Raw genomic sequence first — 129,267 nt, 5'->3', positions numbered from 1 at the left:
TATTGATTCGTTAAAAAAGTTAAAAAAAAATAAAAATAAAATGATCGATTGCAATCAATGATAAAAATTGATACATGACCTAAAATATGAGAAAGGAAGAATATGATGATCCAAATCCATATATAGATTTTGATTTAAATTCCTCTAGCAATTATTAAATAAAAAATTTGCACACCACATCAATTCTAATCCTACATTTTTTAAATTTTGTTCTATTTGTTTCAATATATCGGTAAAAAAATTGAAAATAAATATTTATTTTAATATTAAGATAAAATTATTTTCTAATAATATTTTTAATTAATTTTAAAAATTAAATAATAATTAATTACATGTATATATATATAAGAGTAATTACATTTATTTATATAATACAATGTTATATATTAGTTGTTCCAACTTCCAATATTGGTAACATTCTGCGAGATGTATAGAGTTATCATTTCACTTCGGCTTCATGTTTTACGAAAAAAGTTTCAGACAATAATGACTCATCACATTCTCAACGTCAACGAGCTATACATCAGAAAAATGTTACCAAAATTAAAACACGACTAATTTTTTAAACTTCTACAAAACTGTACATATAGTTACCCATGTTAACACCTAACTAAATTTTCTTATACCTAAAACTTGTTTTCTCTAATTACCAGGTTAAATTTGCTTTTGGACATAAAGATAACTAGAAGCACCATTTTGTAAGGCACATAATGATTGACTTACTTACTTTAAGCTGTTGAATCAGCTTCCCTAGGCAAAATACCTTATATTAGTTTTTTTTTTTTTAATTTAAAGTTTTCTTTAACTTGGCAGACTAAAACTAATTTACTGTAAATTTAAATTCTGTTTAAAGATATATCACTAGTCAATAAATTGTTGTATATACAAAATAAGATTCGAGTTCATAGTACTTACTTAAACAAACAAATAAGTCGATCATTCAACCAACATAAATTAATTAAATATCTTATATTAGTTAACTAGAATTTAAAGCCATAATCTGATCTCTTGCATCTAAACATTTTATCATTTTCACATATTACCAACACTATTCCAACTCCTGAAATTACAAAAGCAATATCCCCCACAATGTATGCATTAAAAAAATATTATTTTAATATTTAATATTTAGGTCCAGTTCTAATTTAAATTTATAACATTTTAAAAATTTTATTTTAATTTTAAAATATTTCAAACATCATATTTCAATCTCAAAATGTTTTAAATATGTTAAATATTATTCCATCATTAAATTTAATACATATTAAAAAGCCAATAATATTCAATTTCAATTTGTAAGTAAGATCAATCTATCAACAATCATCAATATAAATCCTTTTCTTTTGATTTGGAGTATTGACATTGATGGCTATAATTTAGAGTTTTGTACGAAAAATAAATTAAAAAAAAGTGTTATAAAAAAATTTTAGTTATATTTATCTAGTGCATAAAAGAATATATAACTTAACTAATAATATTATAACGTCCACATTACTTATTTTATTAATTATTCATGCTAAATTTAATGGTAGAACAATATTAAACTTATTTACTTTTTTATAATAAAAATAGAATATTTAAAATATTAGAGACTAAATTAAAATTTAATTTAAACATGAGAGACTAAAATAATATTTTGTCCAAAAAATTACACCTTTTATTATTTTTTTTTTCCTTCTAAAATTGGACTCATTTTATTTAAAATAAAAAATATATGTAACTGACTAACTAATTAATGTACTTTTGAAATCAATCATATTATATATATACACAAAATATTAAATATTGTATAAAATATATTTTAAAAATAAATTAAATAATATATATTTATATATAATACATAATAATTAATTTAATAGCTGTATATAACATTTTTATTCTCTGAATACATATGTGTAATGCACTTATATGAATTTGTGAGGAAGAAAATTGATTTCTTTTTTCCCACCACATCTAGTTACCTAAAAGGGCTGCAAGTTGGAGTGTCACCTCACTCATAAAAAAAACACATGTGTGTGTGAAAATGTGTCATGATATACTGTACTGGATAGTTTTATATTTATATATTTTGACTGTTCATTATTTATCTAGCCATATAGGTCTCTAGAATCTAGAGACTAGGTACGTATACGTAGGAAGACATAGAGCACTTAATATTTTATTTTAATCTGGAGTTAGGTAAATGTTAATGTTAAACTGTTGCAAATGGGGGGAGGGGGTGTCAACGCCAATTCTCCATATTGGTTGGGACTCGGGATAACAATTGGGCCCTCCTAAACCCAACCGTATTTGAGTATTTTTAATTAAGAGAAAATGACAAATAAATTTTTAACATTTTGTTTCGTGGACATTTTCATTCTTGATCATTGAAAAATATTTTTAAATTTCTGACAAAACCTGAACAGATCAGTTTCTGACGGAAGTATTTGGACGGATCAGTCTTTGACGGGGACATTTGGACGGAGGGACTGATCCGTCCAAGTTTTGTAAAGGTCAGAGACTTAAAAGTATTTTTCAATGGTTAGAGACGAAAATATCCGTGAAATAAAAGATTAGGAACCTATTTGTCCTTTTCTTTTTAATTAAATAATATTTTCTAAACCTGTCTTATATATACAACAATCCATTGATCAACAATAAACTCTTAAATAGAATTCAGTTACGATAGAAATCATAGAATAATTCTTGATCTATCGGATTAAAAAATACAGTATAAAAAAAATATATGTTAATATTTTATTAGCTACATGCACATATCATTATAATTTATAAATATATAACTTAGTGCATGTGTGCACATTTTGTGGAGTAAACAATGTTCCCATGAAAGATGACTCTTTAAAGATGAAATTCCACTCTCTTAAAATTCCACTAATTAATTACCAATACCCCTTCCAACCACACCTATTTATATTTACTACTCTGTCTGCTTCTGCCGAAATTTGATCTTCTACGTGGCCGCTATTTTCCAAATTTTCTTGTTATGATTCTAGGAACAATAAAAAAGGTTAATTGAGCTTAGATTTATTTTTCTCAACTTTTTATCATGTGTTTAATTTAGTCCATAAATTTAAAAATTGTACAAATTGATACACTTATACATTAAGGATAATATAAATTAGCAAAATATTTAAAATTAATACTTTTTATCAATATTAATTATTTTTTAATATTTTACTTTTATATTATTAGAATTTAAAATTTAAAATTTAAATTTAAAATTTAATATAAAAATATATTTATTAATTAAATATTAGTAAAAAATTATAACTTTTATTAATTGTAGTATTACTTTATAAATTATAATATTCAAATAGACGGATCAAAATAGATAAATGCTTTGGATTTTATATCCAACCAAATTTATTTTTGAAATTTTAAAGTAAATTTTGTTGTATTATTATTTTTAAACTACTTATATTGTACAAAACGGAGCACTGGACGACAAAAGGGTGAAAACAAATATAAGGGTATTAATTAATCAATATGACCTAAATGATTATAATACTTAATTAAATAGATGAGTAATTATATGCGAACGAGAGAATACAAAACATGACATGAGGGTTGGGATTATGAGGAGAGGATTCACTTGCAGAATATTTGAATAAGAGGTTTATTAGATAACTATTTTAGGTTGGTCGAGTGGTCAGTTCACTCATCTGTTTAAACAAATGTCAATGATTTGAATATCGTCTTATGTATATAGCTATCAATTGGCCAATAAATCTTTAAATGGACCTCCAATTTGCGATAAATTAATCCTTAATCTGTCGAATTAGAGGATACCGTAAAAAAAAAAAAAAGAGAGAGAGATTCATTAGATGAAAAAAGTAAAATAGTGATTAAAGAAAAAATTAAGAAAGATCTAAAAATATACTATATAAAGTGGTCAAGTAAGAGAAATCTGAATACAAATTAATACATGATAAAACCCATGATGTCGGGACTCAATTAATTTTGAGAAATCAACAATCAAAAGTCAAAGGAGCACAGAGAAATTAAAAGTTTATGTAAGTGATATAGATATATATGAAAAATGTAACAATAATGCTTTATAAATGGTGGTGGAAATTCTGTTACGAAAAATGAGTTGCTGTGGAAGCTGATAGGATCATGTGATAATCATTTATTCCAATATATATGCATAGAATATATATAGAGATGACGAGTTTCATATCAAAAAAGTAGTGGGAGAAAATGGCAATAAACAAGGATAACAAGTGGATACAATGAAGGTAATGAAGATTATTGAAGATGTTATATGTGAAATTGTGAATAGTCAAAGATATTTATTAAAATTTTATAAAAAATCTTTTTTTTTTGAAGAAACAAATTTTATTTTAGAATTTCAATTTATATATAATTGTGTATCAAAAAATTATCATTATTATTATTATCAATGTTCTAAAAATCGGTTCGAACTGGTCGGTTGAATCGGTCAAATTGGGAATCAATGGAAATGTCGGTTCGGATCAATGCTAAAACCGTAAAATTAGAAAGTCGCTGTCGGACTGTCAAACCGGCCAAAAATCGATCGGTCGAACCGAACCGTGAACCAACCGATTTTTTAGAATTTAGCAAAATGCAGCCGTTTAGATACACTGAAACCCCCCATTCCTCATTGTACATTACGCCATTACCCTGCCCTCCCAACCCAGGAACCCTAGCAACCCACACAATGGCGCAGGTGTCTCCCTCCCTTCACCCTCGCTCTCGTCCTTCCTGTCAACGCCGGCGAGTTGTCTCTGTCACTTCCGTCCAGCCGCTGGACCGCTCTCGTTGCCGTCGCAAGTTGGACCTTCGAAGATTACAGTCGCGGTTGTTGCAGCTCTCCACCATCGTCGTCATTTCAGCTCTGGAAGCACCATCTGTTCCACCGTCGCCGGCGTCGTCTTGGTTCCTGCCTCCGTCCCACATCTCTGTTTCACCGTCGCCAGCGTCAACTCGGTTCCATAGGTCTAGTTCCCCCTCTGTTTTATACTTTTATGCTTCTAGCTTCTAGGTTTTATTTTTTAAACAATAATTGTTGAATAATCTATGAACTTGTTATGGGTTGAATAATTGTTAATTAATCTAAAAATTTTGCTGTTATTATTGGTTGAATGATTGTTAATTAATCTATGAACTTTGCCTTGAGTTGCTGTGATATTGTAATTTGATTGGATTATATTATTGTTACTGTGGGTTGAATTTGCTGTGAAAAGGAACAGTTGAGTTTAGCCTCTCAACTTTAGCTGCATATTTTCTTGTTTTTACTATGACTTCTAAGCTGTTTGGTATATCTTCAATATTTTTCCTTTTTCTCTTTCCTTTTGGTTCCATTAGAAAACATGTCTCCACATTTTGAATATATATTATATTACAATAGATTCATATGTTAGAAATAGAAATAATCGTTAATATGGGAAGAAAAGAAAATGTGGTGTAAAAAGGGTCAACTCTTAACAGGAAAAAGAGTTTTCCTTTTAAAATGCAGATTCTTATGAGTAAGATCTTGCATTGTTAATTCAATTAATTGGATTATATATCAAGATAATCTAATGGTATAGATTTTGTTATGGTTTTAGACCATCGTTGTTACTAAATCTACAATATTAGATATCCAGTTAGCGAGCAAATAGTTATTATATATTTTTAGTTAACCTGTGAATCTTACTTTGGGTTGAATTTTGTTGTTATTTTTTGTTTCTCTCAAGATTGTTGGTAATTTTGATGTGAACCTTGGATGCTGGCATTTTATATTTGGTTGATTGTTTTTGTTATTTGATTTTTGAATTTGTATTTGAATGAGATTATAACATTGTGGTTTATGTATTACTTTTAATTTGGATGATATTTTAAAGTTTATATTAGCTAGACTATAATTATATTTTAGTGTATTTATTTATATTTTATTTATTATTTTATATAAAACAATTTTTTCGATTGAATCACAGTCGAACCGATTAAACCAATAAATCAGTAAACTAATACCTAGAACGGTTCGATAACCGGTTCGATTTTCAGAACCTTGATTATTATCATCGTCATCATCATAGCTGGGACCTATTTCCAACACTAAGGCACTCTCACATAAAGCAATGGGAATGGGGACACATTTATTTCCTTTAATTAATCTATTTTCACGAGTCTTCATCCAACTTGATTTAATTTATATTATATAAGTTATATATAACGAAAAAAACATATTAGCTGTCGGTTTATAATCGGTAGGAATTAAATACAATAATGGAAAAATTACGTAGAATCTATTTGGCTAAATACATTAGTTAAATTAACGTCGATATCAAAAAAAAGATAAACCTATAGATAAGCTATCTTTTAGGATATACATAGCCATATATAGTGTAAAACTGTAAATAATGTTTTTTTTTTATATTTTTAAAATTATCTTTAATGCTTAATTTGACTTAATTATATAATGTAAAACTGTAAATAATTAGTGTTATTTTTTCAATTCTAATCTTAATTACTTTTAGTAATTCGTTTTCATCTCCAACCTTAACTCTAACCTCATCCCATAATTCAAACCCTAACACCCCAAATCTCTTCTAAATCTGTTCTTTATTAGAGATCGAGTAATTCAAAATTTAGTAACTGTTATTCATGTCCCTAATTTAGAATAGGTGGCTGATATCTTAATTAATCTATTATCTTTTTTATTTTTGGATAAATAATTTAAGGTCAAACTCAAGTTGGCATTAAAATCATCTTGAATTTGTAAGGGGGTGTTAGGATAATGGGATATGATAAGTTGCTTAAAATAGTTAGACCAAAATAGAAAAGCTAGAATGCAAAGTTAGGTGTAACAAATTTCTATTGCTATATATAACACTATCAAACTCAGTGTATATACTACATCAGTACATCATCATTCTAAACACTCAAAAACAAAAGCTCTCTTTCTTTTCTCTTCAATTTCTCATTCTTTCTCTGAATGTTTACACAAACCAACTCTATTGATATAATTATTGTGAACAAATTAAAAATAATTAAATTAAAAAGAAAGAAAAATTAAATGATTAAAATATTGAAGACACTACTATATATATATATATAACATTGTTTAATTTTGAGTTTTACTAATAAATATTTTAGAAAAATTAATTAAGAGAATTAAAATAAAAAATTTAAGATTAAGACTTATACAATTTATAATAAATATTTTTAGAACATTTATTCTTAACAAAATCCCTTCTATTGATGATTAATTATGTAACTAAATTATATAAAAGTATAGGAAAAGGAAATTGATGATTGCTGTCATGTATGTATAACTCACCTCTAAATTCTCTTAGTGTACTTAATTATTCTGTGGTAATAAATTCCCAGCTTCCTTGGCAGGCTTGGCCTTGATCCTTGCATTATTTTAAGAACAATTTTATATAGTTAATAAATATTATTATTTTTTATTAATATTTAGTTAATAATAATTTTAATTTATATTTATATTTATAAAAATTTTACGCACAAAAAAAACATAATCTATATTTTATTTATTAAAATTAATATATAAATTAATATAATTTGTATTTATATTTTTTAAATTTATATATAAATTAAATAATAACTAAAAATATTACTAAAAATTACTGATTTTCAGATAATTTCGCTTATTTTAAATAGTTCGAATTAGGTTTTCTTTTAAACATATAGACAATGTTAATAAGTATAATTTTGGTGGTGGGTGGTGAGTGATGACACATGCATTTAGCTATAAAATATAATATTTATAATATGAGGCTGTGGTTCAATTTAATTTATATTTGTTGTTCCAGAATGGTCCAAAGGAATTAGTATCTTGTTTTTCAGCCACAAAGTCGCGGATGTTTGAATTTGATCCATATGATTGAGATTGTCCTCAAAATAGAAAGTCATCATGGCTGATTATTGGCTGGGGTATACGCATGCCTTTTCTGTAAACATTTTCTTCTCTTAGACGGTTCATATCAAATTGTAATTATAAGATAAACATTAGAGTAATCAATTGTTAGGATTTGGTTGAATTAGTTCTACATTGCTTAGAATAGTAAATGTAGTGGGTGACCTAGGTTATAAATATGAGGCTAAGTTCTTCATATTTTTTGCACCAGTCGAAAACACTTAAAGCTTGTATCTGACTTTTCTTTTTCTCTATACTCTTTTATTAGAAAGTGTTGTGAGGTGTAGTTAAATATTTGCTTTGAGAGTGTGGGTGTACTGGGGTGCCGGTGTTAGAGAGAAAGAAGTCTATATGTTGTAACAATTTTCACATAGTGATATTTCCTGGTTGTCATTAGACAATGGCCGTAGTTTTTTTTTCTTCAGTAATTGGAGTTTCCACGTTAAATTCTTGTGTTGTGATTGTGTCTATTTTATTTTTCTGTGAAAGGTATTTTCTCAAGGGGGAATGGTGTATTATTCCCAACATGTGGTATCAGAGCTTCGGTTCGGTGGGATTTATTCTTAGTATGCTCTGTGGTTGCAGCCTAGTTTGATCTTCCACATCAGAAAAGAATTTTGTCCTGTGGCTTGAGGTTGATCTTTGGTTGCTGTTGTTGTTGCTGGAACTCTGGAAGGCAGTGTGACACTGTAAGAGTGCAGTTTGGAAAGGTTCTGGCTAAGGAAAGACTTGGTATTTAAGTGTGTCCATTGTGACCCACCTCTCTTTCTTGGGGACCCTTCCTAGTGCACGGTCTACGGTTGAGTTATACTATTCCAGTATACGGTTGCAACAATGTCAGGATATTTAAGTGCTGTGAAGGTTGAAATAGAGAAATTTGATGGAAGAATCAATTTTGGCTTGTGGCAAATACAAGTCAAGGATGTGTTGATACAATTAGGTTTGCACAAGGCGTTGAAGGAGAAGATCTCTGGTATGAAGGATGAAGAATGGGAGGAACTAGATTTGAGAGCTGCAAGTTCTATTCGCCTGTGTTTGGCTAAGAATGTTCTTGCAAATGTGCAAGCAACGAAAACAGTCAAGGAATTTTGGGATAAACTCGAAGGGTTGTATCAGGTAAAGGGCATCTCAAATCGGTTGTTATTGAAGGAGCAGTTCCATAATTTACGCATGGATCACAATGTGAAAATCTCTGACCATCTTAGTGCTATCAATGGTATTGTCTCTGAATTAGAGGCAATTGGAGTGAAAATTGATGATGAAGATAAGGCACTGAAGCTCATATATATTGTCTCTTCCTTCTTCCTATGAGTATATCAAACTTGTTTTAATGTATGGGAAGGAAACTCTGAATTTTGAAGAAGTTGCCAGTAAGCTCATTGCTGAAGAAAGAAGAATAAAAAATGAGGGTAGCACTTCATCAGATTTGGCGCTTGTAGCTAGAAGTGACAATTATGGAAAAGGAAATCGTGGAATGAGTGTAACATGCTGGAAATGTGGAAAGCCTGGGCATGTAAAGAGAAATTGTCCAGGTAATGCGGTTTCAGAAAAAGGCTCTCAATCTGATACTTGCAATATTGCTCTCTCTATGAGAGATGATGTTCTCTAGAAGACAAGAAGTATTCTCATGGTATTGCCGCATTGCCATGGATAAGGATAAGTTGTAGTAATCGGGTCCACAATTGCACACGGGCATTGGTTGGCGTTGAGATGCAAGGTGTGTGGCGGAGTTATGTCGATGGCTGAAGAACTTCCAGGAAAAGCCAATTTGAAAGTTGCACCATGAATTTTCAGCAAGGTTTCGATCTGTACCAAGGCGAAATGCTTGGAGTGGTCTAATTCCAAGTGAGTATACTTTCATGGTGGAGTATGATAGTTCTCTGAACTATGATTGTCGGTATAGACAATGGCTATAGACAATGGCAGCAAAGAATTATCGGTGTTGACTATGAAAGCTGAAGATGTGTGACTATTTCAATTAATGTGGAGATTGTTAGGATTTGGTTGAATTAGTCCCACATTGCTTAGGATAGCAAATGCCAACCACTCCATTTTCTATCCTAAGCAATGTGGGACTAATTCAACCAAATCCTAACAATCTCCACCTTGATTGAAATAGTCACACATCTTCAGCTTCCATAGTCAACACCGACAATTTTTTGCTGCCATTGTCTATACCGACAATCATAGTTCAGAGAACTATCATACTCCACCATGAAAGTATATATACTCACTTGGAATTAGACCACTCCAAGCATTTCGCCTTGGTACAGATCGAAACCTTGATAAAAATTCATGGTGCAACTTCCAAATCCTAAGTTCTCCATATTTATAGCCTAAATCATCCACTCTATTTACTATCCTAAGTAATGTGGGACTAATTCAACCAAATCCTAACATCATTAGTCTCCTTGAAATGATTTGTTCCTATAATAAAACTAAGGAAACAGATATTTTGATTACTATAAGATATATAGATAAAATATATTAAACTATATGATAGCTTCCTGATATATAGATAGCTTTCACTAAATTATATATAACAGGATAGAAAAAAGAGAAGAAGCAATAAAAAAAAATATTTGTGAGTATTTAAATTGTGTAAATGATACAATATAAAAAAAATTATAAATATTAAAAAAATTATAATAATAAAAACGTAATATTTTATAATAAATATTTAAATATATTAAATAATTATAATCAATACTAATTAATTCTAATATATTTTATCATGTCTGTTATATATTAATTCTCTACCATCACCATTTGTTGGTTATTTTTCATTCTTCTTGTTAATAAAATAACAGTAGTATTTTATGGCTTCAACATATATACAGTATATGATTATATATTTCTAATATATATATAGAGGAACGAGCATAGTGTTCGTTCCCAAAATTTTTGAAAAATATATGTATAATATCTATAATTCAATTTTGATATATAGTATAAATAATTTTAGGTGATTAGTTAATTAAATTTATGTATTTAAATGATTTTAAATATTAAATTTTAAAATTAACTATTTTCCTCATGAAGCTAAATTGGAATCTCATTCATAACAATCAATTATTCCTTACTAATGAACTAAAATTTAGTTTTTGTTTCAATATATTGATTTTTTAACATATAAAAAATTATTAAAACGATAATTATTAAAAAATAAAAGTTAATAACACAATGTTGCTATCAATAATGAAGAAATTGATGATGAGGTTTCAACCTTCTCTGTTCAATTACTCGATATCTTAATTACCTTGTTAGCTAATCAATAATCACTTCAATATAGAAATTAAGCAAGAAACCTAATACAACTCAACAATTATTTATCTATTTATTTAAAGATAAAAATTCAATTGCAATTAACTTTATGTAAAATTGATAGTTAAAAATTGTTAAATAATTTAACAGATGTAACTAAATTATTATTTAATAACTGATAAAAAAAATAGGATAAACAAGATAATAATTAAAATTGAATATAAAAGATAAATTATAAAAGCCCAAGTCAGGCTGATGGGGCTGGAGAAAGAGTTGGGTTGGTGGAAGGGAGACTGGGTCGGGTTAGGGATGATGGGGCAGGAGGAGAAGGCTGGCTGGTGGAAGGGAGACCGGGTCGGGTTAGGGCTGCCCCGTTTCTACACAAGGCTCCAAGACCTGGGTTGTGCACCATTGCTCCAAGCCAGAACGAGTGCGTGAACCAGGACTGTGATGGCGTGGCTATCTCTCGCAGCAATGGAGGTGACGGCGCTGTAGGGTCCACAAAGAGGACCGTGGAGGGCGCATTACAGCCACCAAGATGCCTCTCCATGGATCACGTGACCGTCCCTGACAACCTCTCATCATCGGTGATGACAAGGCAGCGTTCTTCCAGGGATGACGGATCTGATGGAAATGCGGAGGTAAGCGGTACAATGATTGGACAGAATTCTGTGGACGACGGAGTCGGAATAGAACAAGATGGAGAAGGCGAGTTAGAAGATTGTGCGACCTTGAATGGCGCGGGGCTTGATGATGGCTGTGTTGAGGCTAGGGCTGGCGCGGGTTTTGGTGTTGGTAAACTGAGGAACAGTGACGGAATGGCTTTGGATAGGGAAGAAAAGATGCTGGAAAATAAGAAGACGTGAGAATTAGCTGTCGAATCAAGAGTAATGCAGTACGACGAAGAAGATGATATCATGGCAATTCTTCAAGAACAGAACGGAGCATTAGCTCAAAAGAGGAGGATGGCAAAGCAGAAAGAAAAGGTACGGAGATGCAAACCAAACAAACTCAATAAGGTGTGTAATAAAGCTGTAAAATGATTTTTAGTTCCTGGAATGTTAGGGGGTTACGGGGTGTTGGAAAACTGAGTATGGTGAAAGAACTAAAAAGAAGCAAAAATTGAATATGTTAGGCTTGGTTGAATCTAAGTTACAAGTTGTGACTAAGTTTGATGTAATATATATTTGGGGAAATGATGCTGTGGGGTGGGAGTATATAGGATCGGAAGGAATGTCTGGGGTCTGTTGTTAATGTGGGATGACATGCTATTTAGAATAAATAACTGTTACAAAGGAGATAGATGGTTATGTGTTGAAGGAGTTCTTTTAAAGAATGGGTTCAATTGTGCGTTTTGTTTGGTATATGGTGCTCATACTAGAGTGGAGAAACTTGCAGTGTGGGAGGAACTGAGCTTTATAGCTGGCCTATGTCAAGTTCTGATGTGTTATATGGGTGACTTTAATGAGGTTATTCAGGTTGAAGAAAGAAAGGTCAGGACAGATTAACAGTGTTTGCAGAAGATTTTAAGGGTTGGGTTCAAGATATGCAGCTAGTGGACTTACCATTTTATGATCGACAATTTACATGGTTTAGAAGCCGCTCTTGCAGTTGTATTGATAGAGTTCTAGTGAGCGTAGAATGGACTGAGGAGTTTTCGGAGATTCGTTTAAAAGGAGGCCCAAGAGGTTTGTCAGATCATTGCCCAATTATAGTTGAACATTCCAAGTTTAGAAGTGGTCAATGCCCTTTTCGGAGCTTAGATTCTTGGTTCACACATGATGGTTTTCTAAGAATGGTCAGGGAGGAATGGAGGAATCTTGGTGAGGTACAGTTCACAGATAAGCTGAAGGCTCTAACGCTGTCGTTGGGGAGATGGCATAAGGATAATTTTGGTGACATGGACAAGAAAATCCAGCGCTTTGAGGAGAAGATCAAGAAGATAGATGAGATGGCTGGCAATAGAGTTTATGATGGTACAGTGCAGGCTAGAAGGAAGACTCTAGTAAGCTGCTGCAAGCGGTGGTATGTGAGAAAGGAAATACACTGAAAGCAGATGTCGCGATCCAGGCATGCGAAGAATATAGATAAAAATACTAGGTACTTCCATAACTTGGCAACGGCAAGAAGAAGGAACAATAGTATTGACGCTTTGGTAATTAATGGAAGGTTGATAAGAAATCAAGCTCGGATCAAGATTGCTATCAGAGAGTTTTATAAGGATTTGTATCATCAGGAGAGGTCACCGGTTGTGGAATTCAGGGATGGACTAGTAAATAGGATTGATGAAGAAAATTCCGTAGCTTTGCAAAGGATGCTGACAATGGAAGAGGTTAGAGAGGCGGTTTGGGATTGTGAATCATCAAAGGCTCCAAGAAGTAATGGGTATAACATGAATTTCATTAAAAAGTGCTGGGATGAGATTGGTATGGAGTTCACACAGCTGTTCTGGAGTTCTTTCGGTCATCAAGGTTGTCTTCTGATTCCAATATTATGTGGGTGGTCCTAGCACCTAAGTTCACTGGAGCCAAGGAGATTAAGGACCTCAAGCCGATTAGCATGGTAGGCTGCGTATATAAAGTGATCTCTAAAGTGATGGTCAGAAGATTGAGATCAGTGATGCCAGGTCTAGTAGGGGAGACCCAGAGCGCATTCGTGAAGGGTCGAAAAATACATGAGGGGGAACTTATTACTTGCGAAACAGTGCAATGGTAAAAGATAAGAAAGAAGAAAGCAGCTATCATTAAATTAGACTTTCAGAAGGCTTATGATCAGGTAAAATGGAGCTTTGTGGATATTGTGCTACAGAAGATAGGATTTGTTTGGAGGTGGAGAGAATGGGTGAAGGAGTGTGTTGGTACTGCATCTATGTCGATACTGATAAATGGCTCACCATCTAAACCTTTTAAGATGGAGAGGGGTTTGAGACAAGGTGACCCACTGTCCCCATTTTTGTTTGTTCTTGTTGTTGATGTTCTGCATAGGATGCTAGGGGATGCAGTCAGAAACAGATGTATTTCGCCTCTGCTGGTTGGCAAGGATAATATAGAGTTGTCACACCTCCAGTTTGTGGATGACACTATATTGTTCTGTCCACCGGAGGAGAAGACCATCAAGAACTATGCCAGGCTGCTAAGGTGTTTTGAGTTGATGTCGGGGTTAAGTATCAACTTTGACAAGTCAAGTCTAATCTCAATCAATTATGATCAGCAGTAGACTTACAACATGTGTAACTCATTGGGATGTAAGGAGGCTAACCTTCCAGTTAGATATCTTGGCATCTCTCTAGGAGCGAACCCAAGGCTGGTCAGCACTTGGAAACATATAATTGATAAAGTCAAGGAGAAACTTAGCTTGTGGAAGGCAAAAATGCTCAATAAAGCGGGTAAGCTAGTCCTTATTAAATCTGTGTTGAATAGCTTGTCGTTGTACTATTTGACCCTGTACAAGATGTCGAAAATAGTGGCAGAAAAGTTGATTTCATTACAGCGACAATTCCTATGGAGCAAAGAGGATGGTAGAAATGGAGTGCCGATGGTTAAGTGAAAAATGGTTCAGGCTCCTAAAAAGTTAGGTGGATTGGGAGTGGGTGACGCCGTGGTTAGGAACATAGCCCTCCTGTTCAAGTGGTGGTGGCGTTTTTCAAAAGAGGAGTGTCCATTATAGAAGAAAGTTATATGCTCCTGTTATAACTTGAACCCCAATGTGATGTTATCTACTCAGACATTGCCTAGTAGAGGGGGTCCATGGAAGAATATCTGTTAACTGCAATTCAAGAATAGTAATGTGAGAGATAAGATGATTACTGGGTTGTCCATGGAGGTCGGTGATGGAAGGAGGACGCGCTTCTGGGAAGATGTTTGGCTACAGAGTGGTTCACTAAAGATGAGTTTTCCCAGGCTTTTCTCTGTTTCAAACTAAAAAGGATCTGTCATAGGGGATTGTGAGTTTTGGGATGGGTTAGAGTGGATTTGGAACTTCCAGTAGAGGTGAGAGTTATATCAATGGGAGTTGGATTTAGTGGATCAATTGCATGAGACTTTACGGCCTGTAAAGTTAGCATATGATATGCAAGATAGAGTTGTCTGAAAGTTTGACAAAGGTATTTTTTCAACTAACTCTTTTATGCAGGTGATGCATTCAGAAACAATTTCGGAGGATATTACCAGCTATAGTTTCACAAGAACCATATGGCAAGGTTTGGTTCCACCATGAGTGGAGTTATTTATTTGGTTTGCGTTGATAGGAAGAGTTAATACTAAAGAAAGATTGCATAGGCTGGTTATTATCAGCTATGGTGATGACATGTGAGTGTTGTGTAAAAAAGAGGTTGAATATATTTACCACTTGTTCCTTGGTTGTGAGTTTACTTGATAGGTGTGGTGTGAATGACTATTCGAGTTTCGGAGGCTTTGGTCTGTTCTGAGCTCACTGAAAGAACACTTTGAGAGTTGGACATGTATCGTTAACAGGAAAGAGGAGCGCAACAAGTGGCTCATTTACTTCTTTGCCGTTATTTAGAACGTTTGGTTTGAGAGAAACAGGCGGATCTTTAATAACAAGGAAGCGGGTGTAGAAGAGGTGTTCCAGAATTCTCTGACCAGCTATAGAGAGTGGAGTAGTTTGGATCCCTTTGATTGTTGATAGCAATGCCGTAGATAACACAAGGGATAATTATTTATTTATTTATTATTCTGTGGATGTTATTTTTAGACTTGGCTCTTTTGTCGCTCCACTCTTTGTGTTGAACTCACTTGTTAAAAAAAATTGTAATTGAAATAAAAATAAAAAGGATAGGATGAAATTGAATACAAAAGAATCACTCTACTTTCTACCCAATTTCTTGGCGCAACAAGAAAATAACTCCTTAACCTAACTTGTCAACGGTACGCCATAGTTTGGGAATCGAATCGAAGGGACTCCTCAACCTTCTACTCAATTCTCCGATGCAACAAGAGAGGGACTCCTCAACTTCGATTGTCCACACTATGGTTTCATCACAAAACCAAAAAAGGGGTTTTCAAACATTTAAATCATTATGTACTCGATTACAATAGTTAAGGAGGTATTTATAACCTCTTATTAGGTTAAAATAAAGAAAACCATAAAACTCATTAACATAAGGCACAATCTAGTAATTAAATAAATAAAATCAAAATATAATCAACTTAAATTAAAACATTCTAAAAATATAAATTAATATATTCTAAATAACACTTGAACTCTTCATATCACGAACATTTGAAGTACGTATCATTCTCCTCCTCTTCAAAAAAGATTTGTCCTCGAATCTTATAGGTAAAAAATAGTATATAAAAAGGACAAAAATTACAAGGAAGATAATTTTTTTGTTTTTTTTCCTTCTCCTTCTTGTATATTTTTTTCTTCTTTTTTTTTATGCACTGTATGCTTTTTTTTTATTTTTTTAAACAATAATATCAACAATAATGAAATGCAAACGGAAAAAAAGAACACAAGAACTTAAAAAAGATGCGATAGACACTGGACTTTTTTTTTTATGATAAAAAAATAAATATAAATTAATAAGAATTAATTAATCTAATACCTGAGCTCTGATACCAAATGATAAAGAAATAATAGAATAAACAAGGTAAGAATTGAAATTGAATATAAAAGATAAATTGTAGTTGAAATAAAAATAAAAAGGATATGATGGAATTGAATACAAAAAGAATCACTCTACTTTCTACCTAATTTTTTGACGCAACAAGAAAGGGACTCCTTAACCTAACTTATCAACGTCATAGTTTGGAAATTGAATCGAAGGGACTTCTCAACCTTCTACCCAATTCTCCGATGCAACAAAAGAGGGACTCCTCAACCTCAGTTGTCCACACCATGGTTTCACCGCGAAACCAAAAATAGGTTTTTAAACTTCTAAATCATTTTGTACTCGACTACAATAACTAAGGAGGTATTTATAACCTCTTATTAGGTTAAAATAAAAAAATCCTAAAACCCATAAACATAAAGTCCAATCTAATAATTAAATAAATAAAATTAAAATATAATTAAATTAAATTAAAATATTTTAAAAATATAAATTAATATCTTCTAAATAATATTTAAACTCTTTCTATCACGACTATTTGAAGTATGTATCAATAATTTTCAACCATTAATTTTACATATGTAAAGTGATTTGTTATTTGCGCATGAGAGTTTACCTTATTTAAATTCAACTATCAGCTTTTGTATGTGTCAACGTGCATACAATAATTATCTCAAATCAGATTCGACAAGAACTTGCCATTAGAAAGAAAATTCAAAGCACTAACTTGGAATCCAATCAATTAATGTGCCTCATCACTTCAATGGTAAGTTTTCAACACATTTTACAATTGAGTGGATCCTCTACTATTTTAAGTTCGTGCACAAAAATTAAAACCTAGAGGTTAGAGAATACAGAATACTCTATGCACTAGGCGCGTTTAGTTTTATCAGTCTTGTCATCATATTTTCGTGGTCCATAATTATTATTAGTTTTTTATACATAGTCTATATATATATATATATATATATATATATATGGTATGGTACACGAATTATATATCAATACTATTAGAGAGATAATATTTAAAATTATTTTATAAATATAATATCTATAATTTTATATATACAATATCTATAGTTATATATTTATTATATTTAAAATTATATAATTAATTTAATAATAATTAATGAATATTAAATAAAATAATTTTAAATTATTTGAATTGATTTTTTATTTTTTTTAAATATTATTGATTATATATATATATATATATACACACTCTATAAAATGTTAACTTAGGACATATTTTCCCTTTATATTACTTCGAAATTTCGAATATGAGGAGTGCTAGAAGACCAGCAGATTTTGTGAGTTGTAGTCATCAATTAGTCATTAATAGTGTATTTAATGGTGTGAGATTTTATTTAATGATAAAAAATCACTCATTTTTTTTACTGGCTAAGTGCTGACCAAATTTTAATAAATTTGCTGGCATAGACTTTCCCATTCGAATATATCTCTTACGTTGTTAACAAGTTCCACGTCCATTGACAACAAGGGTTCGAATATATATATATATATATATATATAACCTTAAAAAAATATTCTGCAATGCAATAAATATATATATATATATATATATATATATATATTTATTTATTTATTTATTTATGCTAAGGAACATATTATTCAAGATAAATTATATATAACGTTACTAATTCTTAGTTTTTAATTAAATAATTAATTATCAAAATAATTAAACATGTCATAGTATAATAATCAAACATATAATAAATAAATAATCAAATTTGTTTCATGAGAATATGAGACGTGTCTGATTAATAGTTTATCTTTTTAAGAATAATTTAACAATCTTGCTACATAATTAAAAGGGGGTTCAACCAATTCTTGTTAACTTCTATTGGACTAGACCTCAGAATCCATAAAATTAGAAATTAACACACTCTCAATTACTCATGGTTAATCCAATTCACCCAATTTACCAAATAGTAAATCTAATTCACATTTATTTTTACCGTGCAGAACACCTCCACCCTCCGAACCCCTGATGGTTGCGTCTTCGGACAGTCAACCTTCGACGTGTTTCTGTCGCCGACATCAACCCAGGTCAGCGCCGCCAACAATTCCGCCCGTAATTGCATCAACCATTATAGGCTCCGTCGGCAAGCTTCCATCAGCGGCGACACAGGTCTTCTGTCAGTAAGCTTCGATCAAAGGTCACCACCTAGATGTGAAATTGAAGTCGCGTCATCTTCACTACTCGTACAGACGACGACATTTCACCCGTGCTCGGCTCTGCACGCACGCTGTTTTAGTTCACTGTGCATTGCCATGAATCTGCTATTGAGTGACCTCCTTGGTTAGTACTTATTTATGTATCTTGCACGATCTTATTATAAGTATAGTATCATATGGAATTTAGTTGATGAAATTAGAATCTCTGGCTAGAACGTATTTAGGTCTTTAAGTTAAATTTGTTTTTATGCTATGTTCCATTGTTCATATTATATGGATACTTCAGTTACTTAGTTTAATTTATTTTGTTCATGTTAAGTATGCTAATTATCACCTTTACATAATTTTTGCTGGATTAGTATATGTTGATGTTGAAATATTTCATAAGTGTGTCTTTTGAGTGAATACCCATTTAAAAGTGTCTTTGCTGAATTAATGTGTCTAATTCTAAAATTGCTTGTCATGAAGTGAATTTAATTATGATTTGGTCAATGTTCCATCATTTTTGTTTGATTAATGGAGGCTGCTATTGAAAGAATTTATCTCTTCTTATGTTTGTACCTTGGGTTTAGTTTACGCTTCCTCAGAGATATGGAAGTTTTTGGTAAGGAAAAAGTTGAAACCTATACTATTTTTCGATGTGAAAAGTATCTATGATTGTGTATTTTGATTAAATAATTCCTTAGATGTGTCTTTATTAGATTAATGTGTTGTCTGTATAAACTTATTTGGATGTGTCTATAAAATTTATGGAGTACTGGATTGAAGGCGGTAAAATACAACAATGGGATAATGTGGGCTTTTGAATCCTTGCTATTTGAAGAAATGATTTCTGCTAAAGTCTCATGGGTATTAATAACTAATGCCATCACACAATGTTGATTTTTACATGCAGGACACCTTGAGGGATTATAGGAAGGAAATAATACTCGAAATCATTGTGGATCCTAATAATTCGGACCTTGGGTAAGCACTGAAGTTCCTCGACAAAAGTCTTCAACCTGTTGTGTGCCATAATCATCCTAGGAACAAAAATAAGGAGGTTAGGACATTGTTCACAGCACCAAGCATGAAGAGCATGATTCGGCGGGATAACAGAACACCCAAAAAAAATTTACAAAGGAAAAAAACATGATAAAAAGAAAGTTACATATAACATTCTTGATTAACTAGTCTTATGATACCCCTTTATGTTTTATCACTTTTGTTTCATCCTGATATTTTATTTATGTTACATATGTTGATTGTCTCACTTGTTAGTGGACGTTTTTGGTTAGACTCTGGTGGAAATTTTTTTGGCTACTTCATAGAAGCCCTGTCTATTGTGGATGTGAATCATATGTTAGGGAATTGATGTGTCTTTTTGTTTTTAACATACAGTTAGTTTGTTTTAATAAGTTAATATTCTGAAGCGACTTTTATGGAAGTGTATTCTGCTTATAACTTCATTCGACGCGTCGAATTTAATGCATGTGTCATTATATGAAGGCGCCCTTTGTAAATGTAACTTCAGAGGATATGTCTTCACATGCATGTGTTTGTTTAATGGACATGTCTTCTGTGAACGTGTCTTCTTAATGGAGGTATCTTTTGTGAATTCGTCTTCAGAGGATATGTCTTTTTAAATGATGTGTTTTTTTAATGGAGGTGTCTTTTTTATGCATGTGTCTTTTTAATGGATGTGTCTTTTAGGAATGTGTCTTCTTAACATAGGTATCTTTTGTGAATGTGTCTTCGGAAGTATCTTTTGTGTTTCATAGAACGACTTGCCCTAATATAAAGTAACCCCTCTAACGATGAGAAACTGAGTCGGTGAGGAAAATTCCTTCACTTTATGTCACTTCCTTTGACCGGTTAATAGAAAGATTTTATATAGCATACATTCCTGGGGGGAAGCACTTATTTATTTGGATGTCCATTCATGCTCAAAGAACCTCTTGTTCCTTCCTCCATCTTTTATGGCTAAAAGTACGGATATTGCTGCACAGCTGAAACTACTTACTCTGTACGAAGAACTAGGCCATGAGCAGACTCATACTAAACCGTAGCCTCTACTTGCCCAACCAACCTGCTAACACCGGCCTTCAACCCATAGCTTTTCTGTTTGCCTGATCCCTTAATGTGTTTTTTTAATAGAGGTGTCTTCTATTGGAAGTGTCTTTAGAGAATAAATCTTTTTAATGGAGGTGTCTTTGTATATATGTGTTTATGAATATGTCTATTTATGGAGGTATTTTTTATGAGTGTGTCTTAATAAAAAGTGCCTTAAGAGGATATGATTTTTGTGTACTGGTTTACATAAAAAAAATCCACTACTATATATACTGTAGAAAATAATAAAAAAAAGCACAAGAATATCACTATTGCTAGCTACCATGACAAAAATTAGAACAAATTTGAAAGAAAACATGCAACATGCATAAAAGAATTCCACCAAAAATACATCATATATCATAGTTGGAAGATCCGATTTGCATTAAAAAGTAATCCACACCAAGTATACTACTAAACTACCACTTACTTTGTCTGCACATAGACAAAAATCACCACTCAAGCACGGGACAATATGTGCAATTAGAGTGATCACTCATATCATAGCAAGTGCCATCCGATCCTTCTTCAATCCTTGATGGTTTCATTGACACAACACTACTAAAATGCTTACAGTGGCAACCACAGCACCCTGTTCACGTCGCTACTATTGGACGGTCTGTTCGGAGTTACGGCGACGGTGCATGCACAACAACAACGACAACTTTTAATTTCTGTCATTTTTATCAAATCAGCTTATATTCAACAATGTGAATGTGAATGTTTCATTATACTCCGAATTATTGAACCATGGAAAGGGATTTGATGTTGCTATTGTTGATGAAGCCTCTTTATGTTTTGACTCCTGACGTTTTCCTTTTCACATGTGCAGCAGATAGAAACCCTTCTAGGGATGAAACACAATTTCATTCATTTTCGGACTATTTGGAGGACACTAGCGAAGTTATCAAGATTGTTGCTTTTTTTTAAGGGATTGAAATGGGTTGAAGAAGTGAGTTTTTATCCCCAAAAGAGTTAAGAAGTCAATCTTCAAAAGGGAGAAACAATGATTCCACAAATCATGAAGCGCGACAATCTATTATCATGATAGTTAATAAAGTGAAGACTACATATGTAAAAACATTATGATATTTGATTGTTACTATACATGAAGAGGATATGTTGTGACTGATTTTAGGTTTTGAATTTTTGACCCTAATATTATGTAATTTTGTAAATTTGATTATGTTTCTATGTAAAACTTATGCAATTTTGTCATAAAAAGTAAAAATAGTTAGTCGATGAAAAAATCTAACATAATACAATGAATATTATGGTAGTTTTAAAATAATGAGATTTAAAATTTTTATGATTATTATGGCGGTTTTAATGGAAATTACTGCAGCGGTTAGGTTTTTGGCAATTTTTTAAATTGTGGCGGTTTGTAACTGCCATGCATTATGTATAGGGAATAACGACGGTTCAAACTGCCATTTTAAACAATCCAACGACCGCCTTCTTAACCTTTTTAAAATGGCGGTTTAGCCGCTGTCTTAACCCAACTTAAAAACCGTCGTAATAACCAAATGGTGCTTCAAATTATGACGGTTTTTCTTAAGTGCTGTTCAAGGTAATAATGGCAGTTCAAACCGCCATAATAACCTTAAAAAATTGCCATAATATTTCAATTTTTTTTATAGTGATTGTTGTTACAACTTGGCTGATTAATTATGAGTTGGTTTCTAATACTTTTTCATAATTTAATGACATGTAATTAGCCACATAAAAATGGTGGCATTTTCTATTAAGTTTTTATTCTCGTCATGCATGTCTATATATAATAATAAAAATTGTGGGAGAAAAACAAGAACAGAGAAGAGTTATTTGAAGAACAAAAAAAGATTAAAATTGTAAGAGGATGAAGAAGTGAATTGATTCAGAAATCAAAAGAGAGATTTCAGAGAAAGAGGAAAAGTTTCAAAAAAAGAGGGAGCTTGGGAGAAGTCTTGGAATCTTGTCTTGAGAAATTAGAATTGCAAGCTCTACTCTAACTAATTCTTGCCTTGTATAACTAACTCAGCTAATGACTTGGCCTAACTGATTCTCCAACTAACTTCACAAATTACTTAACTGTAATCGGATTTGGACTGAGGGTATCTACACTCTAATAAAATTGACATAAAAAATCTCCAGCTTGCAAACTTTGGTTTTATTTTTCAGTGGCTATATGTGCTTGTCACAGGATTTAATTAATTTTAGAAGGGAAAAATATTTCCATAAAAAGTGACATTTCTTGAAAAAATAGTTCTCTAGTGTTTAGATCAACCATCATCTAACCATTGACCCCTTCTTTATATTCTAAAAATGCACACTTCATAGCTCTGAGATCTAATTTTCAAAAGCAATGCATTTTTTGACATGAACTAAAACTTGTTATTTAATGGATTAGGACAGTTCAGTTTGTAAATTGGAATAGTACTATTATGTTCTAAACTTACACAAACAAGTTATTATTATAAATACTAAAAAATAAAAAAATATTACCACTAGTCTCTACACCTAATTATATATGATGTGGTATTTTTAATGAATAATGATTGAAAATCAGTAAAAGTTTTAAAGATATATATATATTTTTTAGAATATTAAAAAAAATTTAAAAACTATTTTGTCTAAAAGTTGAATTCAAAAGATCAATTAAAACTCCAGGGCAACCCTCTTTTATATATATATATATATGGTTGTCCATATTATATAATATTTCTTTAAATTTTTAATTTTTTTATATAAAACATTATTCTTCAACCAAATAATATTTAGAAGGTTAGTATTTTCAAATAAGCTTCCATGTGGCAGATGCATCATGCATCTAACCATAACAACCACGCAAAAAAGCACGTTTTATTTGGCACCATCAACATGGTCACATGGACCTGTACACCAAATTAGTGGAATTTTTTTAAAAAAAATATAAAATATTTTTATTCAATTTAAAATCTATTTAGATATGTCAAAATAAAAGACGTTTTTAATACTTAAAATTTTTTTTTTTAAAAAATCTACTCAAATGTAAAATAATTTTTGTCTATTGAAAAAAATTTAAAAATAACAAAATAAATAATTTTTTAAAAGTTAATCCAAACTAATTCTTAATTTTTTTTTTTTTATCTTTTTTTTCTTAAAAGACAATGGTTGAAAAATCAGTAGGTAAGTTTCATAATTTATTCAAGGGCCCAACGGCCCTTTTATCCAAACAAAAAAAATCTTGAAAGAAGTATGTTACCAAAACAAAACAAAATAAAAAGCAGAGACATGAGTATCTTTAACGGTGAATTATATCCAACAAAAAATAGGTGAATTATAAAATAAAAATTAAGTTGGCTGCTATTGGCATAATCACGATTAGCTAACTAGTTCTTTCCTGTTTTAGCAAGAATTGGTTAAAATCTGTTATAACTGCCAGAGTTCTATTTTCATTAGTTCAGTTACAGCAGCCTTGTATATATATTGATAACCTTTTGCTATTCATTCATCAATCAATACTTCAATACTTCATTCATTTCAGTATTCAGAATCTCTCTTCATAGAGTTCTTTCTTCTTTCTTGTCATACTTCTTACACCTCCTAATTAAGATGCAACAGGCTAGCAATCATTGTATACATTATGCATTAATAATTATTAATGATAATGAATTTAAAGACCTTCCATAATCTTGTTGTTAGTGTAGTGTGCACCTCTAGAACCTTCCAGTAACTGTAAAGTAGTTACACCTCAGGCAGTTGTGCCAGCTCAAGTTGGTTAGGGAGGTTTGTAACTGATTTGGGATGAGCTCTTGCTGCCATCAGAGGGCCAAGACTACAAGATCATCTGCAGGAAAAAAAAAAGATACCAAAGTAATTTGAAAATAAAAAAAAAATCAAGGAGTTAGTATTGAATTTTTTATCAATACACTCAATAGATTCAAGATGATCAAAATCTTATTTCAAGGATGTTAGCTTCAATTGATTCGAATTTCAAACCAAAAATGGTAGGTTGTACTTACTACTATCAAATTTGGGAGAGAATTGAAAGTTATTTTTGTAGAATCTACAAGATTCAGGATCAAGCAATTGAAAGCTCTACTCAAGATGATAAAAAGCATATCTAAGCTATTTTAGATGGATTGTTAGAAGATTATCAAATGCTGCTTATCACCATCATTCAAACCAACTCAATCTTATTGCAATTTGATTTCAATAATGTCCTCAGTAGGAAATTACATCAAACTATCTATATGAAACAGACAGTAGGTTTTGCACAACAATCCTCAAATTATGTTTATAGATTAAATGAGTTTTTATATGACTGAAATAGGCACCTAGAGAGTGGTTTATGAAATTGAGCACTGTTTTTGACAACTTTGGTTTTAAAAGTACAAAATCAAAAACTTCCTTGTTTATTAAACAAAGTTCTACTTCTATTATTTATATTCTTTACTATGTAGATGATATAATTATTACTAGTAGTTCAGCATCTGAAATTGATTATATAATACAACAACTAGATAAAACTAACTCTTTTTTAGACATTAAGTACATAAAACTGATTCTGAAAATTTATATTTATCTCAAACAAGTATAGAATAATGGTTAAAATTAACTAAAATATTTGGTAACAAAAAAAAATTAACCAAAAATAATTATAATTTGTCTTATTTAATATTTATTAATTATTAAAATAATATTTTTTTTATACAATCATTCTTTCAGAATCCCATTAATTAGTCGATATACACAATGAATGGCAAAACTTTGAATTCCTTTGATTGGAGGGGAACTCAGCCATGTGTAATAGTTATTCACATTAAATTAAAATTTTAATCCAGATTGAGAAGTACGTGTATGTAGTATGTACGCTAGTACGTCCACACATTCCATTTAGACAAAATCTTAGTGTGACTAACCGACATAGAAAAAAAAAACCCACAAAACTTATCTTGTACTTGGAAAATAAATTTCAAAAAAATTAATAATTCAAAAAATTTCTTTTGGGGACCTGGGGTACGTACATACAGGTACAATGATTTCAACACTTCACATTTTTTAAATATTTCTAATAAACAAAATAGGATATCCTTTTTTCCCTTTTTATTATTAAATAATTAAACAAGCTAATTAATTACAAAGAACTTATTATAAAAAATTAAGAAAAATTGTACTTATTATACAAAATCGTCTCTCAATTAATCCATTGGTCAACCCTAATTAGCGCTCCCTTTATTAATATTCTTATTATTATTTTATCTTAGTACATACTAATCATACATGAACACGGCTTGTACGCGTTGGATGATGATGATTATAAATATAATCGGATGAACTTCAATCATGTGCACGCACCATTATTGCAACAGATAAATATTATTTGTTCGCTACATACATTTTTTAAGTTAAAACTTATAGTTATAGTCCACGAAATAGTTTTAACAATAATGATATTAATGCCAATTTTTTTTTGTATTTCTTAAGTCATTACTCCTTCTACAGAAATCAACTCCACTCACAAATACAAGAGTTAATAATAATATATGTGGAATGATTGAAGTCTTGTTAATTGCAGTTCCTATTTTAATTAAGGTTTGTATTAGTTATCAACAGGAGTACAAATATATATATATATATATATACAGGCAGGTAACATATGCTAGCAATTAGTAGATACTATATCTTCAAATGAGGTTTTAAGAACAACTTGAAAAATAAGTTATTTTAATAGAATATTTTCTATATATCTATCATGAAAACATTTGTGTCAAAAAATTAAGTTAATAAGAAAACATACATAAATAGATATACTATTTAATTTTGATACAATATAAAATGTTTTACAACGTCATTTAATCAGGATTTGGATCCTCTAAAATTTGAATTTTACTTTACTTCTACCCTTGAATAGTTTCTCTTTCATATTTATTTTTGGTCTCATCTATAAAATCAATGATGAAAAATCACATTTTACTCTTTAAAGTGAAATTCAAACTTTAAAAAATTCAAATCTATTTAATCATATTTATTCTTTTGAAGGATCATTCGTATCATAAAAAAATAATTATTTTTACTAACGTAATATAAAAAAAATTTGGAAAGGATTTTTTGATGGTCTTTGTTAGAGTTTGGACAGAGAGAGAATTATGATCGATGAAAGGAAGTGGTAATGTGTTAGTGAATTGCATTTTTGTGTATTTGAATATTTGTTAAAACAAAAATATTATTTGTATATTAAAATCAGCTAATAAATTAAAATTAACCACTAATATATTTATGTATAAATACATGTGTAGTTTAATTTATTTTTAATGTGTATTTATATTTTAACATATATTTTATACTAATAGTTAATTTTAGTGACTGATTTTAATGTACACGCAACATCACTCTTGTTATAAAATATTAGAATTGGTGTTTGAAATAATCATTGTGAGGCAATAATCCTTATTTATAACGTGGAGACTGCCCGAAACATCTTTTTTTTTTTAATTGAACAAAAATCAATGAGTTTTCAAATTTAAAGGAGGTATTATACTAAAATTTTAGTTGATTGATAGTTGTTACTGACATTTTGTAGGGTTTGTTGACAAGTTGAAACCATAAGCCGTGGCCCAATTGTCAAAATATGATAGGGTGCAGTTTGGTGCAGACATGCCACGAGGACATTAAATTTGATGTCAATTCGATAGAAGGTATAGTGTCTAATAATTGGACCACTTGTATAATTTTTTAATTAAAACTAATTTTCACTTTAATAATACCTCTTCACTATATATATTTTTGTATTTTGATCTCAAATATTAATTAATTTTATTTTGTGTTTTCAAATTTGCAATAGCGGTTAAAAAGTATTAAAATATATATTCCCTTAATCTTAAAATAAATGTCGCTTTTATTTTTTAGATTTATTTAAAAATTAACATATTTGGACAAAGTATTTATTTAAATACGTTAATTTTTTAATAAACTAAAAAAAAGTAAAAACGACATTTATTTTGAAATGGTTAAAATAAATAAAAATGGAAATATTATTAAATTAAAAATTTTTAATTTGTAAAAATGATTACAGATGGACCAAGAAAGGTAGACACTATACCTTCAATTCAATAGAGTACTATAGAATTATAGAGAATTTAAAAGTGTGATATAGAGATGTGAATTTAAAGGCCAGGAAACTATTAAGTATAAACTATTAAATAATGCACATGTAAAAGTAGTTAGGCTACTACTCAAAGTAATATCTCTAATAAAGTAGAGTAATAAATATTTTTGACAAAATGATTTGGTTGACAATAGGAATAAGAATATGATACATAGAGAGACTTTAGTAATGGATTAAATTTAAGTTTATTTGTTGATTAAAAGATGAGTAAATCGAGTTTGATCAAAAAATAAAACCTCAATTAAACCTATCACATACTCAATACTTTATTAAACCATAAGACTTTTTAAACATAGAATCTCTTTTTAAATGTTATTTTACTCAATTTTCTGTCCATCACAATTTTTATGATGAAAAAAATCTAAGATCTTATAATTTTTTTTAGATATTAGCGTCATAAAAGATAAAACTCATAAGAAGCCTTATCAAGTACTGCTAATATATTTATTGTTTACCAAATCAAGTTATGATGTATAGATACTGATATAGACACCATACGTCTACGATATAAAATATGCAGATACATAAATTTAAAATTTTTATAAGACATAAAAAGATTATATATATATATATATATAATATAATATAAATTAAAATATGTTTTAGATAAATTATAATAATATTTTGATATTTTATTAATATTAAAATATAAATTAATTTTTTAATTATTTTTTAATGTCTTTTTTTATGATATAAAATATTTAAAATATTTTTTATTTTAATACTTAATAAATTAATAATATATACTATTTCTAAACTCATTAAAAGAATATATGTTAAGAATAAGGCTGCACACGCTAACACGTGATAATATTTAAGTATGTTCAAACGTGTTCGAAGAAAAAATTCTTACTTTATATTAAGACACAGTCACGCATATTAAACAAATGTCAAAAAATGTTGTATTCAAAATATGTCCGATACACAAATACGACAGATAAAAAAATTTTCATTCCCCGAAAAAAACCAGTGACTAATTAATGACAATAACTTAAAAATGGAAAGATTTTTTTTGGTTGCCCACGTATCCTCCAGTTCGTTGTCCACGGTATTTTTCAGTCCGACAGGCCAAAAATTAATTCATTGCGGATCGAAACTTTATTTAAAGGTCTGCCGTTGGCCAATGAATTGCTGCATACACAGGGCAGAATTCGAACCCCCGATACTTACTTAAACGGACGAGTGAGCTGACCACTCGACCAACCCGGTTCTTAGAAATGGAAAGATATCGACACAACTATGAATTAATTATTACTTAATGTTAATTAATACTAAAATTGAGAGCGTTATTGTTGGTAGCATATAATGCAGTCAAAATTCACATCAAACCACCGACCTTGACAAAAAATATGGTTTAATTTTGATTAATTTACTAGTATTTTATCATAGGTTTTCAAACTAATGCCCTTTACTCCTATACAGCTAAAAAAGAAAATAGGACTCTCTATTGGTTCTAATTAATTGTTCGTTAATTTTAGAATTTTATTTGGTCACATATATATATATATATATATATATATATATATCCTCATAAAAAAATTATAGGCAATATTATTAATAAATATTTTTACAGATAATCTTATTAAATGAAAGAGATTGAGTACATGGAAAAAGAGAAGAGAATAATATATAAATATGATAATTAATAGAATAGAAATTAACTTTATAATTAGTTAATATTAGCTAACTTTTTTTATTGTAAACACTCTTATTATTAAAGAATTTAAAGTTTAAAATTTAAAATTTATAATTTAAGATTAAAAATTTAGAATTTTACATAAATAATAACTTACACCAATATTTAACGTGAAAAAATCTAAAAACCGATAAAAACTATGAGACGAAACCTCAAAAGTAATTTCGCATTTTTATACACAAAAAGTTATATATAGTGCTTTTTAGTAAGTACACATTTAATTTAATCTCAGAATAATAGAGATATTGTTCAAAAAATATTTTTAATATATAAATCACATCTTATCTTTTTTGAACATTTCTCACATTTCTTTCAAAGAGAAAAACCTTTCTTGGCATGTAAATTAATCCTTACATATCTCTTTAGTGAATTTTTCTTTCTTTCTTTTTTGATTTTGTAGTCTGTACAAATGAAACTAAAGAAATGTTTCCTATTTATAATTTAAAATATTTTCTATGTAGTTCTCAATGCACAATAAATAATTTTCAAATTTTTCTATTTTCACATTATTGTACAGTGATTATTGTATTCAATGAAATTTTTTTCATCTTCTTCAAAATTTTAATATATGTTTCTCACTTATCTTTCGTTTCAAAATTTTTCAGTCATTATTACAAAATCATTAGATCCCACAATTGCATAAATCAAAATAAACAATTTTAAATTATTTATTTTTAGGCGGCCAGCATTAGAAGACAAATAGTATGAAAGCCAAAAAAAAAGAACATCCAAGAACCAAAAACTTATTAATTAAGGATTTTAAAATGACGACCATGATAATTTTACAAGTGATAAATAACAATAACTTCCTAGCTTCCAACCTTTCAAGTTCCATGAACTTGTTATACCTAGAAGAAAATGTCAAACAATTAAATAAGGTAAGTTATGATTGTTTTTGGTTTTTTTTCTTTTTGTTATTAAACATTTTTGTAAATAAGTATATACAGTAATGTTAGATAGATAAAAAAAAATAGATAAAACTTGTTTTATTTAATATTCATTAATTATCGCAACAATTAATAAATATACAATAATATTTGGTAATCAAAGAAAATCAACCAAAAATAATCATAACTTACTTTATTTAACATTCATTAATTGTTGCGACAATTAATGAATGCTATATATATATATATATATATATATGGAATGTATTTTATGAAAATAGAATTTTTATATAAGAATATATTTTTAGCCATTAAATTAATTAATATGGCTAAGATTAAATCTACCTAATTAATGGTATGAAAGTAATGTATTTATTATAGTCATTAAATTCACGTATAAATACATTTATAATCATTACATTTATAGTCATTATTTTTAATTTCTATTAAAATATACCTAATAAATAAATTAAAATAATTATATTTTTTTATCCAAACAAAATTAAAATTATTTTTGATAAGTGAATCTATATTATAAAAATTTATACAAATATGAAATAGAACTTATTAAAAAATATATTTAAAAAAAATAAAAAAATTTAACTGCACTTACAACACCATATATTTTTATCCTTTTTGTTTTGTTTCCGTATTTAAATAACTTATTAATAATTATTAAAAAGAATTATTTTTTTATGAATTGTAAGTAAAAAAGAATTGTACCCAAATAACTTATCTTTAGATTTACTATTAAAAAATTATTTAAATATATAAATCCAAATGAATAATTATATAAAAAATATTATATTATTAATATATTAAAATTAATTTAAAAAAACATAAAAAATATTTTTAGTTGTTTAATGATAAAATTATTTTTTGAATTTATTAATAATAAAAATAACAAAAATAGATATATTATTTACAAATAGTAAACGACTTATGTAACTAATAAATTATTTGTGCATTTACTAGTTGTTAGTTATATAAATCATTTATTATTTGTAAAAAATATATTTATTATTGTTATTTTTATTATATTTTAAATATTTTAAAAATATTTTATTGTTAATAAATTCAAAACGTACTTTTATCTAAATATTAAATTATTTGTAAGCGCGATTGAATTATTTTTTATTATTTTTAAAAAATATATTTTTTTAAAAGTTCTATTTTATATTTATATAAATTTTTAAAATATAGATTCACTTATCAAAAATACTTTTAATTTTATTAGGTATATTTTAATAAAAATTAAAAACAATTGCTATAAATGTAATGATTATAAATACATTTACATAAGAATTTAATGACTATAATAAATGCATTACTTTCATACTATTAATTAAGTAGATTTAATCTTAGCCATTCAAATTAATCTAATGGTTATAAATACATTCTCACATTTTCATATAAAAATTTTATTCTCATAAGATACATCCCCATATATGGATATAAATATAATGGTTAATAATCAAATTAGTCTCTAAAGTTAGTTTATTTACGGGCACAGAATACAGAGACAGATACATAGAGAAATAAAATTATGTTTAGCAGATGAGATATGGATAAAAATGTTGTGTCTAGAGGTACTGAACTAATGTATTTTGTGTCCATTATAATAGAAAAGACACAGAAATACTTATAAGAGGCACAATTTATTTTTTATTTTTCTTTCATTATTCTTGTTAATTTTTTATAATTATATTTTTATTATTATATTTTTCTTCCGACATTTTTGAATGAAAAAATGAGAATAAATTGGACTTTCATAATTTATTATAGTTTATCACTAAACAAAATACAAGAACACTAACTTTTATGTTTCTATCTTTTGTATCTTATTTTTAGTATCTTGTCCTATTTTCAAAACCAGACGCAGCCTAAAAGATAAAGTATTTTTTAAATTTGTCCTTAAAAGACCTTCTCAATCAAATTGGTCTATTAAAGATTAAAAATTAATCATATTTATCATTTAGTCACTTCATTAATAGTTTTCGTCAATGTTGTAAATGTGAATTGATAATATACATGATACCTGATATGTCTAATTGAATATTGACTAAATATGTTTATGAAAATCTATTAATTTAATTCTTTTTCCTAATTACATAAATCATATTCCCAATATGATCTAACGTCTAAATTGATAGATTTTCAAAACATATTTAGTAGGCGTCTAATTGAATATGTTTGGTGTCATATATGCTATTAATTTTTTGCGTCATCATTTATTGACACAAATTTTTAATTGAATAACTGAAGGATAAATATGATTAATTTATAATTTTTGAAGAACCAATTTAATTAATAAAATCTTTTAGGGACAAATTTGAAGAATGTCTCATTTTTCAAAGACTAATTTGACTATTAACCCACACATATATATACTAAATCGGTATTCAAAAAGATTTTTGCACTAACAAAATGGTATCTGACATTTATTATTGACAAAATGATTCCCAAATTTTAAAATTTGACAAAAATACCCAAACATAAAAGTATGACATCACATTGAACGGAAAACATTAATTTGGCAATCAAAAGAGTTTCAGTGATAATGGCATAGAACTCCGATGGCGTTTCTAGCGAGGAAGGGAGCTTGCAGCTGCGACGATAACCAACTTTACCCCTCTCACTCCAACTCCAATTCTCAATCCCTCACCTCTTCACTCCAAACCTGAAATTCCCTCACTTCTTTCGCTTCCTCTACTTCCTTCAAGCTTGATTCGCTCCACCAACTCACTTGACTCGCCAAACGTGACTCACTCTTCCATCGCCGTCTCACCGACTCAAAAATTGTCCCGCTATTTCTCTCCTATGTCGAGTCCCATAACCATGATTTTCTCTGCGAGAATGCTCTCTCTTTGCTTCTCAATCTCAGCCTCGACGACTACAACAAGATTGGACTCGTCGCTGAGGGTATCGTTGCTTCTCCAGCGCCGCTGCCAAAAATCCATCCCCGGATTGTCGCGCCTTCGTAAGGGACAGAAAGGAGAGAGAGAAGAAAAAAATTACGATGCCTTCTATGCTCTCTGCTTAGCTGTTGAGATTGTTGGAGTTCTTGCAAAGTGGAAAGAAAGGAGAGAGCAGATGGAGAATTTCTATGGATGTGTTCAGATTCTGAATCATATTCTGAAAAATGGACGAAATGTGGAAATGCCATCATTGCAACTGTAAACTCTCTTTCTCGCTGAAAATGTTATTGGAGTTCTCTGCCACCATCACTAAAGCTCTTTTGATTGTCAGATCAAAGTTTTCTGTTCAAATATAACATCATATTTTTATGTTTGGGTATTTTTGTCAAATTTTAAAATTTTTAAAAAATTATTTTATTAATAACAAAAATTAGGTATTGTTAGCATCAGAATTTTTTGGGTACTAATTTGGTATATATATATATATATATATATATATATATATATATATATATATATATATATATATATATATATATATATATATATATATATATATATATATATATATGATAATAAAGAGAAACCAAAAAAAGAAAGAAGAGAAGAATGAAGACATTATTGCTAATATTTTATTTTAAATGAAAAACAAAGAAACAATGATCCATCAATCGGAACGTTAGCATTGAAACAAGCCTTTAAATACCATAATCTCTATGCACCAAGACGCTGCCAATAATTAAAAAAAAAAATGAAGATGTTTGCTTGGTTTGGCAAGAAGTTACAACACCTTTGTAGCGTTTTATGTGGCCAACTCACTCTTTCTACCAAATCACTCTTCTTCCTTGCGGCATGCCTTTGCCGCTTCCTCCTCCAACAAACCAACCCTCTTTTGGTTCAAATCATCTACTTTTTTTCCCTTTCCTCAATTGGTTTTGGTTTCCTCAAGATTTTTAAGCCTAGAACATCATCACCCTCCTTCACCCCTAGGAACCTTGACTTGTTCTTCACCTCCGTTTCATCCGCCACGGTTTCGAGCATGTCCACCGTTGAGATGGAGGTGTTTTCCAACCCCCAACTAATCACCATTACCATTTTGATGTTTGTAGGTGGTGAGGTTTTCACTTCCATGGTAGGGTTACACTTTATTAGGTCAAGGCTCAAAACCGAGCTAGATAAAATTGCTGCCTCTCATGCTAGGCTTAGTACAACACAACCCATTATTGTTGATGACCAAATTGAACTTGGGTCGATCTCAAAATCTAAACTTGATGCTTCTAAACCCGAAAACGACGACGTTGATGATGATGGTGATGGTGAGGCTATTGTTAGTGTGTATGATGAAACTTTGCATAGTTCTTTTGGTGCCACAAGTGAGAACTTGAGGTACTTGTCCATGAAGCATTTGGGTTTTGTAATTCTAAGTTACTTTGTAGTTGTCCATGTCATAGGGGTTTTGGGTGTGTCCCTTTATATTGAAGTTATTTCTAGTGCTAAAATGGTGCTGAAGAATAAGGGTCTAAATAGGTTCACATTCTCTGTTTTCACCGTGATTTCAACTTTTGCAAGTTGTGGTTTTGTTCCAACCAATGAAAATATGGTTGTTTTTAGAAAGAATTCGGGTATGCTTCTAATGCTTGTTCCTCAAGTGCTTCTTGGGAACACATTGTACCCTTCTTGCTTGAGATTTTGTGTGTGGTTATTGGGAAAGTTTAACTATAAGAAGAGAGAGACAAGGTACCTTTTGAAGAAGACAGAGGAGGTTGGTTACAAACACTTGCTCTCAAGGGAGTATTCTATTTTCTTAGTTGCCACTGTTTTTGGGTTTATTGTGGTTCAAATTGTGGTGTTTTGTTCAATGGATTGGAATTCACAAGGTTTGGTGGGAATGAATGTTTATGAGAAGTTTGTTGGTGTGTTGTTCCAAAGTGTGAATTCAAGACACTCAGGAGAAACAATTGTGGATTTGTCAATACTATCTTCTGCAATCTTGGTCTTATTTGTTGTCATGATGTTAGTATCTCTCTATCTATCTCCTCAAATCATAATATATTTTCCATGCACATATTTAATTTGATGAAATAATACCTTTAATGGATGGTAATAGGTCATTTATATGTATGTACATCTCATTTAATTGTAAATTGAATACATGAAATAGGAATTAACATAATATTTTATATAACATATTTATTATTTCAAATTTCATGTCGCATGATATTTTTACAAAAGATTAAGTATAGGAAATTAATTTTTAATTTGTCCATTTTTTTATTGCAAGAGTTTTTTAACTCTCATTTTTTTGGAGGGTTTAGAATTAGGATTTAGGGAATAGAATTTAGGATTAAAAATTGAAGGTTTATAATTTAAGATAAAAAAAATAGTTTCCTAATTAAATTTTTAGAAACAAAATAAAGATATATTTATTTTGTATTTTTTATAATTTTTATATTGTCAATATTTTCCACTATAAAAATTTTGTAAAAAAGAAAACAAAATTTCTTCTTTTTATTGTTCTTATCTTCTTTTACGAAATTCTAAAAAAGTAAAAAAAAAAAAAATTAAAACATCAACCTGACTTGACTGTAATCAAAACATTTCATGTTCTACTATAACATTTGAAAATCCATTATTATTGCACCAATTTGATAGCGATTATAATTTATAATAAATATATCCTTACTTTACGCAAAGGTTCCTAGGTTAAGTTATTTGAACTCTTCCAAGTTCCATAATACTTGTTGTCATGATACTAATAATTTTCATTTTTAATCATATATAGTTGGTTACTTACTTGGTTATACGTATAAGATATGATTTTTTTATAATCCAGTCCCATGTTTATTTTCATTTAACTAATAGAGTTATAATCGCACCTTCCCTCCCCTTTTGTACTTACATTTATTAATTCCAATAATTGATATTTTAATATTGCAATTATTGTGTTCTTGTGAATAATAAGTTAATAGAGTTATTAGACTAAAAATATTCAGAGTTCAATCACAACTTTATTACCATAAAATATCATTGTCTAGTCAATCTGTGTCAAAATGTGGGGTGGGGGTATAAAATAAAGTAGACAACGTGGCTCAAATAATTAATAATAAAATAAAAGGTCTAATAACTTAATACTAAGTGCAGTATTATTATTTTTATTATTGTTATTTTTCAAGTAATACCTGAACTTTTTAGTCAACAAATAATTAATAATCATTGCATTATTATTGAATAAAATAATAACTAGCACATAAAAATTTGATTTGTTAATCCATTTTGAGTATTATTATTACTTCTTTGATTTTGTTTTCATTTTTCTTTTATGGATAGGTTATAATTGAATATATAAGACTAATAATAATGTTTATATTTATTGGATAACATGTGCACAGGTACCTTCCTCCATACACCTCTTTTCTTCCATTGAAAGATCATGAGAAGGATTCAGAAATAAGAAAGAGAAAAGGAAAATTAATGGAGAATTTGATATTCTCTCAGCTCTCCTATTTAGTCATTTTCGTCATACTAGTGTGCATAACAGAGAGGAAGAACCTGAAGGAGGATCCTCTCAATTTTAATGTTTTGAATATTGTTATTGAAGTTATAAGGTTAGACTTCTATTAATTATATTCCATCAACAACCATTGCATGCATTATATTAGGGTTTCTGATCAGATAAAGCATTTGAAAATGCTATATGTTAATTGAGAAAAACTATTGGTAACTAACAATTTTTTGCCAACAAAAATAAAGAAAAATAAACAATTCACAATAAAAAAATATTTGAAATTAGAAATAATAATAAAAAAATAGAATTTAGTGTCTAGAATGTAGGACTTAGAATTTAAGATTTAAGATTTAGGATGATTGAAAGTGGTCGTTAGAAGAGTTTGCCAGCGACTGACACTACAATCAATGAAATAAGTGATTTATGATTATAGGTGAAATTAAAGTATTAGAAAGAAGAAAAAAAAAAGGTAAAAACGATCATTTAAAAAAAAGGTAAATAGTTCATGAATTTTTTTAGTTTATTAACTGATATTGTCTGATTTTTTGTTGGTTATCTAACATAATTGATAAATTAATTATATATTGTCCGTGTAAACATATATTTAGAAAGTATATTATTTTTAGCTAATTCTAAAATGAAAGAATTTTTCCATGCATAGAATAAAGAAAAAGGTTTAATTTTATATTAAAAATTAATAAAAATAAAATAAAATATTTCATGTGATAATCATTCAACCATTCATAAAAAAAACTCTTCATCGCTTTACTGTACCATTATTCTTTCCTTTATCTAAGATAAAGGACATAATTCTCTTCTATATAAATAAATTACCTATCTTTCTTATATGTAAAGAAAGAAATGCCTAATTTTATATTTAGGATTATTGTCATGGTGCATGAATTTGCCCTCTCTCTCTCTCTCTCTCTCTCTCTCTCTCTCTCTCTCTCTCTCATATATATATATATATATATATATATATATATATATATATATATATATATATATATATATATACAGAGTTTATTATTCTATGACTCAGAGATGACATTTAATTAAATAATTATAATCATAACAACCTGACCACAAACCTTGTTTGCCCCGTCCACATGAATAACAAACTGAATTATAACCAATTTTGTATTTTAGTCCTCGCAACAATTAATTTTGTATAACTCTTTTCGAGTCATGCTATATGACAAACGATTTTATAGTCAATATATGAGAAGCCAATTAATTAATTAATTCAAATATTACATGACTAATTCTTTTATATATATTTATCTTGTATTTGAGTTAATAATAGTCAATTTTCTATTTTTTTTCTAAAAGTAATTGTTCCCTAATATTTTCCTTAACTAAATATAAACTTTTTCTTGTGAAATTATTTAATTTGTATTGAATTGGATTGATGCAGTGCATATGGGAACGTAGGGTTTAGTACAGGGTATAGTTGTAAAAGACAATTGCATCCAGAACCAAACTGTGAAGACAAATGGTTTGGATTTGTGGGAAAATGGAGTGATGAGGGAAAGATTATTCTTATTCTTGTCATGTTTTTTGGAAGGCTCAAGAAATTCAACATGAATGGTGGCAAGGCTTGGAAGCTCCTCTAATTTTGTCAATATTCTATGTATACTTAATATATGCATGCAGCAACTCATTAGCCAGCAACAAACTCTTAAATGGAGCTCAAATTCGTGACGATAGTCCTTGACCTATCGAATTAGGCATACCGTGAAAAAGCAATATATATATATATATATATATATATATATATATATATATATATATATATATATATTAATGCATGTGAAAGTGTAATTGTACAGCACTTTTAACTTATCATCACATTCATCCCCTTTCTTTATCCTAGTTGGTATAAAAAACTAAAAGATGTACCATGTGTGAAAATGTACAGCATATAGTATAGATGATTAGAGTAAATACTCAAATTGCTTATCAAAGAATTTTATATCATATTTTAGTCATTAACAAATATTTATTCTTTATAAATTTTTAAAGATTATTTCCGTCAGATAAATTAGTCTCTTTGCTACTTTCAATTAAAATTTTAATATTTGTATTGAAAAATAAGTTCAAAATAAATTTGATAAAAATATTAGGTATATACTAAAATTAGTTATTATATATTTATGTATAAATCTATTATATATTGAGTAAATAACTAAATTGGTCCCCGAAAAATAGCCCGATCTCCAAATTAGTCCCCATAAGAAAAAGATAATAAAAATTGTCCCCGAAAAATTTAAAATTGGTAACGTTAGTCCTTCCGTCAAATGTTTGAGTAACGGCGTAAACATCTGCTAACCTGGCCGTTAGTGTGACACCTCAGCGAAACCTTAAACGGCATCATTTTCTTTGCTCCCCGTTACAACGTTTGGGTTTTCATCCCTGTTTCCTATTGTTTCTCTAGTTACATCCTTCTTCTGAAAAGAAAAAATCTCTGTAATTCCTTCATCTTAGTTGTTTCCTCCAGGAAAACGAAGCATTGAACGGCGACTACCAGGCTTGACCGACGACGACAGTGTGCTGGAGTTGTTGGTGAGCGGTTTACGACGATATTGGTCAACCGAAAAGAGCACTCCATCGCCTTGCGTGAGAGGTAGGTTAGCTTTCTTTTGTTATTTTGTGAGAGTGATTGTGGTTTTATCTCCTGATCAATGTGGTTGTATTATCGTTGGAAATCCATTGTTACTGTTTACAATGTTAGGGTTTAGGAGAATGTGTTCAGGCTTAGGGCTTTGGTGATTATCCATGATATGACCCTGTTTTTGGATTCTTGAGAACGATGTTTGTGCTCTGTGTAGCTGCATGTTTGTGTTTTAGATTCATTTTGGTAGTTGATGTTGAATATGCTTTGCCTCTTCATGAAAAAAATTTCCATCAGTTGTGTGTGTTGCTGTTTTGGTTTCAGATGGAAGGTCCCCCTATGACCTTTGTATTTCACCATGGTGGGAAGTTCCAAATAGATGAATCAGGCTATCTGTGTTATGAACCAGATAATACTGTAGTATTAATGGGTGTAGATTCAGACACTCTAGACGTTTTCTTTGTGAAGGGATACTATAAGGAGTTGGGATATGCTGAGATGAACAATTGCTTGTGGAAAGTGTCTGGAACGCTGCTGGATAACGGCTTGAGGAGGCTAGAAAATGACACTGATCTGTTGGCATTGGTTAAGGATTGTAGGAGGAATCATCACCTCATAAACATCTATTTTGAGCATGTAGTGTCTAAGCCACACGTGGTTGACTGCATGAGCGAGGATGATGATGATGTACTATGTTTGCCAACCATCCCTGAAGAAGCAGAGAAACTGAACAAGGACCACAATGATGCAATGTCCCAAGATTATTGTAAGACAACAAAAAAATCACCTCAGCCAAAAAGAGCCAAAACTCAGCCCACTCCTAAGGCCACTCTTTAGCCCACTGCTAAGCCCACTCCTCAGCCCACACTAAAGCCCACTCCTCAGCCCACACCTAAGCCCACTCCTCAGCCCACACCTAAAGTCACACCTGAGCCAACTCCTGAGCCCACACCTAAGCCCACTCCTCAGCCCAACCCCCAACCCACACGTACGCCATACCTAAGCCCACTCCAAAGCCCAAAACTAAGCCCATGAAAAAGCCCGTCCAGCAACCCAAACCTTGGACTAAACCCCAGGCTGCTAAAGGGAGTGGCAAGGCTACAGCAGTCGATAAGATCAGCAAGAAGGTGAAAGCTACAACCAGTACAAGATCTGGAAGGCAAGTTAAGGCAACTCCAGTTGATAATAATAGTGACTCTCATGATTCATATGAGAGTGCTGAAGACAGTTTGTACAAGCCTCCAAAAGTTGCAGGAGATTCTATATACAGTAGTGACAGTGACAGTAGAGTTGATGGAGTAGAGTCTTCTAGGGCCAAGAAAGTAGATCACAGAGAGAAGCATAGGCCTGCTGCTGATAGAACAAGGGACAAAGCTATTGAAACTGATGACTCCAGCTATGAGGATATCGAATCTGATGAATGCTCTGATGGAGGTATTCTATAATTAATTGTGTATGAGTTATTGAATTTTCTTGTTTAATAGATCTACTTCAACTAATTTTTTCTATTAAAATTTTGTGGTATTTTCATGTAATTTCAGAGTCAGATGACGAATTTTTCTGGGAAAAATCATCAGATGGAAATGAATGAAAGTCAGAAGATTCTGCCCATGAGTTAGACTCTGAAGACGAAGGGCCAGCTGTGTATCCACATTATAATAACAAGGCCAAATTTGGTGATCTGAAGTTTGAGGTAAGTATGATTTTCAAATCCAAGCAACATTTTATGGCTGCCACTAGAGATTACACTATACAATGGGTAGGAATATAAGGTTCTATAAGAATGACAAGGTTAGAGTCAGGGCTGTTTGTAAGTGTGAAGACTGTCCATGGATAGTATATTGTAGACACGACCCCAGTGATGGTTCCTGGCAGATAAAAACACTAGTTGACAATCACACTTGCGCAAGAAAGCGAAAAAACAGAGCTGCTACATTGGAATGGATTGTGAATAAGTTATACCCAAAACTTAGGAAGCACCCTAAGATGAAGCATAGGGAGGTGTATGAGTGGTTTGTTAGGAAGTGCAACGTGAAGCTGAATAGTTCATGCATTACCAGAGCTCTTAAGGCGTCTAGGAAGATAGTTGAACGGGATGAGATTGCTCAATACGGGTTGATATGGGATTATGCACATGAATTGCTAACTGCCAACCCAGGTTCCACAGTTCAGGTGGGTGTGATTCCCATTACTGATAATCCGCCTCAGTTCGAGATATTTTATGTCTGCCTAGATGCTTATAAGAAGGGTTTCAAGGCAGGGTGTAGGCCATTGATAGGATTAGATGGGGCATTCCTGAAAACATTACATGGAGGATAGCTTCTCACTGCATGCGGACAGGATGCAAACAATCATATTTTTGTGATTGCATATGCAATTGTTGATGTTGAGAACAAAGAGAACTGGAAATGGTTCTTGGAGCTGCTCCTCTCAGACCTGGGAGAATATGAGACAAAGAACTTGTGTTTCATATCAGACATGCAAAAGGTGAGGACCAATTTGAATCGCGATTTGATTTTCAATGACTTTTTTTATTTAATGATGCTTCTTTGAGGACTGGAATGACTATAAATCTTGTCGGGTTTGACTGTTTGTGCAGGGGTTAATACCAGCTGTCAAAGAACTCGTCCCAACAGTTCTACACAGATTTTGTGTCTGGCATTTGTGGAGGAACTTCTCCAAACAGTAGGGCAGCGTCGAGCTTAAGGACTTGGTCTGGGAGTGTGCAAGATCGAGGACCCCAGTTGAGTTCGAAAGGAATATGACTAGAATCAAGAGGATTAATCAACAAGCTTGGGAATACTTAGCCAAGTGGCCGAATGAAGCTTGGACCAAAGCCCATTTCAGTGAAGGGCCAAAGGTCGACAACATTTGCAACAACGCTTGTGAATCCTTCAATGCAAAGACAAAGAATGACAGAGGTAAGCCTATTCTGAGCTTGGCAGAGGAGGTACGAAGAATGGTTATGAAAAGCATGTCTGACAATAGACTGAAGCTTCTGAGTTATCAACGAATACTTACTCCAGTTCAGCAAAGTAGGCTAGAATCTCTTATTAAGTTATCCAGAAACTGGGCTCCCTACTGGTCGGGTGATGCGAAAGAGGAAGTCTACGAAGTTCAAGGATGGCCTACTAATATGGTGGTAGATTTGGGGAACCATACTTGCTCCTGCAGGTTTTGGCAGTTGACAGGTTGAATTCATAACTGATTTCTTCTTTCAGATGCATACCATGATACATACTTAACTGAATGAAATTATTTTTTGTGAAATATATAGGAATGCCTTGTATGCACGCAATATCAGCCATTCAAAAAAAATGATAAGAGGCCTGAGGAGTATTTTCACGAATGGTTGACTATGGAGGCGTACAAAAGAACATACCAATTCAATGTTAATCCCGTCAAGGGACAAGATCTATGGGAGAAAACTGGTTCTCCTGCACCTGTTCCACCTCCTATCAAACCTAAATCAGGCAGACCAACAACAAATAGAAGGAAGGACAAGGCTAAAGGACCCACTGGCACGAAGACAAAAATGAAAAGAAAGTATGCTCCAATTCGGTGCAAATGCTGTGGAGAGGTGAGCCACAACAAGAGAACTTGCAGAAGAAAAAAGCAAGACGATGCTCAAGAGAAAGCAAGGATAATGCAGTTGCAGCTTGCAGCTGTTCAACCACCACAACCTGCACCTGGTCCGGAAGCAGAAAAGGTAGATCACACTCAGCCCATACAGACACTACCTGCAGTAGCAGCAGCTGCTCCAGATGAACAGACTGAAATTTCTGTTACTCAGCATGCTCAGCTTCCACTGACACAACAATCACACACCTCAACCAATGTCACTTAGATTATCTTCTAAAGATTTTTAAATTGAGCATTAGTTACTTGTAGCTATTTTTATTTGAGACAATGATGATAAATGTTTGATGCAAACTAGAGGTAGAGGAAGGCCTCCAAAACTCCATGTCACCAGGGCCAGGGCAAAGGGAAATGCCTCTCCAGGAGCAGTTGCTGTATCTGCTGAAACCATCAAGGGTAGCAGCTCCGCAACAGCCAAGAAACTTGCCAGCTTCATGACATTTGTTCCAACTCTGGGTTTCAAACCTCCCAGAAAAAAAGACATGGAATGACTTCAATACTTAAAGACATAAAATATAGGGCAATTAGCATCTGTTATTTTGTCAGGGCCAAATTTTACCATTTATAAACAATGTGGTAGTTGTGGTATCTTCAATAGCCCTATTTTTTTGTATAGCCCTTTATGGTATACTGCTATTCAACTGTCAGCTACTACCTTTTGTGTTATTATTATGATAAAACAATGTTATTTGAATCTGAGACAATGGAAACTAGTACACCATTAGTGAGGTTATGCTATTCCTATTTCACTTAATTTTAATTCTGTTTATTCTGATTTGCTTACATTATGTTATGATCAACAACAATGTTGCATGTAGATAAATTTTTACTAATAAAGAAACATGAACATACAAGGTTTTCACAATAACAGCAAACTATCAAGGTTCACAACATCCACGTTTTTACAGTAACTACTTCACTTCCCACTAAAGAACATACACATAATCATAAAAACCACAATCACAACTATTAATCCAAAATACAGTTGCATCCTAAGTGCTTTAACTTCAGCTTCTAAGCTCATCATTCTCCATGATATGTTATGGTTTAAGAAAACAGCATCACTCTCCATTTCTGCATCAGTTTTAACTTCTCTTAAGTGCTCTAATCCTTCATACTCGTCATCCTCAGTCCACCTAAAGTAATTGCAGTGGCTGCCCTTCTGCACAACATCAGGGTACAAAAATGTCAAAATCCCACTCAAATAATTTGAAGTTTCAACAAGACTACATTCATAACTCATCCGGTATCTTGGACAAGCATGCAACAATCTATCAGGATTATTTTCTTTTGTCCCAGACTTCTTGATCACTGTCTTCAGCCCACAAAAGCAAACTTGGTCGGAGTTCTTCCTCCGCCACCGCAGCGAAGAGCTCGAAGCATGGCTTCCGTGTGATTGCGACACTTGTCGACTGCGACTCCCACCTACGCTACCCATCGTGCAGTTGGTCAAGAATTTTCGGCCTCTGCAGAATCAATCTAAAGCTGCAGCAACAATGGCATTTCAGACGAAGAAGGGATTAGGGTTTATAGACCTAGGACTAATTTGACATACATATGGAAACATATCTTGTCACCAGCCACTCTGCGCCAAGCTGGCATGCTGATATGCCACACTGACAGCCACATAAGCAACAGTTAACGGCGTCAATGACGGAATTCACAGAACGTTGACGGAAGGACTAATGTTACCAATTTTAAATTTTTCGGGAACAATTTTTATTATCTTTTTCTTACGGGGACTAATTTGGAGATCGGGCTATCTTTCGGGGACCAATTTGGCTATTTACTCATTATATATTACTAATTTTAAGATCAAAATGTGCCACATATCACTTTCTCATTGCAATTGAAATCAAATTTTTTCTTCTAAAATTAAAGAATTTTTCTCTCTTCTCTCTTCTTTTCTCTATCTCTCTCATTCTTTCACTTACTCTATCTCTCTTATATATCATTATCAATGACTAATTATGAATTTGATAATCAAAATATATAACATAACATCCTCTAATTGTATTTAAATTAAATTAAAATTAAAATCAAAATACTAAAATTGAACTATAACTATATTATATATTATATTTATATATTACTAACTAATTTAATAATTAAAATGTGTCACATGACACACTCTTATTAAAATTTAGAAAAAATATTTTTCTCTAAAATTAGTAAATATCTTCCTTATATTTTCTTATCTACCTCTCTTTTTTTCTATTTTTCTCTATCCTTCCCACTCTATATATAATTTATAATTCATATTTTATATTAGTAATTTGACAAATCAAAATGTGTCACTATATAGTTTTATTATAATTAAAATAAAAATTTTTGTTAGCTTCCAAAATTAACAAACTCCCTCTCTCATTCTTCTTCTTTATCTTTCTCTCTTTTTTCTCTCATTTTCTATTTTTCTCTACCTTTATGTTCTACAAAAAATAAAATTAATAATATAATATAATTTCAATAAAAAATATTATTATATACATATTTTTTATTTAATTTTAAATTTTTACTGCTTATCTTTTTAATATATATTTCACTTTTTTTCTTTTAAATATTTATTACATATAATTTTAAAAAATACTAATGTTATGATTAAAATTTAGAATCAAGATTCAATTGTTTAAAAAAAATGAGTTAATTTTATAACTATCAATATAAATTTTTTTTATGTTAATATCGAATTATATTTTTATATATATAGAAAAAAATATTATTTTTAAATAGCAAGCATAAAAATTAATTATTTTTATTTGTGCAACAAACTTAATACCTAATCAAATATAAAAATATACACGTTAAACTCTTTTAAATTTTAGATAACGAATGTTAAAATTAATCTCTTTCATTTGAAAATAATAACTAAAAAACTTATTATTTAATTTTGTTTAAGACTCTGGTCTTCTTAGTCGACGGGGACTTTTGTCTCTTACGACCATTTTATAAAAATAGTTTAATGTTATAAATTTTTCGTATCATAATCTATAATATATCAGGACTGACGTAATTTTAAAAGATTTATATTCCCTTAATAATATTACGAGTAAAAATATTAGTATATATAAAATTTAATTTATTTTTAATATGTATTTTATATTTTAATTAGTGAATAATTTTAATATCTAATTTTAAAATACATGTATCATAGTTGTAAATTTTATTATAAGATAATTAAGTCTTAAAAAATATCACTATAAGATAAATTACTCTCTTTTAAAATGATAGCAAAACCAATCTGACAAAATTAATTTTCGAGAACCTGTGCCGAGTAAAAAATGGTTAAGGACCAAAGTCTCACATTATACAATCAACCAAATTTTGAATCCAAGGGTGTTCTTTTCAAAGGAACAAGATATGGCATTAGTACAAGTCATTTTTTTTTCCACCATTTATTAGTACAAGTCTTTGATAAGCAATTTTTTTTTTTAGGTGCCCATGGTATCTCCTAATTTAATAAGACAAAGACTAATTCGTTACGAATTTGAACTTCATTTTCAATAAATTATTGCATGCATAAAGAAAATTCAAACTCCCAACACTTTGGGTTGGTTTCTTTGATAAGCAATTTAGTTTTTTTTTTTTTTTTTTCTGGTCAGAAGGTACTTTTTTGGTAGCAGCAATTTTTTTTTTTGATCAAATGAATTGGATAACCCTCAATTCTAAGTATTACACTCATGTATTATGCATTCACACAATACACTCACACACACTACATGGGTACACTATTAATATGGGGGTGCAGCAAGGCAAGTGATGCTGCCATTGAACCAAGGCCTCGGCGGTAGCAGCAATTTAGGTATTGTTTTCAAATGATTATTAAAAGGGGTGGAAGCCCAATTATAAATCTTAAACCTAAATTATGATTTAAGAAAATAAATGGAAAAGGTTCGGGATCATACTGGACTTTTAGGTTTCGACCAATTACCGTTTTTGTTTTTGTTTTTAGATGGAGTTATCCTACAATTTTTATCTCAGTTCCTTGCTTTCAAACCCAAATGATATCCTGTCCAAAAAATAAAAAATATGAAACCTAAATGGTATCTCTTAATCTATTTATGTTTAATTACTTTTCCATTGTATCACATTTATACATACCAGTATTTTAACAGGTATTAACATACTTATGAATCTATTTTTTATAAATTAAATATTTATAATAATAAATTTAAGATTAATCAAGATGATAAATAATTTATATTTTAATTAACAAGTTTTGGATTCAATCTTAAAAATAGAAAACAAAAATTTATAAGTTATATAGAATAAAAATCATTTTCAAGACAAAAAAATTTGCACTAAATCCCTTCCATATTCCTATTATATATGTAAATAGATAATGGGTAATAGATATTAACTATCAGTGACAAAAAATAAGTATCATATAATAGAAATACTATAAAATTCTATTTAATGCATTCACTTTCTGTTTATATTATGATTTGTAAAAAAATAAAAATAAGAATAAAATTTATTTATTTTTATTTTTTTAAAAATCTGTAAACACAAAATATTAAAAAATAGAAATAAAAGGTAAAAATGAAAAGTAAAACAAACCCTTATGTAAAGAAAGTGAAAATTTAGTTGCCTTTTTTAGAGTAAAGTATATTTTTTGTCCTTTAAATTTGACAAAAATTTTAAAAATACCTTTAAATTTTATTTTGTTTCAATTTTATCCTAAAAAATTTCGTTTTGCATCAAATATAGCCTTAAAGGCTAATTTTTCAAAAAATTTAAAACCAATTCAAAAACAATTTCATAAGAACAACCCTCAATACAAACAAATCAAGCATAATTTTCATACATTATTGTTAAATTGGTCTTAAATTTTTTAAAAATTTAGCCGTGGAGAATATATTTGATGCAAATCGAAAATTTTTGGGACAAAATTAAAACAAAATAAAACTTAGATATATTTTTAAAACTTTTACCAAATTTTAGGGACAAAAAATATATTTTATTTTTTTTTAATAGAACTTATTAAAGGGGCTTTTTACTAGAATCTCCGCTTGCAAAATATAAACAATTATTGGCCCTTATTTGTCATCATTTTCTGTAAGCACAAAATTTGAAGTAATTTTATTAACATTTCCAAAATTAAAGTGCCTATAGTAAAAATTAAAAAATGTTTTTGATAATTAAAGTAGAATAATATATGTTTTCTTCTACCATTCACATGTGGGAAGATTTGGACGGATATTTGCAGACAACTACCAACAATAAACAAACAGCCTTCAAGAATTGACACATGATTCTCAATGGACTAATTCAAAGATTTTACTGTGCCCATGTTACTTCTTAATTTATTTATATATTCATATATGCTTTTATAGGTAGTTTGTCTCAAACAAGGTGTAACAACTGTTAAGCATTCAACAATAATTAGCAGAGATTACTTATACGTTTCTATATAGTTCTGAAAAATTATTTCAATTAATGACATATATTGATTTTTGATAATGATCGGAAGACAATAACTCAAAATTATTTCATTTAATTTAATATTTATATTTTATATATGTAATATTTATAATTATATATTTATTATATTTAATATTATCTAATTATTCTAACAGTAATTAATGAATATACGTTAAGATAAGTAATAATTAAAAAAGAAGAATGTGTAAGAAAGAGAATAACAGAATTGGGTGGGAGTGAGCACTCTAATGCAAACCATACTGCCAAGGGAAAGTTAGTTACAGAGCAGAGACACGTGGCTGCTGACCCACCTTCTGCAGAAGTGCGTAGAAGCATGAGAGGACGCATCATAAATACCAAATGGAAGGATTATGCAAGATAGTTAGAGCCTCGTATGGTGCTATTTTATCTTCTGTTCCTCTCTATTCTGGTTACATAATACTCATTGTTCCGTTCTAATCAATTCTTCTTCTCACCCAGGTTCTCATGCAAGATTAGAAATTGTTGCGTCCCTTTTTCTGGCTTCACTTAATTCTTCTTAGTCCGAATCTGTTCATTGTTCTTTTTTTCTTGTCTTCAAGTAATACTTTCAATTCATATAGCTACAAACTCCTTATAATTACATTCTGATTCATCAATACAACATCACTTTTTTCTTTGCGTTACTAAGTACCTTCCATTTGGTGCTTTCATTGCCATGGCAGACAACACCAGAATGAAGGGTTTGGAGGCCGACATCAAGAAGCTGTTCCAGATGATGGAGGAAAACAGATCTGAGCGTGCTCGATTGAAGGAAGCAACAGATCTGAAATTCGAGTCTCTCCAAGCCTCCATTTTCCAAATCGCTAATGAGTCTTCTCAGGCTCGCTCGGTTGTCTTGGGTTCTCACCATGGCGCGAACTCCGGAGGGGATCATTCTTGGCGCGGAGCTGCGCAATCCAGGAAGGTAAACTGCGACTTGGCCAAATTTGACGGATCTGATGCCTTAGCTTGGATTTTTTCTGTTGATCAATATTTTGAGTTCTTTCGGGTTCCCGAAGAGGAACAAGTGGGTCTAGCTGCAATGCACATGTCAGGTATGGCAATTCCCTGGTTTCAGATGACGCAACGTACATCCCCCTTTCGTTCTTGGACCCAATTGAAGAGATCAATTGAAATTGAGTTTGGTCCTTCACTGTTTGAATCGCCGAAAGAACTTCTTTTCAAACTCCAACAACAAGGGACGATTTCCGATTATTATGCAGAATTTGTGGCATTAGCTAACCGATCCCACATTGATCCCCTGGATGCCTTGAGGGATTGTTTCATTAGCGGGTTACAGCAGGATATTAGGCGTGAGGTCAAGGCGCAATGCCCGCCTTCCTTGATGAGGGCCGTGAGCTTGGCCCGTTTATACGAGGATAAGTTCTCACCCAACCCGACTATCACTACGGCGCCGGCCTCGTTCCGCGCTGTTAACCCTCCGACATTGGCTCTAACTCAACCTAAGCCTTCTCTATGTACAGGCTCTCCTCCATTACTACCAGCGCCATCACCACGATCCTTCACTTCTTCTCTACGGAATCTGATTCGCAGGTTATCCTCAGCTAAAATTCAGGCTAAGAGGGCCAAAGGCTTGTGTTATTGGTGCGATGAGAAATACACAGCTCTCCATAAATGCCCAAATAGACACTTCATGTTATTTCAGCTTGAATAAGACGAAGCCCCTGATGGGGAACAACAAGCTGCAATTGAAGAGGAAGTAGATCCCTTCCTTCAGACCCTGGAGCAACAAGTAACTGACCATCATCTATCCTACAATGCCATGCATGGTACCTCTGGTTCGTCCACAATCTGAATTAGAGCTCTCCTTCAAGGATTGGAGGTTCAAGCTCTATTGGATGGAGGCAGCTCTGATAGTTTCCTCCAGCCTCGAATAGCCAAATTCTTGAACATTCCAGTGCAGCCTGCCCCTGGTGTGAGGGTGATAGTGGAAAATTTTGGCATCATGGATGTTGAAGGTTATATCCCTTCTCTGGAGGTCACAATGAGTGAGTGCAAAGTCACTATTCCACACGTCTTTGTGCTGCATGTGGCTGGAGGTGACTTGGTGATTGGTTCTCCTTGGCTCAAACAACTGAAAACGCACATTGTGGACTATGATGCTGCTTTTCTTTGATTTCTGCATAATGGTGAGTTTGTGACGGTGCATGGTGAGAAGAACCCCACCCCGGAGCAAGCTCAATATCACCACATTCGACGTCTTCTCAACACTGATGTAATTGAGGAAGCCTTCACAGTGGAAGTTCAGCAACCTGCACAAAATACAGCCACTCTCCTGCCATTTTCTCCTACCATGGGGCCTGCTTTTGCTGAACTCCTCGAGAAGTATCAAATAGTGTTTCAGCAACCTACAGGGCTTCCCCCACAAAGATTGCATGATCACTCTATTCCCTTGGTAGAGGGGGAAGCACCAATTCGAGTTAGACCGTACCGATACCCTCACCACCATAAGACTCAAATTGAGTGCATGATTCAAGAGATGCTTAAGGATGGCATCATTCAGCCTAGCCGTAGCCCTTTTTCATCACCAATCCTTTTGGTAAAAAGAAAGGATGGATCTTAGAGATTCTGTACTGACTATCGTGCTTTGAATAATATTACAGTCAAGGATCGCTTTCCCATTCCCACAGTGGATGAACTTTTGGATGAGTTATTTGGAGCAAAAATTTTTTCAAAGTTGGATCTCAGATCAGGTTATCACAAGATTTTGGTAAAGCCGGAGGATAGATACAAGACCGCATTCCGCACACACCAAGGACATTACGAATGGCTAGTAATGCCATTTGGATTAACAAATGCACCAGCCACCTTCCAACATCTTATGAATGATATCTTTCAGCCATTCTTGAGAAAGTTTTTCCTTGTCTTCTTCGATGACATATTGATCTACAGCCCTTCCACTTCTCAGCATTTAGCACATTTGGAGATCGTGTTACAAACATTACAGAAGGAATCCTTATTTGCCAAGATGTCAAAATGCTTGTTTTCTGTGTCTGAAATTGACTATCTGGGCCACACCATCACGGAGAAAGGTGTGCACATGGAAAAGGATAAAATTCAAGCCGTAATAGCTTGGCCAACACCTGAGAACCTCAAACAACTTCGGGGATTTTTGGGGTTGACAGGTTACTATCGACGCTTCATCAAAGGCTATGCTTCTCTTGCATCTCCTCTCACAGATTTATTAAAGAGAGATGCCTTCCAGTGGAGCTCAGTTGCCGTGCATGTCTTTGAGTCATTGAAGAAGGCAATTACTTCAGAATCAATTTTAGCTCTTCCCAACTTCGATCAACCTTTTATAGTGGAAACTGATGCTTCTAGTACGGGAATTGGAGCGGTTCTTTTGCAAGATAAACACCCCATTACCTTCTTTTCTAAGAAATTATCTACTAACAAACAGCACAAGTCAGCCTATGCCCGGGAATTCTATGCAGTGACTGAAGCGGTAGCCAAGTTCCGCCATTACTTATTGGGGAAGAAATTCATTATACGTACAGATCAGTAGAGCTTAAAGACTCTAGGAGATCAGACCTTGCACACCCCTGACCAGCAAAAGTGGATACACAAGCTCATGGAATATGACTTTGAGATTCAATATAAACTTGGTAAGGAAAACACTGTTGCTGATGCCCTTTCTCGCAGCTTCATGGCTGCTTGGTCTTGCCCAAAACCGGAATGGTTCAATACATTGAAGAGCGAAATAGAGGCTGACAACGTACTGAGGGAGCTTTGGGAGAATTGTGAGAAAGGCTCACCGAAAGACCCCAACTATTCTGTTCAGAATGGGGTGCTATTATGGAGGAAGAGGTTGGTGATTCCGAAAGGGAGTTCATTGATGCAAGCAATTTTGCACGAATACCATGATAGCGTGATTGGAGGTCATTCTGGCATCGCCAATACTGTGGAACGGATTTGTTTTGCTTTTTATTGGCCAAATATGCAACGAGATATAAGAGCTTATGTTCTTTCCTGCTCCACCTGCCAGCGCGCCAAAACAGAGGCTCAACTACCTGCAGGCTTGCTTCAACCTCTCCCAATACCATCACAGGTTTGGGAGGCTGTCTGCATGGATTTCATCACTGCTCTCCCACAGTCTCATGGGTACACAGTCATTATGGTGGTCATTGATAGATTGACAAAATTTGCTCATTTTATACTATTGAAACATGACTTTGATAGCCGCTCCGTGGCAGAGACATTCATCAGGAATGTTGTCAAACTCCATGGCTTTCCTAGATCCATTGTCTCAGACAAGGACCGGGTCTTTATGAGTCATTTTTTGCAGCAATTATTTAAGTCGCAAGGCACTACTTTATCCATGAGCTCAGCATACCATCCACAAACGGACGTGCAAAGTGAGGTCTTGAACAAGACATTGGAGATGTACCTTCATTGCTTCTGTTTCGAAAATCCTAGGTTATGGTTTGATATTCTATCTTGGGCCCAGTATTGGTATAACACTTCTTATCACAGAAGCATCAAAATGTCTCCTTACATGTCTTTATATGGTCGTGCTCCCCTAAATCTCATTAGATATGAGTTCTCTCATGATGATGAACCCTCGTTGCAAGAGTTGCTAACCAAGCGGGACACACTGCTGGAACAACTTAAGGCCAACCTCAATCGTGCCCAACAATATATGAAGACGTTTGCTGATAAAAATCGTCGAGATGTTGGATTTCAAGAGAATGATATGGTACTGGTTCGTTTACAACCCTACCGCCAACACTCAGTGGCTTTGAGAAAAAATCAAAAGTTAGGTTTAAGATACTTTGGCCCATTTCGCATTGTCAATAAACTTAGCTCGGTGGCATATAGACTGGAACTTCCTTCAGAGGCCAAGATTCATAATGTGTTTCACATTTCAGTGTTAAAAAGATTCCGCAGGGATAACACTGATCAGTACTTGCCATTGCCTCTACAAACTAGTGCCAAAGGTCCTATACTTGAGCCTTCTCGAGTTATAGGAGTTTGCACGATTCTCAAACATGGTAAACCAGAAGACCAGGTCCATTTGCAGTGGGAAATTGGAGACACTGCACAGACATCTTGGAAACCAGTTGCAAACATGATTAGACTATACCCTACTCTCAACCTTGAGGACAAGGTTGGTCTAAATGGAGAGGGTAATGTAAGAAAGAGAATAACAGAATTGGGTGAGAGTGAGCACTCTAATGCAAACCATGCTGCCAAGGGGAAGTTAGTTACAGAGCAGAGACACGTGGCTGCTGACCCACCTTCTGCAGAAGTGCGTAGAAGCATGAGAGGACGCATCATAAATACCAAATAGAAGGATTATGCAAGATAGTTAGAGCCTGGTATGGTGCTATTCTATCTTCTGTTCCTCCCTATTCTGGTTACATAATACTCATTGTTCTGTTCTAATCAATTCTTCTTCTCACCCAGGTTCTCACGCAAGATCAGAAATTGCTGCGTCCCTTTTCCTGGCTTCACTTAATTCTTCTTAGTCCCAATCACTGTTCATTGTTCTTTTTTTCTTGTCTTCAAGTAATACTTTCAATTCATATAGCTACAAACTCCTTGTAATTACATTCTGATTCATCAATACAACATTACTTTTTCCTTTGCGTTACTAAGTACCTTCCAGAATGCTAGGGGGCAGCAACTTTTGTGATTTGTAGCCATCAAATAGCCATCAATGATGGTTTTAATGGTGTGAGATTGGTGTGAGATTTCATCCAATGGCTCACTTTTCTTTACTGGTTACATGCTGGCCAGAATTTAACAAAATTGCTGGCCCCTAGATTTTTTCATTAAAAAATATAAAATAAAATAATTTTAAACTGATTTTTTATTATTTATTAACAAAAAGTTTTATTTACTTATTTAAATTAATATTGGGTAATGCTAAACTATTATTATGTGAAGAGCTAATTACTCACTTAACATATATGCACAGCAATTTGGATATGAATTAGAGAAGAAAATATTTGCAATGGGGAAACATGTTAGTAATCTTCTCACTCAAATTTATTTTTTAATCAGTTGCTATAATTATTGCGTTAGCAAGGATGGCACGCACTTTGTTGAGATAATTCCATAAAATAAATAGGCTTGGATTTACTTCTTTTTATTTTTTGGGAGTATACAACTACACATAAAACAAAATTTAAAATATAATAGAATAATTACAGGTTAATACACAAAAGCACAATACACAATTGGTTCGAGGCTAAATTAATAGCCAATTTGCTTCCTAGGGACAATAGGTTCCAACCAAATTGTTCACGAGCTGAAGACAAATAGAGAGTGAACATAAACCTTCACCAGAAGAAGGATTTATTTTCTTCCATATTTTTTTAAAATATGCAAATTTTTATTCTAATGAATTTTATTATTAAAATATCCAATTAATCCCACCTGGCAAATTTACCACTTAGTTATTTTTATTTTTTCGTTGTGTTTGTTTATAAGTATGAAACACTAAAATAAAGATACAGAAATATAAAATTATATTTGACAAATGAGATATAAATATAAATATTGTATTTGAAATATTGAATTAATATATTTTATATTTCTTTTAATAAAAAAATCTAAAGACACAACTGTAAAAAAAACACAATTTATTTTTTGTTATTTTTATTATTTTTTTATAATTATATTTTTTATTTTTATTAAAAAAAGATAAATTAAAATTTTTATAATTTATTTTATTTTATATTTAATTTATTATTAAATAAAATACTAAAACACTAATTTTATATTTTTGTCATTTGTGTTATCTTCTAAGCGTCTTATCTTATTCTATAATAATAATAATTTCTTACATGACCAATAGTTTGGTTACATCGTCATCTCCACGAAGCAAGCTCTTAGTTGCATTCAATTTGATTTATCATTCTTTTTTTTAATATTTTTCTTTTTTTTCGACTACGCACCGTTGGATGAATACCTTCAGTGTAGTGTTTTTGGGAAATCCCCACCTTTTATTATGTTATCCTGTTTTTGGACATCTTTGTATTCTATTTTTTAATAATTAATGAAATATAACATATTATCTTTAGAAAAAAAAAAAACCAGTTTGGTTAATATAGTCAACGCCTATAGAAAAAATGCAAAATATAATGAGTTATATAGTTTCATGTTTATTTTTATTCATATCTCATTTAAACAGTTTTTCATATTTATTCTTGTTTAATTGTTTACAACCTTAAATAGTTTCATGTTATTTTTATTATTACCTATTTAATTACGCCATAATAAGGCATGAAAAACGCAAGAAAAGAGGGATAATTTAAAATAATGACAATAATATAGTCACGAGACACTACAAAACAAACCAAAGACACTCTTTTCTTTTCCTTTCTGAGTTATGTGTTTATCTCTGCCAACCCTTTCAGACTCTTTTTCATTCATTCACTCACTCCCTCACTCTGTACCTTCTATATTTTCCTTTTATATAAATCAGAGCCTTTAAGCAAATCCAATCTTCAACCAAATTCTCACACTTTTTGTCTTCTCTTTTTTTTTTTCTTTCCTTAATACAAAAAATGGTTGCTACCCTTTCACTCAGGTATTGTTATGGTATAATCTTTGGTTGCACCCTTGCCCTTAACTTCTTATACATTCCCGTTTCTGCCCTCAACATTGGAGCTCAAAACACTGGAGTTGCAGTCTCCGTGGTAAGTTTTCTTAATTAATTTTCATGTAAGTCCATTTCCAATACACATTAATTTACTATATTACCATTAAAGAAGAACAATATTTCCCCAATTAACCTCCTAAGTATTGTTTTATTTCATTCATGTGTAGAGCAAAGAGTGTAGTAGGCAATGTGAGTCAAGCTTTTGTTCAGGTACTTTTCCAATTCAATTTCTTTTATATAATTTATATTCATTTATTTAAAGATTGGAACGTTATTAAAGATTAAATGAATGAGAAATGCTTCGTTGCCAACAAATATTATCATTTTTGTACAATATTTTTTTAGTAATAATTTGCACTCATATTTATCGACATTTGCATATAAAAAGCATATAATTTGCACTTATATTTACTAAAGTTTTGCGCACATGAATCAATACAGTTTGTACTTATATTTTTTCAGAATTTATACACATAAATTAGTAAAATTTATTTATTAAAGATAATTTAGTATTTGTACTGATTAAATTATGATTAAAATACTAAAAATTGCTAACACTCAAGAATTTCTCTTAAATGAATATGAATATTATATGTGATATTTGAAATTTGATGGCAGTGCCACCATTGTTGAGGTATGGAAAGTACTGTGGACTATTATACAGTGGATGCCCTGGGGAGAGACCTTGTGATGGACTTGATGCTTGTTGCATGAAGCATGATCAATGTGTTCAATTCAAAAACAGTGAGTTTGCTATTCACATATACATACATAACTTCTTAATAGTGTCTTATTAGTTGCACTATGGATTGGTTTTTCTACTAGATTTAATTGAATTGCTAGTTCCAATGTTAGATTTGGATCTGACACCGTATGTGGGAGTTATCAAATCCCAAATTTAAAACAACAAAATTAAAGAAAAAGAAAAAGACCACTAGATATTCATGTTCTTTTATTATTAATTTTTTTTCTAAAGGGTATTTCCGGATACTAATTTGTCTTTATTAACCTTATAAAGCCAAGGCTGCGTTTAGATTAATGGAGTTTGCGTTTTTATTTTTTATTTTTATTTTTAATGTTCTCTGTCTTTTAGATTTTATAAAAAGAAAAAGATGAAAATTGGAGGTGAAACCAGAAAACAAAATTCTAATGTTTTTAATATTTTTATTTTTTTTTATTTTAAAAATAAAAAATACTAAAAATAAAAATACAAATCAATCGCCCTCTAAACTTTTCTATTTTTTCTTGCTCTAAAATCAACTTTTAAGAGAAAACATTGAGTAAAGCTATTTGAGTGATTGCCCAGCAAATTGGATGTTAAAAGTGATTAGTGCTTGGAGTGGTTAAGTCACTTTTTAAGTATCCAAGGAGGCCTTTAAGATGAGTCGGTTGAAAAAATGATTAGTTCAAGTTAAATGTTTGAAATTTCAGTAAGGGCAAATCATCCATTGTATTCACCATACTCAAATTAATTGGTTATTTCATTTTTTAGGTTTATTAAAAGGAATTAATTTATCAAGACAAATTTATTAGATTGTGAATTTGTAATTTGCAAATTTATAGGAACTTTTTATTGGAAATAGCAATGGATTCAAAGAGGTTGTATCAATATGATTGTTGCAAAATTATAGCAAGAAATAGAACTAATGTCACTCAAGGCTGCAATTGCAAACCAATAGGTTTATTTTTTTATATATATAATATAGAGATTTTTTTGAAAATTTTAAAGACAAAAGTATACTTGATCCTTTATTTTTTAAAATATTAATAGGTTGGAGGTGGTAATAATTAATGGAGATATATGTGGTTATTAAGAAGCAAAAACAAATATGTATTTGCAATGTTGGAGAAATGGATGCTCTCAATTTTTTTTAACAATTGAGGGAGTAAAGTGTGATCTCTCACCATTAATTTTTCGATGTTGATGGTGTTTTAATTAATTAATTAAGTACAAACCAAAGTTAAAACAGAAATTTGAATGGAATCCATTTTGGTTTATTCTTGAATTGAAAAAAGAAATAGAGATGGTAGTTGGCTGATTGATGTTCTTTACTTAATTGCTTTCGGCCATTATATATTAATGGATCTTCTTGTCTTCTATTTGTCATGAGTTTATCCACATAAAACAGAAACTAATGCACCCTCTAATTACTTCATTTTGAAGATTGTAGAAAACCTCCCTACCTAAGTTATTGGGTTGATTATGACCCTTCTTCTGTTTCTTTAACTTCACTCAAATAATATGCATTACAGCCTTACAGGACATGTTATTTTGTTTATCTATTTACTTTCATGACAAAATTAAAAAGCCATTAATTGTTTGTCTCCGGTTCTGTTTTTGTCTTAAAAAGGTCCTTTATACAATGTGTCCAAATTTCTTTTATATTAAAAATCAATTTTGATAGTATGTGAATATAATAAAAGCTTTCTTTTGCAATAATTATATAAAGGTTGAAGCACGTACTGCTGTTCAATAAATTAATTAATTTTACACTATAATGTATCAAAATTAATCCTTTTGTGATCAATGGTGATGCTATGCAGATGACTACCTAAGCCAAGAGTGCAGTCAAACATTCATAGACTGCATGAACAAGTTTAAGGACACAAATGCGCCAACATTCAAAGGAAACACATGCCAAGTTGATGATGTTATTGAAGTTATTCATGTTGTCATGGAAGCTGCTTTGTTGGCTGGAAGAGTTTTTCACAAGCCCTAGGTAGCAACTAGCAAGTAAAGTTACATGCATTTCAAGTCTCAAGAAACAAGAGACATTCTCTGGTTTCTCTTATTGTTTTTGGTTATATTTACAAAATTAATCAAACAACAGTGTTTAATATAGTCATTGGTTTCGTTTGAAGTATGTTTGATCACTTCTGTGATCTCCTAACTATCACGAATTATGTAAACTGCACACTCTAAACAAACATTTCCATTGGTCCTTCGTTCCCAATGTGTTGTATGATAAGACCTTCAAATTCTGAATTCACAACATTCATCTGTGTTAGCTAATTCCATCTTCAAAGTGAGAATAAAAATATAAAAGCTTGATTCCTTCATAAATCATCAGTCATAATAAAAGAAAAGTTATTAATCCTAAGACATCTATATCTGACTTATTAACACGTAATATGATTTTATCAAACATGTTAGAAAACAGCAGGTCATAGCTTTTTATCGGTTTAATTTTTTACTTAACAAAAAATGTATTCTCTTTAGTGCATACTGCAAGGCAATATTATATGCTTGATGAAAAATGATTGAAATTACCTTAAATCCTGAACTCTACACAGTCAAAATTTCTATGATAAATTGAGGCATGATTCGCACTGAGTAGTGGATAGAAAGAAGTCTAAAAAAAATCTGATGAAAATTGCTTTTGCACATAATAAGAACAACAAATATATCTGCCTCATCAGAATTACCATTCAACGCGAAGCAGAATAACAGGAACTTTAAGAAAGCATAAGGTAATTAATTACATACAACTAGGTTGAATGAATCTTCATCCTCTGTTTCTGTTTCCAAGCTCATGAAACTAGTTTCTTCCTACCAAATTCTGCGCTTTCTTTTGGCTTCATGGGTGGCAACTTTGATAACACCCAACTAGGAGAATCATTAAGCCAGAGCACTTCACCAGTTTCTTTGTGCTTAAAGTCAGGAGCTTTTGGATTCCTCTGATGATTAAAATAGAAAAAGAAAAACTCGATCAACAATATCTAGTTAAGCCTGGTAAAGAACCTGTGGAAGTAGACTATACTTACCTTATCTATTCTGTTATCCCACCATTTAGTAGGGTTATTGACCAAATCATTCCAGGGCTCATCACCTAAACCAAGGACACAGGTTCAATCAAACATACGTTTATAAAACAAACAAAATGGAAATGAGGAGGAATCTCAAGTTGGCGAACCCAAAAAGCACAAGAATCACAATTCTAAGTATGTGTATGAAGGTCTTCATATGTAATATACCTTTAAAGTCCTTTGCTTGTTTTGATTTTACAGCTGGAACATCAAATTTCAGTTCTTCAAGTCTAGATAAAACCCACTTTGGAGCGTTGTTAAGCCATAGGGCACCGTTCCCATCCTTGCGTTTGAAGTCAGGGAACCTAGGATTCACCTGCAAAGTAAGCATAATTATAAGTTCTTCCAAATAAATTAGTCAGCAGGGGAAAAACCAAAAGGTATGAGACAGCAATAACTACCTGCCCATCACGTTTGCTGTCACGGTAATCAGTCCACTGCTTTGGGTCATCCAAAAGATCAGTCCAAGGAGCAAGTGAAGAGTCTCTAACTTTCTTTAAATCATCTATAAGCAAATTAGAATGGAAAACTTTTGGAATGTTTCGAATGAACCACTTAGCAATTACCATGAAATAAAAGTTACATATATATATATATATATATACTGCATCAAGACTTACTTGTTGAGTGCTTCAATTCAGGTTTCAAATCAATTGACATGGAATCCAGTTTATCTTGCAGCCATTTGGGAGTTGAACTATTAATAAAGAGTAACTCACCATCCGTTTTTCTTTCAAAAGCTGCCCCCTTTGGATTCTCCTACATTAATTTGCAGCAATATTTAGAAAATAAGTTTGAAGGAAACATCATCATTGCCGATACTAGATGGGCAAAACAAAGATGATGAGTCAAAGAGGAAATTCAATAACCTTTAGATATCGGACATCCCACCATTCAAAAGGGTTAGAAAGGAGATCGTTCCAAGTGTTGTCTATGACATGCTCCTCACTTGCTAATATGATAGAAACAACATATCACTAAAAAGTTCTCAAGGGCATTGTGGTTAAAGCCAAAGCAGCATAACATATATAATGCACAATATTCAGAACCCATAATTCCTACTGTTAGTTTAAAGAATTTAGTCTTATATGGATCAAATTTTTCCCCGGTATTAAACTTTAAGTTCAGCATAAAACTTATTGTTATTCAGAAACTTTGCATTATGTAATGGACAACAATGGCATCCACATCATACCACCAACAGCTAAAACTGTCACAGATTAATACCTTTTTTTTTTCCCCCAAAGATAGGAGTGAGACTTGAACCTGCGACCTCTAGGTGAGTATAGGAAGACTATGCCATTTAAGCTATAGCTCATTGGCAGATTAATACCTTATTTACTACTGAAAAAAAAAAATCTACCGTATACATATACATTGAAAATTGGAAGATATTATCATGAAAGAAAAATGAACTGAAAGTCTAAAACACAGATTAGCAAAAAAAAAAGTTTCTTCATGTCCATTAACTGCAACTTACTATGCATGCATACCATACAACCACAACGACTTATCCCATTAGGTGGGGTCGGCTACATGGATCAAATGACACCATTGCGGCCTATCATGCATGCCATACACAGCATTGTTTATTTGCTAATCTCATTCCCTCATCTTCACATTCTAAGATATTAAGAACAACATGCTAATAAATAGAGAAGAGCATACACCAAACAAACTACCTGTACATTCTTGCTTTGAAGTTGCAGATATTTTCTCCAGTTGAGGATATCCTTGGACAAAGTTGAGGCTTTGTACAACAACCTTAAATGATTAAAGCAAAGATGTGAATCCCAAACCTTACATCTTTTCCCACTGAATAATCAACAAGGAACCACCCTATAAGACGGGCATAAGAGCGAAAGGAAACATGCTAGTCATGTCTGTAGCTAAATAATTTTTTATCTTTACTATAATAAGAGGGGACGATGGTATTGGAAGCCATTGGTTGGATACTTCAAAATTGTGCTGGAACAAACAGTACTGTACAGACTACATAATCAATTCCTTCCAATGTTCTTTTTTATTTCTGTTAACCTCAAATTCATGAGAAATAAAATGGACCTGAAGGAAATAACTTCAATGCCGTATCATTGCAATGCAGCTTCAAATAATTAAATCAAAACTTCTATTTATTCGATTAAGTGATATATATCTAAACACTGAAAAGGAACATATATTTCATTTCTCTCCATATCATTCCACTAACCATGAAATGTCGAAACATAGTCTTAACAAGAAGAAACTACAAATAAAGAAGCAGAATTTTGCTTCACTTAAACTACTAATTTCATTTACATATGAAACCATACCTGAATATTGCTATTACTTTGAATTTGGTTTTCACCTAAACGCGGTGGATCAGCAGTGAGTTGACCAGCCACATATATGAAATCGTCTTCCTTGAGATGGCAAGCCGCAGAATGAGCCAAATCACCCTCAAATATAACTGGAATCCTTGTATCAAGAATCAAAAGAGAAAAAAAAATCCATTTAATTCGAAGTAATTAAAAAAATCACATGATTGATCAATTTACTAGCTGGTGATATACCTAAAATTGAGCTAAACATTCATACGAAGCTACTAAACGCAAAGTTGTTAGTAACTGTCATAACAGTAACTGTACTAATTCATAGCTTAACTTTGTAACTAACTACAACACTTTCTTTACGTGAAGTATGATTAGAGTAGTTAAACAGCTTCATTTAATTTCTCTGCAAATAAACAGAAAGTAAAAGTGCGTAGCATACCAAAGGAAAGGAGAAGAGTGTGACTCTTGGCGAGTGATAACGGTGGCGGCGTAGGTTCTGCCGTCGGGAAAGGTTTGGAACTGAACCGGCATCCGAACCTGACCGATTAGGTTCACGGCATTCGCTACCTTCGGCTGGAACGGGATCTCCTTCGGCCTTGGAATCTCAGCGGTGTCAGTAGGCGGCGGAGGGATGGATTTGGATCGCCGACGAGTAGTGGAGGAGGAGGAGTATGATCGAAGGATCAGAGCCGTTGAATCCGCGGGCGCAGCGAACAATCGCAACGCTCGCCGCAGAGAATTCATTTCGGAGCTAAGAATGTGAAAGAAAAAGAGTGTCTAAAGCTAAAACCCTCTCTGAGTCTGCAATTTTCCTCTGCCCTATTTTTTTTTGGGTCTAAACCCCTTTTCCTTCGTAAGAAAGCTCAGATTAACTTTGGACAGGTCTGGGCCGGATTTTTTGTGGTAAGTATTTATTTATTAGAGAAGATAAAAAATAACTAATATGTGTGGGTCTGAGTTCTTCGGTTTATTTATATGCTTAAATAAGTATAAGGTTTGAATTTTATCTTATGTAATAACAGATCTTTAAATAGAACTCAAGTTGTTATGTTGTTTATCGGATAATTTTATTACTTATATTGAATTTTTAATTTGTATGTTCATTAAATTATATAATAATATTGTATATTTATAAAAATTCACAGATATGGTCGGATACCATGGATGTCAGATAAGATTAGGATTGAATTATTCTAAACTCGCGAGTAAAATAGAATTAAATTTTAATAATAAATTTAATTTGATAAGATTAAATTCAAATTCCACTCCATCCTATTCATTATCATTTTTAATAATAGATTTGTACTTAAAAAAAGAGATAATTAGGAAAACAATAATAGTATTAATACATCAAGCATATTAATGTATTATTTTCAAATCTTAAATCGTATATTTTCCACTAATTTTTAATTAAATAAATATAGGCGTGTATACGAAATTTTAAGGGGTAAAAAACCCAAATATACCAAGGAGAGCTCAAAATTACCAAAATCAGCCAAACCAGAAATCCATACCTGAATCAACCAGGACGAATTATTATATAATTCGAATCAATAAGATTCGAATTATACTCTCAAGTAATTCGAATTTATATAATTCGAATTATCTCCATGCAACAAATGAACGTAATTCGAATCAATATGATTCGAATTATAGATATCCAAAAAATCATGTAATTCGAATCAATACGTTTCGAATTAAAATAACCTATTTCGAATTTAGTTAACTCGAATTACTAGGAGAAGTTCACTTTAGAGAGGTTCGAATCTAGTTGATTCGAATTAGGGTTAAAACGGATTTCCATGGTAATTCGAATCAAGTTGATTCGAATTACAACTGTTTCGGCTATAAAAGGAGTTCGAACCAAGTTCATTCGAATCAGTTTCTCTTTCTCTAACCCCACCAAATCCCAGAGAAAACGACCAACCTTTCGTACGAGTAAGAGCAGAGCGCCTTTTTTTGTTGATGGGGGACGATCCGGGAAGGCTTTATCGTTTGGATGGAGTTGCTCATATCGCCGGTGTGATCAACGACGAGGTTAGTGGTTTATGAAAGCGTTTTATGATAACGGTATTTGTTAATGGTTTTTGATAATGGTTTATGTTACTGTTAGTGGTTTAGGATAGTGGTGCAGGCTAGTGGTTTATTGTTAATGGTTTTTTATAGCGGTTTATTTTAGTGTTAGCGGTTTAAGCAAGCGGTTTAGGCCAGTGGTTATTGTTAGTGGTATTTGAAATTGGTTTTTGTAAGCGGTTTGTGCTAATTGTTTTGGATAGTGGTTTTAGTGATGGTTAGCGGTTTAGGGGGGTGGTTTGAGTTGGTGGTGTATGGTAGTGGGTTTTGTTAATGGTTTTTTATAGCGGTTTATTTTAGTGTTAGCGGTTTAACTAAGCGGTTTAGCGGTTTAGCGGTTAACGGTAGTGGTTTATGATAAATGTGATCATGCATCTGTTTTTGTTAATGGTATTTGCACTAGGTTTGAGTGAGCGGTTTGTGTATAAAATGTTGGTCGTTTGTTTCATATATCTTTTACACATCACGATTTATTTTCTGGTTCCTTATGAAACATATTGTATATGTTAGTGGGTTGTGCATCTGTTCTAATTATGCGGTTTATGTACTGGCCAGCCTCGTCGTTGCATATCCAGCGTTAGGCGGCAGCAGGGGATGCGTCTTGATGAGAGGTACGTTCCGTACCTGCAGATGGCCGGATTGTACCATCTTGCGAGACTGAATGACAGATGGTTCCGACTAGACGAGCCCCTAGTCAGCGCATTCGTCGAGAGGTGGCGGCCTGAGACGCACACCTTCCACATGCCGTTCGGAGAGTGCACCATCACGCTTCAGGACGTCGCATACCAGCTGGGGTTGCCAGTGGACGGAAATTACGTTAGTGGTTGCCTGATAGACTTCCACCTTTACATTGAGGGTGGGAGACCTGCTTGGCAGTGGTTCCATGAGTTGCTCGGTGTTTTACCTCCCGAGAACCAGGTGCAGAAATTCGCAGTCAACTGCACCTGGTTTCAGGAGACATTTGCAGAGTGTCCAGACGGGGCTGATGAGGAGACAGTTAGGCGCTTTGTCCGGGCCTATATCATGATGTTATTGGGTACGCAGCTCTTTGCCGACAAGTCCGGCAATCGTATACACATCAGATGGCTACCTTATGTTGCTCGGCTTGAGGAGATGGGTCGCTACAGTTGGGGGTCGGCGGCACTTGCATGGTTGTACAGGTGCATGTGCTGAGTCGCCAACAGACATGTGGTGAAGTTAGCTGGCCCTTTACAGTTACTACAGTCTTGGATATTCTGGAGGTTTCCCACTCTTAGACCATCTGGGTATGATGAGATTAGCTGGCCCCTTGCCTCGAGGTACCGTTATTATTTTGTATTATATATTCTTCTCGTATTTATTTTCGATTATGAAACCAATTTTAATGTTTCTCGTACGCAGATGGTCTGGTTACAATCCTGAGATTAGCAACAAGGGACCTCGGGTACAGATGGCTCGCCTGAAGATCGACTTGTTACAGCCTCGGCAGGTAAGTACGCAGAACATATGTGTATTTCAAGTCATTGTTTCAGTTTATATTGTCCAACCCTTTTAATTTTTATTTTTCCAGTTCATATGGATGCCCTATAGCGCACTAGACGTCATCCAGGTTGTACATCCAGAGGTCTTGGAGCCTCGGCATACGATGTTATGGCGGTGCAGGACGTCCCTGATTTACTTTGCGGTTGTGGAGTGGCATCAGGTTGATAGAGTTTTACCTCAGTTTGGCGGCGTTCAGCCCATACCGTCTCCCGCCTTGAACATCGACTTCTTGATGTCGAAGGATGGGAGAGGAGGTGACCGTTGGTTCCCGGCACAGTACGCTGACTGGCATGTTCACTGGCAGGAGCGTGCGGAGCACATTCTACAGTTTGACATCGTCCCCGACCCCGGTCCGTCACACGATTTCTTGACATGGTGGTATCAGCACGGAAAGAGGTTTTTGTCGCCGGAGATGTTATTGGTGGATCCTTATCAGTGAACTTCACGCCGGATCGAGTTTTTCTCTTAATCGACCCTCTATAATGTACCAACACTAGGAAACTCTCCTCACTAGCCATCTCCCCACTTTGTTCACAGCATCATGAGTTCACAGCATATATATATAGCCCTGGTTCGTGCTATATATATATAATTCGAAACAATTTGTTTCGAATTATCACAACCTAACCTAGTAATTCGAACTAACTAAACTCGAATTCCTTACTTATAATTCGAAACAATTTGTTTCGAATTATGTTGAAACACAAGCTAACCTAGTAATTCGAATTAATTAGACTCGAATTCTTTATATATATTTCGAGACAAATTGTTTCGAATTACCTTATGTTGTTACCTTCATAGTAATTCGAATCATATTGATTCGAATTACTTTAACTCGTTGCATGCACATAATTCGAATGAAATCAATTCGAATTACTTGAGAGCATAATTCGAATCTTATTGATTCGAATTACATAATAATTGGTCCTGGTGGATACAGGTGAAGATTTTTGATTTGGCGGATTTAGGTAATTTCGAAGTCTCCTTGGTTTATTTGGGTTTTTTGCCCAAATTTTAATATAGATTTAGTAATTTTAGTTTTTTAACAATTGTTGTTTAGTTAGAATATCTATTTTATAATATGTATTTACAATAGTTAGAATTTGATTTGTGAATTTGTTACGATTTTTTTTATTAAAGATAGAGAGATTTAAATTCGCGATTTTTTGAATGAGTATAGAAAGACTATGCCATTTGAGTTATAATTCTGAAAACTTTTTTTTGTAACCATGAACCGTTACAAAAAATGAATCGATTAAATGCGAAAACCGCAAATTTCGAAAACCGCTATTGAATTGTCGAATCGGCCAGGAATCGGTCGGTCGAACCCAACCGTGATTCGGCCGGTTTTTTGAATTGGGAAGCAAACGGCGCCATTTCATTGATTATGAATCAATGAACGCTAACTCCTCCACTACTCGTCTACTCCATTAGTCCAGTCTCCATAGCCCTAGCCTCCAGAACCAAAACGCGCTAGCCTCTCTCTGTCTCTCACACTCAGTCCACAGCTCCTGATCCTCCCTTACTTCCGTCCAGCCACCGCCTGCTCCCTCACTTCCCCTCCATCGCGCAGCAGCCGTTGCAACCTTCCTTCCTCTCCATCTCGCAGCCACCGTGCGAACGTGGAAGCCTCAGTCGCGCAGCCACTGCCTGTTCGAAGGCCGTTCGAAGCCCATTCGAAGGTGAAACTTGTCGTGGTGTCTCCCTCTTGCGTGCTCTGTTCAAGGTTTCTAGCTTCTAGGTAATTTTTTTTAACTATAATTGAATAATTTGTTGTTAGTGTGAAGTTCTGTGAATTGTGAACCATGAACTGTGAGCTATGTCTATGATTTAGATTTTTTATTTTTCTGTGAACTGTGAACTTTGTTGAATGATTGTTGAATAATTATTGTTAGTTAAGTTGTGAATTTTGTTGTTGTAACTTGTTACTAGGTTGAATTATTATCGAATAATTTTGACTTATGAGATTATTGGGTTGGAGTGATTTGCTGTGAGTTCTTGTGAACCTGTGATTTTGTACTTGTTAATTCATTAAATAGTTGTTGTGATTCTTGCAATTGAGATTATTGAGTTGTTTTGCTCTTCTCAAATTGTTAATTTGCTAACTTGTTGTTGTTATTGTGATTCTTCATTCTTGAGATTGAAATTATCTTTGTTTTTTGTTATTGGGTTGCTGGATTTTCTATTTGGATTTTGTACTTGTTGGTTCGTTAAATTATTGTGATTCTTGAAAGTTGAAATTGAGATTATTGGGTTGCTTTGTTCTTATCAAATTGTTAATTTGCTAAATTACTGGTGTTATTATGATTCTTGAGATTGAGATTGTCTTTATTTTTTGTTATTGGGTTGCTGAATTTTCTATTCGGATTTTTTGTAATAATAATTGTTGAAACATTGATTAATTGTTGGTTCTAAACCTTGTTGTTGATTGCTTGAAGCATGATTAATTTTTGAAGCATTGATTGATTAATTGATTAGGATAGGGTTGTGTTGTGTCGTTCCAAGATGAATATGATTGTTTTGCACTTTTGCTTTGCGATGCTTGCCAGTTGTTATTTGATCTCATCGCATTTCAGCATTTGATCAATGAAATATTTTGCAAACATTCAGTTTTTGGTTTGTATTTCTATATATTGACTTGGATTTATACCTTACTAAAAGTTGTCCAACGGAATAAGTCAAGCTGATCTCATGAAAATTCCAAATGACTAATAAGATTGAATGACAAACTTGGATCAATTGGATGTTGGCATTTTATGTTTGGTTGATTGTTTTTGTTATTTGATTTTTGAGTTTGTATTTGAATGAGATCATAACATTATAGTTTATGTAGTACTTTTAATTTGCATGATATTTTAAAGTTTATGTTAGAATATAATTATGTTTTAATATGTTTATTTATATTTTATTTATTATTTTATTATAAAACGGTTTTTTCGGTTTAACCACGGTCGAAACGGTTGAACCTATAAATCAATGAATTAATAACTAAAGCGGTTCAATGACCGGTTCGGTTTTCAAAACCTTATAACTCATTGGCTTGTTATGATTTTATTTTAGTTTATTGAATTTTAAATTTTTAATTGAAGATTTAGTTGAAACTTGATTAGAGAATTTTATAAAAGATTCTTCAGAACTTTTTTTTTCCCAAAGATAGAATATAATATTATTAATTGGAAGATTAAGCAACAAATAGAATTGGTCCAACTTTGGACAGCACAATAAAAAAAACAAAACAGGGTACTCCCACTTAACTTACTTTAAAACAACCGAGACTAAGGTACTCCCACTTAACTTACTTTACTAAGGTACTCCCACTTAACTTACTTTAAAACAACCGAGACTAAGAACTCAATATAGTTACTTTGATTGGTTGTTGGTTGGATTTGTTTGGGCCTAGGGCCGTGGTTGGAATGAGATGAATCGATGGTTGATTTCGGTTTTGTGTTTCTGGTTTGGAATAAAATATGAAAGGCTATTTTGGTTCCGCATAGATAAACCGTTTTGAAAGGCTTTTGAATTTTTGAGAATTGAACGGTTCTTCTTTCAGAAAAGATTTTCAGACTTTACTTTTATTGTAAACCGTTGTTTTTGAAAAGGAGGCATAAGACGGTTATTAATCACTAGTACGATTTATCTTCACATATCCTATTACAGTAATTCCCAAAAACCCTCTACTGAGAACCCTTTCGAGGATGATGTTCTCACCCCCCTACATTTTTCCCCTTTCAGGATATGTGCGCAGAAGTTACGAAGAGTTTATTTAGTTGTTGCTCTGATACTCTGTATTGTTTTAGTTATGGTTTAATGAACCCTCGCCTTTATCTTGATATATCCTGTAAGAGAGATAGGAATTGTATTGGTTAATGCTTGTAATATTATATATGTATACGTATATATATGGATGTACCCTTTATGAGTTTTTGTAAGTTGTATGGTATCTATGGATGTATGTTATCAAACGAAAGTATTTTTGGGAGCGGTATTGCGGTTTAAAGTTTTAAACAGGCTCATATTTTAGTATTAAATAATATAAAAGTCGTCGTAATGTCCGAGCTATCAGAGTCGCGCAGCCGGAAGCGTGAGCTTTGGTAGTTAGGGTGTTACATTATGGTATCAGAGCAGTCCTTCCTGTAGAGCTTGAGGAATGGACCGACTATGCTTCAGTTGCATACTCTGAGCATTTGTCATGTATTAGGTCTTGTCGAATGACGAGAATTAGAGCTTTATGCACATGACGGTCTATTGATTAACGCTGTTAGTCTTGCATTGCAAAATTCTTGGTAATAAGTTTGGCCGGCTTAATACTAGTGAATTATGTATATGAAAGCACTGATGGGTTATCATAGATGATATACGAGTTTTGAGTAAATTGAATTGCGGGTTTTGGGAACGCTGGAAACTATTTCTCAAGGCTATTCAGTTGTGTGTCTTGAATTCTGTTCGAGTCGACCTGTTCTTTCATATCCTAACTTGAAGTTCTTGTTTGCTAGTCCTTTTGAAAAGTAGTTTGATTTTTCAACTCTATTCCTCTATCCATATGCATTCTTGTTTGTTCTTAAATGCGTACGCTCGGTTGGAATCCTTGTTGTATCTAACTGTCTCTGTTTGAGTTCTTTCTGATTCAAATAATCTTTGATATAGCTTTGAACTTGTCTTAATGCGCTGTACCTTTTTAACTCCGGATTCCAAGTTCATTCTTAGAGAACTTGTTGATTCAGTTTTCCTCTTATTTGACAGTGATTACAGCTAATTTTGAGATTTTTATAAAAAATTGTTGTTGACTAGATATACGCTTATCTATATGTGGAACTTTGAAGATTTCTTATACAGTTTAACAACTATTTATTTCTAATACATCACCTGTACTTTTACTGGTTTGCGGAACTGCATTTACTTCAAATACAATTTGACTTTCTAGTAATTTTACTATAGTTCCAATGCACATCTTCATTTGATTATGTATTTGGGGTATTTTTCAAAATTCTGGAAAGAAAGGGGATTTCTCGCTTTTATCCCGGTTGAGTTTCATTTGATAAACCTTACTTAATTTATTTTGATTTGAGCCTGATTTAGCATACTACATGGTTTATGCCATTGTTGTTCTTTTGAAAATATTGGACTCATAGCTTTCTTCTTATGAACAGACTCGTTCCTTCTTAAGCTTTTCACCTCTATGAATGTCATACGCGACCCTGTTCTTAACTAATCTTTTACATCTTGTGAACATTACCATTGATCTTGGTTTGTCCTCTCTTGTGAATCTCATCCTTACATGAGTCAGTTTGATTCGTTTCAAGTTAGTGCATTGTTTATTCTCTCATTATATCCACAAGAGTTTTTAGTCAAAAATTTATCCTTGAGAAATTACAAATGATTGAGTTATCGTTTTCTATGACTTTTGTATTCTTTTGGATCAATTTAAGACTTGTTTGATGTTTCATGTCTAGTGGATCTTGTTTGAACTACTTTAATTTAAGATCCTTTCTTGTATGGCTTGACTCCTTTTAAGTACATTCTAATCTCCTTGAATATCCTTCTGAGATGGTGATTTCAAGAACACTTTGGAGTCTTGTCTTGAATTTTTCTAAAGAAGTTTTGAATTCTCTTTGAAGGAATACTAAACGGAATTTATTTTCTGTTGCCTGGTTATGATTGAAATCATTGTTCAAATTTTGGCAAAGTTGTTTTAAAGTTGGCATGCGCTATTTTAAATAAAGTTTTGAAGAACTTCCTTGTCTAGTGGAAATCTGTTCAATTGTAATGCACCACTTGTTTCCTTTACCAATTTATAAGTAAACTTTTACCTCGGATTTTCTCTTCCAAGTAGAGTTTAACTTTCTCTTTCGTACTTGCTATAAATGTTATACACGCTTGTTTGAATATGAAATTTTGAGAATTTTGAACAAGTATTTGATTACTTCTGAGTTTCTATGAACTGCTTTTGGTTAGGTTGTGCACTTAACTATCCTTCTAAAATATTTGAGGAAATATTTTAGCACTTGGCCAAACTTGTGTGCATTTTGTTTTTTTTTAAAAAAAAAAACTCTACATGATCTACTTCAACATGAAATTGTATTGAAGTAAAGCCACATTTATGCTTTTGCTACTCTCTTGAAGAATGTTTGTTGCTCAACTTTTCTTCTAGACTGCAAAGTGGTTTTCTTTGCAAGTTTTCAATTCTTTTATGAACAATGTATTTGGAAGTATTTTTAATCATGCTCTTAAGTTCTGTGAGTTTTGTCTTGGGTTTGAGATATTCTTTTCTGTAAACCTCATACTTCTTCGACTCAGCTTGAATTTGTTCAAACTAATGCATTGATTGTCTCCTTGTTGATCCTATTGAATTTCTTTGATCCAAGGGTTATCTTTGAAGTTGTCAATTGAATTGTGTTTAGCAAACTTCATTGCTTGAGCATCCTTGTTTATCTAGAATTGGATATATTCTTTCAAATCTATGAGTATTGTCTTTGACATTTGTCTCTCCTTTCTAAGATCTCGTATCCTTCTGAGTAAACTCGAGAATTGTTTTGATATCACGTGCGATATGTATATGTAGTAACGCGATGCGTTAGTTCTTTAAGACGTGATGTGTGCATACGAAAGTTGAGGCGGTAGGTGTGCAACGTTAAGAGTTGTGGGTGTTTTGTTCCTTGCGAACGGGTTTGTGGTCATTAGGCTTATGATCGGTTATGGGGATTGTAAAGTGCTTGATGGAGTTGGAAGGTTGAAACTTTGAGGTTAATATGAGATTAGTGTGTGGATGTTAAGCACGTCATTTTAGCCCCATCCTGTTTTATAGCCTTTGATGCTTTGCCCTACTATCACATGATTGACCCATGTTAACTTTTGCTTTGAGCCTACCTTGTAACGTTTGCCTTGCAATCACACTCCTATCTTTGCACCCTTATGCATATGACAATCAAAGTATTTGAAAATCGTATATCTGTTTATATGATGAGATATTTTTGCTTCTTCCTTAAATGAGTTCAAGGGTAAACTATTATGAAATTCCTTTCGTTTTGCATCAATTTTCGAGGGCGAAAATTTTTATAAGGTGGGTAGAATGTAAGACCCAAAACCTTTGAAAAAGGGCCATCATTAGCTAATTTCAAATTCAGTGTTTCTGTAGCTTTAATTTCGGAAATTTCTCTATTAAAGAAAATTAAAGCAAGTTTTGATTTATTGAATTTGAAATAAATTGAGATTATTATCCAACTTTACAATTTTTGGATTATTTTCTATATTCAAATTATAAAGTTGGTAGTTGTGAAATAATAAGGATTTCTATATAATTTGGATTAAATAATTAATATTTTAAATATTAATACTACTGTTTTGAGAAAATAAAGGATTTAATTATATTATTTCTAATCATTTGAGTTAGACATTTTATTGAAAATAATTTGTAAAAGTAATGAGCAAATAGTATTTTCTATATACAATTAGTGTTGGATTTAGTTTGGGTTTCAATTACTACATTATTCCCAATTTTATTTGAAATTACCAAACTACCCTTAACCCTAAGTTTCAAAAACATGAAACCCTAATCTCTAACCCTAATAGCCACCGAGCCTTTCCCCCCAAACACCCAGCAGCGGCAGCACACACACACAAAGTTTCCTTTTTCTCTGAAAGAACAAAAAAGAAAGAAGAATGGGGGTAAGGGGAAGGGGCCGCAGAATAAGGGAGAAGGAGAGGAAGACTCGCGCCGGCGTGCTGGTCTCACTGCCGCCATCGCGCCGCCGTCCTGCTCAACGCTGCCGTCCCATCTTGCCACGCCATCGTGCCACACCTTGAGGGATGTCACGCAAGGGAAGAGAGAAGAGAGCGTGCCGACGCGTCCTGCCATCGACCCACGTCTCGCCGTTGCGCCACCGTCCCCGTGCCGCCGTCATTCGGTCCATCCGCAAGTCGCCGAACCCGGCTGAGAGAAAGGGAGACGCGCGAAGGAGAGAACGGATCTGAGGCCGAGCTGAGGTCCAACCACCGCGTCGGAGTCCTTCCGCGTCGCCGCCGTACGCGCCGTGACCTGCAGCTGCGCCGTTGCCAGTCGTGCTTACTCAACCGCCGTGAAGCCCAGCTGTTGTTGGGAACCTTGTCGCCACTCATGGGGTGTGCCGGTAAGCCTCTGCCGCTGGAAAATGTCACTGCTGCTGCGTCGCCAGAGTTCTGGCCGCCGGAAAGACCTCGCTGCCTCAGTGGTTGTGGTCCACTGTATGGCCGCCGGAGAAAACCGCCTTGGCCGCTGAAACCACCGCCGGTAAGGGTCTTTGCAGTTGGTTCTCAATCCTTCCTATTCCTGGTTCTCATGGTCATGACGTTGTTGTGCAGTCACGGTTATCGTTATCGGAAGTCGTCGCCGCTGCCGCTTGAGGTGGCTGCCGCCGAACCGGTTCGGAGGCCGCCACTGTTCCGGTTCAGCCGTTCCTCCTTCGGCTCGGTAAGCGTTTTCGATTTTAAAGCCCTTTAGTTGCTGTTCTGTTATCATACGCTGAGGTTGTGGCGTTAATTGCTATACGATTGAGTTTCGGTTATTGTATGTTGCGATTAGAGTTGTTGAGATTGTTGCGAAAGTGGCTGGGAGCTGAGGTTTTGGTTGCCGTCAATTCGGGTTGAGGCGGAAAGGACTTGATGAGGCGTTTGGGTTATGGAATTGCGTTTTGAGGTAGGGGCGCTTTCCGAAAACTATATTTTGTATATTGGAATTATTACATATGGGTACTGATGTGAGGATGTGTATTTGGTGATTGTATCAGTCTTATGTATTGTTTGGTTGTTTTGTATAAATTATGGGTGTTTGTTTGACTCGACTGTTGTGTGGCTTTGTGAAACGAAATACTTTTGAAATTGACTCTTTTAAAGCTTTGAGATCGAGTTGAATCCGTTGGAAATTGATTTGAATTGAATGGATTTTCTTGAGAATGTGTAAAATAGAATACACTCTTGATTTCAGCCTGGCTGGCTTTAAATGATCTGATTTTTGATAAATGATTGTTGTTGAACCGTTTCTTTAAAGCTTTAGAAATGAGTTTATTCGGCTGATAATGATTTGATGTTGAAACGGTTTTCTTGAAATATGGAATTGAGATGACTGTTGGATTTTGGCTTGCCTTGGACTGATTTTGAAATTTGGGTTGTTGAAAAGGATTGTGAAACGGTTTAGTTGGGACCCGAACCGGGTGGCAAAGTTCAAGTTTTAGGGGAGATGCTGCCGAAATTTCTATAAAATCCGAGTCTTTATTGAAATGTTGTCTGACAAATGATGAGTTAAAGACTTCTACTATTTATTCGAATTATCAAGAAAAGGATGATTCATGCTTTTGAAATGAATTATTAAAGAAGAAATTGTGATTTAGTCTTGCTTCTTAAGAAAGGCATTGTATCTCTTTCAGGAGAAAGTTATTTAGATGAAACTTATGTTTTAAAGCTGTTTTAAAATGTGACGAGGGCAATGCCTTTGAATTTGACTTGAGGGTTTCAATTAGAGGAGTTTCAATGACTTTGAAAGAACCCGAATGTCTATTGACAAGTTTCATTTTGAAATGTTTTGAGAAAGGTTTTAAGTACTCTTTGAATTCTGAATTCTTGCAAGACTAAAACAATTTTGAACAGTTAAAACGTTCTAGAATTTATCATGGGGGTTGAAGTTGGTTTTGCCTAAGTAAAGGAAACGGCTTTGAAAGAAGTAGATGATTACACGACTCGGTTTGGCTTAGATCCTATTTTCTTACTCAAATCGGAAAGCCAATGTTTTAATGATTTTAAATGAATTTGGTGAAATGAGTTATGTTATTCTCCCCTAAAGACTTGGGACTCTGCCGAGAAACTTTTGTTATAAAATCCCATTGTTGGATGGGTGATTTTGAATATCTCAGAGATTTTTAACTTGCCATGATTATGGAAGTTTTGGAAAGAGGGTGTCGAGAGTGGCATTGTTTTTAAAAGGGAAATTTACCTTGAGTGAAAGTGGCTTATGAGCCTGAGATGATTTGAGAAATGAGATCTTTAAAGCCAAGGCTGAAAAGAGTTGAAATTTGATTTCAAAGTGAAATGACTTGAGAAAAGTGATTTATGGCCTAAAAGCCGGTTTTATGAATTTGATGATTTTGAATGGTGGAAGTGCTGTTTTTATTATGGGCCGGAATGGCTGTGTATGATTATGAATATTGGCTGGTTCTGGATTGAACCGTAAGCCGGAATGGCTGTGTATGATTATCAATATTGGCTGGTTCTGGATTGAACCGTGAGCCGGATGGCTGAGATGGATGTTGATCCATGGCTAAGAATGAATGCATATATGCTGAGATATTGATAAATGTGAATGTTGCACTTCCACTATCGGAGATGAGAGTTTCCCTGGGAGGAAGCAGTGGCTAGCCACCACGTGCTACAGGTTGAGACTCGAAGCTCTTTTGACCCTATGTCGTAAGTGTGGCCGGGCACTGTGAAAGTCCCGGATGAGCTCGCCCCCGTAAATATTCACCAGTGAGGGTGATGGATATGGATCATGATTATGATCAAGTTTATGATGAGTATAACTCGAGTTGGGGATGTGCGACAGAGGGACAATCCAATGGTTAGCTACCAGGACTTGTCGGGTTGGCTTTATAACCGACAGATGATATCATCAGCCACTAGGGACAGGCATGCATCATATGCATCTATGTGACATTGTTTGGGTGTGCATATTGTACTTGGTTTGCCTTTGTGACTACTTGTGATTAACTGCTAATTGTTCTACTTGCAATAACTGTTTGTTTGTGCTTGCATCTTCCTATTTGTGTTTGCTACTGGGACTCTGTTGGACTGTGGTGATTGGTTGTTGGTTGGATTTGTTTGGGCCTAGGGCCGTGGTTGGAATGAGATGAATCGATAGTTGATTTCGGTTTTGTGTTTCTGGTTTGGAATAAAATATGAAAGGCTATTTTGGTTCCGCATAGATAAACCGTTTTGAAGGCTTTTGAGTTTTTGAGAATTGAACGGTTCTTCTTTCAGAAAAGATTTTCAGACTTTACTTTTATTGTAAACCGTTATTTTTGAAAAGGAGGCATAAGACGGTTATTAATCACTAGTACGGTTTATCTTCACGTATCCTATTACAGTAATTCCCAAAAACCCTCTACTGAGAACCCTTTCGAGGATGATGTTCTCACCCCCCTACATTTTTCCCCTTTCAGGATATGGGCGTAGAAGTTACGAAGAGTTTATTTAGTTGTTGCTCTGATACTTTGTATTGTTTTAGTTATGGTTTAATGAATCCTCGCCTTTATCTTGATATATCCTGTAAGAGGGATAGGAATTGTATTGGTTAATGCTTGTAATATTATATATGTATACGTATATATATGGATGTACCCTTTATGAGTTTTTGTAAGTTGTATGGTATCTATGGATGTATGTTATCAAACGAAAGTATTTTTGGGAGCGGTATTGCGGTTTAAAGTTTTAAACAGGCTCATATTTTAGTATTAAATAATATAAAAGTCGTCGTAATGTCCGAGCTATCAGAGTCGCGCAGTCGGAAGCGTGAGCTTTGGTAGTTAGGGTGTTACATACTTCATCCATGTAATGTCCTTGTAGCAAATTCCTCTTCCATCTTATCTGCTATGGAGACAACTTCAAAAGGTGAGAAGCTATTATCTTCGAAGATCTTCATATTACGCACTTTTCATATTTGCCAGAGGGTGAAAGCCATCTTTGCTATTTTTCTGTTTCCTCCATCTTCTCCCATCATCCTTCCACTCACATGCACCCACAATTTCCAAAGTATGTCGTCATCTCCAGCCATTTCTGATGGTTGGATCTTTGCCAAACACCATATCTGTCTTGAGTGAGAGCAAGAGGCCAAGCAGTGGGTCACCGATTCCGAAGGATTTGGGCATCTAGGGCATTGTGACAGAACTGTTGGGAATCGGTGGTTCAAATTCTACCTCACTGGAAGACCATTGTGAAAAGCACGCCAGAGGAAATTTTTTACTTTGGGAGGGCATTGGATCCTCCAAAGAGCTCGCCACATTTGTTTCTGCTGACAAACTTCAGGTAGCAGTTCCGGTGGATCGTGGAGCATTCTAAAGGCGAGTACTGTCCATTTCGCTCTGCTGGCCAGGTTAGCAAATCTTCCCCTTCGTTTATTAGAGTTTGTAGAATAATCTGTGCAATGTCTGGTTGAAATGTTGCTTCTATAATATCTCTTCGCCATTGTTTGTTGTGATCTATTAGCTGTGAGACCCATTCAATTTGATTGTTGGCAGTAGTATTGTTGTGAATTGAGCTAGGATCCACCTGTTTTAACCATCTATCCTCAAAGACCCTGACTTTTCACCTTGTCCTATCCTCCATAGACAGCCTTCTTCGAGAATTTTTCGCCCTTCCAAAATACTGCGCCACCCCCATGACGGATTGTAGCCTGTCTCTGCCCTTAGAAAGGAAGTGTATTTAAAGTATCTGCTTTTTAGAACTTTGCTCAATAGAGAGTGAGGTCGAGAAATGATTCTCCAGCCTTGTTTTCCTAGCATAGCTAGATTAAAGGCTTTTAAATCCTTGAAATTCAATTCCCCTTGAGTATGAGGTCTACAGATTATATCCCAACCAATCCAATGTTGTCTTCTTTCATTCTCCTTTTGTCCCCACCAGAATCTCATTATCATACGTTGTATTTCCTCAATAAGAGTCTCAGGCAGCTTGAAACACCCCAACGTATATATCAGAATGGCAGTGGCTACAACTTTTATCAATGTTTCTCTGCCGCTGGCTGATAAGAGGGATTTTTTCCAATGCTGTAATTTCTTCGCCACCCGATCCTTAATATAATTGAAGGTTGCTTTCCTCGATCTCTGTATCACTGAGGGCAGACCCAAATATTTATCTTGGTTCCCAACATGGGAAATGTTGAGGATATCAGATAAAGTCTCTCGAGTTTCAGGATTGGTATTTTTGCTGAAAAATAAGGATGACTTTTGTAGATTAACCATTTGTCCACTCACCTCACTATAAGATTGTAGGATCTTGGCTATGTTAGCACATACTTGGGGTGTTGCCTTACCGAATATAATTGAGTCATCTGTAAAGAATAGATGAGTAATGTAAGGACATCTGTAGTTCAAACGAATTCCAGTGATCTCATTCCTCTGTTCTCCTCTGTGGAGCAGATGGGAGAGTCCCTCTGCACAAAATAAGAATAGATAGGGGAAAAGGGGGTCGCATTGTCGCAATCCCCTACATGGCTTAAAATAACTATGAGGTTGTCCTTCCACAGCAACAGAGTAGGAAACGGTCGTTACACATTCCTTCATCCACTCCACCCACCTTCTACAAAAACCCAATTTCTCCATAATAGCCCAAACGAATTTTCATTCAACTCGGTCGTAGGCTTTGCTCATATCTACTTTCAACGCTAGTTGTTCATCCCCAAACCTCTTATTCTTCAAGAAGTGCATAAATTCGTGAGCAATCAATACATTATCACTAATGAGTCGGCCCTTTATAAACGCACTTTAATTATCGCTAATAATTCTGTTCATAGTATGTTGTAATCTATGCACAAGAATTTTAGAGATAATTTTATAAAGGGTAAAATACTAAATTGGTCCCCTAGGTTTGGGCGTAATTCTATTTTGGTCCTTAAAGTTTAAAGTGTTCTATTTGAATCCAAAAAAGTTTCATTTAGCATCAATTTAGTCCCACAGTGAGGTTAAAATTAAATAATTAACAAAATGTCCTACATAACAACAGTTCAAGAACAAAATCAACAATCTGGAGAACAAGTACAAGCTCTAGAGGCACAAAATCAACCATTGATGCATCAATACATTTATTTATCATTTTCTTTAGTTTTATAGAAAATATTTTATTTATATTATAAAAAAAATAATAAATAAATGTATTGATCTATCAATGGTTTATTTTATGCCTCTGGAGCTTGTACTTGTTCTCCAGATTATCGATTTTGTTCTTGTACTGTTGTTATGTAGGACATTTTGTTAATTATTTAATTTTGACCTCACTGTGGGACTAAATTGATGCTAAATGAAACTTTTTTGGATTCAAATAGAACACTTTAAACCTTAAGGACCAAAACAGAATTACGCCAAAACCTAGGGGACCAATTTAGTACTTTACCCTTTTATAAAAAATAGTACTAAGAGTGATTGGCCTCACCTGGTTCATTTTTCTAATGTTGGGATCTTTAGGAATTAAGCATATGTGTGTATGATTGAAGGCTCTGAGCATCTTCCCTCCCTCAAAGAAGCTAAGAACAGCATTAAGAACATCCCTTTTAATAGTGTCCTAGAAAAACTGATAAAATTTTGCAGTGAATCCATCATCTTCAGGTGCTACGAGAGGATTAATAGAAAAAACTCCATCTTTGATTTCTTGATCCGAGACTGGTCTAGTTAGCCTTCGATTGGTATTGTTATCTACCCTTCTAGTCAACCCCTCCAGCTCCTCAATCGGTTCCTTTGGTTTAGAAGTAGTAAATAGGTTTTCAAAATATTACTGCGCAATACTAGCTATTTGTTCTGGATTAGTACCAACCTCACCCGAATCACTTTTCAGCCTGTGCAACTTATTTTTGCTTCTCTGCATACGGACTTTGGCATGAAAGAATTTTGTGTTCTTATCACCCCACTGCAACCATTGCACCCTGGCTTTTTCTTTCCAGAATCTTTCCTCCCTCTCATATTCATCTTCTAGTTTCGCCTCTAAGACCCGGATCATAGTAGTGTCAGCCCCTCCACCTTTATCCTTCTCTGCATTCAGCTTTGAGTTCAATTCAGCAATATTTTTTTTTGAGTTAGTAGACGAATTTTTCTGCCATGCCACCAAATTGTGTCTACATTGTTTAAGCTTGCTGAATAATACAAACATCGGCGATCCTTCAACCTCCATATTCCATGAATTTACCACCACATGCCTAGCTTCTTCGCTATCACACCATCTTTCCTGAAATCTAAACCTTCTCTTTGTTTTAAAACCTCCTCTATCCGAGGAAATTAGAAGCGGTCTATGGTCAGATCCTGTGTCATCTAAGTGCACCACCGAGCCATTTGGGTAATTCTGTTTCCACTAAATAGAGGCCAAACATCTATCCAATCTTTCTCGAATAAGGTTAATTCCTGCCTGTTTATTACTCCAAGTGAACATACTACCTTCATATCCAATATCAACCAGGCTGCCTCCATTAATAAAGTCTCGAAAAGCTTGAATAGAAGATATAGTTTTCATTCTTCCTCCTTCTTTTTCACTAAAGGCTGAGATAGCATTAAAATCACCAGTAATCAAAATATTTTCTCCAGCTGTATCCAATATACTTAAGATTTGATTGTATTGAACGTTTCGTTGGGCCTCCTCATTATGCAAATGTACTCCAAAAATCTCCCAAATTCTGTTCTGCACATTGTCTCTCCAAGTGAATTGAATAAAAAAAATCATCATGCTGAATAATATTAATATCTTCACCTTCCTTCCACATTAATACCAGCCCTCCTGCTATTCCTCTTGGTTCAACATAATAGAACTTCTGAAAACCTACTTTTCTGCCTTGTTTCTCCACAAACGAAATAGTATTTTTGGTCTCGCATAAGAATACCACTTCGGGGGAATGGGTCCTGCATAACCCTTTGATGCTGTGAACTGTTAGGGGTTTTCCCAAATTCCGACAGTTCCACATGATCATCTTCATGAACCTTGGGGTGCCGCTTTTGGGATGACACCCTGAAGCCCTTTAGAATAAAATTCAGTAGATAAAATAGAGTCTTCTTCGATCAAGGACTCATCTTGTTGCTCCGAATTCCGCTTAACACCAACAATCTTGCTCCCTACCTCCGTCACCTCCATATTTCTCACCAAATGTTTGATTTTTGGTCGTTTACTACTTCTTTTAATACCTCTCTCCGTGCTGCCTACGTGAAACACCCCTACTTCTTCTATCCATATCGAACCTTCCATACCTCCTGGCACCGGTTCTGTTCTAGTGTATGGAATAATGTTTTGGTTTTTCTGCGGATTTGAGATGTGATATTGAGCTGATGGCTTTAGAATGTTGGTTTGGTTCAGGTGTATTTGAGAATATGGGGGTTTATGGATACAGTTGGGATTATGGTCATTGAATGATAGGTTAGAAAGGTTTTTTAGAAGACTTACTGGTGTAGGTTTATTATGAGGTTGAGAGAATCCAGTCTCCTTTCCACCTGGGTTTGGGTGTGAGTTCTCCTTTTACTCTTCCACTCTCCACCCGATCTGATCTGCTTTCAACACTCTATTCCATCTCTCTTTAATCTCCTGCTGATTTGCAGACAATTCCAGGTACTCTTCGCAGTTCCTTGTTTCATGCCCGATGTGACCACAGAAACTACAATAGATCCCCAATTTTTCATACTTCAGCATAATTTCGAAAACTGTATTATCCGGACTAGCTACTTTTATTGATTGACGTAGTGTCTTGGTCACATCCATATTAACCCTTATTTTCATAATCCGGTCCTCCTTGCCTCTCATGGCAAATTTATCAGCCTCCATTACCTCCCCTAGTTTTTGACCTATCCTCCGAGCCGCCGTTATTGTTTTGCAAAATTCAGGCATTTTTCACATTTGGATCCATACTGGAATTCGAGTAAAGTCCTCCTGTTCCACTTTCATACCTGGCTGCCATCTTCTAAGGTAGATCATATAATTCTTAAACAGCCATGGAGATCCCCTTTCTACCCTTATCACATCTGCTTCCTTAGAAAAGAAAAATTGGAATATATTTTCTCCATGCACTTTGACTCTAAATCCTTCAAGTTGATTCTAGATAGCTCTGAGTCCACCCTCCATTGTTCCGCCGCTAACCCCTCTATCCGCCATTAGTCTCCCTATTAAGCTTTTAGAGCATATTTCGACTCCTTCCTTCACATCCTCCACCTCCAATGCTACAATCTCCTCCTCTTCTGTTTCAAGTAATTCTGGATTCTGCGTAACTCTCACTTCAGGTGATGCCATAAGATGGATTATGAAAGAGAATTATAACATTAAAGAAGGATAAAATCTCACTGTTCACTCAGATTATTTGGAGAAGGTCTGAACTCTTAGTGATTAAGATTCACAAAAAAAAAAAAAGTCTGAACTCTTAGTAATTAAGATTCACAAGAAAAAGAATAGAATAGAATTAGCAAATTAGGATTTACAAGAAACCTTAGCAGAGGTACAAAAAAACCCTAGACACAAAAAACACGGAGGTACATTCAAAATTTTTTAATTTTTTAAATGATTTAGAATTCAAAATTTAAGATTCTTCGGAATTTGATTTGAGTGTTATTTGAAGGCTTTATTGGATTTAATTAGCAAATTATGAGTTTGATAGTGATTTTTTTTAAGAGTTTAATTTGTGAGTTCGTTACTATTTGATTTATAGATTTATTGGATTCTGATTAAAGATTTAGATAGAAGTTTCCATTTTTAATTTTAAAATTTTGAAATTAGATTTTGAACTATTCCAGTGGATCTACGTACTTTTATACGAATTGTTCTGAAAGTACTAAGTAGTCTTCGCTCTTCATTTAATATTTATTTTTTAAAATCTCTTCTGAACTTTATATTTATCTTTTTTTTTTTTCCCCTTTTCAGTGACCACCAACACCAAGTGAGATCTCTCGACCACCTTCACTCGCTCACTTAGTATTTTAGGGGAGTGGATCCTCTCCAGTGGAATAAAAATTGGATGGTATCCAGTAGAAGATCTCACCCTTCATTGTATTCTCTCTCTTATTTATTTTTGGTCCCACTTAAAGAATTGAAAGTGGGAGATTACACTGTATTATAAAAGAATGGAGAGGATCCATTTCCGTATTTTAGACTCCTCCTCTTGGATAAAGGAGGACCGTTGACTTAGCAAAGTAGCAAACTCACTCTAAATCTCAGAAACAAAACCAACCAGTTGAACTGTTCAGCTGAACCAGCTCACGGTACCCACCGACAGTAACACTAACGGTAACGGTAACCGAAACTGCATCCACACTGTAACAAACAATGCAAGTAGACCCAACACCGCCGCCGTCAACGGCACCGCTCCTCCCGCTCTCTCCTCGCTCCTTCTCCTCCACCACCGCTTGCCTCCGACCTCTCGTCTTCACCTCCCTCTTAACCACCACCTGCATCTCCATCTCCGCCGCCCTCGCCTTCGCCTTCCTCTTCTTCACCTCCGCCACCTCCTCCGCCACTCCACCACCACATCCACACTCCCGCCCTCTCAAAAAGCTCCACCACCCCACCGTCATCCTCATCTCCTCCGACGGTTTCCGCTTCGGTTACCACCTCAAGTCCCCAAACCTCCCTACCCTCCGCCGCCTAATCTCCAACGGCACCTCCGCCTCCGCCGGCCTCGTCCCGGTGTTCCCATCCCTCACCTTTCCCAACCACTACTCCATCGTCACCGGCCTCTACCCTCCCTACCATGGCATCATCAACAACTACTTCTACGATCCAATCACCAACGAGAAATTCACCATGACAAGCCACGAACCTAAATGGTGGTTAGGTCATCCGTTATGGGAAACCGTCGTCTCCAACGGTTTGAAAGCTGCCACGTATTTCTGGCCAGGTTCTGAAGTTGTTAAAGGTCAGTGGAATTGTCCTGTGAATTTTTGTGCGCACTATAATGAATCTGTTCCTTTTGATGATAGGGTTGATACGGTTTTAGGGTATTTTGATTTACCAATTGATGAGATTCCTTCTTTTATTACATTGTATTTTGAGGATCCTGATCATCAGGGTCACCAGGTTGGTCCTGATGATCCTAGAATTACTAGGGCTGTTGAGAATATTGATAGGGTTTTGGGGAGGTTGGTGAAGGGGTTGGAGAAAAGAGGGGTTTTTGATGATGTTAGTCTTGTTTTGGTTGGTGATCATGGCATGGTTGGAACATGTGATAAAAAGATTGTAGCTTTGGCGGATTTGAGTCCCTGGGTTGAGATTCCGGCCAATTGGGTGCATTCGCTGACGCCTTTGCTCGCGATTAAGCCGCCGGAAGGGGTTGATCCGGCAGGGGTTGTCGCCAAGATGAACGAAGGGTTGAGTTCTGGGAAGGTTGAGAATGGTGAGTTTCTCAAGGTATACTTGAAAGAGGACTTGCCTAAGAGGTTGCATTATGCGGCAAGCGACCGGATTCCACCGATAATTGGGTTGCTTGAGGAAGGTTTTACGATCGAGATGAAGAGGAGCAGTGCCAAGGAGTGCGCCGGGGCGCATGGCTATGACAATTCCTTCCTGTCAATGAGGACTATTTTCATTGCTCATGGTCCTCAGTTTGAGAGAGGAAGGTTAATACCATCTTTTGAGAATGTTCAGATTTACAATTTGGTTACTTCTATACTCAACATAAAGGGTGCTTCCAACAATGGTTCTGCTTCATTTCCTGAGTCTGTTCTTCTACCTCCTGCTCCGGCTGCCATGTGAGTGTTTGATCAGAATCATGAACACCACATCAGATGTTGTAGCAGAAAGAATGTGTATGATGTACTTTCATTCTTCTGGGATTGAACTGTTACATTGTTTAAATTGCTTAGTCCTTTTCATAATTGTACTCTCTAGAAAGGATAGAGACTGTGAATTATGAGATGTTGCTGAAATAATTGGCATCATCATGTACTTTGATTCTTCAAGTTGCTTTAGTTAAACCATCTTTAATTGCACATGATTGTAGTTTAGTTTAGTCTAATTCAGTGAATAAATGGCTGTCTTCACAAATCTCATGTATTGAAATCAATAACATATAACATGGGAGTCCTTAGATTAAATTCAGGATAATCATATAAGGAATTTAGACATCTGTCTTTGGTTAAATGGAATTGACCAATTCTTTTAAGAAATTTTCAATCAGTTGGGGGCCAAGTTACCATCAGAAATATTGTTCACAGCACACATGTGATCCAATACTTCAATTTCTACGAGAGTAAACATTAAAATTGGTCTCTAATAAATTTTAGATTAGACACCTTGTTTTTCAACAGATGTTTTTTTTTTTTTGTATAAAAGTCTTCTGGTTTTACTCCTATTAAACAAATTGATTTTTTCGTCGGTTTCAATCAAATTTTAAATATGGATATTGGACAAACAAATTTCTAATATAGATTCTATTATAAAATAATTAAGTCTTAAAAATATTATTATAAGATAAACCAGTTTTTCCTCGAAACGACAAACGAACTAATATGTTTAAAGAGAGTAATTTTTCAAATCTTTTAGAAAATAAAATTTGTTGATAAACAAGGTATTTGATTTGAATTATTTAAGATACATTTGGATATTTACTCTTTCTATAATTATACATATAGTTAATATTCAAATTCGTTTCTTAAAAATAACTTATTCTATAAATTAGTCTCCAAAAAATTTTTATAAGAATATTAGTTCTTAAAAAATATAACTACAAATCAAATTAGTCACATTTTTAATATTTTAATGATATAACAGATCAATATATGATGAGGATGAGGATATTATGGCTATTCTCCAAATTCAGAATGAAGTATTGGCACAAAAAAGAAGGCAAACAAAACAGAAAGAGAAAACAAGAAGGTGCCGCCCTAAAAATCGAAATAAGGTGTATAATAAAGTTTTTAAATGATTTTAGTTTGTGGAATATGAGGGGTTTAGGGGATGTTGGAAAGTGGAAAATGGTAAAAAAATTTAAGAGTAAAAATAATGTGAATAAATTAGAATTGATAGAGACAAAGAAGGAGGTGATTTCTAAGTTTGATGTAGTGCAATTTTAGGGTAATGATGCGGTGAGTTTGGAATTTGTGGGATCGGAAGGTACTTCTAGAGGTTTATTAATAATATGGGATGTTATGATGTTTAGGTTGATTAATTGTTATAAAGGGGAGAGATGGTTGTGTATAGAAGAGGAATTGACAAACAATAATTTTATTTGTGCTGTTTGCTTGGTGTATGGTGCGCATACAAGGGAAGAGAAGCTTGCTGTGTGGGAAGAGTTGAGTTTTTTTATCTAAAATATGTCAGGTTCCTCTTTGCTACATGGGTGTCTTCAATGAGGTTGTGCAGTTGGAAGAAAGAAAATGTGCTAGTGTGTTAACAGCTTTATCGAACTGCTGGATATAGAGCTGAATGATCGTAAGTTTACGTGGTTCAGGGGGTCAATCGTGCAGTCAAATTAATAGAATATTAGTGAGTTTTGTTTCATTGTTATCATTTGGAGCACTTGGTTGAAAAGGAATGACAAAATTTTCAGAAATTAAGAATCAAGTGTTGCAGGAGTAGTTAACAAGTCGATTAAGAGTTACAAAGAGTAGAGTGATATTTGATTTTTTGGGTTGTTAATGGCTTTTGTCGAAGATAATTAAGAATTAGTTTATTTTATCTGTTTAATACTTTTCTGTTGAGACGTTGATGCCCCACCTTACTGTGTTGAGCTTTTTATTTAAAAAAAAAAAAACAAACGGATCAATATTACGTATGATCAAATTATTGGTTGACATATCATGTCTTAAAATTTTTGCGATTACTAATTTTTGACATGTGATATTAATTTGATATATCATAATGTCGTGCTATATTTAATATACATAAATGTTTGGTAACCAAATAAATCAACAAAAAAATAGCCATAACTTGCCTTATTTAACATTCATTAATTGTTGCGACAATTAATTAATGCTAAATAAAGCAAGTTCTGACTATTTTTTTTGTACTTAGCATTACCCTTTAATATAACACATTACTATCTAACAGAACGACTGATTTAATTTACGATTATATTTTTTAATGTTTAATATGACTAACAAGCTTTTTTGAGAATTAATTTTAAAAACAAATTATATTTAATGGATAAATTTGACCATTAACCCGTATACATACCATGAGAATGTTTTGACTTTTGATTGCTATGGTTGTTTAACCAAGGAATATACAACCAAAATCAACTTGCAGCGGCAACATGCCAACTATCTTCTGGTCATTCATTTCCTAATAACCCCGTTTAAACTCATACTCCATTCTATCATATTCAATAATGAATATGATTTTAATCTCGCTTAAATTTAAGTTCATGTATTATTTAACGGTGGAAGAAAAGTAAGTTGACTATTTTAAAGCATGCATCTACACATATCATAACATGTGGACATGCCCTTTTAACCAATCTGTTTTGATGTGACGAATACCTTAACCATGGCCACAACTGTATCAGCATTCACCACACGTGCCTATAAAGAATTGAAACTATTCATGTTACTCTTTTGTCTAGTTGCAACATCTTCTTGTATACTTGTCGCCTAGTAACAACAAAAAAGTTCCAACTCATTTCCTAACAAAACCTTGTACGAATTGCAAACGATAGTGCTAAAGAAACAATAAAAAGTTTAAATTCATCTTTATTTAATATTTATTAATTTTAAAAATAATTAATAAATATTAAATAAAATAAATTTTAACTATTTTGACTTTTTTTTTTGTTATAAACTATTTTCAAATTACAATTGATAGTGCATTAGTGCCCGTCAATTTGCGCATTTCACTTTCCTTATTTACCAATGTAACAAAAATGATATTGGTGAAAGCCTAAAAGGAAAAGATAATGCTAGGAAGATAAAAAATACAATAAAAACTTATCTTATTTAGTATTTATTAATTATTGCAACAATTAATAAATATTAAATAAGGTAAGTTATGGCTGTTTTTGTCTAATTTTTTTATTGTTACCAAACATTTAATAGAAGTAAATATCTCTTATTGAAGTTATCTCTACAAAAGTATGTGAGAAAAAATAGTAACTTTCTTTTGGGTGCTATTAATTTACATGTTACATTACTATCATCACATTACACTCGTATCACTTTGATGTCTTCACCGTAAATGACAAGTTCTCATCCCATTACCCATCTTAATTTAAATGAGATAGAGATGAAGAAGATAATTGGCAAATAATAATTTAAAACCTGAAGAAGTACATTTAAAAAGACAAGTAATTAAAAAGAGTAAAAGACTTAGGTTTAGTTTAATAAAGTTTTTAATTTTTAAAAATAGTTTATAAAAACTAATTTTTAAAAGATGATTTTTTAAAAATTGTAATATTTATGTTTGATAAATTAAATTAAAAAGTATTGTAAAATAAATAAAGAAGATAAAATAAAGAAGTAGAAGACTTTAGTATTAATATTAGTCAATATAATTAACTTAATATAATAAAGATAATTTATATATCTACTAATATATATAGTAACTTATTTGTAAGAGAGAAAGAAGAGAACAATATATAAAAGAGAGAATGATTTTATTGTTTTTGTTGTGTATCAAAAGTCTCAACCTATGCTCCTATTTATACATGTACAAAGCTTCACTTTTTCAAACTATATTAAATACAGTCATTCTTGAGAAAATATATCTTATGAAAAATGGGCATCCACATAAGATGTGATAAGAAATTCTTATCACAACACTCCCCTTAGATGATCATTTAGGATTATTGCCTCGTTAAAACCTTACTAAAGAAAAACTCAGTGAGAAAAACTCTTAATGAAGAAAAAAGAGCACAATATCCTTTAATGATGGGACTGCCTCATTAAAAACCTTATAAAAAAAAACCCAATGGAAAAAAAACCTGACTAAGGAAAAAAGAGTACAGTCCCCTCTTGTCGACATCATTTAATGTCTCGAAATCGGCGCATCCCAATCTCATGTACCAATCTTTCAAAGGAGGATTTTGGGAGTAACTTTGTGAATAAATCTGCCAGATTGTCATTTGAGCGGATCTGTTGGACATCAATTGTCCTTTAATTTTGAAGATCATGAGTGAAGAAGAATTTGGGAGAAATATGCTTTGTTCTATCACCTTTGATATATTCGCCTTTAAGTTGAGCAATGCATGCTGTATTATCTTCAAACAGGACAGTTGGAGCTATCTTATGATTAATCAGTTCACATGATGACAGAATATATTGGATCAAACTCTTGAGTCAAAAACACTCACGACTTGCTTTATGAATCACTAGTATTTCAGCATGATTAGAGGATGTTGCTGCAATTGTCTGTTTCGTGGACCTCCATGATATAACTGTACCACCATATGTGAATAGGTATTCTGTTTGAGATTTCCCTTTATGTGGATCAGACAAGCAGCCAGTATCTGCATAGCCAACTAGTTGTGACTTGGATCCATAGGGATAAAACAATTCCATATCAACTGTTCCATGAAGATATCGACATATTTGCTTGATTCTACTCCAATGTCTTCTGGTTGGAGAGGAACTATACCTTGCTAGTAAATTCACAGCAAATGATATATCAGGTCGTGTATTATTAGCAAGATACATTAGCGCTCCAATGGCACTAAGATATGATACTTTAGGACCAATGATATCTTCATTCTCTTCTTTAGGACGGAATTGATCCTTCTCCACATCCAAAGATCTTACGATCATTGGGGAACTCAAGGGATGTGACTTATCCATATAAAATCTTTTTAAGATCTTTTCTGTGTATGTCGTTTGATGAATAAAGATCTCATTTTTTGTATGCTCGATCTGCAGACCGAGACAAAATTTAGTATTTCCAAGATCTTTTATCTCAAACTCCTCTTTTAGAGTTTTTATAATTGTTGGAATCTCTTCAAGAGTTTTAATGATATTTAAATCATCAACGTACACAGCAATTATAATGAATCCAGATGCAGATTTCTTTATGAAAATACATGGACATAGATCATCATTCTTGAATCCATTTTTGGCAAGATACTCAGTAAGACGATTATACCACATTCGTCCAGATTGCTTTAGACCATATAAAGATCTTTGCAATTTGACTGAGTATAACCCTTGCGAATATTCATTGGATGGTTTAGATATCTTTAGTCCTTCAGGGACTTTCATATAGATATCCCGATCTAATGAGCCGTATAAGTAGGCTGTTACCACATCCATTAAATGCATATGCAATTTATGATATGCAGATAAACTGACCAAATAACGCAATGTTATCGCATCCACTACAGGGGAATACATTTCTTCATAATCTATACCGGGCCTTTGTGAAAAATCTTGTGTCACAAGTCGGGCTTTGTAGCGCACAACTTCATTTTTCTCATTTCGTTTTCTCACAAATACCTACCTGTATCCAGTAGGTTTTACATCTTCTGGTGTACGGACTACAGGTCCAAAGACTTCACGTTTTGCAAGTGAGTCTAATTCAACCTTTATGGCTTCTTTCCATTTTGGCCAATTATTCCTTTGTCAACATTTTTCGACTGATCTTGGCTCAAGATCCTTACTTTTCATGCATGATATTTAATGCCACATTATATACAAATATTTCATTGACAATTGTCTTATTTTGGTCCCATTTCTTTCTGTAAAGATATAATTTATCGAGATCTCGTCATTTTCACAATTTTCAGGTACCTGAACGTCTTCTGGCGTTAAAACTATATCAGAATTTTGGACAACTGCAGGTGTCTTTACTATGTCTTTTTCAATAGGAATAGTATTTACCTCTTTTCTTTTTCGAGGATTTTTGTCTTTGGAACCGACAGGCCTGCCACGCTTATGGCGTGAATTTACTTCAGTGGCTACTTTTCCTACTGGGACATCAACTCGAATTGGGGCATTTTTCGCTGGTATATAAGATTTGGTTATCCTCTTTGTATCGAAAAATGTATCAGGCAATTCATTTGCTATTCTTTGCAAATGTATAATCTTTTGAACTTCTAGTTCACATTGCCTTGATCGAGAATCTAAATGCATCAAAGATGATACTTTCCAATTAATTTCCTTTTTAGAAAGCTTATTCTCTCTCCATAATGTTGAAAATTTTGATTCATCGAAATGACAATCCGCAAACCGGGCTTTAAATACACCTCTAGTTTGTATCTCAAGATACCTCATTATAGAGGGAGAATCATATCCAACATATATCCCCAATTTTCTTTGGGATCCCATTTTTGTGCGATTAGGTGGTGCAATGTGAACATATATCGCACACCCAAATATTCTTAAATGGGAAATATTTGGCTGCTGGACAAAAGCTAATTGTATATGAGAGAACTGATGGTAACTCGTTGGCCTCAAACGAATAAGTGCTGCGACATGTAAAATAGCATGCCCCAAACCGAGGTTGGGAGATTTATTTTCATAAGTAAGGGTCTAGCAATCAATTGGAGGCGTTTAATAAGTGATTCTGCTAACCCATTGTGTGTGTGAACATAAGCTACTGGATGTTCAACACTTATTCCATTAGCCATATAATAAGCATCAAAAGCTTGGGAAGTAAATTCACCAGCATTATCAAGACGAATTACTTTGATTGGATTTTATGGAAATTGTGCTTTTAATCGAATAATTTGAGCCAGTAATCTCGCAAAGGGCAGGTTGTGAGAAGACAATAAGCACACATGTGACCATATCGAAGATGCGTCTATTAGGATCATAAAATATTTAAAAGATCCACTTGGTGGATGAATAGGTCTACATATATCGCCTTAAATCCTTTCTAGGAATTCAGGGGACTCAAATCCAATCTTTACTGGTGATGGCCTTAATATTAACTTCCCTTGAAAACATGCAGTACAACAAAATTCACTAGATTTAAGAATCTTCTGGTTCTTTAGTGAATGTCCATTGGAGTTTTCAATAATTCTCCGCATCATGGTTGTTCCTGGATGACCCAATCGGTCGTGCCAGGTTATGAATTTATTTGGACTAGTAAACTTCTAGTTTACAGTGACATGTGATTCAATTGCACTAATCTTGGTATAATATAACCCAGATGAAAGTGAGGGTAATTTTTCTAATATAACTTTCTTATTTGAATCATGAGTTGTGATACATAAATACTCATGATTTTCCTCATTCATTGTTTCAACATGATATCCATTTCGGCGAATATCTTTGAAACTCAATAAGTTTCTCAAAGACTTAGTAGACAATAGTGCATTATTTATTATGAATTTTGTTCCTCCGGAAAACAAAATTATAGCTCTTTCGGAGTCTTCTATCACATTACCTGAACCAATAATAGTATTAACATACTCTTCTTTTGGCACAAAATGGGTAAAATATATGTCTCTTTTGAGAATAGTTTGAGAACTTGCACTATCCGCAACGCATACATTTTCATTATATATCCTTGCCATTTTTTTCAAAGACAAATAATAATAATAAAATGAGTAGTATGCACAGTTAAATTGAATACTTGATCGGAATTATTTTTCTAAGAAATAGTGTACATAAAAATAATGTCATATACTAAAATTTTATTTTAAAACTTGACACATTTAATGATTTCAAAATCCATTAATATTTCATTATTTATATACATCACATTTAAAACTTAAATACATAGAAAATAAAACTTAACAATAAGTTCTTTACATTATTTATTTACATGGATACTTAACAATCCCACATATTAAATTATTCCATTATTGATCAAATGACCAATATTTCCTTTAGGATCCTCAAAGAAATCAGATACATCATAATGAGTGGTGGAATTTTCAGCATCATTTGAAACAAAATTTGTTTCCTTCCCTTTGTCGTCCTTTTTCAAAGATACTTGATAAAGATCGACTAAGTGTCTTGGGTACGACAGGTACGTGACCAATGGCCCTTTCCACCACAACGGGAACACTTATCGTCTGTTGATTTATTTTGCCCAATATTTCTTTCTTTATCCCACTTCTGGTGAGATCATTTCTTTTGAACATAATTCATTTTCCTTCCATAATTTTTCTTATTACTAAAACCTTGCCATTTACCTCTTCTGGGGGTAATGGTTTGCCGCATTTACTTCAGGAAATGGGACAGCAGGGCGCGCTTCGTAATTCTTTAAGAGCAACTCATTGTTGCGTTCAGCAACAAGAAGGCAAGAAATTAACTCAGAATATTTTTTAAATCCTTTTTCTCGATACTGCTGCTGCAGGAGCACATTCGAGGCATAGAAGGTCGAAAAAGTTTTCTCCAAGATATCTTTTCCCCACATAATTTCATTCGTGAGGTGATTCAAAACATTGCAGAATTATATTTATTTATGGATTTAAAATCTTGTAGACGCAAGTGCGTCCATTCATATCGGGTTTGAGGAAGTATCACCATCTTTTTATGATTATACCTTTCTTCAAGGTTTTTCCAAAGATCTGTAAGATCTTTTAATGTGAGATATTCATTTTTCAATCCTTCGTCAAGATGACGATGAAGAAAAATCATGGCTTTGGCTTTATCCTTTTGGGATGCATTATTTTCAGCCTTAATGGTATCTCTAAGATCCATTGAATCAAGATGGATTTCAGCATCTAATATCCATGATAAATAATTGTTTCCAGATATATCAAGAGCATTGAATTCAAGATGAGAGAGCTTCGACATAATGAAAATTTGTTACCTGAGTCTTCTTAAAAATTTGATCGGAGTCTCATGTTGATAATGTGTTGTAAAATAAATAAAGAAGATAAAATAAAAAAAAACAGAAGACTCTAGTATTAATATTAGCCAATATAACTAACTCAATATAATAAAGATAATTTATATATCTACTAATATATATAGCAACTTATTTGTAAGAGAGAAAGAAGAGAACAGTATATAAAAGAGAGAATGATTTTATTGTTTTTGTTGTGTATCAAAAGCCTCAGCCTATGCTCTTATTTATACATGTGCAAAGCTTCACTTTTTCAAAATGGACATCCACATAAGATGTGATAAGGAATTCTTATCGCAACAAAAAGAGCTTTCAATAAATATATTAATATAAGCAACAATAATTGCGTTTAGTAAAATAGCTTTTAAATTTTAAAAATACTATAATACACATAAATGTAAGCGTTAAATTTAAAAATTAGTTAACATATACAAAGTTATATTAGACTTTTAAATTTTGAAAAGTACAAGTCAACTTTAAAAAGCTCTACTTTAGGTGCTTTCAAAAGTACCTTAATCTTTTAAAAACTGCAAGTACAAGCATATGGTCTTTAAAAAGTACAAGCACCTCTTCGAAAAGTTTTACCAAACCAACCCTTAAAAAGGGTATAAAACATGGTGAATACCTCACATATATACCATCTTAATGTGAAGTTGATAGTTGAGACATATTAGATAATAATTTAATTAAATATATCAAATTATTTAATGATTTTCAATTAATAACTTTAAATAAAGACAATTATATATGAATTTTTACGATAAAAAAATATTATTTAATTTAATGTACTTATAAAACGTTTTAAATAATCTTTCAATCACATCCTTTTTTTAAATGATCATTCATGTGATCAATATAAAAAATAGTTATTTTTAGATTTAATTATTTTATTGGTTTTATAGTTTCACCAAATTTACAATTAAATTTCTATATTTTTTCTTTTCAATTGTGTTCTTATACTACTTTTAATTTTATAATTAGATCATTTTCATGTCAAAAATGTTAAAATTAATAGAATATTTATTCTAACAAACACGTGGTCAAAGATCTAATTAGGTTTTTAATTATGAATACCTTTAATTTACGAAAAAATATTCAATTAATTCTAATATTTTTTATATTAGGAATGATCTAATTATAAAATTAAAAGTAATGTAAGAACCCAATTAAAAATAATAAAATTATAAAGATCTAATTACAAATTTAATAAAATTATAAAAGCTAACAAAATAATTAAACTTTATTTTTACTAATATACTTTATAAAACGGCTTTAGCATCAAAATTAAATTCATAAATATATATTTTACATATTTTTTGAAATCTTATATTCTTATATATTAAGATAAGAATATGCTGAAAAGTCTAGTGTTTACATTTTAGTTTGAATCAATTGTGAGTAAAAAAGTGAATTTGATCTAAATAACGAGTTAAAATTTGAAGTGGATTTGTTAAATTTAAGTTTTGAATCCGATCTAATTTTAATACTTGGATTGCATTAGTTTTTGTTTGATAAAATACTTTTTTTTTTTGAAGTTTCAATCATTATTTTATTATAAAAAACAAATGAATAAAAAGGATTAACAATAATTTAAATTTGAATGATTCCAGTTTACAGAGTAAATGGATTCAAATTGATTCCATAATTTATTCTGTTGTAACTAAAATAATTATCCCAGAGAGTATAGATTTAACAATTTACCATTTGGATGGCGAAAGCTAGTGCACTCTAGGTAAAGTAGAAAGTGCAGCACTCTTTAAAAGTTAACCTGCTATCAAAAGTAATTAGGTAAATTAAATTTATTTATTATTGTTATTTTTTTTTTGTCATGGGCTGAACAAACAAATCGGCACTAACAAGAAAAACTAATTCGCTAGTTTAACACAGGACTATCTTTACACCAGAAAAGTACTAAGAAAAATTTGATCGACTTCCTCCGTTATTCTGTTATTGTTGATGTGATGTCTTCAAGCATTTTCACTGTTTTGTTTGCTAGCAGGTGCTTTCACTATTGTTCTGTCTAGCCACAGATTTTGACGCTCTTGAACCCACCACATTTCACATCTACCATAAATGGACCTTCAAAGCCCGAAAAATTGCTGCCATAGAAAAGGAAGAAGCTGTCTATCGCCGCTGCTGGTTGGCTAACTCCAACGTAAAACTGATTCTGTAGAAGAACCCTCTATGAAGGCGCCATGATTCTCAGATGACAACGCAATCAAAGCACAAAATACATGACAGTTACAACAAGTCTATTATCTTTTATTTCAAATAATCCTCAACGTGTACGTAATAGAATGAAAAATTAAAATACAATTATATTTAAACAATTATTTGTATTATTTTTATTAATTTATTCAAAAAATAATTAAATTTTGAAGCTAATTGATATAAAATATTACATATATAAAACTAAGAAAAATTTTTATTTGTATAAAAATGAGCCTAATAAATAATTATTTTATTTAATATATAATTAAGAGTATTTCTTTCTTTGCCAACGAGTTATAGTTCAAATGACATAGTCTCTATATTCACCTAAGAGTTGGTAAAAAAAAAAAATACTTTTTTTTTATTAACTTTTTTAAACATTAATTATTTATTTTACATACAATATAGAAATAAATGAATATAATATTTATTGAGTAGAGGCAGTTACGTAAAAAAAATTATTGTCATAGTATTTGAACAAAAAAAAAAGTATTATTTTAAGAAAAACTAATAATATATTTTAATAATATTCTTAATACAAAATAATAAATTTTAAATATTTTTTTAAATAATATATATTAACTAAAATAATATAATTATCCCAAATAATATATTATAAATATAGTAAAATGACATATTTCAATAAAAAAATTGTTAATAAAAACTTATATGAATTTTTGTTTCGCACAAAATAAAATTATTATATGTTTGTTTGCTTTTTACGTTGTATATATGTTTTCTTAATTAAATTAGTATAATACAAAATCTTTTATCATTTTGTTCATATTTAATGTTTTAATTTTGTTTCTCACAAAATAAAATTATATATATATAACACAAAATTTTTTATCATTGTGTTTATATTTAATATTATAATTTTATTTCACATAACACAAAATTTTTTAGCATTGTGTTTATATTTAATATTATAATTTTATTTCACACAAAACAAAATTTATTTAAATTTTAATATTATATACATAATATATATTTAATATTATTTTTTTTAAGATTCTAATATATCTTTTTTTCTAGATTTAGTACATGAATTTTCAACTTATTTTTTATGTATTATTTATTTTAATTCTAAAGTCCAATAATTTTTTTTACTTGTTTTTAATATTTATATACTATTTTTTTATTTTGAACTTCAGCCCAATACCTGAGATTTACAAAAAAAATCTAAAACTTATCAAAAAATGATTAACCTGATTAACAGATTACCTTTTTAAATCCAAACCATTCAAATAAAATATAATAAATGAAGAGTTCAGATATAGGAATTCACAAGGTGTGCAGCACTCCATACTTAGCAAGGAGCATTTAAGGATGAGCCCCATTTGGATTAGATAAGATAACTTTTAAAATTTAAATCTTAGTTTTAAAGTTTAAATCTTAATAAAATGAGAATTATAAAAATAATTTCATTAAAAAACTACAAGTTAATTTATATTGATTACTTCAAAATTAATCTCTTATATTTCTTCATTATTTTAATAATAGTATTCACACATTAAATATTTTTTACACTGATAAAAAAAATATGATTATTATTATTATTATAATATTATTTTACCAAAGATAGAAGACTCGAATCCGCAACCTCTTAATTGAGTATAGGGAGACTATGTCATTTGAGCTATAACTCATTGGCAAAATATGATTATTATTAATTAAAGGAAAAAATGTAAAAAATATTTATATGAAAATAAAGTGTATTATAAAACATGAAAACATAGGCGGCATCATCAGAAATCAGAAAAAATAGGTGCTTCTGGATTGGGGGAAGTGGGTAGAAAAACCCCAAAAATATCAACAAACTTCACTTCTTTCTTTTCCAATTCCCACTTCCCACTTCCCACTTCCCACGATCGATTTCAATCTATCTTCTCTGTCTCATCTCATTCTCATGTGCCCAATTCAACCTTTTCCACTGTTATCTCAACCTATAAATATTATTATAGCTTTTTAGTTCCTTCCCTTTCTTCTTCTTCTTCATTATTTTGTGTGTGTAAATGGCACATGTTGTTGATGCTATTCGGTTATTGCAATTCCAACCTCTTCTTCTCCTTCCTTCAACCCTCAACACTTCTTCCAACATCAATAGGGCACTCTCACTCTCACTCTCTCCCATCGCTTCTTCTTCCTCTGCTTCTCTTGCCTCTGCAGCTCCCAGAAAGCACTTGCTTTCTTTCAAGGTAATCAAATTATGAATACCCTCTTTTTTTAACCTTCTCTTGGCTTTGTCTGCATTGGAGAATTATGAATTTTGTGACTGAATTGCTGGGAAATTAAGTACCTTTATCTCACCCCATGTTGTAGATTTATGAATTTGTTAATTGTGTTATTCAAATTAAGTAACTTTATGGCACCCCATGTTGTAAATTTGCTCAATTATGCTCCCACGTTGAAATCTCAGGAGTTAATTGATAAAAGTTAACACAAGTAAGTTTAGGAGAATTCCCTTTTTTTTTGGGTTTTGGTTCATAGTGTATATCTTTGCACATTACTATGATCTTGCATGCTCCAAGCTTAAAAATGCTGCACCATGCGTTGCGTATTGAGAGAAGGCTTCTTTGAACTGTTATGGTGTTCTCACTTTATTATGTGATGATCTTACTCTGTGTAAAGAATTAGAGATGGCCTATGAATTCTATAGTATGATGAACTAAACTATCACATCTTTATGTTGTGAGTTTATCTGTAATATGATCATCGATGCTAATTTTCAAAACATTTCATTTACTATCAGAAATCAATGCTAATTTTTTGTTTGTTTATTTCTTTTTTTCTTTTCATTCGCCTTTGGCTTTTTTATTGACTGGGAGTTTATGTGTAATATAAGTTAAATATTTTGTACAATAGCTTAGAAAGTAACTCCTTTTTGTGAACTGACTACTACTATATATATATACATATATATTGACAATTTTTGTTATTTGCTACTCTTTATTTCAGGTATGTGCAAGTGTTGCTGAAACTGGTCAACCAAAATGGTGGGAAAAGAATGCACCAAATATGATTGACATTCACTCCACGCAAGAATTTCTGAATGCTTTAAGTGGAGCTGGGGATAGACTAGTTATTGTTGAATTCTATGGAACTTGGTGTGCATCGTGCCGAGCATTATTCCCCAAGGTCTCTCTACTTCCTGAACCTTGCCTCCTTTTTTCATTCTAATATTTTAGCTTCTAGATAATTTTCTCTTTTCGGTAAAAGCAGCATAGCACTTAGGATTACATTATGGAAATTATACAAGTGGTAAAATTATTATTGGCCAATTATTCATTAATCATAGAAATGTGAGCATTTTTTAAAATTATATTGAGCATTAGCAGGTCTTGTAAATCTTAATTAGTGGATTGTTACTTTGAACACAAATAAGATAGGGTCTAGAGTTCTCGCTGACTTGTAACTGGCTGTGTCTGAGATATTGTCTGTTACCATCAAACAAGGATTAATACAGGTTATGTGAATAGCTGATTCATATGTCAATTATGATCAACATGGATTACATGCTTTGTTTCGGTTCCAGGCAAATTGAAACCTTTGAATTTGTTACCAACTTACTGAATACATGATTTTATAGCCATGTATTGACTTGCTTTATGAAGCCTTCCTATTTTCATTTTGCAATACTCATTTGAATCGTGTATAAAAACTTATATGTAAAAAGATAGCTCCTAGTTGTTTGATGATTCATCTTTATAACTCCCAAGAAAGAGTTTGGCTATCCATGCTGACGCTTACTGCACGGCACTCCTGGAAGAGAGGGCTTAACAAAATATCATCCAGTTGTTGCAGAATAGCAGGGAAATATTGATTTATTTAAGTCTGGATGAAAAAATTCAGTACACGACGTAATCAGAATTTTTAACATTTTTGGTTGATATTGTTAAATTACTTCTATAAAAAAAACAAAGTTACTTTTGAATTTCCAAACTGCTGAAATATGTCTCGGATGTCCTGAGTCCTGATGTTTTTTTAAATGGATCTGGCAGCTATGCAGAACAGCTGAAGAACACCCTGAAATTCTTTTCCTAAAAGTGAACTTTGATGAGAATAAGCCGATGTGCAAAAGCCTGAATGTAAAAGTACTTCCTTACTTCCACTTTTATCGAGGGGCTGAGGGGCAGCTGGAGTCATTTTCCTGTTCACTTGCCAAGGTAATTCTTATCATTTAGTTCTAGTTATGTTCTGCATTTATAGTTTGTTTCAAGGGATCAAGGAGCAGTTACCAATTGGTTCCTGTTCTGGACCCAGGAAGGTTCATAATCGTTTGATTCGTGCTATATGGAGAAATAGTCATTTTATTTGCATTATACAATGAATATCTTAAACTCATCTTCCAAGTTGCTAATAATGAGTAGTAGTTTATAAGATACTTGGATTTCTCTCTTTCAACCTTGTGCATGTTTTGCTCAAGCCTAAAGACCCTAGGGTAAATCGAACAATAATTGACCAACTGCAAAATATTTCTTCTGTTCCCTTTTATTTGTCGCAATCGCTTTTTGTGCATCATTGGATATTGTATCGCAGTTGATAATGACGGTGATAGATAAAAGGGAACGGAGGGAGTAATAATGCCTATTAGAGTGCTCAGCTGGTGGAATGAATGAATTCTGAAGAATGATAATTAAGTTTATATAAGCACATAGAATACAATAAAAATACATGGTATATAAGCATAGAGTTTAATTTTGATGCAATAACAGTGTCAAACATTTTACACAGTCGGTCGATCACATCCATTCTTTTGGATGACCATTCACGCAGTCAATGTGAAAAGTAGTTATTTTAAGTTTTTAACTGATACGCCGTTATGTTATTGAATGCACATGTGAAACTGTTTTACACTGACAGTGCATCAGAATTAAATTCATAAACATATATATATGCTCACTCTGTTTTCCTTATGAAGGACAAGAATTGTCTACAAACCTTCTAGGAATATAGTGAGGCAAATATAAAATGATGGATATAGACTTTATAGTTATTTGATATGTGATAGTGAATACAATACAATGCTTTTAGTTTTGAGAAAAAGCTAATGGTTATTTGAACTTTACAGTTTCAAAAGATAAAAGAGGCCATTGAGACACATAACACTGCTAGGTGCAGCATTGGTCCACCAAAGGGTATTGGTGATCTGCTTCTTGAACCTTCCAATGTTCCTGTTCCCAAGGATAGACCAGCAGAACCTGTTTGAAGCATAGGTGCATCTTTGTAATTTATAAGGTGGTTTCACAAAGGGAAAGAAAAAACCCCTCAAAAGAAGGCTGTGATCTAGAGAAAACTTATTGATATGAAGGGATTTATATAAATGTATTCTGTATATTTTTCACTTATTTTTTTTAGAAGGATAATATAGCACTCAGGAGTTGTTTTAACTCTACTTCATTCTTTTTTCCATTCATTAGCTGATTGTAATCAAATACTTGAGAACTTCAGTGAAAATGAATTAAGGATTAAGCTGTATTTAGTTGAAACATTTATTTTTATGTAAACTGAACATCACTTGTTCAGGCTTAGAAATGGGTAATTAATTTATTTAGGCTGGCTTTCTACCTAGCTTAGAAAACATTACTTGAATTTTGGCCAATGAGAGGATGTGTTTTATGAATTTGTTCTTGTTTTATACTTCAAGTTGACATATTCTTTTTATTTATTATTATTAGAAAGAATGTGGGATTCAATGTGGAGGTGTATGTATGTTTTTTTTGGCAAGATAGAATCCGTACACATATTTCTTATAATTGAGTGGTTAATTTTATGTTAGTTTATATTATAACATTTTCATATTGCTTTTTATAACTATATACTAAAATTTACTACCCATGTTATGTGTCAATAAAATCCCATTACCCATATACTTAAAAAGCTTATTCTACTCATGTATTTTCTTTGATTTATTTAAGAATATTACAATATTAGTTGTGATTAATCATATTGGACATTAAACCGTATAAATTAGTAGTGGTGCTAAGGAATTTAGTTAAGGAGTTTAATTTTGATTTTTGATAATGTAAAACGTTTTATACAGTTATGTAATCGTATAACATTATACGATTGAATGTACGAAATGCATAATTAATATTAGTTTTATACAAACTATTCTTACTTTGAACCTTAAATTTCTTTTGAAAGATTATATTTTCTTGTTTTCTTTGTAAAAATTTTAATATCTAAATTTAATAAAGCTTAGTAATAATATTCTCCTACAAAAACGTAGAGATCCAAACATTTGGGTTTGTTATAAACTAATTTGAAAAAGTAAATCACTAAATCAAATACATCCTCATTTTCTCATTATTCAATCTTCAATATTGAATATTTACAAGGAAATGTAAAAAAGTGAGAAACAAAGTAAGCACCTTATGATTCAATATCCATAACCTTATACTCAATCACATCATTTTTCACAGTTCATACAATGCCATCATAATTACCATTATTCCCTGAATTAACCAAAATTTTTCATTCTCCATCATATCTTTCAAAAAATGACAACAACTTATGGAACAATCTCAGAAGAACTTGATGTATCAACACATTCAAGCTTAGTATTCTTTTCACATTCGAAAGAGCGAGTTCAATCGGGTTTAGGCACAACAAGACCATGGAAGGAAATGATCCAATCCTCTCGTCACATGAACCTTCCTCGTTCAATGCTTTCAGCAATCCAAAGGGTCAACACAAACGCAAAGCATTTTCGTGCAAACTACGTGATAATCATATTGTTTGTGCTTTTTCTTAGCTTATTGGGACACCCCATCTCACTGATCATACTAATTTTCATGATGATTGCATGGTTGTTCTTGTATTTCCTTCGAGACACACCTTTGGTGATTCTAAGGTACGAGGTTGATGAGAGGTTTGTTGTGATCTGTTTGTTTTCGGTTACAGTTGGTTTGCTTGTTCTGACAAATGTGACATACAATGTGCTTGTTGGAATGTGTGTTGCTCTATCTCTTGTTTTGGTTCATACTTTGGTGAGAGACACAGAGGATTTGTTCACAATGGATGAAGAGGTAGGGATTGTAACAGCTACAAAACCAGGTGTTAAAGTTCCTCTAAGACAAGCTGCTTCCTCTTCTTTTACTTCATCATAGTACCAAAATTAACAACAAATTCTTTGCCTTTCTTAGGTTATAGATAGAGAGATAGATAGAAAAGATGCCTTTTTTTTATGTCTTTCATTATCCTCATATTTTTGGATGATCACATAATTAAAAATTTTATTTTAAAAAATGTTTTTATGTTTGTATCTGCCTGTGTTTCTATCTTGGTTGATTTGGTAACTAATTGTTTAATCTATGAATAAGTAAAGGGAGCCAATGACCTAAACGTACAATGTGCACAATGGAGGTTTAGGAAGTATTAGAGATATGACCATTAGTGTTACATTGTCTTGTCAGGTTACGCTTTTGAGATGAGTGGTTTCATGATATGGTATTAGAGTTCTAGATCTAAAAGGTCAAAAGTTTGATCCTTGGTGAATCTCAAAATCAGCTTAAGCTTTTGGGATAAGCATTGACTCCCTAGCAGTACTCTTAATCTATTTCTTTAAAAAAAAATATTCCCATACAAAATGAAAGAATACAAAAATAAAAGAGTGTCGCAATAGAATTTCTATATCCTATATATGATATGAATATGCATGCGAGTATAATTCTTCTTTAAGAAGTACAAATGGACACTTACACTTAAATGTGATATGGTATTCAAATACAATTCAATAGTATGAAGTCAATTCATTTAGGCACGAGATTCATATACACGTCTATATTTCTCTCATAAAGTGCCCTCAAGTTCTAGCCTTGTCTTTATGTAACTTGTGATGACATGACTATAGATCCCTTCACATGTAGATCAAATTTCATCAATATTACCTTCCTCGATTCTTGTCTCATATTTATCTCACCTTTACAGAAACAAACCTACCAACTATAACTCCACGGCTGTGAATAGAATCAGCCCCACGAGACTTCGACTCTAACAAGTGGTTAAGGTCTTTATGCTCACAGCTTTTCTTCATAAACTGTGGTGACCAAGCACGGTTTCTACTAGCATTTTTCCTTCATAATCCATGGTAAGCAGCTGCTGTTTATGTTCAAAGTTTCCTAAATGTAAACCGTGACAATCTCCCACGGTTTATGCACAAATTGAAAACTGTGGTTACATACCACGATTTACATAATAACCAAAAAGGACATTCACGTAAACGAATTGAAAATGTTGCATTTGAGTAAAAAATTTTCACAATCATTTTAATCAAGTAAATTGCCCTTTTAAAAATGTTGTGTGCGAAAGTGTAAGTGTGAGTGTGCAGGTATTTGTGATGTTGTAATGTTTAAAATTAGATGTGTCTAATTCATTTGGAAAAAGAAAAAATAAGTCTCAGATCTTAAGACCAAATTAACACCTCTAGATAATTCAACCTTTAATTTTCACTCTGCTTTTCACCAGAAGTGTGTGATCATACAAAAAAGGGAACATTTATCATTGCCTCCATGCCCTTTACACTTTGAATGATTATTAAGGGAGGAAAGAAAAATGCTAATTAGATGGGAATGAACTGTAGGAGGATCCGAAAAACTTACATATACCTAATCATATTCACTCAAGTTACGGTTAGTGGATAATAATGATACTAATTCGAATAATATAAAAGATGCCTTGCAAACAAAATTATAATTTAGAAGCTCTGGCACGTCATACTCCACAAGCCACCAATTGCAATGCAATAAGAGACGTGGTCCAAAAAGTACTAATTTCCCATACTTTAATACCATTATAGATCACAATAAAATAAATAAATAAACACCATGCTTTACTTTTGATAGGATGACACGGATAGCAACTAAGCTATTTCTCTAACTTAACGCTTCAAAAGAAAATAATCACAAAACTTTGAAAAAATGAAAATATTAGAAAATGGATCAATATCAAGAACTTTTGAAGTAAATATTCTACTATGAACCATTTGATTGGATTAAAGTATTAAACACAGATATATAGCTGTTCGGTTGTTTGTTGGATCAGTTGAGGAGAGGTTGTTGGGAATGAGGGTTCGAACCTGAATGCGAGAGCTGAGGTGAGAAAATGAGCTTGTAAATCGTTGGTTGATCAGCGGATAGAGTCACCTACAAAGATATTCCAATGTCAAAATCAGTGTCTATACGATGAGGCGACTAATAATTAGGATTACAATGGCATACCTGGAGCTCTCTCCCTTATCTTCATTCGTCCGAGTGGACTCCTATCTCCTTAGGGCCCAACTCCTTTCATAACTTTTGCCAGCTATCGAGTCTTTCATTGTTCGTGTCACGCGGAAGGGCAAGCGTCCGTTTGTTGGGTCGTGCGGGGGTCGCGTTCAATTGGGCCAGAACAGTGCTCCTAATACGTTAGAATGTGATACGCGTGACTCCGGGTCCCTGGACCACAGCCTCTACTCAACGCAAGTAAGCCATCATTAATTTGGGGGAATGGATCCTCTTCATTGTTAAAAAAAATTGAGGGTGTAAAGTGTGATCTCTAGCCTTTCATTCTTCTCTCTCTCATATTTATTATTGATCCCACTTAAAAAATTAATGGTGAGAGATTACACTTTACTCTCTCAATTGTTAAAAAAAATTGAGAGGATCCATTCCCTTAATTTGGACTTCTAGAGACTTCTTTGCATGTGGGGGTTGCCCCAACGCTCGATTTGAGATCGTCACCTTAATCGTTGTGCCTGGAGCATTAAATGTTTTTTAAAAGAGATTTAAAAGCGTGTGGAAAGACCAATTTTATTCTTAATCTTTCGTACTTCTCCTCCTTCAGTTACAATTATTTTTCCCACTTCATTCTATCATTTTTTTTCTCTTTCTCCTTCTTTCACACAATTGCCCCCACCATTCTTGCAGTTCCTCATCCTTTTTGCCACGACTACTATTGTTGGTACTGCTTGGGAATTTTGCTTTATTATTGTAGGGAACTTGCCATTTTTCTTTATCATTTTTCTTCATCAAAATATTGCTAAGTGACTATTTTTTGTGCCAATTTTGCTCTTGTTTGTCATTGTTACTATATCTCCTTTTATTGTTACCGCTTCTTGCTCTGGTGTCTGTTAAGTAGTTTTTAGAAGAGTACCATAAGTGTCACTATCGTGGTTTAGGCTATGGTAATTTTAGGCTAGAATGGTTTAGTGTAGAATGAGTTTAAGGTTAGGATATTCCTTCCTCCTTGTGATTAATGTAAGTGATGTCTCTCCTGTATATATGGCGATGCGACTTTTCGTGAACCGTTATGTGTGGTACATATCCGACGTGATAAGTACCTCTTCTAGGATAACCGCAGAGGACTTGCAAGAGCCCTGGGACTCAGGGACGATGTGCGGAGGCGGTCCCGAAAAAGCTCAGTTTTTAGTCCTATTCTCCGAGAACTTGTCTAATTTTATAAATTTATCATGTTAACGGTCAATTAAAATATATATTATGGTGTCACTTAATTTTTTACATGAACAAATTTTGACATAGTTAACAACGAAAACGACGAAATAATTAAAATAATTAATTTAAATTTTTTAAAGAATGAATTTAATTTAAAGAATATTTTAAAAATGATTTAAAAAATAAATGAACTAATTTGATCATTTGGCCGTTAAAATTTTATTTTCAAAGACTAACGTGTCTCCTATGAGTAGGGAGGAGATCTTCTCTAATAAAAAAAATTAGATGATATGTAATATTTAATCTAATAATTTATTATTTTATTTTTATTTATTTTTGATCCCACTTATAAAATTAAAGTGAGATGATACTGAATTCTGTTAAATATTAAAAAAATAGAAAAAATCTATAGTATTAAAAAATGGAAAGAATCTATTTCCGTACGAGTACCGGTTTTAACCTTAAAAGTTAAAATCCTCAATTCAGTTTAATAATTATCTTCAGACTCAAGAGATAGTAATATATAGAACGGAAAAGCTCTGCATACAAGCCCTAATGGCTTGTATGCCATACAAGTTCATTAAACAATAAGATCAAAATACGCGCTGCTTCAGGTACGTTGATTACACGCGCTATATAACATCGCCCGTATATCTAACTACCAGATTTAAAATATTTCTTTCCCTTTTCGTTTTCGTTATTTTGAGATTTCGTTCTTCTTCTTCTCCCGCGTTTACCCTCCTTCTTCTCCATTGTTCTTTTCTTCTCCTTTTCTCACTAGCATCTTCTTCGTTTAGGTTACCTTTGTCTCTCTCTGCAACTCCATCTTCGTTTTCTATTTTTGATTTGTTGTTTTTCGAAATCAAAGTTTGATCTCGTTTTGAAGATAATGGATCATTCAACCTCAGATTGTCATCTGAATGCAGGCGAAGTGGATTATGAGTCAGAATCTAACGAAGTCCCTGAGGTTTGATTTACATAGGATTAGTATGAAATTTCTTTCAGTAATTTGTATAGCATTGTGTAGTTGAAAAATTGCTGAACATTACTGTGAAAGTAACACGTTTACGTGAATCTGTCGATTCAATGTATTAGTTGTGATTAATTACCTGGAATTTGTAGCAGACGCTCGGGTGTAGATCAATTCTTGTTTGGGTGTACTTTAGCTAGAAGTGTGGGTGTATCTACACTTTACTGGTTTTTTGTTATTTTAATTTACTTGTTGTTGTTCAGCTGTATTATAACAGACATGATTAGGTGTGTTTTTAGAACTGTATTATATCTGCATGCTGTGTATTTACAGTTTATGGCTTTAAAAGTCATTCTGTAGTTGAGTTGTTGCGGTTAGAGTGTATCGTATTAGACATGATTGGGTGTATTTGAATCATATCTATGGGTGTATTTACAGTTCTGACACGGTGTATTTTGCAGCCTCTCTCAGTTGTTGATGACGAGCTTGTTCCAAAGGTTGGAATGACCTTTACTACCCTTGAAGATGCTGGAAAATTTTACAGGAACTACGCCAAGGCTGCAGGTTTCTCTACAAGGGTTCGGTGCACAAATAGGAAGGGAAACGAGATTAAGAACCAACTGATTACATGTAGCAGAGAGGGAAAATGGAAATCTAAAATATCTCCGACCGAGAAGACCAATCCGACAGCCGGTCTAAACTGTCCTTCAAGAATTTATATACACACATTGAAGGATGTCGGTGCTTGGATCATTTCAAAGGTTGTGCTGGATCATTCACACCCCTGCTGTCCAAGCAAAGCAGAGATGCTCAAACAGCACAGGGAACTAAGCATGTCCATTCGTCGTACGATAGAGAATAACGAGGAGGCCGGTATCAGACCAAGCAAAACCTACCAATCATTTGTTGCGGCTGCCGGGGGTCACCGCGAGTTAAATTTTATCGAAAAGGACGTGAGGAATTACATTACCAGGGAAGTGCGGAATGTTTCCGAACAAGAAGATGCAAAGGAATTCGGGAAATATTTCTTAAGAATGAAAGAGAAGAATCCGAATTTCTTTTTTGAGCTCCAACTCGAAGAGGATCAATCGATTAAGCTGGCTTTTTGGGCCGATGCAAGAAGCAGAGCCGCCTTTGAGTATTTCGGAGACGTCATTTCATTCGACACCACCTACAATACAAACAGGTAACAAACTGTCCCTGTTTATGATGCCAAATTAATTTATTTTTACGAATCCGCAGTAGAGGTGTATATTGGCTGTTTCATTGGGTGTATGCGAAGCATTTGTTAGGGTGTAGCTAATGATTTTGCATTCTGGACCATGGTAATTTGTTTCAGGTATAATTTGGTCTGTGGTTCTTTTGTCGGGGTGAATCACCACGGTCAATCAACACTTCTCGGATGCTCTTTGATGAAGAACGAAGAAATTGAATCATTCAAATGGTTATTTCAAAGCTGGCTTCGTTGCATGGGAGGAAACGCTCCGAAAGGGTTTCTCACCGATCAGTGCGCATCCATGAAAAGGGCTTTAGAGGCCTGTATGCCAACAACAGTTCACCGCTGGTGCATTTGGCACATCATGAAGAAGATTCCAAGCAAATTAAACGGGTACAAGGGACATGCCGATATCGAACAAGAAATGAGCCAAGTTGTTTGGAACTCTCAAAGCAAAGACTCATTCGATAGGAATTGGAACGATTTTCTGCTGAATTTTGGTCTTGGGGACAACAAGTGGCTTTCAGGTAATGTCTTTTTAAAATCTGCATCAGAGGTGTAAGTTGCATGTTTTCTCGGGTGTATTTATAGACTGTCTTTGGGTGTATTATGCAGATCTGTACGAAGACCGTCACATATGGGTTCCTATCTATCTGGATCACCATTTCTGGGCAGGGATGAGAAGCACACAAAGGAGCGAGAGCATGCATTCATTTTTTAACAAGTATATCACCCGGAACAGCTCGCTTATTCAGTTCGTCAAACAATACGATAATTGCCTCGGAAGCAGGGAGCAAGCAGAGAGAGAATCAGATGCTGCAGATTTTCATACGGTCATACCGTGTGCAACGAAATCCTGCATTGAAGCTCAGTTTCAAGATGCATACACTCACGCAAAGTTTAGGGAAGTCCAAGCGCAATTCAGAGGAAAGGCGAATTGCATCACCAGACTGAAGAATTCCGCTCTAGGCTATTCAGTATACGAAGTCGGAGAACAAGTTTCCAGCTCAATATTCAACAAGTTCGTGGTTACTTACGACTCGGTTGCAGCCGAGGTAAAATGCCATTGCTTATTATTCGAGTCGAGAGGGATACTGTGCCGTTACGCACTAAGCGTGTTAAGCTTCGAACAAGTAAGCCAAGTATCACCGAGATACATACTGGAACGATGGAGCAAGAAGGTAAAGAGGCGACACACACACATCAAGAGCAGCCACGACGAGCCACTAATGGAGCCAAGAAGCAAGAGGTTCGACCAATTGGTTTTTCGTTCGCAAAATATATGCGAATTTGCCTCCGAATCGGAGGAGCTGACTGCAATTCTGCACCGCGCGTACGATAACATCATGGCCGAGATGGAAGCATTAAAAGCCAAAAGGAAGGGGACATCTTCTTTATCCCACGAAGACGCCAACTTGGAATCCGTTAACGAGCTTCAAAGCCCGCCAAGGATTCGAACAAGAGGACGTCCAAAAAACAGGCTAGGTTCAAAGCTGGAGAAACAGATCGCAAATGCCACAAAGAAGAAGAAGACGAAAGTTTTAAGCGAGGTAAAAGTAATGTTCTTTAAATTTGTGGCGATTGAGTTTATTTTTCTCGTTAATAGTTTAGGTAATGTGTGTGTGTTATATTTCAGATAAACCTGTTTGATGCTGCATCAGCGACGCATTCAAATTGCAGCCAATATCAAGGACACGTTATGAGTTATCAGTTCAGGGTACCAGCAGCAGGGGATAACTGGTTGGGTGTATAGTTTTACAGAATATGGGTGTAAAAGCACCGTTATTTTGGGTGTATTTTCGTTAATTCACAATTTAGATATAGACACATATATAGATATATATAAAACAAAAGCTGTAAAAATTCTCAGGTTATGGGTTTATATTTGATTTGATGTTTTTCTTCATATTTTAGTACATGTAATTCATACATTTTGAATACAGCGCAGACAGTTTGGGTGTATATTTTATACAACCTTGGGTGTATTATTAGACTTGCGTTGGGTGTAGCAGTTTATAGTTTGTGTTTATATATGCCTTGATTTTTTCCTTCATATTTTACCACCTGTAATACAGCTTTTGAATACATCACAGACAGTTTACCAGCACAGATAGTTTAACTATGGGAAAAAATATACATGGAATAGAAGTTGTTGATAAATGGCAAATATTTACATCATTTGTTCAATTTACAAACTACCCAGTTTTTATATCAGCAGAATTAATCTGACAAAATGGACTTAATAATATAGAGGATGGCTTCGACAGCCTTATAGCACTACTCTCTCTAATTGCCTGATCTCTCTGTGTATTCATCTCACTGAATAGTATCCGGGATGCGTACTCCACTCTATAGTGGTCCACCTCCTCCTACAATAAAAAAGTATATTCTGTTTAAACAGCAATATTAATTCAGTAAAGTAATACAGAGTTATATGGTTTTAAAGACAGTTACCTGTGGCCAATTATCCCATTGATACTTCCCCTTTTTGATGTTTTCCGGCTCAATTATCTCCATCCACTTCATAACGTACACAGCGCAGTCATAGCTGAAAACGACGAAAATAAATTACAAATCTCATTTACAAAAGTTTAATGTTCAGACTCACAAATTTATACCTTATTTTTTGGCCTGATATTTTAACATATGGTGATTTAATTTCCTTCTCCCTCTCCCCTTTCTGAAGAGGTCCCCCGCCGGCATATGTTATCAATCTTGAAAATACGTATCCCTTAAATACGAAAACAAATCAGTAATACACCCGAATGAATGGACAAGATACACCCAACTGAATGGACAATATACACCCATCACAACTAACGAAATAGACCTATCTATTAAAGTAAAGAAGACAGAGGCAACTTACAGTGAATTTATTAATGGTCTTTCTCTCATCAGTGGGAGCTATTTTGTGTAGCGGGTCAAGTATTTGACATTTCCGCTTTCTTGTATTTATCAGCCATAACCACCAATGCCCGGCGTAGCAGACAGGGGCAAAAATCTGAAGGATTCCCACACATGAACAGTGTGTTATTTTATTTTGCAAATAAGTAAATAAGCGTAGTAACAAATTTAGCAAACGAAAACTTACATATGGGTGCGAAGTCAATTTTTTTCTATCTATGAAGGGAATGAAACTCGGGTAGGCTTCCACCCTGAATTCCTTTTTCGTTTTTGGTGATACGAATTCCCCGTTTGGGTGATCCGAAAGCGCCATGCACTGCAAGAATGGGAAACGAGAAATGAAATACTAAACTTACACCCAATGGAACGTGACAAATACACCCAAATCAATACAGAAAATACACCCGAAGATCGTAGAAGTAACACTTACCACAATATCGGGGGGGAGACAGTATATTTGTTCTTGAAATCTCTTTTCATTTTTGTTGTTGAGGATGAGGCAGATGGCAGATACAATCTAGAAATATATGCCGAAATCAATTTTACATTAATAAGCATTGTAATTGACTTTGGTGTAAAAACAGTAATCTTATTCTAATATTACCTGAGATTCTATATCACTTTTTGCCTGGAGGGAAGCAAGGTGCATTCTCATCAAAATGTATTCTCCTTGGCCAATCAGAGTGGACATCTCCTCATACTCGTTAGTATTGCCATCTGCATCTTCCTTCAGTCTCGTCCCCCAGATGTAGCACTTTTGTTTCATATCATCCGTAATCTGATATAATCCCCGAGGAGTTTCAAACTTTGCAGAACTTTCTCCCCCAGTCTCCCTCTGAATTTGTGGACTTGTGTTTTTTCCCTTCGTCGCGCTGCTTGCTATTCTTTGGACCAAACTGTCCAATTGTTCTATCAAATTCGCAGCTTCTGGAGATTTTTCCCTTTCTGTCTCCTGCGTTGACGCCCCCTCCTGGCTTGAATCAGTCAATCCAAGGCTGAATGATGGCACCCCTGGATCTGTTTTCGGAACATAGGAAGCTGTCCGTGCCATCATCAACAGGGCAGCAGCGTCTTCTGCGTCTGGATGACTGCGTCATCATGTATAAGAATAAGAATAAGAATAAGAATATACAGATGATAAGCAAAGATTGATTTTAGTCTGATGAACTTACACTTTAGTTGGAGCTGGGGGAACCGTGGGTGTGGTCTCTTGAAGTTGTTTGGGGGTTTCAGGAGTGCTGCACAGTTACAAAAAATTAATCACGGCGTAAAAGAAACTAATCAGGAACAATATACACCCAAACTGTTAGCTAATATACACCCAAACTCCAAACAAATATACACTCAATACTATTTCTTACGTTTCTGTAGTCCCTTCAATCTGTAGCATAGGGGTTGGTTCAAAATCTGTCTCTGTGGTTGTTTGGGATGCCGGCACAAAAACCTGAATTGGGACTCTAAACAAGAAGAAAAATGAAAGGTTAACAACGCCTTTGAAAATAATAAGGTTATAAGGTTGAATATTATTGTAAAACTCACATTGCAAGCGCTTTGGACGGTGTCTGTTCCCTCACAACCATCATATTCGAATCAGACGGACTCAACCTAAAATACACCCAAATAAATTCAAGAAATACACCCGAACAATTCAAAAAGAAGACAGGCTTTGTTTTTTTGAGAACTTACATACTTGCAGTTTTTGCTTTTTTTTTCCTGCCTTTTTTTTCTTGAATAAAATAATAAAGGGCTTTTTTTTCTAAAAAAAATATATACAGAATTAGAAGTAGAAGGGTAATAGAAGAACAAAAGTAACGGTTATTTGAAAGAGAAATTACATGCTCTGTGACGGCTGGTTTACACTACTCTGTTCTGTGTTTCCTTGAGAGGAAGGAGCATCAGTTCCCAAGTTCACAGCCGGTATTCTAAGACAGATTTGATCCAAGCAACACAACAAAGTTAATATTCCAACTTATTAGACAACATACACCCAACTTGATCCACTCAATACACCCAAATGGTACCACAAGACACACCCAATTCATGATAACAAGATTTTATTAAATAATAAAGCTTCTTACGTTTCAGACGACACATAGCGACCTTCTGTCGATCGCAGGTCAGGTTGGTTCTCCCTGCAAAACAAGAAACAATTATTAGCATGCAAAACACAATAAAATATGAAATAGACAGCCCATCAAGACATACCCCTCTGCAGCAGATTTATCAACGTTTTGCCCTAGCCATTCATCCAGTTCGTCACTTGATATTTCATATGTCTCACTACATTCATAAAGGAAGATGTTAACAAAAATAATTACGACGATAGACGGTAATATAGCTTACGAGGTACTGTACCCGTCAAAGTATTGGTCTTCTTTAGGAGGTGAATCCTCCACGAGAACTTTTTTCTTTTTTGGTTGTGTTCTGGGTGGAAAAAAAAGAGTACCAATCAGAAATAAAAAATTAATTTTATCACAGAATATTATGCAAAGAAGTGCTTACTTTTTTGGTGTTGTTTTTGTTTTTTTCTTTTCCTTCTCCTTCTCTGCAGGTGATGATTCTTCACTCCTATAAGTTAATAACAGACACTTCAGTTAATACACGAAATCTTTATAATGAAGCCAAAAGAAAGGAGTGATAATTTCAGGACATTACTCATCACTTTGTTTAGATTCAGATTCTGAATCAGAATCTGGCTCCTCTTGCCTCTGCTTTCTTTTTCTGGAGTCCATTCTGGAAGGCAAACAGTGATTATTTAGAACATATTAAAATACACCCAACGTGATCAACAAGATACACCCAACTCGAAAAAGAAATTACACCCAAGTATGGTACTTACTTTTTCCCCTTTTTGATGGGGTGTTTTCTTGCTGAATCCTCCGAGTCTTGTTGACTCTCAGACTCAGAGGTAGAAGTGTCACTGTCAGTAGCTGTTTCTGTCTCCGAAGACGATGTTGGACTCGCCTTCCTTTTTTTTGTTTTTTTGATTTCTTGTTTTTTTTCTTTTTTTTCTTTTTCTTTCATTTTTTCTCTTGCTCTTGTCTCCGCCATCTTCACAATCCCCTGAAACATGAGATATTTTAGCTAACAGCATTCAGGTAAATAAAATACAAGCAACATATTATGTTTACTTACCAAAATTTCTTCTTTTTCTGCAGTCATTCTTTCCACCAACTTCTCCTTAGTCCAGTTGGCAATCCAAGGCTTTGGTGGTCTTTCGGCCCTCTTCTTGCCTTTGTTTTCAGAAAGATGAAAGTATATTATCATGAGGGCAAAGAGGCAGCCATCAATTGCCTTCTTCTTCTTATCCTGGTAGTCTGTGATGCCTTTGATCAAGAAGGTCAAAACATGCGCCCCCCAGTTTCTCTCCGATATGCCGTCCATCTTAAAAATTGGGGCGAGGTGCACGGGCGATATTTTGTTTATCGTCGTTGGCAAAAGGAACGCCATCTGTATGTAGAGGATGAATATCCTCTTGAACATCAGGCGTTCCTCTTCGCTGCCAACGCCGATTTCCATCATTTCATCGGTAAGACTTTTGAGGGTCTTACCCTGGAATCTTCTATAAATTATTTTGTCATCATCAGAAAGTTGCTTATAAAGTTGCTTATACTCAACTTTCTCAGGAAACAGATTTCCTACAAAAAAGAAAACAACAAAGTATCAAAATCGGTTCAAAAACACCCAAGCATCAACCTTAAATACACCCAAGCATGAACTTAATATACACCTATAATTTTGAGCTAGTTACCTGTTGCATTGATGCCAAGTGCATCACCTATTGTCTTTGGTGTTATTTGGAAAGAACCATATCCTGTCTTCAGTTTGTTCTCCCCAAGTTTGAAGTTGTTTGCCAGTTCCCTTAAGAGTTGGTGATCCACCCTTAGAGGTGGGACGTGCATCAACCCACCAAATCCGAGATCCCTGACAATTGCCTTCTTCTCCTCAGCCATGTTTCTGAACTTATCACTCAGGAGATGTGTGGCACACTTAAGGTCTTTCGTTTGGTTTCTTGCTGCCATTTTGTCTGAAACAAAAAATACACACAAATATACTCCCATTAGTAACAGTAAGATACACCCATATGTAAGAATCAGATACACCCATTGATAACAGTGAGATACACCCATTAAAATTATTCAGATACATTCATATATATCAGTCAGATATCAGTCAAACATGTTTCAATATCAAGCAACATTACAAGGTCTAATAACAGTAAGATACACCCATATGTAAGAATCCGATACACTCATTGTTAACAGGGAGATACACCCATAGATATTATTCATATAAATCCATATATATCAGTCAGTTATCACTCAAACATGCTTCAATATCAAATTAATTCAGATATCAGTAAGATACACGCATATATGAGTCAGATACACCCATTGATAAGAGTAAGATACACCCATATGTAAGAATCAGATACACCCATTGATAACAGTGAGATACACCCATTGAAATTATTCAGATACATTCATATATATCAGTGAGATATCACTCAAACATGCATCAATATCAAGTCACATTACAAGTTCAAACAGTATACAACCCCCAATCTACGGAATAAAGCCCCAAAAATCAACAACAGTAGCAAGAGAACTTAGAACAAGAATGTAGAACGACGTAGAACTTAGAAGAATGACGTAGAACTTAGAACAGTGTGACAAAGAAGCAAGAATAATAGCACAGTAAACCCTAGAGAAGAACGACGTAGAAGAAAACTAAAATTGGGAGGTTTTCTTGATGAACTTACGTTGAGTGTATTTGCTTCGTTTTCTCTTCAGATTCTTCACGGAGAGTTTGATGTTGTTTTGATGGAGGTTTCGAACAACGATTTGTATATTTTGAACTTTGATTTTTGCTCGAAATTGGGAGCGTTTCCTTGGTTTCGAAGCGTTTTGAGAAGTGGAAGAAGTGGAGGAAGTGGAAGAGTCTGCCATACGTAACCGTTTGTGTTGAGCGCGTGATTTTGACGCGCCATGTTATGCTTCCTTATGCGCGTGTCTTCGATTTGGGCTGGGCCAACTTGGATGCTTGGATACTTGTATGTGTAGCAGGCCCGTATATAGAATTACGCTAATATCTTCAATTTTTATTTTCTTTTTTTGGGAAAAAAAAAATTTTTACTCTCCATAATTATCCAATATTATTATTGCAACGGGGCAAATTTGAGAATTCAGTCTTCATTTTTGGGACTACAAATCAATGCCTTGAAGTCGCACTTGGGCGAGATAGCCCGAAGGAGCAACCTCGCCGTGTGTTCCTGTTTCACCACCGCGCCATCTTTCTCCACCAAAACCGCTGCCACTATCCTCTCGTAATCGCCGCCTCCACCCGCCACGTAAGCCACAATAGCAGCCTGAAGCGGCCCCAGGCTCGGATTATACGCCGCTGACTCAATATAAGATCCTCTATACACCTTCCCCTCGCAATCCATAACCGCCGCGCCCGAAGGCGACGCGCTGTACGGCGCGTGAGATGCATTCGCGGCTTCCAAAGCCGCAAACGCAAGTTTCAGATCGAAATCGTTTGAGTTGAATTTGTTTGGCAGCGACAAGCCATGGTTGTGAGGCTCCAAGAGTAATGGAACGGAATCAGGGAGAAGATCGCGGGGACCGAAGCGGTGGTTGAGGAATTGGGAGAGAGGGGAGAAGTTTGGGTTTCTTTGGTTTGTGATTACGATTTTGAGGTCGGTGGCGTTTGGAAGCTCCTGGAGGAACTGGCGGCAGTGTCCGCACGGCGCGGCGGAGACGGCGAATGAGACGAGGGAGGGCTCCGAGTTGAGGAGGAGGTTGGCGACGAGGAACTGCTCGGCGTGGATGGTGTGGTGGAAGGGGAGCCCAGGGAACTCGAGGTTGACGCCGATGAAGATGCGGCCGGATTTTCCGAGTCCTACGGCGGCGACATGGAATTTCGAGATCGGAGGACGGGCTAGGGATTGGGCTGTAGGGACGATGGTTGGGAGGACCTCGTTGACGGAGGGGAGGCCGGAGGATTGGGCCAGGAGTTGGGCCTCCGTTGCCGGGATCACGAATCTAGGCTGGTCCATTAAGAGTTTTTGTTTTTTTGTTTTTTAAAAGCAATGAGAGGATTGTGGTTGTGTGAAGGAATGAATGAGGATTGAGAAGGATTTTGTTTGTTCCAGAAAATGGGTGAGAGAATGGAGAGAGAGGAGTGGGGGAAGAAGCATTGTGGACGATGACGGCAACTTATAGTATAGAGTCAAGGTGTCTTTTGTCATTTCCTTTTTCCTTTTTTTATTTTTTTATGGGTTTCATGATCAATATATACCTATGCATATCTTCTTAATACCATTAAAACACATTTTTTATTTATAATTAATTATATATGGTCGCCAATGAGTAATAGCTCAAATGTCATAATCTCCCCATACTCAATTAAGAGGTTGCGGGTTCAAATCTCATATCTTTGGTAAAAAAAAAAAAAATTATATATTGTCAAATAATAAAATTAACTATTATTTAAAAAATTATCTAACGATATGAAGGTGATTATCAAATGACTAAGGGTGTGTGGAAGAAGACGATGCTACTTGTTTTGAAGTTTCCTTTGTCATTCTCAAAAGAAAAACTAGGTATTCCTTTACCATTGTTTCTTCTTATTCGTGTAATCTTTATTAACAAAGCTATTAATTAATAATTAACATATAATATCATTATAATTTATTGACTTTTTGAAAATACTTAAAATCTATACAAAGTTAAGATGCAATCTAGTAATCTGGTAATAATACGAAGAGTTTATATGCTTATGTTTATATGATTTTTGAGCTATGAAGTGATTACAATTTACATCGATTACTTTTGTTTGATACAATACAAGATTATATAATTGTATATTTTTTGTTCACTAATTAATTATATATATACTGAGACATAGATAAAAGACAAATATTTCCTAAATATAATCCCATCTTACCTTATCAACAATTCTCTTCTGCACCGAGTTAAATGGGTAATGCTAGGTATACAAAAAAAAATAGCCAGAACTTACCTTATTTAACATTAATTAATTGTCGCAATAATTAATGAATGTTAAATAAGACAAGTTATGATTGTTTTTTGTTGATTTTCTTTAATTACCAAACATTTTCGAAGTTAAATATATGTAGATTTGGGTAGTGTTATCACCTCTACATCCTAACATCAATAATTGAAAAAATATCGCAAAGATCAAATATGTGTTTGCAAGGGTGCCAATCACATTTTGCCACTAACTTTTGCATTGCATATGAATTAATTAATATTTACTTATCCGACAAATATATTAGGTCACATCAAACTTATGCATGAGTAGTCTAATCTTTCTCATTGCGATTGATAACGAGTATTCTAATGCCTTATTATTGTAGAGAGAGTACAAAATGTACATAATTATGTTCCTAAGATGTTAATTGCATGGCTGCCGATGATATACAAATCACTCAAGTAGACAAGAAAACGAATTAATAAGAGGGGCCAGAGGACCAAGAAAAACTAAAAGACAAAATCACAACTCATCCATGCTTGAAATGTCTCGTGATGATAATTTATTTATCAATTCTAGAATAAAGAAAAGTCACTTGTTTTTAGCTCTTGGGTTGGTGTTTTGAGTTGCGTAACGGTATTAAAGAAGGAAAGGGTCTCATCAAACCCATAGATTACCATATGCATGATGGGAACTAACGATGCGTTTTAAAATATTTTCATCACACAATATGATTGAATTGTAATTAATAATGATAATCTTTCATTTTCTAAGAAGAGAATTGTTCAAGCTAAGTGAGAGTAATTATTAGTTAAATTTTACATTAATGGTCAGATTTAAAACATAAATGCATGCAATTTTTTTAAGTAACATGTAACATTTTAATTAATATAATATAAAATGAGGATACTCAAAATAATTTTTTTTATTCTTGTATATAACCACTTGGCTTACTTGATTTGTCTCTCTATGTGTATAGTAGTTTAATTTTAATGCTTGACAATGTAGATCGGCTCAATAATTTGTATATGGGAATTAGATTAGTGTTTTGCTTAGTAATAGAGGAATAGTGTGATTTACGCGATGGTGGACCTATCTTTAACACGCAGGGGCGTGGTGGCTGCGTGGAGTGGCAGGTGAGATGACGTGGCGCCGGATGAGTGAGACACGGTGGCAAAACGCAGAGGCGTGCTACCTCATCACGTGGGGGCGTGATGATGATGAGGCGGAGGAAGAACTAGCCACGCTGGCATCACGTGGGGGCGTGATGATGATGTGGCGCACCAGGATTTGGCCACGCAAGCACGTGGGGGTGTGGTGGGGTGCATCACGTGGGGGCGTGATGACGTGGCACGTGGGGGCGTGATGACACGTGGCAGTACGTGATTCGCCTGAGGCAATCAAAACGTGGGGGCGTAGTGAATGCTAGCCTCTATATAAGGCAGTGCACAGCTTCATTTTCATTCTGAGGAAGTGTGTGAGTGTTCTTTGAGTGTGTTTTTGGTGTAATGGAGGGTACTACAAACTTGGTAGTGTATCGCGACGGTGAGATAATACGTAATACTCATGAGGGAGTGAGGTTTGTGAGCCAGAATCCGTTTTCGTTTGTGGTTCCATGCACCATGACGTTTATGGAACTTCAGAATGGTCTCTGCCAAAGCATGGAGAACGGAACGTTAATGAGAGTGAGCAGAATTCTGTACCGGAATCCGGTTGTAGTTTTTGGTGGTCTAATACAGTTTGATACCATGCCAATTACTGACGAAGTGACTATGCATAATATGTTTCAAATTCACCGGCAGACGCAGATGCGACAGCCACATATTGAGCTGTATGTTGAGTTTGAAACCGTAGAGGCGGAAGGGATTCAAAATGAATTAGAGGTGGAGGATGATAGAGCAGCAGTGTACGAGGGAATGAATAGTGACAGCGAAGAGGACTTCGAAGCTACTTATGAAGCCGGCGACGAAGACGAGGATGGTGATGTGGGAGTTGAGAAAGCAGCTCATAATGTAGTGGTTCACCCATCGATTAGTCAACCGATGAACGTGCCACCTTTTATGCGTGAGTTGGATCTCGACGCCATGCATGCACCGGAGTTTCCGGAATATTCAAACATAGGTACGTGATGACCAAATAATATGTTATCTTTAATATATACTTTGGATTGATTAGTAAACGATGATGGGCACTTTCTGTAGGCATTCCTGATCCCGAGGACGGAGAGTTCCGGATTGGAGTGGAATACAGTTCTAGAAAGTCGGTCGTGGCAGCAATTAGAAGTTACACTATCGCTAGAGGAGTTGACTACGAAGTGTATGAGTCTGAGCCACAAACGTTCTATGCAAAGTGCAAGATGTACGGGCGTGGGTGCGACTGGCTTATCCGAGCCAGCTTGATACGGAAAAAAGGTTGTTGGGAGATACGCAGATACAACGGTAGGCACACGTGCACAACTGGAGTGATTTCACAGGATCATTCCAAGTTGGACTCGGACACAGTTGCTGAGGCTATAAGGCCATTGGTCGAGACTGACCCGTCCATAAAGGTGAAAACTATAATAGCCGAAGTCCAGTCAAGGTTCAACTATACCATCAGTTACCGAAAGGCTTGGTTGGCAAAACAGAAGTCCATAGCGAATGTTTTCGGTGATTGGGAGGAGAGTTACCAAGCCTTGCCGTGGTGGCTCTCGGTTATGGTTCAGAAGATTCCTGGGTCAGTTGTGCAGATAGAAACACGCCCACTCTACAATGGGAATGAAGAGGCTCAAGGGGTAAAAATACTTCATCGCGTATTTTGGAGTTTCAATCCATGCGTTAGGGCATTCAGGCATTGCAAACCCCTAGTACAGGTTGACGGAACACACCTATATGGAAAGTACAAAGGTACACTTCTGGTAGCTGTTGCACAAGATGGGAACCAGAACATTGTGCCTATTGCTTTTGCTTTAGTGGAGGGGGAGACAGCTGATGCGTGGCACTTCTTTCTAAGGAATCTGCGAATGCATGTTGTTAGAAAAGATGGTGTGGGTATGATCTCGGACCGGCATGAGTCAATTCGGGCAGCGGTAAATCGTTCCGGAAGTGACTGGCAACCTCCAAGAGCATGGTGGATGTTTTGTATAAGGCACATCGGCAGCAACTTTCTACGCGCATTCAAAGTCCCTCACTTGCAGAAGCTTGTGGTCAATATTGGGTATTCAAGAACGGTGGAGGAGTATAACATCAACTATAAGAGGTTGGAAGAGCGAGGTGAGGCATATGCCAGGTGGTGCGATGCCATTGGGCTTAGACATTGGGTATTGGCATTCGACGAGGGACATCGTTGGGGCCATATGACGACGAACCTTGTCGAGTGCATTAACTCAGTGTTGAAGGGTGCCCGTAATCTACCTGTGTTGGCACTAGTTCGAGCAACATATTATCGGTTAAATGAACTTTTTGTGCGGAAGAGTGTTGAGTCTTACGAACGCAAACGTGCGGGACATACTTACTCCGTATTCGCACAGCAGCGGATAGAGGCAAGTATGCAACAGGCTGGGAATATAGTCGTGCACCGTTTTGACAGACGGAATGAAGTATTTGAGGTGCGCGAAATGACTAGTGGAAAGGTGTTAGTCGTTGATCTTGCACGACGTACGTGTGACTGTGGGCACTTTCAGGTAGAACGAATACCATGTCGTCATGTTATTGCTTGCTGTGCTAACCAGCGAATCGATTGGCACGTGTATGTGCATGACGTGTACAAGATGTCAGAAGTTCGTAAGGTATATAAATTTGAGTTCTCACCGTTAGGTGATGCCGAGACATGGCCTCCGTATGAGGGACCCACATTGGTCGCTAATCCCGACTTGAGGCGAACGTCAAAAGGTCGACCAAAATTGACCAGATACTTGAACGAAATGGACTCACGCGACATGCGTGGTCCTCGGATATGCCGTCTCTGTGGTGCCCAGGGACATAGTCGGAGTCGATGTCCTCAGCGTGCCGGATCGAGTGGTGGGGGGGGAATGACTTTTATTTTCATTGTATTTGTATTTTTGAATTTGCACTTTTATAATAAATTTTCTTTCTTGTCTAAGTCGTGTTTGAATTTTTAAATTTGATATTATCCGTTGATGGTTAAGAACATGATAAACACAGAACATTACAATACATTGAAACATAGTATGAAATAACATTTACTGCCTTACTGAAAGAAACATACATATTTTAACTACAGATAACATCGACCAACATACAGAACATTAAAATACATTGAAACATAGTATGAAATAACATCGACCAACATACAGAACATTAAAATACAGTGAAACATACTATCAAATCTTAAAAACCCAACCCGATGCTCACTTCTTACGACCCATCCAGTGCAATGCCTTATCCATCATGCTAAGACCTGGCTTTGACGGAGTATACCTATCAGGTGGATGTCGCTCCGTCCGAAGGTCATATGGGTGACCTGCAACTGGGTCACCCATACCTGTCTCTACCCGAGGTGCCGACCCACCCGCCCCTGCTGGATCTGCTGACCCACCCGCCTCTCCTGGATGTGCCGATCCACCTGCCTCTGCTGGAGCAGATGCACCGGGGTTGTACTCGTCAACAAGTGTGTATGTCCGCCGAAGGAATCCACTATCACACGATGCACCTTCCGACGTGTGGTCGGAAGCAGGATGCTCCAAACCATGGCTCATACCAACTGATGCCCCACGTGGATCAGCTGTACCCGACGGTGAATGCAGAGCACTAAAATCTGACCAACCACCCAAACTATCATTGGCCCAATTCTGTAGTTGTTGATCTCCGTGACCGCCGATGGAAAAGTCGAACCAATCATCAGTACCGGCTGGAATCGTCAGTACCGGCTGAGAGTGCTGCGAATGGTGGCTGGATGCACTATGGTCCTGTGGCTGAGGTGGCTGTGGTACATAATAAGGAACCGGCTCAAACACTGCATGCTGAGGTGGCTGAGGTGGCTGAGGTGGCTCAGGTGCAGGTGGCTCCGGTGGCTGAGGTGCAGGTGCATGAGGAACATATGCCGACAATCTCAGCAGATGTCCGAATGAGCGCACGTACCAATCCCGATACTCCGGGGTCGGTATGAAGTCCCATGTCGGAAGGGGGTGTAGATCCCGCATACGAGTGTTTCGCCTGTTGCCCCACTCCACTATCCAATCCCCAAGCAAAACTGTCCAGTCATAAAGCTGCACTCCGCGAAGAGCCATGCAATGCTGCTCTAGTGGAATGTCCCTAGGTGCTCGCGGTGGGGGCTGTAAGAACCCAAACTGACGCATCACTCGATCCGCAGGGTGCCACTCGATACACTCAAACGACAACAACGGAGCAACGATATCACACACATCAAGATGTCTGTGTAACTCGACGGGAATGTTCATTCCCTGGTACGGCCGCCACTCAAACTGCCACAGATAATTCGAATGTCAGAACCATAACATTAATCTTTGGATCTAGCATTCATTAAAACCATAAATAGTTACCTCCTGCATGTAGTCTATATCAACCCTAAATGTCACAACAGTCTTCTCCAACCACGCTGTACTCCGATCCGCATGACTCCACCTGAAACATGATACAATGAAAAAATCTATGTCAGTAACCGTAACTGAAACATGCATAATGAATATATTGTCCGACAAGAACTATAAATATTTACCTCATGGCAACTGGTATCTCAGCAGGTGGAAGGATATGCCTCGGTGCGGGTGAAATACACGGCATTCGCTCCCATGCCCAAACAAACAACAGGTTAAGAGGACCATCCATCTCCTTCGTATCATATCGTGATGCACGGCATAGTGCTCGGTAAAGATGAGCCAGACATGCTGAACCCCAACTATAAGTATGGATCCGCTCGAAATCGCGAAGCAATGGTAGATACTTCGCATGGGCATATGCGGTCGACTTATCTGTGAATAGAGTCGACCCTAACAGACAGAAAATCTGACATCTCACGTATCTCCTTATGGACTCTTCAGTGTCCAACGGCTCCGCATCTCTGACACTTCGAACCCAACTGAGCTTTATATAGGATTTTGAATTACGACTGAGAACCGGTTGACGACCGAATATTTCCATGCTGTGACTCTGAACGAAATCACTACTACTGTCAGTCCATCCACTCACGGGCTCTCCATCAATTGGTAAGCCAAATATATGTGCGACATCCTCCAATGTCACCGTAACCTCACCCACCGGCAACACAAAAGTGTGAGTCTCCGGCCTCCACCTTTCAACCAGAGCAGCTAACAACGGGTGAGATCCTCTTATCATCCCAATCCTAGATACGTGGTAGAATCCGGTGACACGTAAGTAGTTTTCAACCCTCGGGTTCCAACTCTGTGGCGGATCCAATTTACGCACTAACAAATTTCTGTTCGGCTGCATCAATAAAATTATATTTGTTATATTACCTATAAATATGCATGTATTATTAATAAACAAATATTAATAATAATATTTACATATTTATTTACTTCATTACAAACAAGCTATATTTTTTTTTTCTGATATTTATTTATTTATTACTTTAACAATGTATTAAACTTTTGAATTTGGTCAACATTTATATTATTTATTTATTTTACTATATATGGTATTATTTTTATATTTTTGCCGTAAAAAAATTTTTTTTTTTTTAAAAAAATTTTAAATTTGTCGTATTATAAAAAAATATTGTATAACAATTAACTAATTATACACAAAAAAAGATTATATTTAAAATTAAATTAAATAACAGCAAATTAATTTTTTTTTTATTTTTATAACAGCAGAATAATTTAAAATTAACAAAAACAAACTAAATAAATAACATAAAAAACAGAAATAAAAATAAAAATACACAACCCTTCCGAGCTTATAATTTAGCAACTTACATAGATTGGATGATCCAAATAATTTACAATATGTTCCTCTGGAGCTTTATAATCACGAACCATTCTTTAAAATAAAAATAAAATAATATTTTTTTTTCTTCCCTTTTCCCTTTTTTTCCAGCTGGGAACGGTGAGCAACAACAACACAGCCCTCCTTGGAAGAACACTTCTCAGCTGCTTATATGGAGAAACATTAAGCTCTCCTGCCCACTCTCCATAAAATGCATAAGGCTAGCTTCCTTCTTCGTTTATATAGAGCTTCAAGCTCTCCAACCTCTGCTGCATGCTGTTTACCGGGGTGATACATGTCCCCTGCATGCCAGCAGCTTCAGCACGCCCCCCCGTGGTGCATCGGGACTCTGCCACGCCAGCTCCACCACGCCCCTGCGTGGTGCCAGTCGCTGCATGTCGGCCACCTCAGCACGCCCCCGCGTGGTGTGCCACGACGGATTCCGGCCCCGTCATCTCGCCCCTGCGTGGTGAGACACGTTGAATCCTGGCTTGGTCACCACGCCCCTGCGTGTTGACCACCACTTCCACCATCGGGTAAATCCCCCCATCCCCCAATATTCTCCCAATACACCAACACCTTTTCCATAAGAATAATAATTTCCGATGTAGATCATTCACGTATCATTATAATTTTTCTTTTTATTTATTTTGTTATATATAAAAAATAATAAATAAAAATACAGAAAAAGGAAGACCCTATGGAGAAATATCGAAGGAGGAGAGAAATAGAGCCGCTTGTCACTGTAAATTTTAGAAGGTTAAATTTAACAGTGTTTGTAGATTTTTTTAGAGTCTTTGAGAATACTCTAGATAGTTCCGGAATGTTCTAGAATGTCCTAAAAGGTCCCGAAATACTCTAGAAGGTTCTAGAATACTCTGGAAGACCATAGAGTATTCTAGAAGAGTGTGGATGTATATAGGAGTATAAAGAGTAGTATGGAAGAATCTAGAAGTATTTAGAAAGTTGTGGTATGATGGATATTTGTAAAGAAGGTTATAGATGATTAATCTAGGCCGTTGATTAGATTTAATCCTAACCATCCATTGAGGAGGTGGATGGCTATAAATAGGAGGTGAGAGTTAGTGTGAGTGTGTGTGAATCATTTGTAACAAACACTTGAGCAATAAAGTGTTCTTCCACCAAAGCTTCCTTTATCTTGTGTTCTCTTGTATTCTTAGCTTTCTTGTTAAGTATTGAGGGTTAGGCTGACTTGGTCTTAGCTCAAGAGGTTGAGTAAGTCCGAGTACTGGTACGGTAGCGTTGGAGTGTGTCCAAGACCGTGACAATTTGGTATCAGAGCAAGGTTCGAGAGGGAGCACAAGTCGCTTGTGGGTATGGCTTCTAGTATCACCATGGAGCATGTTGAGTCTCAAAGGGGAAGGAATGCTATTCCTTCTCAATGGAGAGGCAAGAAGGTCCGTTCTTCAAGTGAGCCTAGAGGTAAGGACTCTAACTTCTTAGAAGAGAGAGTTTCTGTGTTGGAAAATGTTCTATCCTCTATGGATGAGCGTTTCCAAAGGATAGAACATGATAAGGAGACCCTCGAGGCTCATGACGTGTTAGGAGAACTAGATGCTTTCAAAGAAAGCATGCTCTAAATCGAAGAAAAGCTTGAGAATTCCTTAAAGCTATTTGAGGAAGTTCGAGTTTGGTTCGAGGAGGCGAAATCTCGACCAACCATTATAAGGGAGACGACAAAGATTGATCTCCCCAAGCCAAAGGAGTTCAAGGGCGTAAGGGACGCTCGCGAGGTGGAGAACTTCCTATGGCAAATGGAGAGGTACTTCGAAGGCCAAGGGGTGGTCGAAGAAGCAATAAAGGTACGCACTGCAGCTCTCTACCTTTCTGATAATGCTACTTTGTGGTGGAGGAGAAAGTGCGTAGATATGAAAAAGGGTACTTACAACATAGCCACATGGGAAGATTTTAAAAGGGAGTTGAAAAGACAATTCTTCCCTGAGAATGTGGTTTTTGAAGCAAGGAAGAAGTTGAGGGAGTTGAAGCACAAGAGTACGATTAGCGACTACATAAAGGAGTTCACTACTCTCACGCTTCAAATCTCCAACTTAGCATCAGAGGATGCATTGTTCTTCTTCATTGATGGACTCCAACCTTGGGCAAAGCAAGAACTACAAAGAAGGAATGTTAAGGATGTCGATGAGGCCATCGTGGTGGCCGAATCACTCATTGAGTATCATAGGGGAGACTCTAAACCCAAGTCTTTTTCCAAGCCTAGTTCTGCTAAAGGTGGGGGAGACAAGGGAAAGAGTTTCTCAACCAAGAAGTAAGGAAAATACTCTTCAAAGAAAGAGTACGAAGAAAAGAAGAAGGCTTTCGTGCCCAAAGGTGGATGCTTCATGTGCAAGGGACCACACCAAATGAAGGATTGTCCCAAGCTAGGGACTTTGGCATCTATCACTGAGGAACGAGAAGTTCAAACTCAAGTAATTGAGTGTGTTGGATCTATCCAACACATAAATGTTGTGAAGGGCAAAGAGGCAAGCACTGCAGAAAAGAAAGGCTTGATGTATGTCAAAGCCTTTATCAATGAAAAACCTGTCATGGCTATGATCGACACTGGTGCTACACACAACTTTATCACGCCTGATGAAGCAAAGAGGCTTGGGTTGAAGATCACCGAAAAGAATGGTTAGTTCAAACCCGTGAATACCAAGGGTGAACCCCTTAAGGGAGTAGCAAAAGGGGTAGAGATGACTCTTGGTTCTTGGAAGGGCCTTGTGGATTTCTCAATAGCACCCATAGACGATTTTAAAATAGTCATCGGGCTCGATTTGCAAAGGAAGGCAAATATAATACATATGCCATACTACGACGTAGTATGCGTCATGGAGAAAGAGTCTCCATGCATGGTCCCTACAGTCTCTAAAGTTGGCGGACCACCGATACTCTCTACTATGCAACTCAAGAAAGGGTTCAAGAAGGGAGAGATTACATATTTGGCTCTATTACAAGAGGAGTCAATATCCAAAAGAGAAGACGTTCCTTCTAAAATCAAGGAAGTCCTTGAAGAAAATAATGAT

At 34.0% G+C, this 129,267-nt stretch overlaps 11 protein-coding genes and 2 pseudogenes across 12 annotated transcripts; 8 read left to right on the top strand and 5 right to left on the bottom strand.

Moving 5' to 3' along the window:
* The first annotated feature begins 34,392 nt into the window (after positions 1-34,392).
* Positions 34,393-38,762, top strand: LOC107642152 (putative cation transporter HKT1;4). Its single transcript, XM_016345459.3, has 3 exons — positions 34,393-35,654; positions 37,031-37,246; positions 38,564-38,762. The coding sequence occupies exons 1-3, from the start codon at positions 34,393-34,395 to the stop codon at positions 38,760-38,762; spliced, it is 1,677 nt and encodes a 558-aa protein (XP_016200945.1).
* Positions 38,763-40,084: 1,322 nt separating this feature from the next.
* Positions 40,085-40,795, top strand: LOC148566222 (uncharacterized; annotated as a pseudogene).
* Positions 40,796-41,515: 720 nt separating this feature from the next.
* On the top strand, positions 41,516-42,449 carry LOC148566221 (uncharacterized). Its single transcript, XM_088487456.1, has 3 exons — positions 41,516-42,016; positions 42,101-42,247; positions 42,360-42,449. Exons 1-3 carry the CDS (start codon positions 41,516-41,518, stop codon positions 42,447-42,449), a joined length of 738 nt encoding a protein of 245 aa, XP_088343582.1.
* Positions 42,450-44,315: 1,866 nt separating this feature from the next.
* LOC148566220 (uncharacterized) lies at positions 44,316-44,837 on the bottom strand. Its single transcript, XM_088487684.1, has 2 exons — positions 44,622-44,837; positions 44,316-44,561 (listed from the first exon to the last, which is right to left on the bottom strand). The coding sequence occupies exons 1-2, from the start codon at positions 44,835-44,837 to the stop codon at positions 44,316-44,318; spliced, it is 462 nt and encodes a 153-aa protein (XP_088343810.1).
* Positions 44,838-56,186: 11,349 nt separating this feature from the next.
* On the top strand, positions 56,187-59,425 carry PLA2-ALPHA (Phospholipase A2 family protein). The gene is made up of 4 exons (XM_016348358.3): positions 56,187-56,508; positions 56,639-56,681; positions 57,090-57,215; positions 59,016-59,425. The coding sequence occupies exons 1-4, from the start codon at positions 56,377-56,379 to the stop codon at positions 59,189-59,191; spliced, it is 477 nt and encodes a 158-aa protein (XP_016203844.1). The 5' UTR covers positions 56,187-56,376; the 3' UTR covers positions 59,192-59,425.
* Positions 59,093-83,840, bottom strand: LOC107644490 (protein OSB2, chloroplastic). 2 transcript variants are annotated; one of them, XM_016348357.3, is made up of 10 exons: positions 63,030-63,469; positions 62,591-62,735; positions 61,961-62,042; positions 61,148-61,230; positions 60,899-61,037; positions 60,680-60,783; positions 60,447-60,594; positions 60,237-60,301; positions 59,959-60,149; positions 59,093-59,452 (listed from the first exon to the last, which is right to left on the bottom strand). In XM_016348357.3, exons 1-9 carry the CDS (start codon positions 63,332-63,334, stop codon positions 60,003-60,005), a joined length of 1,218 nt encoding a protein of 405 aa, XP_016203843.1. In that variant the 5' UTR covers positions 63,335-63,469; the 3' UTR covers positions 59,093-59,452; positions 59,959-60,002. The 2 variants fall into 2 exon arrangements, with proteins under 2 accessions (XP_016203843.1, XP_016203842.1); XM_016348356.3 differs by lacking the exon at positions 59,093-59,452 and adding an exon at positions 83,796-83,840 and having other exon boundaries at positions 59,823-60,149; positions 63,030-63,550.
* LOC148566219 (uncharacterized) lies at positions 80,681-81,076 on the bottom strand. Its single transcript, XM_088487454.1, has one exon. The coding sequence runs from the start codon at positions 81,074-81,076 to the stop codon at positions 80,681-80,683; it is 396 nt and encodes a 131-aa protein (XP_088343580.1).
* On the top strand, positions 83,792-85,909 carry LOC107644489 (nucleotide pyrophosphatase/phosphodiesterase 1). The gene is made up of 2 exons (XM_016348355.3): positions 83,792-83,855; positions 84,020-85,909. Exon 2 carries the CDS (start codon positions 84,194-84,196, stop codon positions 85,616-85,618), a length of 1,425 nt encoding a protein of 474 aa, XP_016203841.1. The 5' UTR covers positions 83,792-83,855; positions 84,020-84,193; the 3' UTR covers positions 85,619-85,909.
* Positions 85,910-98,549: 12,640 nt separating this feature from the next.
* On the top strand, positions 98,550-102,334 carry ACHT2 (atypical CYS HIS rich thioredoxin 2). The gene is made up of 4 exons (XM_016348354.3): positions 98,550-98,997; positions 99,758-99,937; positions 100,801-100,965; positions 101,871-102,334. The coding sequence occupies exons 1-4, from the start codon at positions 98,815-98,817 to the stop codon at positions 102,006-102,008; spliced, it is 666 nt and encodes a 221-aa protein (XP_016203840.1). The 5' UTR covers positions 98,550-98,814; the 3' UTR covers positions 102,009-102,334.
* Positions 102,335-103,302: 968 nt separating this feature from the next.
* On the top strand, positions 103,303-103,911 carry LOC107641324 (PRA1 family protein F2 pseudogene; annotated as a pseudogene).
* Positions 103,912-111,552: 7,641 nt separating this feature from the next.
* On the bottom strand, positions 111,553-117,271 carry LOC107641323 (uncharacterized). The gene is made up of 20 exons (XM_088488430.1): positions 117,085-117,271; positions 116,074-116,349; positions 115,458-115,960; positions 115,162-115,385; positions 114,978-115,055; positions 114,825-114,890; positions 114,678-114,746; positions 114,528-114,602; positions 114,401-114,454; positions 114,158-114,244; positions 113,862-113,927; positions 113,684-113,779; positions 113,495-113,560; positions 112,927-113,410; positions 112,753-112,839; positions 112,510-112,638; positions 112,285-112,419; positions 112,037-112,149; positions 111,873-111,966; positions 111,553-111,787 (listed from the first exon to the last, which is right to left on the bottom strand). The coding sequence occupies exons 1-20, from the start codon at positions 117,269-117,271 to the stop codon at positions 111,614-111,616; spliced, it is 3,063 nt and encodes a 1,020-aa protein (XP_088344556.1). The 3' UTR covers positions 111,553-111,613.
* CDA1 (cytidine deaminase 1) lies at positions 116,780-118,662 on the bottom strand. Its single transcript, XM_016348353.3, has one exon. It carries the CDS (start codon positions 118,378-118,380, stop codon positions 117,508-117,510), a length of 873 nt encoding a protein of 290 aa, XP_016203839.1. The 5' UTR covers positions 118,381-118,662; the 3' UTR covers positions 116,780-117,507.
* Positions 118,663-120,826: 2,164 nt separating this feature from the next.
* On the top strand, positions 120,827-123,417 carry LOC148566218 (uncharacterized). Its single transcript, XM_088487453.1, has 2 exons — positions 120,827-121,439; positions 121,520-123,417. Exons 1-2 carry the CDS (start codon positions 120,827-120,829, stop codon positions 123,415-123,417), a joined length of 2,511 nt encoding a protein of 836 aa, XP_088343579.1.
* Positions 123,418-129,267: the final 5,850 nt, after the last annotated feature.

This window comes from Arachis ipaensis, chromosome B5 (assembly GCF_059453495.1).
Source record: "Arachis ipaensis isolate K30076 ecotype BB chromosome B5, ASM5945349v1, whole genome shotgun sequence".
Classification (NCBI taxonomy): Eukaryota; Viridiplantae; Streptophyta; class Magnoliopsida; order Fabales; family Fabaceae; genus Arachis; species Arachis ipaensis.
Note: the sequence above shows the minus strand (reverse complement) of the source record. Positions and strands in the feature narration are given on the sequence as shown.

Bases quoted from the DNA above. Each gene is read 5' to 3' on its own strand.
- LOC148566220 (XM_088487684.1), bottom strand. From the start codon at position 44,837: ATGGGTAGCGTAGGTGGGAGTCGCAGTCGACAAGTGTCGCAATCACAC. The intron at 44,562-44,621 runs GTTGAAACTTCA...GATGTTGTGCAG, and splicing joins TGAGTTATGAATGTAGTCTT to AAGGGCAGCCACTGCAATTA.
- LOC107642152 (XM_016345459.3), top strand. From the start codon at position 34,393: ATGAAGATGTTTGCTTGGTTTGGCAAGAAGTTACAACACCTTTGTAGC. The intron at 35,655-37,030 runs GTTAGTATCTCT...ACATGTGCACAG, and splicing joins GTCTTATTTGTTGTCATGAT to GTACCTTCCTCCATACACCT. The intron at 37,247-38,563 runs GTTAGACTTCTA...GGATTGATGCAG, and splicing joins ATTGTTATTGAAGTTATAAG to TGCATATGGGAACGTAGGGT.
- LOC107644489 (XM_016348355.3), top strand. From the start codon at position 84,194: ATGCAAGTAGACCCAACACCGCCGCCGTCAACGGCACCGCTCCTCCCG.
- LOC148566219 (XM_088487454.1), bottom strand. From the start codon at position 81,076: ATGGAGGTTGAAGGATCGCCGATGTTTGTATTATTCAGCAAGCTTAAA.
- CDA1 (XM_016348353.3), bottom strand. From the start codon at position 118,380: ATGGACCAGCCTAGATTCGTGATCCCGGCAACGGAGGCCCAACTCCTG.
- LOC107644490 (XM_016348356.3), bottom strand. From the start codon at position 63,334: ATGAATTCTCTGCGGCGAGCGTTGCGATTGTTCGCTGCGCCCGCGGAT. The intron at 61,231-61,960 runs GTAGTTTGTTTG...CTATCATATTAG, and splicing joins TTCAAAGCAAGAATGTACAG to CAAGTGAGGAGCATGTCATA. The intron at 60,302-60,446 runs GTATATTACATA...TCCTTGGTTTAG, and splicing joins ACAAGCAAAGGACTTTAAAG to GTGATGAGCCCTGGAATGAT.
- LOC148566218 (XM_088487453.1), top strand. From the start codon at position 120,827: ATGGAGGGTACTACAAACTTGGTAGTGTATCGCGACGGTGAGATAATA. The intron at 121,440-121,519 runs GTACGTGATGAC...CACTTTCTGTAG, and splicing joins TCCGGAATATTCAAACATAG to GCATTCCTGATCCCGAGGAC.
- LOC107641323 (XM_088488430.1), bottom strand. From the start codon at position 117,271: ATGGCAGACTCTTCCACTTCCTCCACTTCTTCCACTTCTCAAAACGCT. The intron at 114,891-114,977 runs GTAATGTCCTGA...ATTAACTTATAG, and splicing joins GAATCTAAACAAAGTGATGA to GAGTGAAGAATCATCACCTG. The intron at 113,411-113,494 runs GTAAGTTCATCA...ATGATGACGCAG, and splicing joins CCCCCAGCTCCAACTAAAGT to TCATCCAGACGCAGAAGACG.
- PLA2-ALPHA (XM_016348358.3), top strand. From the start codon at position 56,377: ATGGTTGCTACCCTTTCACTCAGGTATTGTTATGGTATAATCTTTGGT. The intron at 56,509-56,638 runs GTAAGTTTTCTT...ATTCATGTGTAG, and splicing joins CTGGAGTTGCAGTCTCCGTG to AGCAAAGAGTGTAGTAGGCA. The intron at 56,682-57,089 runs GTACTTTTCCAA...ATTTGATGGCAG, and splicing joins TGAGTCAAGCTTTTGTTCAG to TGCCACCATTGTTGAGGTAT.
- LOC148566221 (XM_088487456.1), top strand. From the start codon at position 41,516: ATGGGTAGGAATATAAGGTTCTATAAGAATGACAAGGTTAGAGTCAGG. The intron at 42,017-42,100 runs GCAGGGTGTAGG...GCATGCGGACAG, and splicing joins CTTATAAGAAGGGTTTCAAG to GATGCAAACAATCATATTTT. The intron at 42,248-42,359 runs GTGAGGACCAAT...CTGTTTGTGCAG, and splicing joins TCATATCAGACATGCAAAAG to GGGTTAATACCAGCTGTCAA.
- ACHT2 (XM_016348354.3), top strand. From the start codon at position 98,815: ATGGCACATGTTGTTGATGCTATTCGGTTATTGCAATTCCAACCTCTT. The intron at 98,998-99,757 runs GTAATCAAATTA...TCTTTATTTCAG, and splicing joins AGCACTTGCTTTCTTTCAAG to GTATGTGCAAGTGTTGCTGA. The intron at 99,938-100,800 runs GTCTCTCTACTT...TGGATCTGGCAG, and splicing joins GCCGAGCATTATTCCCCAAG to CTATGCAGAACAGCTGAAGA.